This window comes from Calonectris borealis, chromosome Z, assembly GCF_964195595.1.
Source record: "Calonectris borealis chromosome Z, bCalBor7.hap1.2, whole genome shotgun sequence".
Taxonomy (NCBI): domain Eukaryota; kingdom Metazoa; phylum Chordata; class Aves; order Procellariiformes; family Procellariidae; genus Calonectris; species Calonectris borealis.
The window spans coordinates 71,599,421-71,743,599 of NC_134352.1; the positions used below are offsets into that span (position 1 = coordinate 71,599,421).

The 144,179-nt window shown below is 40.2% G+C and overlaps 3 protein-coding genes across 5 annotated transcripts; 2 read left to right on the top strand and 1 right to left on the bottom strand.

Annotated features, from left to right (window-relative positions):
• The first annotated feature begins 22,744 nt into the window (after nucleotides 1-22,744).
• On the top strand, nucleotides 22,745-49,995 carry PRKAA1 (protein kinase AMP-activated catalytic subunit alpha 1). 2 transcript variants are annotated; one of them, XM_075136202.1, is made up of 9 exons: nucleotides 22,745-23,072; nucleotides 29,405-29,546; nucleotides 33,878-33,971; nucleotides 35,716-35,860; nucleotides 36,931-37,018; nucleotides 37,911-38,135; nucleotides 42,645-43,131; nucleotides 43,536-43,662; nucleotides 46,036-49,995. In XM_075136202.1, the coding sequence occupies exons 1-9, from the start codon at nucleotides 22,943-22,945 to the stop codon at nucleotides 46,278-46,280; spliced, it is 1,683 nt and encodes a 560-aa protein (XP_074992303.1). In that variant the 5' UTR covers nucleotides 22,745-22,942; the 3' UTR covers nucleotides 46,281-49,995. The 2 variants fall into 2 exon arrangements, with proteins under 2 accessions (XP_074992303.1, XP_074992304.1); XM_075136203.1 differs by lacking the exon at nucleotides 29,405-29,546 and having other exon boundaries at nucleotides 22,989-23,072.
• Nucleotides 49,996-50,537: 542 nt separating this feature from the next.
• Nucleotides 50,538-98,957, top strand: TTC33 (tetratricopeptide repeat domain 33). 2 transcript variants are annotated; one of them, XM_075136206.1, is made up of 5 exons: nucleotides 50,538-51,008; nucleotides 51,691-51,919; nucleotides 76,339-76,420; nucleotides 87,018-87,149; nucleotides 96,132-98,957. In XM_075136206.1, exons 1-5 carry the CDS (start codon nucleotides 50,678-50,680, stop codon nucleotides 96,480-96,482), a joined length of 1,125 nt encoding a protein of 374 aa, XP_074992307.1. In that variant the 5' UTR covers nucleotides 50,538-50,677; the 3' UTR covers nucleotides 96,483-98,957. The 2 variants fall into 2 exon arrangements, with proteins under 2 accessions (XP_074992307.1, XP_074992308.1); XM_075136207.1 differs by lacking the exon at nucleotides 50,538-51,008 and adding an exon at nucleotides 51,142-51,427.
• A 3,635-nt stretch (nucleotides 98,958-102,592) lies between these two features.
• On the bottom strand, nucleotides 102,593-113,473 carry PTGER4 (prostaglandin E receptor 4). Its single transcript, XM_075136204.1, has 2 exons — nucleotides 112,059-113,473; nucleotides 102,593-104,752 (listed from the first exon to the last, which is right to left on the bottom strand). The coding sequence occupies exons 1-2, from the start codon at nucleotides 112,887-112,889 to the stop codon at nucleotides 104,159-104,161; spliced, it is 1,425 nt and encodes a 474-aa protein (XP_074992305.1). The 5' UTR covers nucleotides 112,890-113,473; the 3' UTR covers nucleotides 102,593-104,158.
• Nucleotides 113,474-144,179: the final 30,706 nt, after the last annotated feature.

Below are 144,179 nucleotides of genomic sequence, written 5' to 3' on the forward strand. Positions count from 1 at the left end.
GGTCGGGCACTGAGAGTTGCAGTGAAGAACTCCCCGAGCACGACCTCAGCACCAGCAACAGCCTCGCTGAACACTCCAACCTCACGTACTCGCTCAGCTGGAGTGCAGGCACGAGCCAGCTGAGTGAGACTCGGTGCCCAGACATAAGCAGCGAGGGACGCGTGGTCACAATCCATCGCTCGGGGACGTCATTGTCCATCGCCTGGAGATGTCATAGTCCATTCCTCGGTGGCATCAGAACCCAACATTTGGTGACGTTACCGTCCATCACTGGGGGACATCACCATCCACTGCTTGGGGACATTGCAATGGGCTGTCCTCGCCCACGGTGCTCGCACACGTGTGCGGCGTTACTGCAACGCCACTGTCCGCTCCATCCCCTCATCGCTTGTTCTGTGCTTGGCATCGGTGTTTCACGCCTGTCACCGAGGCCTCGGCCATGCCTTCCCAGAGCCCCGCCAGGCCGCTCTGGCCGTGGCTGACCTCCCCAGGCACATGCGGCAACAGGGTCCATTCGATAACACCTCTTGCCCCCCTTGGGAGGCTGCAGGACAAAGTCCCCCAGGCTCTCCCCACACCCCGTCACTGCTGGCCAGCCCTCTGGGCTCCCCTGCTTCCTCCCACGGCGGGTCACAGGCAGCACTTGGCTCGCTCTCAGGGATCTTGTCCTACCCGGAGGGGAATCAAAGCGTATGGCTCGAGCCTTGGGCGGCCATGGGCCTCCAACAACAGACGGCATCGGCAGGCCCTCGGCTCTCGTCTCTTTTTAATGCTAGCCCTTCTTCCCGCTCTCCGCTGCTCTGCCACAGCCGCTCTGTGACTCTCTTCCCAGGAGAGTCGGGGAAAGCGGGCAGCCATGCATGGCTGTCCTCTCCCGTGCAGCAGCGACTGAGAGGCACTGTGTCCCCAGATAGAAAGCCAGGTCCTTCTGCCTCTCGTTGGGTGCTCTGTGTCCCAGGTGCCTCCAGGTCTTGAGGTTACCCGTGGGAAGGAGCATCCAAAAGACACGGGCAGGACCTGAACTGCCTATGGCACCAGTGAATGCACCTGGAGAGACATGTACGTGGTGAAGACTGAGCTCTGGAGATTCTTGGAGGCCGGCAACTGACCTGGCAGTGCTCTTTTTGGTGCCTGCCTCCCTGCCCCGCTCTCCAGTGCTCTGCCCACAGATGGAGATCTTTTCATCCTGGGAGGGTGGGGGAAGGCAGACAGCCTTGGAGGATGGTGACTGCAGCTCTGGGAAAAACCAAACCAAGGCCAAAGCCCTGAGCAGGGAGAAAGTCAAATCACTGGAGGAGCTTCTGGGCCTGTGCAGCCTCTCCACAGCCTGCTTTCATCTCCCCAAATGTGCCATCGTCGCTTTGCAGGCAAAGTCATCAGCCAGCTAGTCATCAGCCAGCCCTGGGACTCTTCTCTCCTGGAGCCGTGTGTGAGGTGGGCCGGAGAAGGGTATGCCACGGTGCCTGGAGAGGGTGCACTGCAAGCCCTGAGGAGCATCCGCCAAGGTGATCTGCAGGGAGATGACAAGAGAAGGCATCCTGTTAGCATCCCTGTTTAAGCAGTGCCCATGCAGTCAGCCATAGAGCTGATAGATAGCGTAAGTCACTAAGTCTGTAAGTCACCGAGCTGTTCTGTTATGTATTTTTAAGTTCCTGCATTGCTATTTGTGTAGTGATTTGTGTAGCACTGGTATGAAATATCCGGCAAAGATAATCAGTCAATATCTTTATCAACGATCTGGATGAGGGGATCGAGTGCTCCCTCAGTCAGTTTGCAGATGACACCAAATTGGGCGGGAGTGTTGATCTGCTGGAGGGTAGGAAGGCTCTGCAGAGGGACCTGGACAGGCTGGATCAATGGGCCAAGGCCAACTGTATGAGGTTCAACAAGGCCAAGTGCCGGCTCCTGCACTTCGGCTACAACAACCCCAGGCAAGGCTACAGGCTTGGGGAAGAGTGGCTGGAAAGCTGCCCTTGGCGCAACTTGAGGCCATTTCCTCTCGTCCTATCACTAGCTACCTGGGAGAAGAGACCAACACCTCCTTTCAGGTGGCTGTAGAGCGCGATGAGGTCTCCCCTCAGCCTCCTCTTCTCCAGACTAAACAGTCCCAGGTCCCTCAGCCGCTCCTCATAAGACTTGTGCTCCAGGCCCTTCACCAGCTTCATTGCCCTCCTCTGGACACGCTCCAGCACCTCAATGTCCTTCTTGGAGTGAGGGGCCCAAAACTGAACACAGGATTCGAGGTGCGGCCTCACCAGTGCTGAGTACAGGGGCACAATCACCTCCCTACTCCTGCTGGCCACACTATTTCTGATACAGGCCAGGATGCCGTTGGCCTTTTTGGCCACCTGAGCACACTGCTGGCTCATGTTCAGCCAGCTGTCAACCAGCACTCCCAGGTCCTTTTCCTCTGGGCAGCTTTCCAGCCACTCTTCCCCAAGCCTGTAGCGTTGCCTGGGGTTGTTGTGGCCGAAGTGCAGGACCCGGCACTTGGCCTTGTTGAACCTCATACAGTTGGCCTCGGCCCATCGATCCAGCCTGTCCAGGTCCCTCTGCAGAGCCTTCCTACCCTCCAGCAGATCAACACTCCCGCCCAACTTGGTGTCACCTGCAAACTTACTGAGGGTGCACTTGATGCCCTCATCCAGATCATTGATGAAGATATTGAACAGAACTGGCCCCAATACTGAGCCCTGGGGAACACCACTTGTGACTGGCTGCCAATTGGATTTAAATCCATTCACCACAGCTCTTTGGGTCCGGCCATGCAGACAGTTTTTTACCCAGCGAAGAGTACACCTGTCCAACCCATGAGCAGCCAGTTTCTCCAGGAGAATGCTGTGGGAAATGACGTCAAAGGTTTTGTTTAAGTAGACAACATCCACAGCCTTTCTCTCATCCACCAAGTGGGTCACCTTCAGGAGATGAAGTTAGTCAAGCAGGACCTGCCTTTCATAAACCCATGCTGACTGGGCCTGATCCCCTGGTTGTCCTGTACGTGCCGCGTGATGGCACCCAAGATGGTCTGCTCCACAACCTTCCCAAGCACTGAGGTCAGACTGACAGGTCTGTCGTTCCCTGGATCTTCCTTCAGTCTCTTCTTGTAGATGGGCATCACATTTGCTAACCTCTGGTCAACTGGTTAGCCAGGACTGTTGATAAATGATTGAAAGTGGCTTGGTGAGTACTTCTGCCAGCTCCTTCAGTACCCTTGGGTGGATCCCATCCGGCCCCATAGACTTATATGTGTCTAAGTGGTGTAGCAGATGGCTAGCCATTTCCCCTTGGATTATGGGGGCTTCATTCTGCCCCCATCCCTATATTCCAGCTCAGGGAGGGTGGGTGCCCTGAGAACAACTGGTCTTACTATTAAAGACTGAGGCAAAGAAGGCATTAAGTACCTCAGTCTTCTCCTCATCTTTTGTCACTATATTTCCCCCCACATCCCATAAAGGATGGAGATTCTCATCCTTTTGTTGTTAATGTATTTATAGAAACATTTTTTATTGTCTTTTACAGCAGTAGCCAGATTAAGTTCTATTTGGGCTTTGGCCCTTCTAATTTTCTCCCTACATAACCTCACAACATCCTTGTAGTCCTCCTGAGTTGCCTGCCCCTTCTTCCAAAGGTCCTAAACTCTCTTTTTTTTTTTGTTTCCTGAGTTCCAGCCAAAGCTCTCTGTTCAGCCAGGCCGATCTTGTTCCCCGCTGGTTCGTCTTTTGGCACATGGGGTCAGCCTGCTCCTGTGCTGTTAAGATTTCCTTCTTGAAGAACGTCCAGCCTTCCTGGACTCCTTTGCCCTTCAGGACTGCCTCCCAGAGGACTCCGTCAAGCAGGCTCCTAAACAGGCCAAAGTCTGCCCTCTGGAAGTCCAAGGTAGCAGTTCTGCTAACCACCCTCCTTACTTCTCCAAGAATTGAAAACTCTATCATTTCATGATCGCTGTGCCCAAGACGGCCTCCAACCATCACATCACCCACAAGTCCTTCTCTGTTCGCAAACAACAGGTTCAGCGGGACACATTCCCTCATTGGTTCACTCACCAGCTGTGTCAGGAAGTTATCTTCCACACACTCCAGGAACCTCTGCGACTGTTTCCTCTCCACTGTGTTGTATTTCCAGCAGAATCTGGTAAGTTGAAGTCCCCCATGAGAACAAGGGCTAGTGATTGTGAGACTCCTCCCAGATGCTTAAGGAATATTTCCCCTGCCTCTTCATCCTGGTAGGGTGATCTATAACAGACTCCTACCATGATTTCTGCCTTGTTGGCCCTCCCCTTGATTCTTAGCGATAAACACTTAACCCTATTGTCACCATCATTAAGCTCTAGAGAATCAAAACACTCCCTAACATACAGGGCTACCCCATCACCTCTCCTTCAGTGCCCATCCCTTCTGAAGAGTTTATAGCCATCTATTGCCGCACTCCAGTTGTGGGAGATCCCATCATGTGTCCATGATCACAACTATATCATAGTTTTGCAGCTGCACAGTGGCTTCCAACACCTCCTGTTTGTTGCCCATGCTGCGTGCATTGGTGTAGATGTACTTCACTTGGGCTATTGATCCCGCCACCTTTCTAGGGGAAGAAACGCTAATTCCTACGTGACCACTCTCAGGCGCTTCTGTGGTTTCTAATACATCCATAACCCTTGCATCTTTGCTGCCGCATGGATCTCCATGCCTTATCTCCACTGAGACGGCAGATCGAAGAACCTCGCTAGCACACCACCCCTCAAACATCGGAGTGCCACCCCCAGGCTTATCTCTAGTGAGCCTGGTTTTATCCTTTTCTCCTTTCAAATCTAGTTTAGAGCTCTTTCAATGAGCCTTGCTAACTCTTGTGCAAAGATTCTTTTCCCCCTTTGAGACAGGTGTACCCCGTCTGTCACCAGCAGGCCTGGTGTTGTGTAGACCAACCCATGATCAAAAAACCCATAGTTCTGCCGGTGACACCAGTCTCGGAGCCAAGTATTGATCTGCTGGCTCTTCCTGTTTCTTTCCTCATCATTCCCTGCAACTGGAAGGATAGAGGAGAACACTAGTTGTGCTCCTGATACCTTAACCAGTTGTCCCAAGGCCCTGAAGTCTCCCTTGATTGCCCTTGGACTTCTTGTTGCAACTTCATTGCTGCCTACCTGAAAAATCAATAATGGATAGTAATCTGAGGGACGTACCAGGGTACGAAGTTTTCTCTTCACATCTTTAACCCAGACTTCCCTAAGAAGTGGGTCCGGTTGGCATACTGGGCCTTCTGTTGCCTTCAGAAGGGAGTCTCCTATGACAGTGACCCGTCTATTTTTCTTTATGGAAGCAGTTCTGACGCAGGGTATAGGCCAACTTAACCTTGGTGACACCTTCAACCTAGATGGACCATTGTTCTCGCTATTGTTCAGTTCCACTTGCAAAGCCTCATACCTATTATGCAAGGGCACCTGGGAAGGTGGAGTAGTCACTTCTGCATCACAACTAGAGCATGTCCACATAACAGCTGCTTCATAGATGCATCATCTGGCAGTGAGTATCATGAAGTATGAGGACTCCAACTGCCCTGTAAGATGGGAAGATTGCAGAAAAAGGCAGTTGTGATTAGAGCTAAGTATGGTGATTAGAGGCTGCTGGTGGGCTCAGGGCATCAACTAATGCAGTGCACACGCAAAAAGTAAATCATTAAAAGAAATAAAACACTGAGTCATTTTGTTCCTTGGGCTGAAAATGTTGTTCTCTGCTTCAGAAGACAATAGATCTATCACATTTTACAACGAAGCCTTTGTTTCATGATTAACGTTCACACATATGCATCTAACATAAGAAATCTATCTTTCTAAAGGGTTCAACTAGACTAAGGTGCAAAATGCTAGCAGTTCAACAGCCTGAAACGTCTAGAGATCTTAGTCTAGTGCAGAGAAACTGTATTGCAGTTTCACATCAGCTTTGTTTAAAAGGAGATTTGTTTCCAATATCTGCCTGGAGCACAACAATGCTTCCTGAGGGAAGCAATAAGTGAGGGAAAATGTACTTCCACATGCATTGCCAGTAGGCTGCACTTCAGCTATGCTGACATGTCAGACCTTCCTGAGGGACCAGGGCTTAGCTGAGCATTAGAAAAGCAGACTTCTAGTTCTGCTAGACCATGTTTCTTGTTCTTTGCCCCTCTCTAGGGCCTCTCAGGTCTTTTATGACTGACCAAGGTGTGAAATCTTGGCAGAACTGATTTCTAGCACCTGTGGACTTGAATATTTTCAAAGCCGAAGCTATGAAAGAAGCTGGCATAATTCCAGCAGGACTGAGACTTACCTCTACCAACAGACTGAACGGCAGGTTCTTGTACACATTTCCCTTTAAATATTTATTATGCCTCTTTCAACAATTGCTTTTGTTCAGTTTAAATCCTAAACTCTGGATATGGACTCCCTGTGCTGCTCAGAGCTGGAGACAGCTTGCACAGGGTTCTGTCTTCACTGGAGCATCCAGGGACCTATTTCTTTTTCTTCAGGCTCATGTGTGGACACTGCAGCAGAGATGTCTCCATGGGGATCCACTACTGCCACAGCATAAGTCCTGCTTATAGATCCAAAGCTTCTCCTGAGCCAGGGCAGATTCCTCTAACCTGGGCAGGGACAGGGAAGGGGTGACTGATCTCAGTAATTAGATTATAACACTGCAGAGAGGAAGAATTAGAGAGGAGGTCTGATTTAACTAACAAAACTTCTTGCTTTTTCCTCTCCTATTGGCAAGTGGCGGCAGATGTGACTCTCACTGTCATCCAGGGGCCATACAACAGTCAGAAACTGTAGCCTGAAAATAGCTCTTCTAACAAGAGTGCTTATGTATGGCAGGGACTCAGAACAGGAAAGAGAAGAGGAAGTGGTGAAGGTCCATTATTAAATTTATCATATTAATCCTATTCCTGCTGGTGACCTATGCAAAATTAAGTTAATTATTTTGCTGCTGCCAGTGCTATGAACTCCATGTAGGGGAACAGACATGCAGCTGGATTGCTTGTTCGCTTTATTATTTTTTTTTCCTTTCACCTTTTCATGGGCTGGATTTCCAAACCCTCCTAGCACTGGCGTAACTGTGCTCTCTGACAGCTGCAATCAGATTCCTATTTGTGTAACTGCTAATACTTCTACCATTGCAATGCTGACTGACTGCAGTGGGAGCAGAATTGAAGTAATTCAGGCTCCCCTAAAAATACCATTCTAAGAGATCACTGTAGGAAAATACCATGATTCTTGGTCTGAAAGAGCCAATAAATGTGATATATTAGGGCCAATATCAATAGATGAGGGACCTGAGGCAGGGAAAGAAACAGCTTTTTTGGTTATGTGGCAACTATAGGGGAGCAACAAGGACCTAATTTTCCTGAGCGCAAGCAGGCTGGTTGAACCTAAGCTTCACTGTTTAAAGTTATGCCAAATGCCATTCTGTTGATGTCTTTGATTTCCTACCAGACATCTCATCCTGCTTCAAAGCCCTCAACTATTTGAGAACTATTCAAGGTAACTTACAAGAACATCATCCCACTTCATATCACTGCTTCTCAGAGAAGGCATCTGCAGAACTGTGGCTGCTTGTTATTTCTCTGACAAAGCTAGGACCATTTTCTTTGATTCTTTTTCTTTCTTGAAAGAGACAGTTGCTTGGCTCCACTGACAGCAACGCAATTTTGAATTTCTGAGATGCCAATTAAAAACTAGATCAGTTTCCAAAACACTATTAAGGACACACCAGGGGATAAGGATTTGAATTTATTGTCATGAATATAAAGCTTGTCTCCTTATGTGTGGCAGAACAGTGAGGAGAGAGCATGCCGCAAAAAGCCCTTCTGTCTAGCAGGGTAAAAGAGTGTCCTCCCAACAAAATGGAGACTGCAACTAGTGCTTTTCCCTTTGTGATATGTCTAGACTACAGGAACTGGCACTGGTGAGACATGCATACAATTATGATCTAATAAAACAGCTGGCAAACTTTCTGTGCCTACTCTGCTTTGTGTCCAGCTCACTTGTTTTCTGTGAGACACTTAGGACTTGATGTTCCCAAGTTTGCGGCATCTCTCTCCATATCAGACAGCCAAATATGCAAAATTGCTTCTTCCTATTTTGTTTCAGTATCACCTGAGAAGTGGACCTGGTAGTACTTTTCATCTTATGACTACTCATTACTGGGATCTGCCCAGAAAAGGAGATGATGCGGTGAGCTGTAGCAATATGGGAATACGCTCTGTCCCAGCTCTGCCTAAGTATTGGCTCAACTCCTTTTCTCTTGAATTACAGTGATTACAGTGGACTCCTGGTGAGCTCAGAATACTTAAGCTAAATCTTCAGTTCTCTGGCAGCATGCGTCCTATCCCTCCCTTTTCTGAGTTGTGTCTTCACCGAGGGACTGGAAAACATCTGTCTCTATGGGTACCAGCAGAACGCCACTCTATAGCTGCAGCTGATGCACCACTGATTACCAAAAGCAGATTCGTAGCAATCGTGAGGGTCAAAACTACTGAGATGTTTGCAGATCTCAGTGCAGAGCTGGGCTCAAAGAGAACAAAACATGATTTCAATGTTGAATTCAAAGGAAAGCACTTACATAAAGAGATCAATAGGCCTCTGTGAGTGCTCAGCATGATGCATGGTGCTCAAGGCAATCAGGGCCAGGTTCCAGCCATAAGGAAGTGTCATTTTATTGAGTTATAATGACTTCCATGGGGTACTCTGAACCTGTTTAAAACGTAATCTTTAAGAATTTCCAGACATATTCATGGATGAAAAATCCAAGGACCATCAGATACGAAGACACTTTCTCTGGCTGAGGAGGTCTGAGCCCATGACACCCAGAAGCTAAGACTCAATGGAAGAAAGACTGCCAACTGCTTGCTGTGTTCATCTGGTCTTTCCCCATGTGCTGCTATCATACAGGACACTGGCTTACATGGGGCTTTGGTTTTGGTAGTACAGCTGCCAGTTTTTCCTTCTCTGTGTGCAGGTGCTTCTCAGCAGTCCTTGGGCAACTAAGGCCAAGGTCTCAGGCACCTTGCTCTCCTTAGTTCATGTAGCTTTGTAGCAAAAGACAGGATAATTGATTTACTTTTCATCTTCACCTTGGGAGCAAAGGTACGCAGAGAAGCTGGGTGTGAAACACATTTTCCTTCCGAGAAGATTGCAGCATCTCTGCAGTTCTGAGAACGTCATGTTCCAAAATGCAAAGAACAGAGGGGTTTCAACCCCACCTAAAAGCACTTCAGCAGCACGCCACCCCACCCCTATTTTATTGGATTTTTCCTTAAACCCAGAAGTCATGGCATTGAAAACACTAAGGAACACCCTGGAGAGAAATGGAATGCCTAATAGCAGATGGAGGAAAGCAGAATCCAGCATTTCCGTAATGAAATTTGAGCAGACTAATGTGAGGAGACTCTTAAAGTCTTAATTTTGCGCCTCACCACAGATTGTGTGTTGATTTCCCAGAAGAAAACAGCAATTAATACTTAATGTGCAGAAAATCCTTCCCTTCCACTTGGTTTCTCAAGACTTGGAAGGCATTCAGACTCAAATCTCCCATGGCCCTTTTCCTGGGAGATGGACCACTGCAAGATCTAGCAAGGTTCATAAACCAAGAGTGATTCTTTTCCATTGCAACAATCAGAGCTGTTTGAAGAAAGCAAAAAAGAAAATTTAAAAGGAAATTCAGTGTTCCTACCACTTTGTTATATTGTCAAGGCCAGAGAAAACTGTGACTCGGCTGCCATAGGTTCAAACTCGACTTTGAAGGAGAGGTTTTACGTCACTGAAGCTTTACCTGTTATTTGCTTGACAGGATTCTGGTACAAGCAAACCAAAAATAAAGAGAAGTCCAGAGGAAAACTGGAGCAAACAGACTTGGAAGACAGATTTTGACTCCTTTCAGGAGTATACTTGCAAGTTTTACTGCTGATTTCTTCCCATCTGAAATGTTGCACCAGGAATGCTGATACCACCAATACCCAGAGCAGCCTTTCTAGTTGCTGTATATAAAATGGCATGAAACCATGGGAAGCAGGGAACAGCTTCTGCAATCACATGAGGGACAGCTACATTTTCAACTAGTTTTGCACTTCAGACCAAAGAAGGTAGAGACAAATCTGTTACGGCACTCTTTGTGACTCTAAATTGACACTGGTCATTGGGATATTGAAGACAGAGATGTTCATGAATGCATTCATCAGACCACTACAGTCCTGCAGGCTCCGGAGGAAGTGCCAGCCTGGCAACAGTGCACATGCATCCTGATTCCCACCACTCTTGAGTAATGCATTTTTAATGCTAAGATGTAAAACTACTGACTTAATCCACTAGGCCAGATGAAAGATCACTCTTATCCCTATCTGCTCTTACAGGCAAGGAATGGGATTGGAAGGAGTGTTTCAGGGACTTCCTGAATGAGCTCCACCATTTTGTCTTCATTTCCTTCAAGGAAGTAATTCACAAAAAAGGTAGGGTCTAAACCAATAAATGCTAGGATTTGTCTTATTATGTATTAGGTTGGAATTGGGATGCTGGGGTCTCTTTCCCTAAGTATCTAGAATACAAAATCTCCATGGCATAAAAAATCCCAACAGGTGAAAAATTTAAAATTACTTCTTTTTAAACTTCTCAGCAGGAAGATCTTGTTGTAACTGCCAGCACTTATACAAAGAAGAATGCTTTTCTGCTTTGGGAAGGAAGGTAGGGAGGAGGGAGCAAAGAGATTGTGGACAGCTGCCATACCTATTTCCACGAGCAAGAGACTGGGAAGAATTAAAGATAAAATGGTTTTATTCCAAAATGCCTGTACTAATTGGCTGGGCTCAAAACTGTACAATTTTGAGATGCTGTCATGTAATGCAGTCATCATTTGGTGACAGCCATTATTCACAAAGAAGAACTTAATCCATTTGCAATGTAGTCTAGAAACTGTTGTGCGTTTATGACTGGGAGCAAAAGAATAAGGGCAAAGGAAGCTGATTCCCTCTTCACAGGTGCTGCAGGCTGTATTCAGGCAACCCTAAAGCTGTTTGGGCTCCCCCAGTTAATACTAAACACAGAATCTTCCTTGAAATGTCATGGATAGCATTATTGGGGTGTTTTGTTTAAGGAGAACAATGGATTTCATATTGTACCATGAAAAGGTACATCTTTTGAGGCACAGGAAGAACTTGCTGCCTGCCTGGTAATCTGGCATCTTAAGATGTCACTCCATTAAATCCAGCATCAGCTTATCCTTTGCTCAGAAACCAACCTAATGTGGGAATCTGCAGCTGCTAACCTTGCCTCTGGCTCCAGGGACACAGACCAGGCATTCAAAATGCTTGCACTGCAGTTGCTGATGTCCATCCTGCCCCCTGCACCATACCAGTGGCTGCAATTACTCAGCACTCTAGAATCTGTCACTTACAGGAATTTTCTTTAGTCATTAATGTCTGAAGATTCATGACAAACCTCTTTGGACTAGTTCCCTTAAAATTGCTGTGCACATACTTGAACTATCGTTAGCCAGCTTTCCTTCACTGTACTTGCATTTTAGTTAAGCATTTGATACTATCTCCACAGTAGAGATAGTATCTGGACAAAATGTCCAGCACACAGCTAGAGAAGTCTGTAATACATTGGGTGAGCAACTGGCTGACAGGTCGGGCTCAAAGAGTTTTAGAAAATAGGATTACATCAGGCTGGCAGCCAGTCACCAGTGGGGTTCTGTAGGGCTCGGTTTTACGGCCAGTGCTCTTTAAAGTTTTTATAAATGATCTGGACACAGGAATCAAATATACTTTAAGTAAGTTTGCTGATGATACTAAACTAGGAGGAGCTGTGGACTCCCTCAAGGGTAGAGAGGTCTTACAGGGAGATCTGGATAGACTAGAGAGCTGGGCAATTACCAACTGTATGAAATTTAGCAAGAGCAAGTGCCAGATTCTCCACCTGGAATGGGGTAATCCTGGTTATACATGCAAATTTGGGGTCAAGAGGCTGGAGATCAGCCCCACAGAAAGAGTTCTGGGGGGTTGAGTTGATGGCAAGTTGAATATGAGTCAACAGTGTGCCAAAAGGGCCAACTGTGTCCTGGGGTGCATCAAGCACAGCATAGCTAGCCCATCGAGGGAGGCAGTTGTCCCACTCTACACTGCACTGGTGCAGCCCCACCTCGAGTAACCGTGTGCAGTTTTGGGCACCTCAATGTAAGAAGGGCATCAGAGTGTGCCCAGAGGAGGGCGACCAAGATGGTGAAAGGCCTTGAGGGCAAGGCTTATGAGGAGCAGCTGAAATCACTTGCCTTGTTCAGCTTGGAGAAGAGAAGGCTGAGGGGTGCCCTCATGGCAGTCTGCACCTTCCTCACAGGCGGCAGCGGAGGGGGAGGTGCTGATCTCCTCTCTCTGGTGACCAGCGACAGGACATGAGGAAATGGAATGAAGTGGCATCAGGGGAAGTTCAGGCTGGACAACAGGAAAAGGTTCTTCAAGGTTCTTCACTGAGAGGGTGGTCGGTCCCTGGAACAGGCTCCCCAGGGAAGTGGTCACGGCACCAAGCTCATGGTGTCAAGAGTTCAAAGAGTCTCTAGATGACGCTTATAGTCATATGGTTTAGTTTTATGGTTTAGGGAGTCCAACTCCCTGCTACTGGGCTGTATACATACGGAGCAATTATGGCTGGTTTACTTCAGAGGTGTAAGACAGGGAAAGGACTGCAGGTTGGCGGTAATCTCCTTGTCATCTCAGGTAGGAGTTTTAAAAAAAATTGCTCTTAGTTGTGTAGATGTTTGAACCCAAGAACCATTTTGACATAAATTAATGCAAATTAGTTAGCACAACTAATGACAACAATGATAATGACAGTAATGGCATTAGTGACAGTTTCCTTATTCTGCCACTCTGGCAGTGACCATTTTATATGACATGGTTATACTTACTCCTGCATTACGTTTGGTTATCACTATTTACAAAGGACCTCCATGTTCTTTGAAAACCATGCGTTAATCAAGGTTTATAATATCCCTGAGATTGTAAGTAACAGTTGTAGATAATGTGAGATAGACAAGCATAAATGGTGAAACCACTATTAGGAGAGAGGCCTTGGCACTGGGTAATAACGCTACCAGGGTGACTGAATGACTAGTGCAAAATCACCCAGAGTAATCAAGTATCACCCAAGTATCAAAGGAACCTAATCTGGGTTTTGGCTCTGGGAATTACAGAACAAAGTAAGCCTGAAGATGCAGCATTTTCTCTAGGCGCATTCAAGAGAAATCTTATCAAAATTGTAAAGACAAAGATGTTTTGATCATGAAAGGTGTACCACGTACCACAAATAATGAAAACTTTAAATTGCCTTTGAACATTTAAGCACCATTGGTGCAATGATTCTTCAATACTTCACAAAAAGGAAGTGATGTTGGTATGAGCTGCACATGATCGGATGAAACATTGCCTTGCCGATGCAGATAACTGCTGGTAGCAACAGGGTACATGGTGTGCAGGAGTTTTGTGTATGTTTTAAAATGTACATCAAAACTGTATGCAGCACTAATCAAAGCTACTTCAGTGCTCCGTTATTTTCGTCTTTATTCAGTGGTATGTTTGTTCACATTATACCTGCCAGTACAGCTGAGAGATGATACAGTGCCCATTGTGCAACAAGGTGGCCCTGGTGTGAGCAGGAGGTTGGGCCAGATGACCTCCAAAGGTTCCTTCCCACCTATATCATTGTATGATAATAATGATTGAGACTAATGATTGAGGTTGCTCTTGTTTTAATATCTACTGAAATCAGATCTGGAAAAGAGGGGAAGCCCTTGCTTAAATCAATAAAGAATTCTTCATTTGTTTCAGAAATATTTGTAAGGACTGAACACTTTATCATACTTACGTATATTTGTAAATGTTTTTTCTGTATTTGAAAAATGTAATAAGCAGTTTAGGCAAATATTTAAAATGTGTGTTAAACTCTTATTAAATATTTTGTATATACATGGAACTATTTTTTGTTTATGGTATCTTACAGTGTTTCACAGTCTGGCAGCTTCTGCTTGATCTTTTTACTTTCTAATTTTATTAAAAGGACTTCCAGTAATTTCTAGTAATTTTCAGAGTAATTCTGTTATTTTCTGATTCCTTGTTCCACTGGTTTTTGGCTGTTTTTCATGGAGCTTTCTTGATTATTATTTGATATTTTAACAAATGCTGAAAGTAAGACGAATTAAAGTTACAGGATGACCATGAGTACAAGGGCTTTGGAGGCTGTGGCTGGAGGAGATGGTTTGAGGAGTGCCAGGGGGAATCTTTTTTTTTTAAAGGATTTTCCTGATGTTTCCTTTGAAAAATGGGGGTAGCCTTATATTTGAAGTCACCTTACATTTGGGGCAGTATGGTAGTTCTGGCTAAATCCATGAGAACGGCCAAAGTCTATAAGGATACACCACAATGAGGTGGAGAAGAAAACATTCAAAATTTGTTTTGGCAGAAATTGGTTAATTAAGTCTGTTTCTCATTACACAAGACCTTAGCTTGACCAACTTACTATCTTCGTTAAACATGTGGCTTCCCAGGAGTAAATCTGGATAAAATGTCTTAATATTGTTTAACTAATTTTTTCACAGGGAAAACACAAAAATTGTGCAATTGCATATATTGGACCAAAGAAATATATATGTTTGCATTTTCCCATGAAACTCTCCTTTCCAGAAAGAAGAAAACCTACGAATAGAGTTGTTGGTTTCAGGTCCCATATTGAGGGAAATGGCAGTATTTTCTTTACGTTATGCCCCATCACTCCCAAGACTGGAACACAGATTCAAACAGCAAAAGCTGAGTGTGATACATCAATGACAGTGTTTTAAGAATATTGATATATCAAGAACAACAAGTCAAGACCCTCTTCAGTGTCTCAAACAGATGAGCTGGGACAAATACCCCATATATTCTTCCTAGCTTTCGCAGCTGTTGCTAGGTGTTAGTCAGATGATTGAAATAAATTTATTGAGGTTCATGGCAGTATTTTCTGACTGTAGAATAATCTTTCCTGGAGGAAGAGCATTATTCTGGGAAGCCAGATGGGCTAAAAGTGTATATGGAAGACCTCAGAAATATAGGGGAAGGGGCTTGGAGACATGCTAATTTTCCTCTCACCAGTATATTGCATAGCCTACCTTTAGCACACAGTAGACTTAAGTAGGTTCAAGGTCTATTTCTCTTCCCAACTATAGGAATAAATTAATGTAAATATAGAAATAATTTACATTTAAACGAAATTAATGGTACAAGGGGAACTTAACAGCAATTATCTGTCTCAAAATACAATTTACAAAAATAATTTAGTCAACTGAGTTCATTTTTTGTTTTTAAATTCTGTCTGTTAAAAATAGAGGCACACTCAGTGTGAATAAACAAACTAGAAAAAGTGGTTTTAAAGTAGTCTATGGGCTTTTCAAGGTAGAGAATGTAATGAAGAGGTTATCAGAAAGTAAGTCAGCTTAAAAGACTCAGGCAGTAACTCCTCTGCTCTGTCTTGTTCCTATAGCTATGCCGAGAGGCCAAAGAGCTGTCCTTTATGTCAGCCATGGATTTTTGCGGTATAAAGAAAAGTCTTCGGTTGTAAAATTTTCAATTTCCAGACCTGTGGCAGTCACGTGTTTTCCTCCTCCGCACTCTTCATTTAACGGACAACTTTGGGCTGAGCACAGCATGTGAACACACACATTACATTACTCTGAGTTGCATTATGGGCCAAAAAAGCTCAATCTTTGAATATGAATATTGCAAGCAAAAGATGGGGAAGGAAGCAGTGCTACTGATTAGTATTGTAAAGCTTCTATCATTACCTTTTACAGTGAGTAGATGTTCAAGTAGCTGTATAGATTCACATGTATTGTACATATGCAGCAAGTACCAATCATTGTTATCTGACTATAAGGCTGACCAAAGTCTTGGCCTAGGTTATGCTTGATTCGACTCAGCTTGGGAGACTTTACTTATTGTGAGTTTTATGTTTGGTTTTTTTTTTAAATCAGCTTAATGTTCAAGGTATTACAAAGACTTAGAGTAAAACTCAATGCAATGATATAAGCACAGAAGTCCATACACAATGAACAAACTATTCTGGTAATACTCGGTCTTGGCTGCAAACGTAAAGGTAATGAATGGCTGCTATAGTCTATTTCCCATCTGGTTTTAACAGTCTGTTTCTTTTTCATTTTCCAAAATGCTCTGGTATCTAAGAGCTTGTTTAGCAAGTTTTTGCTTTGGTAATTAATGAAACATTATAATTTTCTAGTATACTTCTGTGGAGCTTTTTGAATTGTCATTGTGTTGCCATGCTGTCGTGGTTTAACGCGGCAGGCAGCCAAGTGGGACAGGGAGAGAATCAGAAGGGTAAGAGTGAGAAAAACTCACGGGTTGAGATAAAGACAGTTTAAGAGAACAGAAAAGGAAGGGAAAATAATAATAATAATAATAATAATAATAATAATAATAATAATAATAATGATGATGATGATGATGATGGTGATGATGATGATGCACAATGCAATTGCTTACCACCCGCTGAACAATATTGTCACTGATAACAGAATAGCATACCCTTTCTTTGGGTGGGGAAACATATTTGTGTTTGACTAGAAATGTTTGATTAACAGAAGCACAAGAAACTAAACCACAAAATCTAAAAAGGGAAGTTTAAATGTATTTAAATGTATTTAAATGTATTTTTTACAGGAGCAGGTAAAACCAACGAAATCCAGTGTTTAAGCTTTATAGAAATACCTTAATGACCAGCTGCAGCAATAAACACCTTTCCGTTTTGATAGGGTCTTAACTCCTCCATCCGGTGATTAATTGCTCATGAAAGACAAACACATCACATTATACCTTAAGTATAACATCCTGTTTTAAAGATTCCACTAGTGCAGTTTAAATGGTTTTGAACCTGTTCAGACTTTAAAAGGATATTTCAAGGATCCTCCATTTATCATTACTTGCATATATTCAGGACCAAGGCAATAAGTGGTCAGTATTTCCTTTCTCATATTCAGCTTTGGCCTTGCTTGCATTCATATTCCTTTTAAATAAACAGTAAGGTGATACCATGGTGTCACAACTTGTTTTCATTGGAAGCGCCATAGAAAGTACAGGATGAAGATTGTCTTTTATTTAAATTGTGGGAAAAATTAGAACTTTATTAAAAAGTTCTGTAACTGGTTCCTATGCAGGATGGAGCATGCGTTTATGTATAATGTATTTTTCCAACATTCTATTAGGGACATGGTGTAGTGTTGAACTTGGCAGTGCTAGGTTAACGGTTGGACTTGATGATCTTAAAGGTCTTTTCCAACCTAAACGATTCTACTCTATAATTATTGTTAAAGCCATACTCATTGCAGATAACAGAACAGCCACTAAGACAGTGATTTAAAAAATATTTTAGATATAAACTAGATTTTATCCAATGACCGACAAGTGAAATAATTATATTAAAAATCTCCAGTTCATCCACTCCTCTTCTTACACAATTAGGCTTCCTTTCCTAAGGAAGCCTGAAAAAGGAACAGTGTATTACACTAGCATCAAGAAATCTGTGCCACAGTGCAGGATGTATCTATATCAGAAGTATGAACGTAATTTGTTTTCTGAATTCCATTTTATTTTACTTTGTGTTGTAACCTCCATTTGAGAGCGTTACCTTGAGTTTCATTACAGAATCACAGAAGGGTTGAGGTTGGAAGGGACCTTTGAAGAACCCATCCAGAGAAACAGTAGATTCCTGAATGGCAACAGGGGCAGAGGCAAGTTCGGGACCATTTCTTACTTTTAGTCATCTGTGGCTCTGAATACTGTTGGCAAGATGTGTCAATGGCACATTCCTTTGCTAAGCTGGTAGTCTTTGTTTGCTTGCCATGTTTTCCCACAGCCACCAGCGAGGCCAGAGTGAGTGGAACTTGACAGAAATGTTTATGAACTCAGAAAAATGAGGCACTAATCTCAAGATCAAGAGCAGCTGCATGACAAGGGAAAAGTGCCAACTGTAAGATCTCTAGAGAAAGCTAGAGCTTAAGGGTAGTGTTTAGTCATCACCCAGTCCCGGGAAGCTCGACATAATCACCTTGGCCACTGGGAGAAATAGGTCAGGCTGAGATAAATCTCTCTACTCGTTTCACGATCTGAAAGGAAAGACTTGATGGACCTAATCTGAATTGCAACTATGTTAAGGCTTGTGTAGTGTATAGTAACGGAAATGTAAAATGAAAATCAGATTCTTTATGCCTTGATGTACAAGAAAAATCTAACACTAGGCTGAATAATTTTCATTATTGGACTTCAAAAACCTGAGTAATTTTAGAGTTGTTGGCATCCGATAACATAGGTCTTGTGATTTGTCTGCTTTATCCAGAAGAGCCAATGTCGTGGTTTAACCTGGCAGGCAGCCAAATACCACGCAGCCGCTCACTCACTCCCCCCACCCCCAGCGGGACGGGGAGAGAATCGGAAGGGTAAGAGTGAGAAAAACTCGTGGGCTGAGGTAAAGACAGTTTAATAGAACAGAAAAAGGGAAAATAATAATAATAATAAATAATGATAGAATATACAAAATGAGTGATGCACAATGCAATTGCTCACCACCCGCGCTGACCGATAACCAAGTAGCGATCGGTACTTCCTGGATCACGCCTACCGTTCATATACTGAGCATGACATCACATGGTATGGAATACCCCATTGGCCAGCTGGGCTGGCTGTCCTGATTATATTCCCTCCCATCTTGTGTACCTAGCTCAGTCAGTAGACACGGGAGCTGTCCTTGGAGTAGGAGGGCACTTAGCAACAACTGAAAACATCAGTGTGTTATCAACATTCTCCTCATACTAAATCCAAAACACAGCACTAGGAAGAAATTTAACCCTATCCCAGCCGAAACCAGGACAGCCAATTAGGCAATACAAACATGAACTGAGATATTTAACTAAAGTGCTCTTTTAGGTATTCAAATAGGAAAACTTCAGTCAAACACTTAAACAATATTCAAGACAATAGGCCAAATTATTTCTTGTGATTCCCTTGTACTTGATGACAAATCTGGCCCTGTTTGAGTCAAGCAGTATATCAGTGACCTACTCTGTTCCAGTACTTCTCAAGGGAATAGCTGTCAGATGTTTAGCGACTTCTTAAAAGTACAAATCCCTTGCTGTTAACAGCTGTTTATTGGTTACAATCACAAGTGCAATATTATTTGAGATTTCTGAAATAGGGGGAGTGATGTGTATTATTCAGTTAAAGCTGTGGAAAAATATAGTTTAAATATGCATACGAGAACAGAGGAAAACAATCAGAAATACAATACAACTGATGAAAACTGAGAAAGAAAATTACTTGAAGTCACAATATCAGGTAAAAAAATCTATTCTTTCCAACTTTCCTTTTTATGGTAGAAGTTTGTTTAGATAATCTTTAGATACCATTTTTGCACTTGATTTGGGAGATGAAATAGAAAAATGTGGTAGCTTTTTATGGTGATAAGGACAGATTTTATTTCAAACTTTTGCTTTCCATTACTGTATGATAGTCTGTAGGTATCTTTACTTATGCTTCTCTATTTTCCACAGTGACCAAAGCAATAAAAACAATCTAAAATTGTGTATGTGCAATCTCAACATATTATGAACTTTATCATCTGAATCCATGTAATTAGAGATCAGCAAGACATGCATGGGACAGCACACATAGCAAGTGGCACTCCGCATGTTGTTTCATTCTCACACTGCCTTAATTAGTGCTTGGCGTTCTAGGTATGAAACAGCATGTCTGTGCAGATTGTATACCATTCAGGAAATGATTCACTGAGTTTTGATACACATTCTTATTACTACTTGGACAAATGACCCTGCATACACTGCTTTTCCTACAATGATTAGCCTTTCCACAAAGCCATAGGTATGATCTTACACAAAATTTAAAGTGTTTAGACACTTCAGATAAGTGCTGAAATTCTTAAGACATTAGACACAGCCTTTAACTTGGAGCCAGTACCCCTTGCTAAGTACTCTTATAGACATACTTCAACTTTACCCTTCTTCTGTACTGGACTTAACTCAGCCAGTCTACAATAGCCTGGAGGAAAGCAAGAGCTATCACTGACCAGCTGGTGGGGCCAGATCTCGCCTGAGTATTAGATCACCTTTTTTTGTAAATACAAGCATTTTACAGGAAGACGAAGGGAGAAAAAGAAAACAAAACAAAACAAAACAAAACTCAAACCTGGGTTCCCACCTGTCTGCGATAATGTACTTTCCCAAAAGACCAATAACTGCAGAAAAAAATGTTAGCAGTCTCAGCTTGTATGTTGTTTTTACTAACGGTAAGTGCCTATGCAGCCCTTTGCATAGCTTGTCACATTTGTTGCGGACTAGGGCCTATAAAGGTCTGACCTCTCTTTAGAATACAAAATGTAATTGATCACTGGAGTCCTGTCAGCTGCTGAGGTACCCTTACAGGAACTGTTTTCAGCTATTTTATTGAACAGGAGCATTCTTCCTATATTCTCCCCAAATTCTAGACTGTTTCAGGCTTTTTGCCAGCTCAAGTAGCTGCAGATGGTCCCAGCTATCACTTGGTTCAAACACATCCTACTGAGCAGTGTTAAACTCTTGGAACTGAACTTTTGTTTTTGTTTACGTGTTTGGTTTTGTATTTCTGTGACTTCTGCCAACTGTTCTTGGTTCTCTCTTTTGTGGTTTCTTCTATGGCACCACTGAAGGCTTCTCAGACATGAATCTACTAACCGACCTTTTACAGAAAACATTTTCAATAGAACAATGTCTGGCCCTGATGCTGATTATTTTTCTGCTGCAGGATATGGGAGGCAGAGTGTTGGTGGATAAAATATGTCACAAAGTAAAAAGTTGGTGAGTTTACATTAGTTGATGTTAAATAGCTTTTAAAGTTAGCATTTTTAAAGCTACGGCGTCATTTTATTTTAGAACTGAAATTCAAGCCATTTAAAAGCCGTGGTTGTGGAAGCTAATAGCTCCGAACTTGTTCCGTTTTTCCTTAACAATAGGGGATGACATTTCCATTTAAGCAGAACTGCAGGAAGTCACATGGATACAGATGGGTACAAAGCCTGATGCTTGCTCGTCCCCTCTCCATGCTCTTCCTGTACATATGCCGAGGCTCGGTCAGGAATCAATAGGTCCAGCAGCAGAAGACAGGAAGTTCTGCTACAGAGAAACTGCCAGATTTCTGTACTCTCTATTCTTCTCCTCCAACTACAAGAACTAAAACAATTGCTTAACAACATGATTCGCAAGCTTACTGATGCTGAGCATGAATTGTGATTCAAATTAGAATTTCTGTGGGAATACTTCTCTTTAGATGATGTCCAGAAAGGGCATAATTAACATATCTGAATTCCGAAGTCACAAAGTGAAAAATCTGGCACCTTTACACATTAACACAGGCTTACTGAGGAACACTAGTACCTGCTTTTCCTGCATTACATACTATCTTTTAACATTAATTTATTAGGCTTATATTAAAAGCTTTATACTGCTCAATTAGTGCAGGCTGAAAGCTCACATTTTCTGCTCAAAGATGATCCTCATGAAAATGTTTGAAATGAAAATTCTAAGTCAGTGAGTTAAATAAAAATTATGTATTAGTTTTGATTATTTTACCATTTAAAATGGTATTTCATGTCATTCAAATTTTAACAGGGTAAATATTGTAAGCAGTTCCTACATTGCTTACCAGCCTATGTTTTGGCACTGGCTGAACAAATTACTTGGTTTTATCAAATATGAAAAAAACAGGGATTCTTTTTATTTCCTATGATATCTTTCAGAATTTTTCTTCCATAGTAATGAACAGATGAGTTTTAATTTCTTACCCCATTAGAATAGAGGGATGTTTTAAAATTTAATAGGTACATTTACATTTAAAATTTTCCATGGACCAGAATTTGTTTTCCAACTTTCTGTTAAATTAACGACTAACGTGATACTGAATGCTTTCTGAATCAGATTTACGACCATTACTAGAAAAAACTGTTTAACTTCCTGATGTCTGCACATTCAAAGATCTTTATATTGTTTCTGTAATATATTTATCTGTCCGCAAACACATTCGGGGGCTGCGAGTTCAGACGGCATTACTAGCGCCTCAAGCGCTGCCTGCCTGCCGCCTTCAGCTGCCGCCCCAGCGAGAGCAGCGGAGCGGCGGGCTCTGCAGGGGCAGGCCTCCCAGCACATCGCAGCACCCCGCGGCCGCGGCAATGCAGCCAGCCCAGCGATCTCACTGCAATAGTGCGATTTGCCCGCTAGAAGTACGTGCCCGTTCCCTACAGCTCCTCACTTTGGCGCCGGAGGGACAACTCGCGCTGTGGGGAGCGCTTAGCCTCAGCTTCCCGCTGTCCGCGGGCACAGGCCCCGCGGCGACGGCGGTGCCAGGGGGCAACACGGGGGAGCTCCAGCTTGCAGGCGGCGTCCCTCCAGACCCAGGGCCTGTGCCGCCACCGACCTGGCGGGCCCCGGCCAGCCCCTCGCACGGCGCCAGCGCTGAGGGGAACCGCCACCGCCGCTGAGGAGCTCCCTGCGCCCGCCTTCCCGCGGCACCGGGCCCGAATCCCGGGTGAATCCCCTCTGCTCCTCGGGGGCGGGGGTGTGTAAAAACGGGGCCCCCTCTCGGCCCGCCCTCACTCCGCCCCGCAGCCTTCGGGGGCGGTTTCTCCCACCCCGCCGCCCCGCCTTGCCCGCCGGTAGGGCACGCCGGCTGGAGCCGCACCCCCCGGGGCGCCGCTGGGCCGAGCCGGCCCTCCCCCCCGAACCGCAATGGTTTCTCCCCGGGGAGCCGGTAAGCCCGGAGTTCACTTCCGGGTTTCGGTGCGGGCGGGCGCTGCGTGGTTGCTCCTCCCCCGCCGGCGCTCCGGCCCGGCCCGGCGCGGGCGGGCACTATGCGCAGACTCGGCCCTTGGCTTAAGATGGCGGCGGCGGATAAACAGAAGCACGAGCACGGGCGGGTGAAGATCGGGCACTACATCCTGGGCGACACGCTCGGCGTCGGCACCTTCGGCAAAGTCAAGGGTGAGCGGCGGGGAGCGGGGCCGCCGCCTGCCCCGCGGAGCGGCACGGCCCAGCCCGCCCGGGCTGCGGGGAGGGGGGGCGGCGCGCCGGGCGGGCGTGTCGGGCTGAGCAGCGGGGTCTCTCCTGCCGCTGCCGCCTGCGGTCGCCTCACGGCGGCCGGTCCGATGGGGCTGGGCGGCCGCCGAGGCCTGGCCGGGGGGTGGGTAGGGCCCGGGCCGCCGCCGCCCCAGCCCGGGCTTGGCCCCGCTCCGCCTCCCGCCTAGAGCGCTCCAGCGGGCTGAGCTTCGCCGGGGGCGACGCCCGGAAGCCTGAGCTGCTGGGCGCTGCCCGGCCGTTCTCGCCGGGCCGGCTGAGTCACCGGGCTGCGGTGGGAGCCTCGGCCCCAGCCGCGGTGGCCGCGGGGTGGGGGCCGCCGGCCGAGCGTGGTGTCGTGGAAGCAGCGGCCGGTGCGCTGAGAACGCCCCTCGGCTGACTTGCCGGGGTGGGAGTCGCAGCGGGAAGTAGTGCCTGGGGGAGAAACAGCTTTCTTTTCTGTATTTACGGAAATAATTGCCGGAAGCTAATGATGCTGCATTTATTTAAAATATCACTGGATATGTAATGAAAGTGGGGAGAAGTACTAACACTTGATGTCCTAATAAGGAAGGCATGATTTCTCCCTGCAAAGAGAGAAATAAGCATAAAAAGATGAGTCGGGTTATTGGATTAACTGGCAACACAGCCGATACACAGATGTGGAAAGACTTTATGTTAAATCTAGTTGACTAGGGATTATCAAAGTTTTTCTCAGCCCAGACTTTAAAAACTTTTCCCGGTAGGGGTGCAGATGCCATACTGCGAATTTGAAGCCTAGTAGAATTAAAATAGAAGTTAAACTTTCCCTTGATGCTTTCCACCACAGGTGGAAAGACTGTGCATTAGCTTACACTGTTCCTGCTGTGGTGTTTGCGAGAATTATTCAAATATTCGGGTGTTCAAATTGAAAATATCCTTTCACAAATGAGTGAGACTAGACTTAGGTTGTATTCTTCATAACGTTTTTCATGGTTAACCTAATGGATTGCTGATGATTATAACTAGTAAAAAACCACAGCTTATCCTGTTATATCTGATGTGCTAACTGACTTTTAACATGATACTTTTTTTCAGTGTGGGTGTTCCTATTGTATGCACAATACAAAAGAGCACAAGCTCTTTCAACTATTGGCATGTTCTGAAGAAATTACTATACTCCTATAGAAAATAGGAGTATATTTGTCTCTAAAAATACCTAGGAAAGCGGCAGAAAATATTTTGGGAGTAGAGCCCTTCGAGTCTCCTTTTTTTAAGGGAGGCTTATAAAGTGATGCCCCCAGCCACTTGGCAGCAGTGACCCCCAACTGGCAGCTGGAATACCATTCCTTTCCATGGGAACTTAGCACCTCCTTAAATAGAGAGGAAATGAGATAAGGCAGAAGACAGGCATCAGATTCTCTTTCCTCATGGAGAGACTACATGGTTGCGGGGAGAAGAGGAGTCAAACGTGTGTTGTTTTTTTTTTTTTTCTTTTCCCCAGTGCACTGCACAGAACTAAGGTTGGCATACCCACAAATGTTCTAATATACTCTTAAATTTCAGAGAGCGCTGTTGCGCTGCTGCTGCTGTTATCTGTATTGGCAAAAATGTGTCTGAAGTTGAAACCTTGAAAGATGATCAATTTGTGGAGCTACTGTTATAATTGTAATATATTACTGACTGTCACTCCTACTAATATTTCATTAAATACAGTTAACTAGAAACACTTAATTGAAAAAAAAATAGTTGCCAGTTTTATTATTGCTCTATTTCCATAATACTACACTGTCTGCCTTATTTGATTGACATTAGGTGTTCTCTTAGGCTGCTTTGTAAGTATTGATTGTGTGAAGAGTACACATATGCATGTATGAACTTGTTAAGGATGGGAGAGAAATCACCTTCTGGTGAAATGCAGCATCATTCTGCATATTGAATACCTTCCTTAAGTGGCTTGGAATTTATTTAGAATCTGGAAGCAAGTGTTAGTGTTCATGGACTAATGCTCTGTTTCAATATACAAATTGTTTTAAGGTTTTTTTTTTTCCTCCCTCTTGTTCCTAGCTGATGCACTGTGTTAGTTTTGTCTTGCTTTAGCTGTACTTAATAAAGGACATATTTATCTGTGATGCACAGGTTTTCCTCTTGAGCACACATTTTCTTCGTTTAATACCAGATCTGTGATTGTTTTCCTGTAATCCTTGTCACTTTCCTTCTCTGGTGACTCTGATTATGGTTTCATCAATTGACAATAAAGTGAAAAACTGTAGCAAATGTGTTCATTTTTTTAATTCAGCTAGGGTTTTCCTTGAGCTCAAGTGATGTAGGGGGTCAGGCATATGACTTCTTGAAAGTGGATCTTTAACAGCGGTGGCAGCCCAAAAAGATTAAGCTGGAAAACCAATGCTTTACTTTGTAATTGTTGAAGGTCTCCTGCTGTCAAGGTAGCTGTCAGATGAATTCACCCTGTTGCTTACCGTTTTACTCTCACAGATAACTGTTACTGATGTGATATTTTTCCAGTTTAACTGTTCATGTGGCTGTACTAGCCTGAATTAACTACTGACTGACTCAATTTGCTTGACTGTGTCTCAGATGGACAGTCATGGAGGAGACAGCTGTTTCTAGCCAATATCTAGGCAAACTAAAATGCCACAAAAGGGAAAAGCTGTGGGGTAGAACAGAGTATTGAACCTAAATCAATTATGTGAGATACATTCTTACTTAAACTTTACCAGGATTCAGTATAACACATCTATCCCTATTGTCATCGATTATTTTATTTTTTAGGAAAAAAACCCAAACAACCAACTGCTGATGTTTTCTGCTGAAACCAAATGCAAACTTTTATTTCCAGATATTTTTGGAAATAAAGTTAGCTTTCATAAGAGGAAGAGTAGCCAGGCTCCCAGTGATTTGTACTGAGAAAATGAGGGATACTACTTAAGGTTGTAAATACACAATAATTGTTCCAGTCTATAGAACTAGGTTAAAAACCCTGGTCTGTATAGGCTGCAAAACTGTTGTAAGTAGGTTTTCTTGGTCAAGGCAATGATAAGAGACCTGGAAATGGACAGTGAGGATCAGTTTGCTCTCTAATATTGTGCAGCAATATGCCTTTGCACAGCATTAACTCATGGGGTTTTTCATGTTAGTGAAAACATTTGTTTAGCTCATACTTTTAAAGACTACTTTCCTCTAAGCCTCAGGTTGGCTTTTTGGCCTATAGCAGAAATGTTTCATTAAATACAACGCATTCTTGTTCAGCTTTTTTTCTACAAAATTCATGACTGGTACCTGTATTTCATAAGAATGTTGCATTTACTCCAGATGGTCTCGTAATCAGTTTTCTTTTCCAATTGAAGACCTGCTGAACTGAGTTTAGAGACTGTTGCTCCTGCACTTCAACAGTTAAAAGAAGTCACTGCTTGTTGGAGACTGTCACTGTCTTGGAAGTCTTGGTGCTATGCATAGCCGTAGTGAAGCTTGAATGCAATTGGTATTATCAGAGAATAAAGGAATATAGGGAAATATTAGGTCTGTAAAGTGAACTTCTTTTTGCAGTGATTCTTCTGAAGGACTGATGGCTGGTTAGAGATTAGGGTGACTGATATAAATATATTTTGATTATTTCTAATTCGTGAGCCTTCCCTTTTATAGGTATATAATTTTATAGGTAAAACTTCTGTCGAGGTAATACAAAGTAGGTTTTGGAAAGATAACACTGGCTGCTTACTTTTCTACATGATATTATCATCTGAGGTCTTGCTTTCAGTTCTGTTTTTATGCCGAATTCAAAAGTAATCAGCAATCTGTTACCAGTTAGTGTCTGCTGTTTTACTGCTAACAGATACCTTGAATCATATCCAAGAAAACGGTTTTATTTCATGAAGTAGATGGTTATTGGAAACTCGTATCTTAAAAACTAGATTTGTTATAATCTTAAATTGAATTGAAAAAGGGAGGTAAAAATTACTGAAGAAAATAGCAATTCAATTTGAAATGTCTTAAGCAAATGAACAGGCTTTTTGGGATCTTTTTGCACCTGCACAAAACCACAGTATGTTTTCATTACAATAACTTATTCAAAGTTGGCAAACAGAGTTGAAGAAGCAGAAAATCTTGTTTTCTCCCAGTCAATGAATAAAATCAAGGCTTGAGGCACACAATGTGAGAGGTTGTGACAGCTAGAATTGGTTTCAGTCAACTGCAAATGTTGCTGTTCAATTACTTTGAATGAAGAATGTGTTTGGAAAAACTTTTCCTATATGCCTTGCATATTGAACATAGATTGTTGTAGCTAATAAATTAGTTTCTAGTGTTCTTCTGAGTTTAATGAAATTCCAATTTTTGTCTAAGGTAGACTGACAAATCAGAAATGAAACAAATTGGCTGATAAATGAGACTTTATAACAGAATGCATGTCAGAACTGAATATTTATACGCTAAGCTGTAGAATGGCTCAAATATATATGCTACTTACTAAATTAAACACCTTCTTAAATGTACTTTGTAAAGCAAAGGAAGATGCAAATTCATGTCTCTTAACTGATTTTTGGTTAGTTTCTAAGAAGCTGTTTCTTACTAACCAAAATTAATGTTAAATTTTAACTTACTGATTAAAGATTTCTTTTTCTCCCAAATTCTTCTGGCTTACTTCAGTTCACATTATTGATAGGCAAAGACTTTGTAATTCAAATGGAATAGTTGTTTTTGTAATGTTGTATATTAATGATTCATTACTCCCGAGGGTTTGAACACAGGTGATATAATTCGGCTTCCTTTAAAACTTCAATCACAGTTGAACTGAAGAAAACAAAGGGGATGCGATTGCTTTAATTGTAGATCTGGTTGAAAGCAAGTAATTTTCATAGGTGATGTGACTTTACAGTTCTGGGCACTCACCTACCAATGCTTTGTGGTCTGTTTAGGATTTGTGATTTGTCCTGCATGCCTCAGCAGTGCGAATGTGCTCGTCCAGTGTTTTGGGTATTGTGGCCATTTCTAGGCAATGGCTCCTCTGAATGAGAGGATGTGGTTTTTTACCTTGCAGTTGGAGCCTTTCTGTATTGTCAGGTAAAAAAGGTATCTTGCCACGGCATTGTGATGGTTCAGGGTCTTGGGTAATCCACTACTTAGTTACTTCCCTACAGGAATTTAGACAAACTGGTTTATTTTACACAGTGGCTGTCGTCTTGTTTTAAGAGTAATCACTCAAATGCTTATCATTATCTCTGTCTCTGCTATGAATTTCTTCTCATTTGCATTGGTTTTTAGCTCACTATAAAGGCTAAAAGCTGGAAAGGCTTGTGTTGGGAATGAGATTTACAGATTAATAGGTGTTTGCAAATTCTATCCAAATTATCTGTTGAATGCAAAAAGGTTTTTGTGGATCACTGCTGTTTATCACAGCTTCCCATGGATATATTTAAATAAAGCTTGAAGCCTGCGGCTTAGTTAAATCGTCAAGTGAGGGGAGGCACCCACATGAGTGAGTAGTATGTTCAGCACAGGTCTGTTAGCAGTGTCCATTCAAGGGACAAGGATGAACCATGTAGGTGTTCCTGCAATCTGGCTTATCTTCAGAAGGTAAGAATCAGGGTGGTGAAGGAAAGTGATGTAGTTATAATCACTGCATGCAGAAACCAATGCAGATAGCAAAGCCTTCTGGTGCAACAGATACTTACCTTCTGTGGTTTATCTGTGATACAAAGTTGGGCTGAAGAAAAATATTCTTAGCAGCTTTGTTGCGGCTACTTCCAATAGCACCTGCAAAATTGAGGGCTTTAAGAGGGGTAACAGGCTTCTTGAGGGAAGGATAGCAGTGATTTCTTTAGTAAGGGCGATCCTTGCAGGTAAAGTAGAAGAGCTGCAGGAGAACATGTCTGAGTGGGTTACCAAGTGAGCCAAAAGCTTGGAGTGACTTACACAGTGAGAGAAAATGGTCTCCCTAATTAGCAAGGAGGCAGTGTTTTGGGATGTGCTTTGTTTGTTTGCAGTAGTGCAAAAATGTAGTCATGCTGTAAAACTTCTGAGGCTTAGGTTAAGGTTTTTCTTACATACCCCATTCATCTTGTAATGATAGAATTGTGGGAGAAATTGGAGTAGGGCTGAAGAAATGACATGCCATCTGTTTTTTCAACCTCCCCAAAGATTATGGGGGTATGTGGAATGCTAACATCTTAGCTTGCCTTTCTTGGCTACAGTCAAAATGGACAAATTAATGTCTTTACAGAGCAGTTGAAAACTCTGACTAAATACTTCCTTGTTCCTTGCAGTTGGCAAACATGAGTTAACTGGGCATAAAGTTGCAGTGAAGATCCTGAATCGACAGAAGATTCGCAGCCTTGATGTTGTAGGAAAAATCCGCAGGGAGATTCAGAACCTCAAACTCTTCAGACATCCTCATATAATTAAGCTGTAAGTTTTGCTTGCTATAATCAAACAATAATTTAAGCAGTAACCTCTCTTTGCTCTCACTGATATGAAACATGTTTAAAGGGCAATACTACTCGCAGTATCTTGTCAGGAAAGTAACCACCTTCCAAGTATGTAGCCATTTTCAGTGTCCTCTGTAATGCGTTTTCACAAAACTGATCATCCCTGCAGGCCAGAGAGCTTCCATTAGATCTTTGCTTACAAATTCTTTGTAATGGCATGATAGATACTTCAGTAGCATTCATCTCTGTTTTTAGCTGTTAACTTCAGTTTTCCTTTTCTGGTTATGTTTGATCTTTTTTCTGCTTAGAAAATAAGTTATTAAGAACAAGATTGTAAAGGGCATTTCTATAGTAAGTTTGTTGTATTTTCTAACTTGAAATATGTTTTTAGTGGTGTGCTGGTCCGTGATCTATGATTTTCCAACGTAGATGGCGCTTTGCGAGACTTTCTGAATTAAGGATGTGCAGTTTGTTAAATGTGACTAATATTTCGAAGTTCTTCAGTATAGCTGCTACCACTTGTCTAAATGTGGTATTTACAGTGTACCTGTTTACATCTGTTAGTTGATCAGTAGTTCATCAGTGGAGTTTCAGAGTACAATCAAATATGTCCTAGAGTAAATCCCTCATGTCTGGTCTGAGGAAATAAATTATAAATGCTGTTGATTTTTTTGACTTTTGTTTCCTGTAAAGTTAACTTGTACCTCCAGAGCATGGGTGACTTTCACTGTCTTAATTATGGTATTGGTGTTAGGTTTTTTTTTATTGGCAGAGTCTTGTCTTAAGACCCCACTGCCACTGACAGATGCTGTCCCTATACACTCCCTTTAATTTGGCAACAGCTCTTACACTTAAGCTAAATTGGATTGTGTCAGATGAACTCACTAACTTCTTCAGTGGGTTAGTTTTCAGAAGACTATTGAGCTGATTTGGCTGCAAATTTGCTAGTGCTGCCAGTTAGAGTTCATAAATTAGTCCAAAGGACGTATCTGTAGCTAAAACAAAATAGGATGTGTCAGTGTACCAGCTGAGGTATGGGAGTGGAACAGGAGTGTGTACTTGTGGTGTTGCTAAATTGTTCAGTCAGCTTAGCGGGTTTCAGATGACAGTTTCTTTCTCAGGGAATTATGGGGAGAATTTTTTCTCTTGCATGTGGAGAGAAGGGACAAAATGTAGAAGATGATGGAAAAATTGATGGGTCCCTAACTTTTCAGTTGGTCAGCCTGCATTTCTGAAGCAGAAGGATTATTAGCCTGTGTGTAAATAGCATTTGAGATATAATTGATACTGTTGTGCAGGTAGACTTGCTGGTAACTTAGGATCATGCTGCTCGTGCTATTAGGAACTGGATTGGGGAACTGCTAGATAGCAGCTTAAGATATTTGGGGTGAAGATAAACAGATTTCTTTAGCTAAATATTACAAATCAGACAATGTCTAATTTGGAACATTGCTGTGCTTTATGAAAAATGTCATATATAGTATATATGAAGCAGTATATACAATATTGCAAGCCTATTGGCAATAAGATTTTCTTTCTATACCATGCTTTAAATAAAAACCTTTGGAGCATCACCTCCTGTGGTTTTTGACCTTGTTGTGAATGAGTAGTTTTGAGGCCACTTAAAGAATTAATGGCAAAGATATCAGCAAAAGGTGATTTTAATAATAGAAATTTGTAAAAGTGCAACTGAACAGAATTCAGTGGCAAGGTTCACTCTATTACTCGTTACATGGATTAAGTATACACAGGGAAAATAGTGTCAGAATTATGTTGGAGTGATTTATAGAAAGACCAAGAACAAAAAGGGTGAGGAAGACCCTCCCATTGAGGCACGAGGTTCAGAGTAGACCCCCTTGCTTTCTCAACTCCTCAGAGAGGAGTCTAGGTACGGCTGGATCTACCCCTAGTCTCAGACCTGGTCAATGGTTTATGCCTAAGGAGTTATATATGTTTAGCAGCGACCTGAAGTTCATTCACAATTTTAAGGTAGATTGTAAGATTTTGATAGCATTTAATCATTGACTAATTTAACAAAGCAAGTTAATCAAGTTTACTACAATTATTAAATTACAGATTATGCTTATTGTTAGTTACCTAAATCAATACACACACAATATAGATCTGTTCACACACAAGGACCCATAGCTAGGTAAATTCGGGAAAGACAAAGGCCTATAGCTAGATACAGATACCGGTTAAAAATTCCCCTTGAGGCTGTGAAATACCCATGTTAAATGTCTTGGCATTTCTCAACGGACAAAGGGTTGAACCCTGAGAAGTGTCTCGGCTGAGGAGTGTTTCAGCCCAGGTGCCGACGATCCTCAGAATATCACAAACTCTCAAGTTTTGAGATAAACTCTCAAGTTTATCACAAACTCTGAGAGGTGTCCCACTCAGGGAGACTCTAGGTGCAGCCCACTGCACCTAGAACTGAGGAGAACTCAAAGGGTCTCGCCTGGGACCGCTGTTCACAGGTTTGCAAGATGATTGGCTTTAGTCATCGGTAAATTTCCATCCTGGCCACTGTCCGGGGCGGTCCAGGATAGTAATTATGGTATTGTTTCACGGTAACAATGGTATTGAGCTATACCTTGAGCTATGACCCAGGTAGGGAATGCTTCAGGGCTGTCAGAGATGACAAATTATCCCCTGCTCTTGTTCCCTACCTTGATCAGGTAGCCCGTGTTCCTGGTACGATCAGGGTTGCTCCCCACCTCAGCCATGCAAGAGTGCCTGGTATGGTCAAGGGACAGTCAACTGCCCAACTTGTTACACAATGGCTAAGGCCTAACAGGAGTTCCTGAGATCGTAGCGTGGCCCAGGGGAAGGGGGAGAAATGCACCACCACAGACCTCTAGCAATAGAATGCATCTTATTTTCCTACATAAAATTGCCTCTTTTTGCATTCTGGTCATCTGTGCTGTGTGGTTTGATAACCTTACTTACATTATAGGTGTGTAACTATTCCACAACTTCCTTTTCCATAACCAGAAAAACTAGCTGACTGTAGAGAAGCACAGCTGTGAATTTTGAATTAAAATGATTAAAATACTATTTCTGTAGTAGTGTCTTAGCCATGGCTTCAGAATGTTGTTGATAAGTACATAAAGTACTTTCAACCAAGGTATTAGAGAGAAAATCGGTAAAGGTAAAGCATCTTGGACTGTAAGATTTTAGGTAAAACCAACTTTGAAGATCTCATATTGATAACTGCCTCAGAAGGGTATTAAGGTTATTGAAATGTTACACTATAATACTAAGCTGTTAAAATAGATACACACATATATATGTGCACGCACACATTCACCTGGATAGTCTGAACTCATTGCTGTCTATGTAGTTCAAGAATAACTTGTCTCAGTAAGCTGAAGCACGTCTGTTTTCCCCTTTGTCTTGGAATCGGTGTTTTGAAGAACGTTGGAGTTCTGCAGTGTATGTGCGAATTCAGTTATTTATTACAATTCAGATATTTGCATGCTTAAGTGTAGTACCTTGAAACACGCATTTTCATCCAATTGCTACTTCCTGTCTTCTCAATATAATATCTGAATCTTGGCTGAAATGTTATCAGTGTTCATTTCCTTGTTCCATTAAAAATCAATCACTTCTAACTGCTGTAAGGGGAAAAAATTAAACAACTTATAGGTAAGGATATGTAGAACAAAATGAAAATCTCTTGAGTGGGGAGTTTGGCCATAAACTAGTTCTTACAAAGCTTCAAGGTTTTCTTTGGTTTTTTTGTTTCTTTGTTTTTAAACTTAATTGAAGTAGAATGATAAAAATATAATAACCAGAGTGTCGATACTCTTAAATACTAATGACAAATTTAGGACTCTTTGTAAAAGATGATATTCATGATTATTAAGAGCAATTATTTTCTAGGCTTGAAGTACATTTTCTATTTATGACAAGTCAGGTTTTTTGCATGTTAAGGTTGAAAAGTGTGTATTTTTGAGACACTAGGAAAGTCCTGCTGAATTCCTTTCTCGCTGCAGCAGGCTGTCTGCGAGGCAGCACTGTAAATAATTTCATAGAAATAATTTGGACTAAGCTTAGTCCTCTGAAAGTATGTAAAGATTGATATTCCTGGTGGTGAATACAAATTTCCTGCTAGTCTTGGCAATGACGGCATCACATAGTGAAAGGAAAAGAAATAGCTTCTGTAAAACACTGTTACTCCAGTAGCTGTAAATTGGCTGATAAATATTTTAAAGTATACTTTTGACTCTTTACAACTTTTGGTTTTAACTAAGTGTAACTAGCATCTTTTACTGAGTATGTAGACTAACAGATACCTTCTTTTATCAGGTACCAGGTCATCAGTACACCAACTGACATTTTCATGGTGATGGAATATGTTTCAGGAGGAGAACTGTTTGATTATATCTGTAAAAATGGAAGGGTAAGAAGTAGTCTAACTCTACAAATCAATGACTTGCATTCTGTTACTGCTTTTGCAACATTCCTGTGTCACCGGTCACTGGGGGTACAGACAAGTTCTTTTTGGGGATCTTTGGCAGAATGATATAATTAAAGCTTTATTTTCTTAATAGGATGTTATTAGTGTAGCGCAGAATTTATGATCAGAGTGGCACAGGATTTCTACAAGCAGAATCAATGTAGTACAATTTATAAGTAGCGTGATACAGAATTTATAATACAACTTAATTTATGATTTCTAATCACCTAGACCCTCTGCAGATCAGGTCAAATCTTAATACGTGATTTGCTGTATCAGTGTAACAATCACTGTCGAGACTCGAAAATCCTATGAAGGAATATGAGTCAGTCACTCAGTCCTCAGAGGAAGCAGAGGATGGTGGAGGCGTCCCTGGCCATTGGGAGGTCACAGGTCTCACTGTCCAGCAGCAGTTCTGGTCCAGGTTCCCAACTAAGGACTTGTAACTACTGGATTTTACGGACAGTGCTCTGGGTGCTGTAACACTTCCCTGTTCTCTGAGGAGGTCATCACCACCACCTGGCTGGCTGGGTGCCTGGGGCCTTCAAGGCTGGTCAGGAAGGGGGTAATCAGCCTGGCGCCCAGGAATCTTGAGGCCACTAGGGAGGGGAAAAAGAAATCTGTTTGGTTTGTCTACTTGGTTCACAGGACCTTCAGGGCCTGATAATAAGGGAAAGGGCACAAATACGTGACTCACTCAGTCACAGAATGGCTGCTTGCCTCATAAAATGGCATTAGTTATGCTAACCACGTTACCAGGGACTGGGAGCAGGGACTGGGACTGGTCACAGCCTGTTAAATGAAGGTTTGTTTTTATGTATTCAGCATTAATTTTGCTGTTAGAAATCAAAATATACTTTATGACTACATCTTGTTCTGAAAGTAAAAATGGTTATATGTTAACACGTTTCAGATCTTTATGTATGACTTTGTCATAGCATTTTTCCTCTCTACTGATACTGATATGTGAATTTACAATTACAGGGTACAAACTGGATGGGTATGTATCCAGCTGGAGTAGCTGAAAACTATTTCTTCAGTATAACCCACTATTGGAAAGCTACCATTGTGCCCTTATTACCCTCTTCTACTAGTAGAACAGTTTCTGTGAAAGCTCTGAAGTCACTTTTGACAAACCATCTGGGTAGCCAGCATACTTTTAGTTAGTTGTTAGAACAAACTTTGACGTGGATCAGGGCATGTTTGTAGGAAATGCCCAGCTAAGTCTGCTGATTGGGGCTAGCTACTAATAGCATAAATAGCATCTAAAATTTATCACTTCTGTGCTGTGTGTCAGCAGCTTTTGTCAACTTCAGTCTTACGCTGTGCTTAAATGTCAAAGTTCATTGATACTGCAATTAGACAAAGTTAATGTTTGGGTGCTAATGTTTCTAGTTACTGAGTATGTAACATCTGTCTAACCAATTTCAAAAGTGTGATTGAGAAATTTCAGTGACTTTCTGAGTCGGTGGGTATGTTTTGTTTTAGTCATTTTAGAGCTGTGGTACAAACAAAATTATGTGAGCTGTGAAGCTTTCTGCTACAAGTTCTGATAACCTGCTGGATAAAGTACCAAAACTATAAATGGTAACTTTAGGTCATGGAAAAATTTTCTTTAATTCATATAAACGGAAAACAAGTTATCTTCCACTGTCTCATAATTGTTTAAAACCTTTGTCTGTCTTAGCTTGATGAGAAGGAAAGTAGACGTCTGTTCCAGCAAATCCTTTCTGGTGTGGATTACTGTCACAGGCATATGGTAGTACATAGAGATCTGAAGCCTGAAAATGTGCTGCTTGATGCACACATGAATGCCAAGATAGCTGACTTTGGTAAGCATTGCTATTTTATATCTGATCACATTTCTGGTGTTCTTTAGATCCTGTTAATTACTATGGGAAATATTTAATAAAATGTATATACTTGAATATCCTGGTGGTGGGACACAGTACAAGAACCTGAAGAATATGAATGTAAAGCAAAATGATGTTCTTGCACATGCGTAGAACTTGCTTTCCCCTCAAGCTCTCTTTTCAGGTATCTTCTGTGACTGGGTGAAATTGTGAACTGATTTGTTTGGTTTTGCTTAACAATATTTTCTCTGAAATGCTAAATAGACTTAGTTCCTGACCTTTCCACTTCAAAATTCACTCCTATTGCCTGTTTCACCATCTAAATGTGAAATGTAGATGCTTAGCTTTCTTGAAAGTACAGTGCGAATGCAGTTCATCATGTTTAAGAACCATGTTGCTGTAGTAAAATACCCTAGTCATCCCATTAAACTACTCTAAATTCAGTTTAAAAACTCTAAAGATGTGTTTGAAAAAATGTAATCAAAGCATAAAAGGTAAAATAAGAACAGTTAATCTTGCAAACTCCTGTGCTTTTTTGCTATATGCCTACCTAACTAATCAGAAAGCTTATTTGTTTATACTAGCTGTTTGCGACACAGCTGCTGAGAAGACTGGCCTCTTACAGAATTTTAGGCAATTCTGTGGTATTGCATTTAGAAGCAAATGTGATTTTTAAGATTTTCTTGTTAATAACCAAATTATGTTTTGCTATGCTGCTCCATCTCCCTTAGAGCATCTTTGTTCTGTATCACGCCTGTGTCATCCAGTTTTTGGATTGGTTTTTGTCTTGGAATAAATATGTTCTCAAATATTTCTAGGTTGTGTGCAATAATGGATTGATATTACTCAAATTTCAGATAAACTAAATGGAGGATTATGTGGCATGCTCATATAAAAATTTCAGTAATTCCAAACAATGTTACTTCTTGACTGAGATAAACTTGTTAATTTTCTAATTTGATTTACTAGTGATTTGTTCTAGGCGGTACATGCAGTGTGAAATCATTTTGCGCTCTGAATTTTTAGTAGTTACTCTTATACACTTTCAGGTCTATCAAATATGATGTCAGATGGAGAATTTTTAAGAACAAGCTGTGGTTCCCCTAACTATGCTGCACCAGAAGTAATTTCAGGAAGGTAGTTTCTTTTATATTGGATACATGTGTGCATGTACTTCAGTCATTTTGCTGCTTGATTCTAAAGGCTACAAAACTAGTTCAGTTGACAAGCTTGATGCTGAGAAACCATGGGCTGAATTTTTAATGGGCTTGATATTTTTTCAAAAGTACTTAAGGCTTCTATGAACTAGCTTTGAATAGTTCCTGTAAGGTGGAGGTGATGTCCGATGCCCCAAATCCAGTGTGTACAGTGTGCCTGAATTGGTTTAAAAATCTCATAGCTCAGATCTTGGAAGTAGAGGTAGATAGAATTACATGCAAAGTCTGCTGTGAAGTTGAGTAGCAGTGAAATACGTGCTGCAGAGTAGATACCTTCAGAGTATATTCCCATTTTTGGACTCGATGATTGTCAAATCTGCTGCTTTCAGCTACCCACCCTAATACTGCCTCTTGCTGATTGGAGACCAAATGTTTTATTCAGGCGTAGCACAGAATATGTGACAAGTTCTGCTATATGGCCTTGTCTTAAACTTTTCAGCCTCCCAGATTCGGGGGATAGATGACTTTGCACAGATTCCGCTAAAACAGTGATAACAATGTATAACATGGGCTTCCTTATAGGTGCAAGTTTCTTTCAGTTTGCCATTGTCATAAATTGCATTTGTGGATTATTGTTATACAATAGAGAGGGAAAACTACATACTTGTGACCTGTAAAATATTTGAAGGGCAAGGACACTAAAGTTCAAGGGAGGCATGGCATAGAACTGAAATGGTATAGTACTTACAGATTAGTTGTCCGAAGTTCATACACTTTTAATTACTGTGATACAATGTAAGAAAGTAGAGGGGGAAAAAAAAATGTATTTAAATGTACTAAACACAAATCACTAATACTTAACTCTTTCCCAGATTATATGCAGGTCCAGAAGTAGATATTTGGAGCAGTGGGGTTATTCTCTACGCTTTGTTATGTGGAACACTTCCATTTGATGATGATCATGTGCCAACTCTTTTTAAGAAGATATGCGATGGTATATTTTACACCCCTCAGTACCTGAATCCATCTGTAATTAGTCTCTTGAAGCACATGCTGCAAGTGGATCCAATGAAGAGAGCAACAATCAGAGACATTAGGTAAAACACTAACTGATGTCTGATCACAGAGTGCTGGAATGATAATCTCAGTGCAAATACACAGAACAAAGAAATCATTCATACAGCTTGTCTGTGTTTTTTAAATTGAGATGAAAATTTCTGGTGGTTTGGCTTTAGGTCTGATGGTTCTGATTTCCAGTGGCCAATGAAGTATCTATTGGAGGTCACAGTAAAACAAATTATATATGTTACATATAGAAATTCTGAGAAACTCTAGGTTTAAGGCTGCTATAGCAAAGCTGTTTACCTGCAGAATGGTTTGCAAAAACTACAGTGAATTGACTTCTCTGGGCAAAAAAATGTCTTTGCTGTTAAGAACCACTATTCTGTACTGTAAATGTCTGAGAGGAAGTTATGGCTCTTTAATGTGATAACTACTGCTTTTATTCATGTTTCTTCAGACTCTGAAAAATCATGTAAGACTGTGAATATTCCACATACAAGATAGGACTTTCTAGCTTCAAAACCGTGGCATGAATTTGTGTATGAGTGATAATTACTGCATCGAATATTGATAGGTTAAAGCTTGTAGGTACAGATAGCAATCATGGGCTCTAGATTCCAAGAGGAGATTCTGGAGAAGGTGACTGCTTTGACAAGTGTGCAGTGGGTTGAATAAAAAAAAAAAGGTAGCTGATAAGAGAGCTGTACTTCATGCAGCAGCTTAGTTAGGTTTTCCCGCTTCCTTTGTAAGAAGCTTTAAGGAGAGAGCTCTGATACACTACCTTAGTGAAAATGTGTCTTCTTTTAGGATTGGAAGTTAGGAAATCTGCAATGTTCCTGTTCTTTCAGTAGAACAAAAAACATGGTGCACTTATCCTTTACTACTTTATTACAACAGGAAGTACTTTCTTGCAGAAATCAAAGCACTGTGAGAACTAAGCATTGTAAAACTTGAGTGGATAGGAACTTAGCTTATCTCAGTCATGTTAAATAAGACCGGAAGAGAAGTGGTGTGAAAAAGATATTGGAAAAGTGTTGGTTATAGAGCACGGGTGGATTTTGAGTCCTAAACAATTCTTTCTTATTAGCCATAAGACATGTCACCTCACAGTTTAAAGCACTAACTGTGTTTAATTGAATACCTTAATTCTTCGGGGGGGGTGTGTGGGGGGGTGTGGGTGTGGTGGGGGTGTGCATTCAGGGAGAGAGGCTCACTGCAGTGAATAGTGACAAGATATCCCTCTGGGTTCAGTCATCCAGCTAGGGCTGTGCTTTATAGGGGTATAGGAAAAGCTTTTTCTGCTTCCAAATTAACTGATTGCTTCTGATGAAGGTGTATTTTGCTCAACACATTTGTGCTGAGGCATGTTCTCAGGATCACACTGACTAGAGCTTTGTCCATTCTACTGGTTTTGGCTGGGATAGAGTTAAATTTCTTCATAGTAGCTTGTATAGGGCTATGTTTTGGATTTGTACTGAAAATAGTGTTGATAACACAGGGATGTTTAAGTTACTGCTGAACAGTGCTCACACACTGTCGAGGCCTTTTTTGCTCCTCATTGGGAGGAGACACAGCTGGGACAGCTGACCCCAACTGACCAAAGGGATAGTCCATACCATATGACATCATGCTCAGCAATAAAACTGTGAGAGAGGTTGGTGGGGGGGCCGCTGCTCAGGGACTGGCTGGGTATGGGTCAGTTGGTAGTGAGCAGTTGTTTTCATTGTCATCACTTGTCTTTCTTGGGTTTTATTTTCCTCTGTTTTGTTTTTTTTTCTTATAATTTTTAAAAATGTTTTTCTAATTATTAAACTTTTTATCTCAACCCACAAGTTTCTTTCTCACTTTTACTCTTCCGATTCTGCCCCTCATCCCACTGGTGAGGAGTGAGCAAGCGGCTGTGTGGTGCTTAGTTGCTGGCTGGGGTTAAACCATGACAGTCCTTTTTGGCACCCAACATGGGGCTCAAAGGGTTTGAGATAACAAATTTGACCAGAACGTATTAGATGGAATTTATAATTATTGCGTCTGTTAACAGTTGCTCGTCACAATGTTGATTTATCTGTTCTCGGTATTAATTTATCTGATCTGTGCCATGTTCCCTTTTTTGCTGTACATGTTAAAGGCTGGTTTTGGCTTTTGCATTTTGCTGTGCTCTATAGTGCTTTAGTGAAGTTTTGCCTGGGAGATTTATTATTAAAACATTGGCCTTGAGCATAATCTGGTATTTGGGCTTTGTAGTGAAGCTGTTACTGTAGTTTGGGTACCATCTTATGAAGACAATTAACAATTATACTTCTTTGTCCGAGAGGGTTTTTTTTGTGGAGGAAATACAGAACGGCATCTTCACCACCTTCTTGTGTGATGTTTTCTCCCTCGTTACAGTAACACTTCAGTATCTTGAACATCCTTGGGTAATCAAAATACTTCTACTTTTCATAGGAACATTTTTTCAGCTTAGGTATTTTTTAGAACATTGTTTCAGCTTTTTCTAAGGTTAACAAGCTATTTGAGAATATCACCCAGGCCCCACAGCAGTGTGGGTATGGGTGGCAAGGCTTGTGGGAGAATATGGGCAGGTATCTGGAAGGCTTGTCACCTCCGATGGTCTGGGACTTCACTCCCGAACAAGTGCGGGATCCTGATGAAGTGATAGAATGTTTTTTGGGGGAAAAAAAAATGCCCTGGCTGTTCCAGAGAGGCACAACTTATTGCATTGTGCTGTGGCCTGGCCTGCACTTACCAAACACTGCTCAATACTATTCAGCACCCTCAGGGAGAAGAGAGGGTCTCTGATCTGAAAACATACTAACAGACACTGTGGCTAGGCCAGAGACCCAGCCGTCAACTGTATCAGTTGCTCCTGTAATTAAACAGAAACAATTGAAGCTGAAGTCAACTTGTTTAGTAAGGGATGAAGAAGCTTCCCCTAAGAGGGAGCAGGAGAGAGAGTCAGAAGAGTCAGACTGTTCTGCAGCAGAGCAGTCACAAGAACAGGAGGAGGAAGGGACTGAAATCATAAATGAGACAGAAACCACCTGATCCCTATCCCTAAGTGAGCTGCAAGATAGGTGAAAAGATGTCAGCTGTCAACTAGGCGAGCAAATTCTCAGCTGGTTACTCTGAGGCTGGGATATGGGGGCTAGTAGTCAGGAATTAGAGGGTAAGTAAGCCCAGCAGCTGGGATCCCTTGCTTGAGGTAAGGCATTGACAAAGGGATTGTAAAAGGGGTAGCAGTCCTCAGTCTTTGGAGGCGACTCCTGTCAAGTGTGAAGGACAGGTATGCCTTCAAGGAAGATCTTGCAAATTCCCTAAGCAAATGGACCACCATTGAGGGACGTATCCAGTATCTGAGGGAATTAGACATGGTGGAGGTGATCTATAGCAACCTGGATGACAACCAGGCATCCAAAGACCTAGATGAAATCTGGTGCATGTGGTCCATGTGGCAGAAGTTTGTATGAAGTGACTGATGTCATATGCCAACACCCTTGTGATAGTGAGCTGGACAGACATGGAGGCACCAGCTGTGGATGGATTGGCCCGCCAACTCTGAGAATTCAAAGAGAATCTTGCTTCCACCACACAGACCTATGTCTCAGCTGTGGAGAAACCCACAAGTTTCTTTCTCACTTTTACCCTTCCGATTCTCTCCCCCATCCTGCTAGGGAGGGAGTGAGCGAGCAGCTGTGGTGCTTAGTTGCCGGCTGGGTTTAAACCACGACATCCATATAACTCCTCTTAAATCTGTAGCAAGTCTTTATGCTATAAGCTATAATACTTTCAAAATTAGTGTCATGCCATAGCCTTTGGCTAGTTAAGCAGCTTACTGTAGGCACACAAAAAAATCTTATTTTTTCTGTATGATTGGGCAATGTAAGTATTTGATTCCTTCTGTATCTTTCCTTTTCCCTCTTATGCGTACCAGCCCATGGGTACAGTAGTAAAGAGGTGCAGATTGACCCTTCCATATCTTCCCTCAACGCTTTTAAGTCTTGAAGATACAGCTGCGGGTGTTCTGAATGAAAAAATGATAGGCAGCTTGTTTGAGGTGGAGAGCATGTTACTTCAGTGTTCAAGAATCTGTGCCCAAACATCTACCAAAAAATTATTCATCATCAACATTACTTAATTTTGTTATGTATTGTTATGTGTGTACTTGGGGAGGGACAACTCAAGTGGGTAGTATAAGAATTTTAGTTGAACATATCTCAAAACTGGCAGTAAAAAGTACACCACTTATATAAAAAGCTGATTCATGAATTATACAAAGATATTTTTGGAGTTCAGGTAGTTGAAAAACATACAGGAAAGAGGATTTTTTTTTTGTCTTCTGCAAAATGTCTGGCAAAATCTTGTGAAGGCAGTGATTACTTTCCTTTATGTACTGTTTTATTGTCTGGGCTGCACAGAAGGGGACTTGAACTGACAACTGTGATTCTTTTTGTACAGGCTAAAAATAATTTTATTTTTTAAAGAATTTAATATTTAAAAAGTTTGCTTTACATACATATACTCAGATTTTTTTTTATTTTTAAATCTAGGGAACATGAATGGTTTAAGCAGGACCTTCCAAAATACTTGTTTCCTGAAGACCCATCATATAGCTCTACCATGATTGATGATGAAGCCTTAAAAGAAGTGTGTGAGAAGTTTGAATGCACTGAAGAGGAAGTGCTAAGTTGTCTATATAGCCGAAATCATCAGGACCCTTTAGCAGTTGCTTATCACCTCATTATAGATAACAGAAGAATAATGAATGAGGCCAAAGACTTCTACTTGGCTACAAGCCCACCGGATTCTTTTCTCGATGATCACCACCTATCTCGCCCTCATCCTGAAAGAGTGCCATTTTTAGTAGCTGAAGCACCACGTCCTCGCCATACCCTTGATGAGCTGAATCCACAGAAGTCAAAACACCAAGGTGTAAGAAGAGCTAAGTGGCACTTGGGAATACGGAGTCAGAGTCGACCAAATGATATCATGGCTGAAGTTTGTCGAGCAATTAAACAACTGGATTATGAATGGAAGGTAAAAGAATAAAGGATCTTTACAGCAGACAACAGTAAATTTTTATTTGAGCTCTGTAGTTACATAGCCTAGAAGTCTGAAACTATGTTCTCCTGTGCTGAAAAATAATATCATGTGCCTGCGCTGACTGCTTGTGGTTGCTGTGCAGGAAGGGTTTTGGGGGAGGCTATTCAGGCTGACAGGAGAAAAAGTCTTGCTAACATGTTTTAACTTTTCTATTGGGGCTGTAGGAATGTTTTTGTGTTGGCTTAAAAAAAAAAAAAAACAAACACAACTCCAACAAACACAACTCCAACAGGTAAGCCTGAGATCACTTGATAATGCCAGTGAGTTGAAATGACAAAGACAATATGCACTGCTTTTCAAGCAGTTCTGGTAACTAACTCAAATCTCTTTTGTACTAGGTTGTAAATCCATACTATCTACGTGTTCGAAGGAAGAATCCAGTAACAAGTGCATATTCCAAAATGAGTCTACAGTTGTATCAGGTGGACAGCAGGACATACTTACTGGACTTTCGTAGCATTGATGGTATGTGAAGTCTTATATAAGTTAATGGAGTTGTATGGAAAATCATTCTAAATGCAAACATATCTTCATTTACTTGTTTAGAAGTAAGTGTTGCCCTTTACTTGTGTAAGGCATTCTAGATCTGTATTAGTGTTTCTTTATTCCTTCCTGGTCTAGTGTTCCTGTGATCAGATGGGTAGCTGCTTCATCCCTTAAATAGTAGCTTTTTAGCTATATCAACTACTGAACTGCCCCATTTTGTGTCTGCACCAGCACTAACACCACTAATGCAAAAGAGGACAGGGCTGTGAGAGGTGAAGTTTGGATGAACCTAAACTGCCTTTGGAGCCTCACCCCCAAATTTAAACATTTAATTTAGATCTGCAGTAAGCATGTGAACAATATTTCCTAGTGAAGATAAAGCTTGGCATCTAGGCATTTAGATTTGACTTGAACTGTACATTGCTGTACTGGGTCTGGCTGAGATGGAGTTCATTTTCTTCATAGCAGCCTATATGGCGCTGTGTTTTGGATCTGTGACTAAAACAGTGTTGCTAACACACTGGCTGTTGCTGAGCAGTACTTGCATAGTATCTAGTCTTTATTTTTCCCACTCTGTTGCATCCAATGAGTAGGCCAGGGATAAGCAAGAACTTGTGAGGGGACACAACCTGGTGAGCCAAGCCAGACTGACCAAAGGGATATTCCATGCCATATAGTCTTATGCTTAGCAAAGAAACTGAGAGGATGGGGGTTTGGGGACGGTAGCCTTGAGGTTGGCTGGGCATCAGTCTGCTTTGGAGAGGTGTTGAGTGGTTGCCTTTGCATCACTCTTTTTTCTTCTTTTTTTTCCCCTTTCTTCCTCTTATTAAACTATGTTTATTTCTACCCGTGAGCGTTCTCACTTTTGCCCTTCCAATTGTCTTCCCCGTTGTGCTAAGGTATTAGGTACCAGGCAAAGTCAACCCAGCAATGCTAGTAGTAGACAAAATTTGAGATAGGAGTTTTATGCTTGCAGTAACTGAGCTCTTGAAAGCAGTTGGTCTGACCTGTAGAAAGATCATGTTTTATAGAGTCACAGTAACACAACATACAAATCCCGGTTGGATACCTTTCTGAAAATGAATGGAGGAGCTAATAGGGACTGTCCACAATGCTTGTTTATGGGTGTAGAAGACTAAAGTAGAATTACCTGCAGCCAATGGTGTAGATGACATGCCTAGGAAAACATGTGGCATGGAAAAAGGATTTACTGGAGTGTGGCTGGGTTACAGTATAGGGTGGCTAGGGCTGTGTCTCATGACAGTTTAATCTGATCTGACTTGGCAGTGCAGTTCTTGCCTCGTTCCTTCTGACAATATAGGTGCTTGCTTAGGTCCAGTGGTACTTGATACAGGGGACTAATCACTTTCCTGTACTGACCTCCTGCAGTATAGGACAAATGCCATCCCTGTTGGAGGGGGGATGACTGCTTAGAGCCATGCAGCTGGGGGAGGGCAGCTGCTTGCAGTCCTGGCTTCAACTCTTGAGGAAATACAACCCCAGGGCATGGACTTGCCATCTCTCTTCCAACAGTGAAGCTGGTTTGACTTTCCTTTCTCTCCACCACAGTTAACTGTTCTCTGTTCCTCTTACCAAACTGTAGTTTAAAGTAGCTTTGATGTGAAAAGGCAGTCTCTCCTGTGTTCACTAATTTCTCCTGGAAATAACTTTTCTGGTGCCAGGTGAGAGTCAAACTACTGTTCAGTATTTAAAGTAAGAATAGAGATACTTCAGCAGAACATTACTTCTAAGATGAAAGTATTTCCTCCTCATACTGAAGCTAAACTTAAGCTACTGCAGCCCAAACGTACAACATACTATGGGGAAAAGCTTCCAAAAGTGAAGGATAATCTAGATGCTAGCAATTAATGTATTGATGAATTATAATAAAAAATACAAATAATAACAAAGTATAAATAACCAAATATAAAGAAAACAAAAATAGAATAAAAATAAAGTAGGTGCTAGCAAAAAGCATCCACAAAATATTTGAACTGTTATGGGACTTAACCTTATGATGCTATCCTGTTTTTAAGTAACCTAAATTGAACTATTAGCTGCTGAAATTAGTTCATGAAAAATACGTCGAGTGCTGGTCTGAACTAGATGTAAATGGTTCTGGAGCACAGTTCAGAGTACAGGAATAATTCACATAAGGACACTTGCTTCTGTGTTACTATATGTACAAGCTTTTATTTTGTATCAAATATATACAGTTTGCAAAAGCTGTTTATGTATTAATCAAGACTTCAAAAAACAAGATTTAGCAGTGTGAGAAGAAGACGTTTGCTGTTCCTATAACTGACTTGATACTGATACCTAATTTTCCTCCTCTCCCCCCTTGCCCCCCAGATGAAATTACTGAAGCGAAGTCTGGGACTGCAACTCCACAGAGATCAGGTTCTGTGAGCAACTACAGATCCTGTCAAAAAGATTCAGATGCTGATGCACAAGGAAAATCTGCAGATACATCCCTTACCTCATCAGTGAGCTCTTCGCTTGACTCTTCTACAGCTGACTTAACTCCAAGACCAGGGAGTCATACAATAGAATTTTTTGAGATGTGTGCAAATCTTATTAAAATACTTGCACAATAATTTTGAAGATGGGCTTATTTCTTTTATAGCAATAAGCATGCCTAAATCATAGTCAGATGCTTCCAATTATAATCAAGTTAAATTAACTATGGCGCTGAAAAAGCTAGCCACAGAATGCAATTTGCACAGGGATTGAAATGATTATGGGCAGTTAACATATATCATTTTGAAACTGGAGTGAATTCTGATTGTCTGCTGTCCAATAGCGTAATGCAGGAAAGGAAATGACATGCCCTTGGGGCAGTGTTCATAACATTTTACATTGAGTGTACATTAGGCTGCATATAACATGTAAGTTAGACGGACCTTGTTTTTTTTCCACTGGTAATACATACATCTGATGCACTGTAAGTAAATGTACGCTTACTAGTTCAGTCACCTAAGTATGACTTGTTGGTCACCATCTACAGTTGTGCCTCAGTTGGTCAGAACTATCAACATCTTCTAACAGTAATGTGTTAAAACTACTGTGTTTCTTCCCGCTTATTTGACAGTAAATGAATAGTTTAATGTGCTACAATGTACTACTTTTAACAACTGATAAATTTAATTAAATGCATGCAAATCCAACCAGTTGGAAATCATAGAATCATTTAGGTTGGAAAAGACCTTTAAGATCATCAGTTCCAACCCTTAACCTAACACTGCCAAGTCCACCACTAAACCATGTCCAGAAGCACCGCATCTACACGTCTTTTAAATACCTCCAGGGATGGTGACCCAACCACTTCCCTGGGCAGCCTGTTCCAATGCTTGACAACCCTTTTGGTGAAGAAATTTTTCCTAATATCCAATCTAAACCTCCCCTGGCACATCTTAAGGCTGTTTCCTCTTGTCCTATCGTTTCTTACTTGGAAGAAGAGACCGACACCCACCTCACTACAACCTCCTTTCAGGTAGTTGTAGAGAGTGATAAGGTCTCCCCTCAGCCTCCTTTTCTCCAGGCTAAACCAGGGGGTCAAGTTCCCTCAGCCACTCCTCAGACTTGCTCCAGGCCCTTCACCAGCTTCATTGCCCTTCTCTGGACACGCTCCAGCACCTCCATGTCCTTCTTGTAGTGAGGGGCCCAAAACTGAACACAGGATTCGAGGTGCGGCCTCACCAGTGCCGAGTACAGGGGCACGATCACCTCCCTGCTCCTGCTGGCCACACTGTTTCTGATACAGGCCAGGATGCTGTTGGCCTTCTTGACCACCTGGGCACGCTGCCGGCTCATGTTCAGCCAGCTGGTGACCAGCACCCCCAGGTCCTTTTCCTCTGGGCAGCTTTCCAGCCACTCTTCCCCAAGCCTGTAGCGTTGCCTGGGGTTGTTGTGGCCGAAGTGCAGGACCCGGCACTTGGCCTTGTTGAACCTCATACAATTGGTGTCTGCCCATCAATCCATATGTATGCATGTAGGTGCTCTGTAATGCACTAAGGGTGAAATTCTGTGGGCTCTGAGTAGAACAATTGAGTCCACGACAATGGTGAGAGACTTTATGCTGAGAAGACTTGGCGCCCCATGGGCTAAAACAGAATGTTGTTTTGTGAAGCAGAATTGTCAGCAAGCTCCTGATCTGTGCATGTACCTTACTGTGGTAGCAGCACAGCAGCTCCCCACCGCTTCTACAGGCTGAGAATCCTTTTCCTTAGAAACCTGTGCATGTGGTTAAGAACACAGCCTAAGGGCTGTTGCATGCTGTTGCAGAATCTGAAATTGACAGTTTTTTAAAATATACATTAATACTTTAATACAGCTGTCTATCACATGTTAACTTAGCCTATACTACATACAATTCTACTTTGCAGTTGAAACTACATATATAGGTTAGGTTTTCCCAGGCCACCTTTATAGCAAACTTTGCTATTTGAATTAATTATGAAATTAAATAGTCCAACTTTTCAGTTGAACATTGAAAACTGATCATGACAATTTGAGTGCTAATATTCAAAAAGTTTTCAACAGTAGATTGCAATTACCAATAACATAAATCCTTTTTTATTTATGGTTTTTGCAATGTTTCAGGAAGAAAATTGAACCTTATATTTTAAAATCACAGCTAGTACATGCACAACAACATTGTCTCATCTAAATTGGACATAATTAGTCACAATTCCATTTTCATCTAGCACTAATAAACAGTAAACTACAGGTCATAAAATGTTTAGTTTTGCATTCAAGAATTAATGTTCTTTTCAAAATAAACTTCGTGACCTACTCAGTTTCAAAGGTTGCTCTCGCAGGGAGAGACTGGAAATCAAGGCATTACTGTGAACAGTAAAACCTGCACTCTTAACATGGATTCTTGCCAATAACTGAGATTTCATCCACGGAAAACGACTAGCTACAGATACAAGAACAGTTTAATCCAGGCCAACTGGCTTCAGTCCAGAAATTCGTCTGTTACGAACATGCACAGAATCTGAAGAAACATAAAGCTGCTTTAAGCCCCAGAATTGCTGTAACTCTGTTCTGAACTGGGCAATTGTGTGGTCTGTCTCATATGTAGGTACAAGTTACAACTTCATTTCTTTATCCTCAAGTGTCACACACGGTCCCTGTAATGCAAGGTTGTGTTACTGTATCTCGAAGTGGAAGATTTTCCTTAGCTAAAGCTTTGGGTTTGAACTCCTGAGACTGAGATGTCAACATGAGGGACCAGCTGCAAATCCTACTTCTAAGTCCTGTTTTTAGTCTTGTAAGAATTGATTCTGATGTACTGAATAAATCAGTGTGTTCATTTTTCTTACCCTTTTATTTTGAAATTGTTAAATACTGCACTTGTACAAATACAACAAACGCACAGGTTTTTTAATTGTAGTAATTCCTCATCTGGAATTAGTTTGGGATCACTCTTGCATATGTTAAACTAAGTATTTATAAATGGTATCTGCTCCTTGTAACGCTGACCACAAATGCAAGGTGTCAAGGTGCAAATAGCTTTTAATTTTTATATATTTTTTTGGCCTTCTTGTGCGTTAAGACAGCCATGGTTTTTCCTTTGTCTTGGTTATCTGGAGGTTTAAGTTTCTGGCAGGAGTGTACTGAATGTGTAGTTTTAAATAAAGTAAATTTTATTGGTATGATAAATCAGTTTTGATGACCAAAAGTTTTCTGATTGAACTGAGATTTTTATAGGGGGTGGGGGAGGGAGAAGAGGGGACTGACAACCTAGTTGAACCCAGAACAGTTGTCTGTTGCGTGACTTTCCTATGCTTTGTAGATCTTGCTGTTGAAACTGCTTTCTTCACGTTCCTACTGATGTTGCAGACCTTTTTTTAGCATCGCATTAGAAGCTGCCAGGCTTGTAAGGAGGCAGCTTATGCAAATACACAAATTGGTCAAGTATGTTACTCTATATTGCCAGGCTTACTCCCGTTGGAGTACCTTGAATTATCTTGCCTTTGCATTGTAATTTTTTCAAAACCATGGATGAACCTGATTGTCCATGTGCAATATAACTCCCTAGGTAATGGATAAAAATTCATCTTAGTGGTGCAATAAAAAAACACTTTCATGTTTGTCTTGATATGAGTGTTTAATACAAACTTGGAAATAAATTTTATTAACCAATTGATTACCATTGTAAGATATGAAGTCCTTGTTCTTTAACAAAGATGTGCCTACTTCCTATGTTAATTTCTTTTGACAAAGCTGAATGGCAAAAATGCTTGTTTATAACTGTGTAACTTTTTAAACTTTCAGAACTTTAAGTAAACATGAAATACTGAACCATCTCGTTTGAAACTGTGTGCGTGCTGTCTTCTGCTGTTGCGTACGTTACAAATTAAGGGCCAACGACTGTTGTTTTAAGAACAACAGCAATTACGATTTTGAAATAAGCAGCCAGGTGACAACAAATTACTGCAGAATTGCCAGCTAGGCAGGCTGGGCCACCAGCCGTGCTAGCCTGGCCCCCGACTGCCTTCCCCCAGGTCCTGTATGCCCTCCGGCAGCAAAGAGGAGCGGGCTGGGGGAACGCTGGGCCCTGGGCGGCGGGTTCCCCCCCTGCCCGGCCCTGCGGCGGCTCCGTACCTCGCGTCTTCCGCTCGCTCTGCCCGTGCAGCGGGGATGCCCGTGTGTGGTGGTGCTTGCCCCTGCCACCGGGCAGGTATTTTAGACCCTGCAGCCTGTCTTACATTTTCCTTCCTTTCCGGGAGGCCCCTCCTGCTCAGCCTCCGACATTTTCCCCCGCGGCGCTCCCAGCCGCAGCCTCCCCCCGCGGGAGCGCGCCTCCCACAGGGAGCCTCAGCACCGCCCGCGGAGCTGCGGGGCCGCGCAGGCGCCATGCCCGCGTCCTCCGCCGGCGGTACCCGGGCGTCCCGCGCGGGGGGTGACCAGCGCCGCCTGCGGGCGCCCCGCCGCGCGCACGCAAGCAGTACCGCCGCACTTCGCTCCCGCCGCACTTCGCTCCCTGATGCGCTTGGCGCGGATGTCATTAAAATCCTCAAAGCCGCATCACCCGTCCTGCACCTCCCGCTGCGCAGCAGGGAAGAGAGCAGCGCTCCCCTGCCGTGCCCGGACGCCTGCCGGCATGCCCAGCGGCGCCCCGGGACTACAGCTCCCGGCATGCCCCGCGGGGCCGGCGGCACTGGTTCTCCCTGGCGCCGCGAGTGGCGATGGCCCCTGCCGGTGCCCTGCCTTCCCTTCCGGCTGCTGCCGCCCCGCCCTTCCGCTTCCTGCCGGCTGGAGGTCAAGGGTTGCGAGGTCCTTCGAGCCGGAAGAGACGTGCCCGGAGAGGAGCGCAGGTAACGGTCTCCGCCGCAGGCCCCTGCCCGGGGCTCGAGCCACGGGAGGATGTGGGGCGGTGCCGGGGCCTCCTCCGCGGGGAGGCCGGGGCGGGGCGGAGCCGACGCGGGACGCGGTCTCCCTCAGCCCTGCCGCCTCCCCGTCGGGCCTCGCTCCCGGCCGGGGTGAGCGGCGGGCCGTGCCCCGCCGGAGACGCCCGTCCCGGGGATGCCTCGCTGGCTGAGAAGCCGCCGTGCCGGGAAGCTTCCCCGCAGGCATTTAGGGCTGTGCAGCGGGAGGTTTGCATGGCCGTGGCAGCTCGTAGCCGTCCGGGGCAGTGGCCGTGCCTGTGATGCGTCGCTCAGCTGGGACCGAGCCGTTTCCTTTCTCCTTTTGTCTGGTTTCTGGAGTGTTGGCTTCAACGCTGTAACGCTTTCCGGTGTGTCAGAGCTCTGGCTTTTTTTTTTTTTTTTTGCTTTTTTTTTTTCCTCCCCTCTCCTGCGAGAGAACATCTTCCAGCTGGGGTCAGAATTATAGCTGCCTGCCTGACATCTCTGGTGAAGCCGATGGGCAGAATTTGTGTGGAGGAGTGGCAGTCTGTTACATATTACTGTTTTGGAATCGAGATGGGCAAAGTGTATTTTTTCTTCTATGTACTTAAAAGCTAAATTACCTAACTACTGAAAATACATTTTTCTCTAGTTCTCCAAATGGCTTCTTTTGGGTGGAAGAGAAAGATTGGTGAGAAAGTCTCAAAAGCTACTTCTCAGCAATTTGAAGCAGAAGCTGCAGATGACAAGGATCTGGCCGATGATGATGATGCTAACTGGGTGCATGCAACTAAGAGAAGAAAGGAAATTCTTTTGGAAGACTGTGTGAAGAAAAGTAAGCAGCTGAAGGATGAAGGTGCAAGTTTGGCTGAAAATAGGAGGTACTAATGTTATCTTACACTTTTTCATTAACTGGATAAGTGCTAAATGGTATTTTAATCACTTCTTTAAACACTAGGTAATTTGCTAGCAGCTACATTCACGTTTTTCATATTTGAAAAACTGATCATTTCTTTCCTTCTACCTTTACTGTCTGGGGCTAAATAAGTTGTTACCTTTGCTGGTGTTGGCAGCTGTGAAATGAAGTCTATTCCATCTCATTTTTGTATGTTCATGTAACAAAAAAATGATAGAAGGAGGGAGATGAGAAACTGTTTGAATCTGGAAGCTGAAAGGGTAGATAAGATACCTGTCAGTAATGCTTTAGCTACTCTGGTAGCTTTCTGTCCTGTTAAGAGTAAGCTTATTTGCATGTGTACAGTGCCTAGGCAAATACTGCAAAGCAGCTAATGCGCTGTTAATCTGTCTGATGCTTTTGGAAAGTCAGGTTTATGTAGCTGCTCTGAACATCTAATAGCAGCACTGAGTCTTGAGACTTCGGCAATTTTGGAATGATGTGGCAAAGGTGGTTCCATTGTCCTATTATGCTTCATGCAGAAAGCACCTTTGGAGTAGGGGAGGGTTAGAGGAGGGAAGGAGGGACTATAAATTACATATTAACTACATAATTTGGCTAGATCTTCTCTGGAGGTGGACAAAACCGTTCCAAGAATAGTCCCCTTACAATCTGCAGAATGCTTGATATCTAAATCTGTATCCTGACTTTACTTGTATGAGCATCTCTGCTTTATTCATTGTCTCAGACCAGGTATAACATAATTTTCCTGGTAGAAACTATTCCATAATAAGTCAGGATGCGCTCCTGTGTTGTTAAACTTTTTGTGTTAGGAATTTCATCCTAAAAAAGGATTCCCTGGGCAATGTGGAGGAGAGAACAATGTAGAAGTTTAAAGCAGGCAAGCTTATATATGATAATAAACACACTGTGTGTGGTCTGGTCTGATTTTAAAAATAATAAATAAATAAAAAATTTCTTTGAGAACAGGCTTCTGTTAAAATATTTCAATACAGTTTCCTCTTTTTGCTGTTCACTTGAATGGTGACATTGTTCGGGGGGCAGTGATTCACTTCTGAACATCCTTATGTGTTCCTGAGTTCTGTAATTCCTGAATAAAATTTTGAAGCCTTTTAAAGGTGACTTTAAATTTAAACCAAACTAAGCTAAATGCTGCCATGTACCAATACCTTTAATGCAGTAGCTGTATAACTTGGTTACATTAATATTAATAGCTGAAAACACAGAATACACAAATTAGGAGTCTATTAACATCTTTGTTTTTAACACTGGAAATAAATCATACAGTGGTCTAAGAAAGGTAGGTCTATTCTATCCTTTTCAGGATATAGAGATTGTGGTTTTAAGCTGGAGAAAACAGAAGTATTTCTAAATGTTTTCATTCCACATATGGTAATCACTAATATTTACTGTACTGACATATATTAAACAGAGATTGATTTTTATTTCTGTCTTATCTTCCATTCTACCTTTGCCTTCCTTGTATTTTGCTTTGGCTATTGTATAACTTCTTTCTGTGGATTTTGGTGTTTTGATTTTTTGTTTTTGTGTATTGTGTAAAGTGCAATAAAACTCCTGAACAGCAGCAAGTAATCTGTTGTATATGTGGTTTGGGGCAGGGGGGTACAGACTGTTGCATGTTTATTTTGAGCAGCTGGTGATTTTTGGTGCTTTTAATATCTTAAGTTGGTCTTAGAGATTGAGTTTTCTGTTATGTATCAGTTAGAAAACAATACAAAAGCTTAACCCATCCATAAGTAGCAACAAAAGGGTTTTTTGTTAATTTAGTGAGAACTACATCTCATCAGAAGTGCTTGGAGAGATACTGAGAAACACTGAATGGCTTATAACAAGTGTGAGAAACAAGTAACAAGAAATTAAAATGCAACTTACCACACTCTTTCGTGTTAACACTCTTATATCTGAGGCTTAACAGAAGTTCTAACTTGAAATTATAGTTTCCATCAATTACTCTAGCACACTCTGTACAGTTTGGGCAATTATGGTAGTATGATGCTGTCAGGGCACATAACTTTCAGACAGATCTTTCTCTTAAAAAAAAGATTTCACATAGATTAGAGGCTAAACTCACAGTTGGAGGCTTTTGCTACTTAAACAGGTGGAATACCACTACAGGGAACTTGAGAAAGCAGACTGAAAGGAATGTTTATTCTCTCTGGTGGAAAGTGATTGCTGTAATTGTGTTTCAGACATACATGGTCTGTTTCTTGAATATACATTTGTACAACATAAGCAGACTCATGTAAATAATTAAGTACTTAATGTAGGTTGTTTCTTGAAATCTCAAAGCATAATAACAGTTAAAGAAAGATTTGAGCTGGATTGTGTAGCATTTAGGTAAAAGGATGGTATCTCTTCCACTGAAGAAACTCAGAAGAAAAGCAAAGACTGAGCACTAGAGGGTAACTAAGGTGGTATCTTAGTTGGTGTTACTTGTGGAGTGGAGAGAAGAACGGGATCCTGAAAGACTTGGGAAGAAGAAAGAGGCTAAATGAAGGAAAGAATGGAAAGTAATAAATTAAACTTCACTTCTTATGCAAAAGAGACTCTGAGGTAATGTGCATGGCAAAATTAATATGATGAAAGATTAATTTTATAAGCGGATCCACTATTACTTAGCTAGAATAGTGATTACCACCTTTATGCTTGGTGAGTCCATTAGCTTATTTTTCTGGTAAGGGAAGGCTGTGATGGTGTTACACCCCCACTATGGTTTTGTTAGTCTCTGTGTATGCAGTAAGTCTGTTTCTGTGGATGAGAGATCTGATTGACTTGTGATTGTAAAATTAGTCTCAGTGCTTCTTGGGGGGAAGGAATAATGAATGGGCTTCTTGTGGGTCAGAATTTGTACAGCCTGCTTTCTTTGCCCATTGGCATGGGTGAATTCTTTTGGAGGTGGCAGCCCTCTGTGGGTTTTCAGCTTTTGTAGGAGCTGGTTGAGGAGTATTTGTACTTGCTGTAATGTGTGTGGATGAACCTGTTAAGCTGAGACTGAGACATACACAGAAAAAAAATGGTGCTGAAGAGAACAGTTGCTGATGCATATTTTAGTCTTTTTGTGGGATGGGAAGAAAGAGAAAGGTGGGAAGACTACCAGAAACAGGTGTTGAACTAAGTTGATTATCCCAGTGGGACTGTTATTGTGGAAGACATGGCTTAGGAAATTCTGGCCTAGAAACTTGATCAATAGGCAGTTATGAAGATGACTTGTGAATGAGTGATCTCACTGTCAGAAAGGAAAGGCAGATATGTGGAACAAGTGGCACATTTGTATGCACTTTTAATGTGTGGGAAGGAGCAATTAAACAAATGTACAAACATACACACGGTCTTTTGGGAAACAGAATATTGTCTGTTGGTGGAAAGAATGGAGAATATTCCAGATGAGAAGTTGTTTTTGCTTATATGAATGCTTATAATGCTTGCAATTTATTCAACTTGAGACACCAGTATGGATGTGCCCACATACACTGGAATTAAAAAAAAAAAAAAACAACGCAGAACACAAAACCCCAAAACAACAACCATAATCTAGGTTAGATTTCTTGTGTTGATAGTTCTATACTGTTTTAAATCCAGCACAATCTGAAAGGGTAAAAGTTCATGTGCTCAGCCTCAATATTTTGAACACAGCAATTTGCAATTACAGTGTATTTTGACTGGTAGGTGGGTAGTCTTTGGCTGTGGACACAAGCTTAAGAACAGGTTTAGGTGAGGTTAAACGATGAAGTATAATGTCCTCAAACATATTGCATGTAGAGGGGTAACAGCAAGGAGAGGAAAAACTTCTGTCAGACTAGTATCTTCAGTATAGTTGAGTTGCATATTCATATAGGTGGCTTTGCAATCCCCTGGGCCGTTTTCAGACTACAGACGTTTTTGTAGCTGGTCCAGTAGGTGGAGATAGAGTTCTTCTGAACGTACCCTGAAGATGTGCAAAAAATGCTCATCTAAATACTTCATTTTCTATTGCAAATAGACACTATTGGGTTTAAATTCTTATTGATTTGCATTTAATTTTTCAATTTTGCTAGATAAAAGTTAATACTGCTCTCTTCTGATGATATTTATTTATTATTCCATATTGCACTAAAAAAATCTCTCTCTCTAAAGCTGGTGCTGGTATGGGAAGGTCATGTTTTCAGCTGGAACACTCTTATGTTTTGGCTGAGCTTATAGAGATTCACCTATGTTAAAAGAAATACTTGATGTCACTTTGTCACTTGATGTCACTTGATGTGTAGATTAGACTGATTAATAAGGTTTGACTCTTTCTTTCCTTTAGCTTTTGCAGCAGCAAATTAAATAAGGACATGTCAAAGTGCTATGAGCAGACCAGAAAACAGGTCAAATTTCATGAAACTGTTTACTTTTCTAGAGGAATTAATCTTTGAGAATTACTTAATTTAGTTTTCTAATCTGTTTTAAAAAGCACTGTGAAGTGCTACTTATTCCACATTTTAGCAGTTCAGACTTTTTTCCCCCTGGTGCTAATATGCCAGCATCACTTCAACATGTGTAGTTTGTGATTCCTTAGCAATATGAGTTGTAATTGAGTTTGTCTTTCTCACTAGACATTGTAAGGTGTCAGTGTCAGGTGATGAGGCACACTCCTTTAAAAAGTGTGTTTGGTGTAGTGGTAAGTTAAGTGTTATCAAAAAAATAATATATTTGGCAGACAGAGCAGAAGAATAATACCTATTTAAATAAAGTTGGAAAGCCTTTCTGTCATGTTCTTACAACATTTGTATTTGTTCAATTTATCCATGTCTTTCAGGTTTAGATTATGATAAGGACTTGATTACTAATGAGTTACGAAAATGCTAAAGTAGTAAAATTGCTTTCAGGTTATCCTGATAATCCATTTTGATGCAACTACCATGGAAAAGGGCAAAGATCATTGTGCTGAAATTGCCTTTCAATTTTCAGTCAATAAAACTGATGTTACTTATATAATATAGTGTTAATAAAGAGCTTTCCCAGGAGATCCAACAGCTATCTTTGGCGGAAACATTTCAGCAGTTTAATAGGCTGAGTTATGGAGTAGCCTAGGTGAAGTGGGGTATTTTAGAGAGAAGTGGGGTCCAGGAGAGCTGGTTGCATTTTTTTCAAGTTATCTCCTCCAAGCTCAAGAACAGTTCATCCTGATGAGGAGGAAGTCAAGAAAAGGTGATAGGGGTCCTGTGTGAATGTACAGGGACCTCCTGACAAAGTCCAAACATGAAATCGAAATGTACAAGAGGTGGGAGCAGGGTCATGTGGCCCAGGAACACCATAGAGACCCTATCTGAGTATGCAGGGATGGGATTAGGAAAGCCAAAGTCCACCTGAAATTGACTCTTGTGAGGGATGTGAAGGGCAACAATAAGAGCTTCTACAGGTGTATTGGCAGCAAAATGAAGACTGGGAAAAATGTGGGTCCTCTGCTGAATGGGGTGAAGAATCTAGTGACAAAGGATGCAGAACAGGCTGAGGTACTCAATGTCGTCTTTGCCTCGGTCTTTACTGGTAAGACTTGCCTTCAGGAACCCCAGGCCCATGAGACCAAAGGGAAAGTCTGGAGCAAGGAAGACTTACCCTTGGTGGAGGAGGATCAGACTGTGAAATGTTTAGACAAACCTGACATATACAAGTTCATGGGACCTGTAGGGGTGCATGTATGAGTGCTGAGGGAGCTGGTTGGTGTTACCGCAAAGTCTCTTCGACTGCATTTGAAAGGTCATGACAACTGGGGGTGGTTCCTGAGGGCTGCTAGAAAGCAAACATCACTTCTTACCTTCATGAAGAGTAAGAAAGAGGATTCAGGGACTTATAGGCCCATCAACCTCAAATCCGTCCCTGGGAAGGTGATGGAGTAAATAATTCTGGAAACCATTTTGAAACATAGAAGTACAAGAAGGTTATTGGGAGTAGTTGGCATCGATCAGCAAAGGGGAAATCATACTTGGCCAAGCTGGTAGATAACAGATTGACCAGAGGATGGTGTGGACTTTGCATCCTTGTTGATACTCAGAACCCGACAGGACAATAATCTGAGCAACCTGCTTTAGCTGACCCTGCTTTGAGCAGGGTGTTTGGACTAGATCTCCAGAGTTTCATTCCAATCTTGGCCATTCTGTAATTATAGCCCATTGAAACTATAGATGCATTTAGAATACAGAAGGTAGTTCCTCAGACTTGAATTTGACTGTACATGTTGTTGGTATGGAATGTTTCTCAGTGGGCGGGAAACTTCTTTCTGTTTCTTTAATTTATTTGTCATTGTGTTTCACTAGTCCATATATCTCTGGTGGAATGCTTTGGGTACGAGAGAGATGCAAAAAAATCAGCAGTCTTTGCTCCGCCTTTTTACCATCACTGTCTGCTAACAGACCTTATTTAAAGCAAAGATGTATTTTAAAAGTTAGAAAATTAGAAGAGTTGATTCGTTAGATAACCTGGGAGTTTACAAATGTAGCTTTTATTTCTGGCTCCTAGAATAAAGTGGAAAATTCTGTTAGGCTGCTGATACATTGCATTGGGAATGTTGACTTTCCATAAGAGTGATCTGAAAACGTTACAGAGTTGGGTTTTGTAATTAAGTATAGGGGAAATCAGTGGAAAATGCTTATTATGAAACTAGGAGAATGTAGTAAGTACTCACTCCTACTATTGTTTGTAGACTGAAAATAACTGTTCGGTATCAGTCCTGGATGTAATTTGCATGCCAGGTATAATTAACTATTCCATATAGTGCTTACCTCTTTTAGAGTGAATGGCCAATACCAGTGTTCTCCAAATAAAATGAAAATTTTTTATCTCGGTAATTATTAGCTTTGATTAGGTTGAGTGTTTTCTAAGGTCAATCATGCAAAAATGCAGAGAAAATAGGTAGGCTTATCACTGTAAGTAAAATTGTATAGTACGAATAGGGGCTAGATTAAAATGGTCATGCCTTCTAGTCAAAATAGCTGATCACTTTTTAATGTTTTTCAGTGTTTACTGTCTATTGTGTGTATATAAAAACTTCTTTGCTGTCAGCTTCCTTGAGAATGTCTTACACATGATACGCTCACTAAAATGAGACTAAAGGTGTGTAAACTGTAACTCTTGAGTGCAGAACACATGAGCTGAAATGGAAAAGACTGAACAAGTATGGACTTCTTACCTCCATTTTTTGGGAAAAGCACATGTTGCAACTTCTCTTTTATTAGTCAGAATATATGGTTTGTTTTGCAGGCCTCATAACTTTTCTACAGAATTAAAAAAAAAAAAAGGTGCGGAGACTGTTTTAAAGTGTTTAACACCCTCCTGTAAACTGCCATGTGAAGCAACACGTTAATGTTTGTTTTTAAGTTAATTTTTATTGCTAGCTTTATTGTTTTTCCTCACTTACTGATAGAGTTGCTGCTTCCTGGTGATGCATCTAGTTGTCTTCCCTCACTGAGGAGGAAGTTCTTTGCAAAATGTTTGTTTTAAGTAGTTCCTTTTGTTTAAATTGCAATTTATCTTTAATTTAGCTGTTTTCCTTTTGTTCTGGCAAGCATTATTTTCCAACAACTGGTTATTATTTAGCAAAGCAGGAGTTCAGTTTTGAAATTGTTACTAATTTAGTGCAGATTTTTCTGAGTGTGTGTGCAAGAAGAATTGTAGCTTATTTAAACTGTACACAGAGTTTGAATAATTTTGAGAGTATCTTTTTTTGTTAGAATTATTGTTACTTGAGGATACTGCATTGTGACATTGTAGTATCCATCTGTATTTGACTGTGTGCATGATTATGTAGGTGTGTATTCGTTAATAGAAGCAGAACTGGAACAACTGTAGACTGTGGAAGCATATATTTATTTATGTTTTCTTTAAGTAGAAAACACAATTTAATTGATGCCTATATATCATCCTATATAACTTCAGGCACTTAGTGGAGTCAGCCAAGATATGAATCTATATTTGTTCAAGGTCTCTTCACAATGTAAGGAGAAAGAGGTATTGACATAATCCAGCTCACTTAAGAGCTTAAATTGCAATTTGGAGATTCCTGTTGCTCAGTTAACCCTATAGTTACATTATATATGTAGCAGGACCATTTTGTGGTGCTTTTGCCTTCCTGAACAGGGTGGCCATGGACAACCTGCCTGGGAGAGTGCTGGCTGGCCACAGCCATACCAAGGACCACTCTGTAAAACTGAGGGTAAGGCAGCTGAGGTGCCAGCGCCCGGGAGCGTTCCCCGGCGCTGTGAGCGTGCTGGTGCAGGTGCAGCCTGCCAGGCTCCAGGGTGACTGACTTGCTGTAAATGCTTGAGGTTAGGTACCTAAACTTAGGTGGGATGAATCAGGCCTAACTGCTAATACCTGTTCGGAGATGAAGGATAATTTGTGTGTTATCTCTCTTTGGATTTAAGTTTAGAGGTTCTATTCCTTCTATGCATGAAATGTAATTTGCAGAACTTTATAAGTGAAAAGCTGTTGTATTCACTGGACATGTGCTATGTAGTGTTTTTTTAAATGAACCCTTTGAAAATGTGTCTGTTTACTTAAAAAAACCATTGGATTTAAATATGTAGAGTATGTTACTGGAATTGAAGAAGAAAAAAAAAATTGGTTCTTAAGTAAAAGTTTCATCAGTATATATTAATTTTTATGTATATGTTAATCTCTCTATATAGAGGAGTCATGCCTGACAATTACTTTCTTCTATCCTTTTAATGCATGTGAAGTTACTGGAAAATAATGAATACTTACCTCTAATTTTTACATTTTGTTTAAAAAAAAAAAAAAGGATTTTCTTTTTACTAATAAGTAGGGCAGGAATTGATAGTTTCTGAATTTTTACATTGCTAGCTGCTTCTGTTGCTTCTGTTTAATTCCTAGCTCTTTTTCGAGACAAAGAAGTTGGTTTAAGACCAAATAGAGTATTTGCATCTAATCCCAGAATAACTGTGTAGTACTGCTTAAAGACCTATAAGGAACTACATAACATAATGGACTGTAAATAAATAATATATAAATATAAATATTATTATTACTATTTTTATTTTCTTACTTATGACAATATTTTACATTTAATTTTTATCACTCATTATCATAGCTGTGCTTTAAAAATTAATTCAAAAAATATGTGAAAGCACATGTGCTGACATATTTCTAGCCGTCTAATTTATACACAAGTAGAGTTAATTACTCTTAGGTTTTTCAACTTTATCCTTTTGACAGTCTGTGATTTTCTTTGAATCTGATGTGTGTGTGCCTTGCAGCCTTTGATGAGATATTTTTCCTCAGTAACGCTTACAACCTTTTGCTGCATATGAGGGATAATAAGTGTATACAGCAGAGTGCACCTGGTGCATTTTCATTTCTTCAGAGTGTTGTGTTGAGATGAAGTACTCCACTGCAAGTTTCTCTCACAGTTGGCTTGCTTGTTTTCAGAGTTGATCTCTGAAACTGCCTTCATTCCTTTTCTCTTGCTGCATATTACTGTTACAAACTGCCTGGGACAGGGACGATCTTTTAAAATAGTAGGCATAGTGGCACCAAAACCAGCACTATTGCCCTCCTTCAGAAATCAATTTCTGCTAGCAGGTCTGTACTGGTAGATGGTGGCTAGAGATTCCTGTAAATACTTTAATGCAAAAGTTAAACTATCTAGAAAGTTAAAGAACATGTTTCTGACTTGAGCTAAGAGATTTTGCCCATAACATCAATTAGACATTCTAATAATGCTGCTCTTAAATGTAGAGAATTCTATTATTTATATACATAATATAATACAACTTAGCAAAATCTAGTAATTGACATTCATAATCTAAGCAGTTTTTACAGAGAAATACAACCTGGGGCCTTTTCCACATCCTTTGCTTGACAGACACTGGCAAGAGTTGCTCTACTGAAGTACTGCTGTCACAGTGTCCAGGATTCCTTATATTAATGACATTATATGTTACGACTTGGATACTGTAAAGTATGATCGTGTTTAATTTTTTTAAAGTTAGTTTTGTGGTTTTGTTTTGTTGTCCAGATCTATGTTAAATACACCTAGTTGCTTTTACTTGAATAATAAAACCTTTTTATTTAGAAATTACTTTTTCATAATATTATTTCTCTTCATAGGGGCGCAGCAGGGAAAAAAAATAAAGTGGTTTCCTAATTTAATACCTTTATCCAATTGCTCTTAAACAAAGCCAAGTTATTGTTGCTTACACAGATAATATTTCCCTCCACTCCTTTTGTTTTAACTGCCTTTATGGTTCATGGAATTTAATTTTGAAACAGTAATTCACTATCCGTTGCATGATCCTCATTGAACATGATGTGTACCTGTTGTTCATTTCTTCTAAAATTAAAATGTACTGAATCATAATTGTCCGTCAGCATTTGTTTCAGGAGTTTTCTAAAGAAGTAGGATAGGGCAATGTGTTTTGTTACAAAGATCTTGGTTTGTTTTCTAGTTCCCTAAATGGCATCCTCCACAGCTTACGGCATATCATGAAAGTATTGTTAAACTGGAAAGGATGCTTGGCATTAAAGGCTCAGAATAAAAACTCTATAGGAACGACGTCTTGTTCAGTCAAGTCTTTTGAAGGGTTAGTTCAAATAATGGGTGGGGAAAATCAAGAGCGGTACATTCTCTTTTTTCTTCGTTGAAATATTTGATACTGTAGGACTGCTAATTTTTTAAGACTTGACTCCACAACATAATGTACTACCACAAGAAAAATTACTCGTAGGGTCTTGTACACTAATATGTGGTGATCAAATTAATAAAGAATTAATTTATTGTGGATCTTGACTTTCTCTACTGCTTTTTGTCCTGTCCACTTACTTAAATGGGAGTTAACTATTTAGTCATTTTGTAGACAATTGTTAAATTATATCAGGGCTGAGTTAATTGAAAGCAAGGGCTGGTATACATGCTACCTAGCTTTGGTTATTTACAAATCAAGTATCTAGTCAAAGGTTGCAGTTCCATCCCTGGTTAAGCTGATTTCAGTCGGAGTCAATGTGACCCAACTCATCACTTAACCTCTCATTTCCACCCCTTTGCAATGGTCCCATTTTTTTGTTTTACCCTGGGGGGAGCCAACTTGGAGTACCGGTTTGTCACTGGACTGGAGAAGAAGCCTAGCTGAAAAATAGTGTCTTTCTGGTTGCTGGCTCTGATCTGGATCACAAATGCTGTTGCCAAAATAGGCAGGAAAACGGGTATTAGAATAAGTGGCCAAACAGCAAGGGAAGTGGAGACAAATTCTTTCATTTATGTGGTATTGTTGTCTAGTTGTTGCCTGTGTGTTATTGTTACTGTATTGCACTTACAATTTGAAGTTGATGTCTGTGAATGTATTTTCACTTGCAAGCCAGCCATTTCGGTTTTTGCAGTTTTTAAATGTTCATCTCCTTCAGAATGAGTCTAATTCTTCTCTCACCTTATCACTGGACCTTGAACAAATTACTCAGCTCATAAAGGACTGTGCTAATCTGCTAATATGCAGAACAGTTATTTTCTCTAATTTTAGCAGTACATAACTGAAGTACGCTTTTTGTATGGAGGGTAGGTGCAGAGAGAGTCGTAACATGACAAAATTGTTAACATACATTGCCAAGTACTTTTGGTAAACTGTGTGACATATGAAATAGGAGATAGATGTTGTACATTCTTCTTACTACAATCATTTGGGTGACCAGTGCATCCATCCCAATCTCCAGAGAAGAATCATGGTATTTATAATATCATGCTCAGTCTTCTAATACGGTGTTTAAATACCGTGAGTCAAAGGTGTTAGACAAAGGGCTGTACTTCTCTACCTCTGGATGGTGCCCAGTACACTAATACTATATAGTCACAGAGATGATGCTTCCCTCCCCTCTTTCTTACTTTCTGAAAAACAATCACAGAAATTTTGTTTTCATGAAGAACTGAAGTTTACTATTTTGAAGCCAGTTCAAACAGATAATTTTTACAGGCTGCCATTCTTAGTGTGTATTGGACATGTTTTCATGCCAGTCTCTGGAGTTTTACTGGCTCTAGCAGCCAAATGGCAGATCTTAAAAAAAATCATTTGTTTTGACTTCGACCAGTCAGCTGGTAATAGAAATCTAATGTAGCAGACAGTGGTTTAAGCTTTTTGTCTTCTGCAAAAATTAAGAAATGACAGTTAAGACAAAATGCAGTTCATAGTTGTAGGGTTTTTTTTAAACTAGGTTCTTTGGATAAGAGATGTTGGCGATGAATAATGGCTTGTATTCAGCTGGCTCCACAAGCCTATTTTACTGTTACAAATGGAAGACACCTGTTAGATATGTTAAATAGCATAAACTTATTGAAAAGAGTTCTGCAGCCTAGGCTTCTCTGTAGGAAGTTGTATTTGTCTGGAAGCTTTAATACAAGCTTTTCTCTTCCTGGCAATTGGCTCTTGTGATGATGATAAATTTGCCCTCAGTGGATTTGGATGTTGACATAGATGTTTTTAATTATCTTTAATCTAGTCTGTCAGTGAAACTCTTCTGTTTGTCAGGAGGTTAACTTTCCCTGGTATTGCTCACACATAACTTATTTTCCTGGACATATTATTTGAAGTATTGCATGTTCTAAAATAGAATTGTAGTTCAGTGAAGTGTTTTAACTTTCAGTCTTCAAAGAGCATTTCTGATCTGAATTTGATTAATATTTACTGAGACTTCAAAAAGGACTTAAATAGGGACTTAATAAAGAAAAGGTTTGTATAAAGCATTCTGAGGGGTAGGATCACATGTTGAGATTGAAATAATTTTCCAATATAGAAAATCAGTTTTATTTCAGTCAGCCCTTGCTAGACCATTTTTCTGTCACTGCCAGATTGAAAAATCTGTTTGTAGAGCTCTCAGTGTGAAGGTGGTAGGAAGCTATTTGCTAAAGATGCCATTTTTTTTATAATGCATTCAGTTTCATAACTGTCACAACATTTGTCATGTTTAGTAAAGTAAGGACTGTGAACTTCTCCAACATCCAAACATATACTTGAGATGCTAAAGTTTAGCTATCATGTGAGACCATTACAATATAGCGGTGTCATTGCTGCCTAAATAAAGCTCTCTTCTTTGTGTTCCTGTAGCCAAATGGAGAATTACACTGGGGAGCTACTTGATGTGTTAAAAAACCCTAATGTTTGACAGATTATAACCTGGATTAGACTGTTGACTTGGTTTAAGAAGCAAAAGCTTTTATACTGGTGCAATGCAGGGGCAAGAAAGTAGACTGAGAGGAGGAGAGTGCAGAACGACTTTTGAAACTCACTTAGAAGGACTCTACAACTTTATATTATGACATTTGTATTTGCCTTTCAAAAATGTGGCAGAATTCCAATAGTTCTGTACTGTGGGCGGAATTGAATGAACGAGGTTTCAGAAATTATTTATTTCAGTAACTGATTTCTTCTGTGGGATTCAAAGTAAGAAAGGAATTCCAAGCAATACTGGAAAAAATTTTAGAAGTGTTGTTGACATACAGAGTGGAAGAAATTAATAATAAAATTAGAATCATAAATATTAAAATTTCCTAATTAATTTACAGAATAAATTGCTGTCATAAAACCTAAGGGAGTTTTATGTAAATTACTGGTATAAACAACTTTACATGGAGCATTGCGTAAGTATGGGAGGAATCTTTAACTTAACTCTTTTTTTCTGGCTAGTTTGTAGTTAATTTATAGTTGTTGACTATATTTTAGCCGATTGTGAGGGTGCCCAAGTTATTTAATTTTGATCATCACATTCTGATAATGAATTGAGATTGAGAGAGAGAAATTTTAAATATTGAACAAAACTGGAGAAAACCCACCAAGGTTTTCGTTAGGCACTATTATGTGTATGCAAAATCACACTGCCAACAAAAATTATCAGTCTGAATCTATTGGTTCTTGTAAGGTAGCTTATCACTAGAAACATAACAGCATTGTAAGTGACTGACTAGCTCTGTCATGAAAATTGGAGCACAAACTTGAGCTTGCCTCATCGGTCCCTTTACAGAACATTTTCGCCCGGTGACACTGAGGCTCACCACTCCTTGTCTCTGCAGTGCCGATAGTGAGAGTTCCCACTCTTCTTGCCACTTCTATGTGTACGATTTGCATGTTAGTCATCTTGGGATTTAGAAGTGTCTGATACATTCCTTTAGTTCTGGATGGAGACATCCAGTCTCTATACAATCTGTATATGCGTATATTACGTCCTTGTAGGTAGATCATACTGTTTATTACACATCTATATTTCACTTATTTCAGAAGACTTGATGGTTTTTGCTGATTAGTATTTGCATGGGTACTTTATAGTAGTTTTACATCGGTACTTTCTAATCGTTTCAGCTATGTGGGGAGGTTTATAGGGTATCTGCCTACTTAATTTATTGATACTTTCATGAAAAATAAATTAAAATTTCCCTTTAAGTCTCAAAATGCCATAGAGAATTACATGTTTCCTTCTCTCTGTTTTTGTATAACTTCTGTCATTGTTACTCTGTGATGTTGACATCAGCAAACATTGTAAAGAGGCCAGAAGTAATAGAAGGAAAGAAAATGAAGGGGAATTACATTATTTAGTGCAGATAACAAGAGCATATCAACTGGATGAAATGGAATTGCTCAGAATAGAATGTGAGCTGACTATTGCTTTTTGTGTATCATGTCTCCCAAAATGTTTTGCCCTGTTAATACCCTACCCTTGAGCATCATTTTTTGGCAATAAGTCATTTCAAGATAGATAAGTACTGGTATCTAAATCCCAGAAACTTTTTTTTGGTGCTTTTTTTGGTGCTGTTGACAGCTTTTGACTTCTTGCCCTAGTTTCTATGACTGATTTCTGAGAACCAGAAGGATCATAACAGGAGGTAAGAAAGACAGAGCTGTCAGCTGTCTGTGGACAAATAATTAAAAGGTTAAAAGGATTAAATGGCTACTCAACTAAGAAGAAAACAGATGGTACCCATCATTCTAGCTCTACTACTATGTTTCTAAAGTTTCTAAAGAACAAAGATATTTGTTCTATCTGAACAAATAATTCTCAAGACCAGAATACGACCTCAAAATTGCTTCAAATGCAGCATAACAGTTTTTCTTCTACATTTTTCTTCCTGCTGCTTTAAGAGGAACTGCTGTTGAAACTATCTTGAGGAACTAAAGCTTTGTATTTAAAACTTCATTTCAGCAGTAAAAATACATTATTCTCTGTGGATACTTAAACTATTATAACTATTGCAATAGCTGATACTTGATTAATTTGCAGCTTTTTTTTAGGATACTAAAATAGTGAATTGATTTTACTGAAACTATAAAAGCTTGTAAGGTTACTGTCGTCTGTTCTTACTGCTTAAATAATGAAATAGCAGGTTTAGGAGTAATGAAACTTGTATTCCTGTTCTTGATTTGAATTTCGATGTGTAAACTTCAGTTCTGCTCCTATTTGCCACTGTTTATTTTGGCTTCCTACAGAGCTGTCACCCATAAAATGACAGTCAATACCCGATTTTAATTATGTTATGTTAAATTATAAGGCTGGGATTTAACAAAGTACTCCATGTGTTTATACACGATTGCAAAGCAGCTTCTATACCCTGTAGAGTATTGCTTAGGTGTTTTCTTTTTTACCAGTTGCTGCCTTATCTGACACTAATGTTGAACATGAGAGCATTTGAAAATGGAATTTTTTTTTTTCAGATATATGTATATACTTCATATTTGTTCTTTTTAATGCTCTTAAATGAACACCGTAGTTGTATGACATACTAAATGTTCTCCTGTGTGAGGGTATTTCTCAGTGGTGTGGAAGGTCTTGACAATTTCTGTACTTAAGCACTCTAATATGACTTACAGTATACGTGAATATAACCATTATTTCCTCTGTATCAACTACTCTGTTGTTAGCTCTGCCTTTTTAAATAGAAAAATGGTTGTTCTAATACGTGTTTAAGACAAACAGGTGTGTTATGTAACTTTCAACTGTAGATACTGGAGAAATACAGGTAGAAAGTTTGCCTGTCTGTAAAGAAGTTCTCAAATATGCACTGTCTGGTGAATTAAGATCTTTCTTGGTGTATTTTTACACACCTCTTTATGTTTTGTTTTGTAATTACTTGACAGTTTCCTGTTAACAGAATACAGGTAAAAATAGCTTATTTCTTTTGAATCCTCCTTAAGGACAAACATTTATCCACACTGTAGTTTTTAACTTTTACCTGGTAAAAATATAAATATTTCTCACTGCAGTCTATCTGTTAATATTTCTTTAGTTAATCAGGTATGCAGTCAGAGACAGTAGGGTCTTGTGGTTTTCATGACAAAACTAAACCAGCAAAACCACCACTTAATTGAAGGAAGCATAATGAATTCTTTCAATCCTGTTCCTCCACTCTGAATAATATCCTGGTGTCTAAGTTAACAGCTTGTAGAGAGAACTCGTGCTATTAACCATTCTCACTTAAAAATTACACAACAAAGTTCTCAGTACTGCCACAGATAATTAAAATTAGCCTGAACTCGTCAAATAAAATTACAGTTATTTTGACTCTTTTGAGTGTTTTTGTAGGATCATTTGCAAAGATGAGCAGTGATAGCAGTGTATTTTTTTGAGCTTCTGACAGTCTTCATGATGTAATCTTATTGCAGGTAAGTAAATTCCTCTGTGTTATATCATATAAGTTTTATATCAAGTCCATATTTTCAGGGAAAAAATATGAAGTAGCAGTGCCAGGTCCAGGGAGATTCTGCAGCAAGGCCAGAAACAAAACTATAGAGCACCCACTTTCAAGGATTTTGCATATGATTAGCATGTTTAACTAAGGTTTTGTTTAGTTGCTTCCAACTTGTTTGGGTTTTTCCTGGATATGAAGATTTTTTTAAAAGAAAAATATGTGCTTTGGTCTTGCTTCAACCAGTGCTTGTCAATCAACTGTATAATTCTATATTAGTTAGAGCTGAAGTAATTATTTCATGTTTGAAGAGTAAACACAAGCATAAGCACATACACACTTTCCAAAGCCCTTCTTGGGGACAAAGCCCTGAAATTGCGCACACTGATAGCGCCAGTGCGCAAGGCACAGGAACGAAAGTGGTCGTTCAGTTAGCAGCAAGAGAATTCATTAGCAGCCGCAAATGTATTTGTGTTGCAAATTTTCTTGTCTCCTTACAGATAAGTGCAGAATCTGAGTGGGGTGGACTGTGAATCAGTGACTCACCAGATTGTAAAGAAGGGTATAAAATAAGTCAGAGGGAGCAGGGCCCTTAGCTCACAATTCACTATAAAATGTATTTGTGAAAGTCATCTTATGGCAGACTGTCAAGTGTACACACTGTTCACTCCCCAGTTATCTAATCCTTTGTTGCATTAACTCCTCTATCATTTGTCATTAAAATTATTTACTGCAGTGTATCCCATTCCTGGGTCTCAATAAAGTAATTGTGAAGGCAGCCAAATACCACGCAGCTGCTCGCTCACTCCCCCCAGTGGGACCGGGAGAGAATCAGAAGGGTAAGAGTGAGAAAAACTCGTGGGTTGAGATAAAGACAGATTAATAGAACAGAAAAGGGAAAATAATAATGATAACGATAGAATATACAAAATGAGTGATGCACAATGCAATTGCTCACCACCCGCGCTGAACAATAACAAAGTAGCAATCGGTACTTGCTGGAACACACCTACCATTCACATACTGAGCATGACATCACATGGTATGCAATACCCCGTTGGCCAGCGGGGCTGGCTGTCCTGGCTGTGTTCCCTCCCAATGCTTGTTTTGTTTTGGTTTTTTTTTTCTTGAGCTGCATGTCCTTGACTAGCAGGGTATTTAGCAACAACTGAAAACATCAGTGTGTTCTCATTCTTCTCATACTAAATCCAAAACACAGCACTAGAAAGAAATTTAACTCTATCCCAGCCGAAACCAGGACAATATTGTATGTGAGGAAATTAAATCCCACGTGAGAGAGGATGTCGCTGTCAGAGACAGTACCAGAATCCTGATTTTGTGGCTTTCGCTTTGAGATCATCTTTCTCCAGTGTGGGATTTCATACCTTTTCTTTGACAAAGGTAATTTCAAAACTGTATTTGCCTAATAGATGCAATGATAAAAAGTGTCCATATTTACATGTGTGGCTGAAATAAAAATCAGGAAAATGGCGAGTGGAACTTATGTTGAAAACTTGATCTTATAGTTTAGCATGATGGTAGATGGTAATTGCTTTTGGCATGTGATGAAATGGTATTTCCCATCTGTTCCTCTGAAAGTTCTGAAGTGAGATAAGTCTCTCTGAAATATTTGTGTAGCTACTTAATTTTGTGGTATATTCAACTGACTTACTTGTAACAGAACTTTGTATTTGCTGTGTAGGAAAAGATTCTGCTGTATAAATCCAACTTATTTTCACTATATGCATTACTAGTGTCCAGGTGTCAATGGATGGGTCTAATATTGATGGGTCTAGTATGTGCAAGAATAGTAACTCTGATGAATACTCATGCTTTGAAATTATGTTCATTAGCTATGTGCATGCTGTTTTACCGCATGGTAAATTCAGTACAGTTTACCTACTCGAAGGGCAGTTACAGCAAGTTTGTGTTTATCTCTCCTTTACTGTGGGGCAAGAACATTATATGGTCAGGTGCCACTGAAGGATTGTCCTGCACCTCTTTACCTGTGGTCATCAGTGTGGCCATACCTAAATCAGCCTGTTAAATTAGAATGTTTTATTGGAAGTTTTAGTAGAGAGTAAAGTAGTGGGTTTTAACTGTCTCGCTCCATAATCAGAAGTAACGTATGACACTTTATTTACCATAAAATAGCTATGCTTTTGAGCTGCAGTAATGATGATTCATCAATAGTGTCAGAATTGTCTGCAATTAAAAAAAAATTGTAGAGTTGCTAAGACTTCAAAAGAACATTTACTATTGTACTTCATGTGTTTAAAAACCTACCAATGTTGTGAAGGTTATTAGTGAGGTTATACGTACTGTATGGCACTAACTATGACAAGGATTTTCTGTGCGCACTTAAGCAAACAATTTCCTTTCGCCTGTTCTGCACACTGTTCTTCTCTAGATGCTTCTATAAAGTGCCATACACCTCCCTCCCCACCCCCCAGCAGAGGAAGTATTTTCCTATAAAAACCTAGCAGGACTCTGAAGCTATTAAACACAAAAAAGCCATGTACGTTCATTCTCCTTTATTCTTTTTAGTTTCCTCCTTCACCTGTTCTTTGAATCTTTTCTCCCACAGTCCAGCCCTGCATGATCTCCCAGCTTAAAAAGCGAAGTCTGTTCCTGTAATCAACTTCTGCTTTGTTTTTCTTTTCTCTTTCCTTTTTATGTACTCTGTATACTTACTGACTAGTCTTCTTTCTCTCTAGCTTCCACCAAAGTCTGAATTTGACCCTACTCTAGATTAAAATTGTGCTAGCTGGTGTTTCTGGTGGCCGCTTCATCCTCTATGATATAATACGAGTATTTGACAATTAGCCATATTCTTTTTAAAATGTTGTTTTCCTCTTCCCATCCTTAGCTCTGTCTAATCATATTTTTACTTATCCTCCTGTCACATCAGATTGTAGGAGTGTCCCTCCAAGTCTCTCAGAATTCCCAGGAGCTACGTTGCCTCATCCCTTCTCCTGACACTGTACTCCTGTGATCTGCCTGTCTCCTTCAGGCCTGTGTCATTTTGTCTGAGTTTGATACCATATTATCTCTTCAGTATATCTTGAGATATTTCCACTATCACTCTGAGCCTGCCCTGAGTCAATCTCTTTCAGAAGCATCAACTGTGGCAAGCCTGTTGGAGTAAAGCTCCAGGACTCTAGATCCTGCATGATCTCCAGTGATGGCTTTTAGCATTATATATATATGTATGATTCAAAAGCTTGAACAGGGTTTGATTTTTTTTTTTTTACCCAGAAGCCTCAAATTAAATATTTTTTATGGAAAAATGAATTTGTTTAAGAGTTCAAGAGAACTTGTTTTCCCAGAAGTGGTGGTGAAAAAGTGAAGTGTAAGCATGAGATGTTTGTTTCAAAAGTTCAGCAAGCTATAGTAAAATGTGCCAAGTCTGTATAGCTCCCAGATGGTCAGTAGCATGTCTGAAGAGAGCAATTTTAGTACTTTAGGGGAGCTATGGGATTTCATATGCTGTTAAATAAAAATTGGCAAGATCCATCAAATCTTCTACACTGAAGCCATCCCAGATTTATCCAGTTCTCAACAATTTTTTCCTTTTTATGGCATTGCAATAAAGAAGAGAAAATGATGATTAAGTTCTGGTTATAATTGTATAATTTTTTGTAGTGAGGTGTACTATTTTACTGAAATCACTGTGGGTAGGTAAAATTAGATATACTGTATCTCTATACTCACATAAATAGTAATTCAATACTTCAAAATATGATAGTCTTTTCCTAAAAATGCTTTATATTACTGGAGTTTACATGCTTAGTTACAATGTATATATAGATTAGGGTTTTACTTTTGCTGGAAATATTAATTTGATATTCTGTAAAATCAAGATAATGCCCATTATCAATATTCTGTGACTTCTTTACTGCTACATTAGATAAGTTTTTATAGTAATCCCAACATCTAAAAATTAATGGATCTGTTTGTTGTGAGATTATATTTTGCTTAAAATTTAGCCAAGAGATAATCATATTTCATCTTAAATCATGTATCACTGAGGTTGCTGATGTCTTAGTATCATATAATACTAAGGAACCCTAGGAGATTTTCTACTCCAACTCCTGCTCAAAGCAAGGTCAACTAGAGCAAGTTGCTCAGGACATTGTCCAGTTGGGTTTTGGATATCTCCAGTGATGGGTATATGTTTAAACAGAATTGCCTGTGCTTCAGTTTATGCCTGTTGCTTCTTGTTTTGTCACTGGGTATGACTGAGAATAGTCTGGTTCCGTCTTCTTTACTCCCTGTCCCCCTTCCAAATCGGGTATTTTTACACTGTGATAAGATCCTCCTCGAGTCTTCCCTTCTCCAGGCTGCATAGTCCCGTCTCCCTCAGCCTCTCCTTATATGACAAATGCTCCAAGCCATTAATCTTCTTTGTGGCCCATTGCTGGACTCACTCCAGTACGTCCATGTCTCTGTCATATTGGGCAGCCGAGAACTGGATCCAGCACTCCAGAAGTGGTCTCACCAGAGCTGAGGTAGATCACCTCTCTGTCTGCTGGTGATGCTATGGCAGCCCAGGATGCTGTTCAGCTTCTTTGCTGGAAGGGCACGTTGCTGGCTCGTACTCAACTTCTTGTCCCCCAGGACCCCCAGGTCTGTCATCTGCAAAGTGGCTTTCCAGTCAGTAGGCCCCCGGCCAACTGTTGCTTGGAATTAATCTCCACTTTAATGAATGTCAGAGGTTTCTGAAGAAGGTTTATAGCATTACCAGTGGATGGGTCTGCAATTTTTGAGTTTCATTCTTGTTTCTGAGATTTTTTTTTTTTATACAAGTTATTTTAATTTTTGAAGTGCTAGGTTTCATATCCCTTTTTCTGAAGGGCTGTAAGATTCAAATGCATGTTACTGTGCATCAGCTGTGCCATAGGATGTGTTTTGAACACAAGTGCTCTCTTTCCATATCAGGCATATAGGAAGAAGTTCAGGTAGACCTCAGTGGAACAGCATTAAGCTAAAATTTGTTACTTCACTTTTGCCAGCTATGTGTTAGTTTTTGCAGCTCAACTGATGCATATGTGCTTGTTACTGGCTAGTCACTCAACTCTGTGTGAGCTTATTTAAAGAAATGTTAAGAAATGGGAATAGCAAATGGAATGTTTATTAAGTTTCTGTTAATTAAACCCAAAGCAGATATCATATTTATTTTCCTTTTCAAAATTACTTCTCCCTCCTTATAATGGTAAAGGTCCTGTACAGTTCAGCTCAAAAAGATACTTAGAGATAGTAGAGATAGTAAAATGATCTATTTTTTAATAATTTATTTTACGACACTACCCCTGTGTTAGCTCACTTCTTACTTCAGCCAAGGTTTATGGTTTTCATAAAACATTTACTGGAACACTGACTTTACAACTGTATCTTATATCCCCAGGCTACTTTTTCAGATATTTAATACAGTATATAATCTTTTCCTTCAAAAGAATGAGGTAGAAAATTCTTTGATTAAAAGACTGTCTTTATAGAAAGGAATTTTTTTCTAAGTTTGCATTATTAGAGCAAGCAACATGGCTCAGTTTCTTTTAATAAGAACAGTATCCTTAGTTTTTCCTGGAACAACAATGGAAACGTCTTTTTTCCTGAGAATTGTAAAAGAATAGAACAGTCATGTTTTATCAGACTTTCTTTTTAAGAATGTATATGCACTGCAAAGACTGATGTTTCACAGCAGCGTGGATATGTCCACACTGTAAACTGGTAGTCAGCAATCAGTCTTTTGAACAGGCGGTTTGGTATTTACCTGCAGACAAATCTTCCTTCTCCAAGCCCTCTTCTGTTGTGTTCTGAGTCCTGGGAAGCGATTCCGGGATTCTGTCATCACTTCTCTTGGATCATGCTTTCTGAGGCTCACAGGTGGAGTTGAGTAACTTACTGTTCATACACAGAACACATATAGCACAGCATTTCTGTGAATGGACAATCTCTTTTCCCATGCCCATCTTTGTTCTGTTGGCAGACTGTTGACAAATTGGCAGCAAACCCCACAGGATTTGGGGGATATTTGGTGCTCCTTTCAGAGGTAACATGTTCTTGCTATGCGTTTTTATCCCATTCATATTGATACTTTGAGCAGTGATGTCCCCGCCACAAAAGTAAAAATGGAGATTCTTGAAATGCAACTTTTATCTTACATCTTTCTATTTCCAGAATGCCAGTGTTGTTCCTTCTTTTCTGGTTACTGATGTCATTACTGTGTTTGCTCCGTTTTCCAAAATCCTCTGTTTCTAAACTTTTTTGCTACACTCACAATATTGCACCTCGCTGCACGGCCAGGACACCACCTAACTGAGCTCAGGACTTCCCTTACTCATGTTGGTTTTTATTGTGCTGTGTCTGTGCTAGGTCTTGAACAAAACTATAATCTTCTACTCAAAAAGTAGTTCTTGCTGACTAAATGACAGCTTAAGGCTTCTGCTGACATATATAGAAAATGTGGTGGTTTCCTTTAGTGTGAACACCTGCTCATGGGGAATGAACTGACATGAAAACTGCACGGCTGGTGGCTAAACTTTGAGGAAATGTGAAAATGTATTGGAACACCCTTTGATGTTTAATTTGAGTGCTAAACATACTTATCAGTGTCATTTACAAACTAATAATACCTGAATCATAATGAGAGTTTGACCTCGGTTGCATTGCTTTTCCAATCTATTCTATTGCCGGTCGGTTCAGAACTTTCTGAAGTCTTCATGTGACTGCTTTGGAAAACCTGGAGGCGTAATACAAGCTGGAGGACTGAAAAATGGGGGAAGGAAAGAGAAGGAAGAATGGGGAGTAGGGGAAGATAAAAACTGTTTCCATATGAAGTGTGTGTAAAATTACTTTAGTTTTATCTATACTATATTAAAATTGCAGTGCGTGTATCTGTGGAACTTCCTACGCAGTTCCCTAACAAAGGTGGATTTTGAAATAGATTCAGAGAACTTGTGGCACCCCACAGACTCGTTAATCTGAGGCCGCCTGTAGGGCTGAAAGACTGCACCCCTGTATCTGTGTCTTATTATGCTGTTACAGTTCTTCAATATGATTCAAAACCTTAGTATGCATTTGTCCAAGTTTTACCTCTTTGTTCAAGACAAAGACCTACTTTTTCTTGGTTTTGGTCAACTCTTCTGTTTTCTTCTGTTTTCTTCAGTTTTCTAGGGAAGGCCAACACATTATGAAGCCACTGTATACCTTCCAAAAGAGTGATTTCAGTATAGCTGTTTACTTTCAACTTCCTTCTTATATTAATATACCAAAGTTACTCCGATATCTTTAGTACCTTACAGTACAGAAATGCAGGAGGGCAACTCCTCTGTTTCAGCCTTTTTAGGCTGAAAAGAAATTTTAAATGATGACTGTAGCAAGGCATGTTGGGTTAAGATTATATTTCTTTATGCCTGACTAAGGATGATTTTGACAGCGAAGGGAGTTGGACTCAGTTCAAGATTTTTAGTTTTAAGTCATTGCTTTGCCATAGGTTTCCTATATTGACTTGTAAATTCACCTGAGGCCAGTTGTACAGTAGTACTTAGCATCCTTTTGGACAAATAGCCAGTTGCTGAAAACAGTTCAGCATGTCTTGTAGGGAAGTGATTAGAAAAATCATTAATACTAATGAGATGCAATGGCACTTTATTTAGGACAATGTCAGGATATAAATAGAAATATCTAATATATTTAAATATGGTGAGACTGTAATACTGTTTTAACTACAGGTACCGAGAGGCTATTCACAAGTGGGATGAAGCACTTCAGTTAACTCCAGAGGATGCTACGCTTTATGAGATGAAATCGCAGGTAAAACATGACAATTATTTATCAGTTTAGAAATTAAAAAATGTACTCGTGAACAGAAACTGTGCAACACTGTGTAGTTGTTGTGTGCATAAGCTACAGCACAACTTAGGTTTTTCATTTTTCCCAACACAACAGGGTATCTTTTAACAGGAATTAAAATAATGCTGTTATCCTGGTCAATCATCTTTGGTAGGACATGAATTAGGATATTGCAATGTGGAAAAAGCAATTGAAATATTTAAAAATTGTATTGTGAGGAGCAGGGAGAGCCTTACTGTAATAGATTAGCAAACTTTACCATTAAAAATCTGTCTGCCCTTTCTAAAGAGTTGGCTTAATACTATCAACACTAAACAGGGATACTGTATGCAAAAGATATGCTCCAGTCTGTTTTCATGTTAAGTGTTACATAGATAAATTAGTCTTGGAAAAGAGCATTAAACAGAGTATACTTACGATGTCAGTTCATCTAAGCGTTTATTTTAAAGCTGTTTTGAGGAAAAAGGCTTGCAGCCATCAACGCCTCACTAAAGTTATATCAGCTTGTAATTTCAGCGTGTCTTTGCATGGCTTAGATGGTAAAAGTGCCAGGATCCATTATTTTGTTTGGATTGGGAAGGTTTTGTCTCCATCTGTATGCAAAGGTACAAAAATACATAATCTTTTTTTTCTGTATTAAATAAAAATGCTCATCTGCAAAAATGATTTTAATTTGGATTGAGGATGAGAACAAGAAATATGTGGCTTCTTTCAACCAGCTGGACAGATCAGAATGGGAAAAATTATTTTTAGGAAGGTAGCTACTCAAAATATGGCTGAAAAAGACATTGTTTAATGTTAGGAGAAAGGAAAAGAGAAAGTAAAATCGTGGTAGCTTAGTGAATGTGTTACTTAACTTTTAGGAAGCTTGCTATATTGTTTAGTTTTAAAATCTTTGTTGTTATTGTAATTCTTTTCTTGTATAAAAAACCAAAACATTGCCCCCTCTCCCTGCCCCTACCCCAAAAAACCCCAAAACCTAAACAAAGACCAACAAAAACAAAACCTAAACAAACCCCAAGCCCCCCCCAACAAAACCCAAGAAGCACAACTGGTTATTTTCCCAGGTGTGGTGACAGCTATTTTTTTTCCTGGATGTTACCACATCTGCTCCTCACAGTCATGTTGTCTGTGAAGTGTAGAAAGTTTGATTCTGCAAAATAATTAATGGATTAATCACAAGCTCATTTCAATATAGTAATGCTGAAGGAGGCTTTCGTTTTATATCGCTGCTTCGGAGGTTTTTCTTCTGAATTATTTTGGGAGAAGTGTGTTGTTGGATGGCTTTGTCAACATATCATATGTATATAAGGGATCCAGACAGACTGTGTTAGGAAGAGCTCGGGGAGGAGTGTGTATGAAGGGTTGATTTCTGACTTGGTTTGTTAATTTGAATGGTGTTGGTAATAAGATGCAGTAATTGTTTTTACTTTAAATCACTGTGCAATAATCTTGTTCTATATCCTACATGATGCTGAAAAGTGAGCATGTGTTCTCCCCACTTTTTCACCAGGCTAGATTTGTAGTCAATTATTTCTTTGTAACTTCTAAAACAGGAGGCATGTATCTTTTTAGAAAAAAAAAAAGGAAATCTCTTCATGGATGTTGTTCACACCTTATGGAAATTCTGCACTGGTACATTCTCTTAACTTGGGCATGCTTAGGATCAGATCTATATGTTGTTAGGTAGCATATGAGCATTTACAGATCTGCTGTATGATGTAGGTGCTTGACTCTTACATACTTCTAGAGTTCTATGGTAACAAAACATCTTAAACATGTAAACCTCCATTGAATATTTACTTGTATTTGGATGCCTTTACATCAATGCTAGCTTAAATGAAAGATCTATCTAGCCTAGTGTCCTGACAACTTCCAACAATGGATGGCTGGGAAAGAGTCCCACAAATGGTACAAGCATGTAGCAGTACTTCCCCCACGATACTTTCCCCACGATGCTTTGGCCCTGGGACTTCTCTGTGTTTAGAAATGCTTGAAAGATTTTTCTTCAACAAATTTGTCTCATTGCTCTCTGCTCTCATGTAAATTTTTAGCATCTGCAGAGCTATGTGCCAAAGAGTTCCGAATCTTAATTATGCACTATTGGAAGAGACCGAATAATATAATTCAGCTTTAATTGGCAGCTTTCCAGGTTGCTGTAAAGGTTGTTAGCTTACGTAGTTGTTCGTTTGTGCATTTAATTTTGAACTCCACTAGTAAAGAAATTCTGTTAAGATGTGAAAATGGTATCAGTCCTACAACTTTTTTTTTTACTATAGTTTAAAGATTTAACTCTGTTTTGAATAAAATAGGCCACCTAGTAGGATTTCTTCTAGGTTGGAAAGAAATGGTTCACGTGCTCTGATGCTAGCTCCTCAACATAGGTTATTTATCAAGTAGCCTTTATTTTGCAATTAGAATTTCTTTTTTTGACTTAAAGTCAAGAGAAAGCTCTTGAAGAGGACAGTTACACTCAGTGGGACAAATTAGTGAATAGCTCTCTTGTAACGGTTCTTTATTATGGTCTTATATGAATGCAGGAATTAAGACAGCTTTCCAAAAGTACTCCATTTAATTGAAATTATACTAAAATTAAATATTTTCACAGTGGAAATAACAGGAGAACAGGAAATTATGCTAGCTTACCAGGTGCTGAACTATGGTGCAGTGACTTATGCAAACGGATGCTTACGACAGCATCCTTCAGTCGGTGCGCCAGCTGCAATACCTAATTCTGAGGGGTGGTTGCTTACTTGGCACCCAGTCCTTGTATTTCAGCTAAATGGCAAAGGTGAGTTGGAGGAATAAGGCACACGGCTTTCCTGCTGACCAGGAGCTGAGAAACCAGCTGTGTGACTCTGATTCGCCTTGTAAAATGTCTTTGCCTATCTAATGAAACCATCGGAGAGCAATGAAAGCTGAAAGAATGAAGGAACCCAGGCCTCTGCTTCCAGCCTGCCTTTGCTTCCTTTCCTGGAGAGGAGAGCAGTGCTGGGCAGTTGCAGTCTGTCTTTGGTTTCACTTTCTGATATTGCATAACACTTCTGTTATACTGTGAATGAGAGCATGAGAAGTTTATGTACAAAATATGCATTTATAAAATTATTTCTTGAACCTTTTTAACAAAACCTCTAATCTTTAAATTGGTAACATCTCTTTAGTACATGTAAATAATTATTACAGATGGTTTTTGCAGTATGACTTGTGCTTACTGGAAGTTGATTAGTATAATGTGTAATTTGATACCTTTCTACGTTTAAAAGCACTAATATGAGCTGTAAAAATCCATTTTTTGCCAAAATAGGAATACGTAATTCATTCCAAAAATATTGCGGTTAATTTAAATGATACTGTCTTAGAGCTGACTGTGTTATTCCAATCCAGCACACCAGCACAAATACTGCAGCTATTGTTGTGTAGCTAAATGAGAAAGTTTTGTTAGCTCCAGATTTGGAAGAACAGTACTGTAACCAACTTCAGCAAGGGCTTGACCAGCATTGGGCCTATGAAAATCTGCCTATCTTGGTATGTGAGTCACACACTAGAGGAGGTGATTCATATTAAGAATGACTTTGTGCGATATGCAAAGATTCTTTATGGTCTATACTAATTTTCTTTCAGTGAGGAAAAGTCTCCTCATGAAGTAATTTCTTTTGAGAATTGACATTGGATGGAATGTTCTGCACGGGCTTGAATGTCTGTGTATCCTGTTACATTTATTAAGATAATCTTACCTTGGGTTATATAGTAGCTTGCCAGTTCATTAGTATTTCCTTTCTCAGCAGCAAACTTAACATTTTAAATACCCTGTTGTTTAATATGCAGCTCAGATAAATATGCTACTGACACAGTAGGAATCTGTAAATATTTATGGTAAGTTCTTAAAGATCTGTATTTTAACAGATGTAGGACAAATGTCTTTCAGTATTTCTGAAGAGTGGAAATAGTGTTTAAAGTTCCCAGTTGTCAATGTCAGTGTGTTCCCAGAAAAACCTACGGGAATTGTGGCATTGCTCAACTGCTTCAAAAACCCATAAAAGTTGATGAGATTTTTTTCCATTGCTGTCAGCTACTCTTTGATCCATTTAAAACCAGATCATTATGTTGTGTGGAGAGGTTAGGGGTGCTCTCAAACTGTTCTTTGCATGCAAGATCTTTCAGTGTAAATTTTGATATTCCATTAACAGCCTAAACTGCTCCCCCGGTGCAAGAACAATGAGTGGCAAGTACATGTTTGTGCAAGCAGTTCACTTCTATATTTTTGTTTCAAAAAAAAAAAAATCTTTAAAAAAAAAAAACCCAAACCAACAATAATAGCCTAGTGTTGATTCTAGGATTAGATAAATAGTATCGTAAGTATATTCAAAGGAATGTATGAAGACTACCTATATTAATGCAGTCACTACGTCTGCTTGAAACTCATTGTGGGCTGAGTTTCTTAAACATTGACTGGATTATTTTATTGCTGCTTTGAATTACAAAGATGGAGAAACAGGGTTGGAGAAATTCTTTGAATTTTGGTCTGAACGTTTGCATGCTGGACCACGTGGGACGCTTTCTTGGGTGAAGAGAGCTATCAAAAGACTTATCACATTATGATATATATAACAAACTCTCTTGGGAATAGGCACTCTGCTATTCTACACCACTCCTGAGAATTTACCTGGTTCATGTTGCTCATCCAGTGATACTTCCACCTCAGATCTCGGATAACATTGTCAAACACACTGTGCAACTATGACAGGATTCCTAAAATACACAATACAATTGTTTATAGATATTTATAGAAACAAGTAAATACAAATGTAAACAAAGTCAGGTTTATCTCCATTTAATAAGCTTTTTGGATGTTTGTCATCACCTGTCTAAGGATCTAGTTTCTGTACAACCCTGCATTCTCAATTTGCATTCATTGAACAGGATCAGGATTTCAGATGTATGTCTCTCTTTTTTTTTTTTTTTTTAAATAGGCCAAACCCATCATACTCATATTCAAATCATTCCATTTGCCGCCTTCTGAAACTTTTCTTAATCTTGAACTCAGTGAAGAAATAATATCTCTCTTCCTGCTTAAGAAATGATAAGGTTCCTGAGACGTGACCAGACTCACAATCCCAAGTTTAGGTTATAACAAATCAGCTAATAATTGCTGATTATTTTTTTTTTTTAAACTGGGATGTAGTGAGAAGAGTTTACTATTAAAGCATTGATGTAAACTCCAGAAAGCTATGTAGCAGAAAGCATTGCTATGTGGTGCAACGGTAATTGCTTTACAGCACGGATAAATGTAAACTGCTTATCGGTAGGAAGAATTTTATTCATCAGTGTTTTGAAATGGGTTTCTGGAGGGAAGAAGGAATTGGGTCAGTTTCACTGGACTTGGAATGTATCTATATATAATGATTCAGCTTCAAGCCAGTGAGCTCATCTAAAACCAGGACTTACTCAGATTCATAACACTTCCAAAATATTGTGGGTAGGACAGGATGGGTCATTCTGCTGCCTGGATTTTTAATACTTGGTCAGTCTCCCGATGACAGTTACTATGTTTAATTGGTTTTTTGCCACTGAGTTCTTCTAATTCTTCTAATCTGTCTCATATATATATATATATTTTTGTTTTAAAGCTAGATCTATTAAACTAAATCATTGTAGTGACGTGGATGTTCTTTGTTTTAATGCACGTGATAATCGTAAGTCTAGGTTGGGAATAAAGCAAGTTCTGAAAATCTACCTACCGAACATCTTTATAAGACATTTCCCTCTAGTCATTTTTAATATATATGTGCATGACAGTCTTAAAATGTTTTTTCTGTTTTGTAAGATTTTTTTTTCCTAATTGTTTGATTAGTTTTAAGAATGTTTTCTAATGAAGTGTTATCATTATAATTAGAAAATAAATCAAATATGCAATGAGATTAGTTAACTGTGAAACTTGACTGCCATCCTGCTAATGAAGTTCGCAAAACAAAATTTGTCTGAGAAATTAATTTGAGAGCAACAGGAAAGGAATAGAATCTTAGTGTGTCAGCTTTTAAAAGGGTATTCATAAGCAAACACACGCACCCTCATCTATACCGTAGGTGATTCTGGCAAAATAGTCCTTTTCTGTCATAGCTTGCTTCAAAATAGATTAAAGACCTATTTTTCTGGTAGGATTGTCTCTTTTATGAAGGTTCTCCCCAGCATAATTTTGATAAGTAAAAGCTTCATATCTTCATACTCTCAAATTACAAGGTTATGTGTATGTATTTTTCGGAATGCATGGCCATTTAAAGATTGTAAGTTGGTCCTAAAACATTGAGAAAGAGGAATTTAAATGGCGTTTTCAGTGATACATAGTTTCTCTGTGAAACATCATGCTATTTGTCTGGTCATTGAAAAATACCCTAATGCAACTGAATTAGTTTCTCTAAAAAGTAAACATCTGTTTAAAAAAGAAATGTTACGTCTGACTACTCTACTTTATTATAATGGTTTGTGACCTTTTTAGAATAATACTTGCTTGTTCCTGTTTTTACTAGTAATCTGAATGTTTTGCGCGAAGAAACTAGCAGAGGGTAACAATTATCTCTGCTGTCAAAAAAACCCCTACCAAAACCACATTGAAATCGGTGTGAATTTAACTTGAATCAAAAGAGAGTGCACAAAGTTACTGATTAAGTAATGTAATTGTGTGCAGGTCTGGATTGATGCTAACGATGGCTTGCAGTTTAGAGTCAATGGTACTGAAGTAGTCCATAAAGGATTAAAAGAGGGTGAAGAGTTTGTTTGTGTTAAGTACAATAGAGCTCCCAACAAGAAACACTCCCTACACAGAGGAGTTCACTTTACTCTTTTGAAAGGAATTCAACCAAATCAAGGAACATGCTCATTTTGGGGGGAGCCCTTGGGGGTGTATCTATTTATTCTATTTTCTACAGAATAACTATTTCAAAACAGTTACTGAAGTTAAATGTCTAAGTGTAAACAAACTTATAGAGAATATAAATGACTGTGACAATGAGATAAAATTGAGCAAAGGTAAGAGCAGCAAGCATTCTGCTCAAATTGGGTGTAGGAACTGCTACTGGCGTCCAGATTCATGTTTCAGTCACACATCTGCATGAAAAGATGATAGTTTTCCGATCAGCTCAAGTATTTCAAGCATATGGGCTGAAGTGGAGGAAGACCTGGGGGCATCTTTGTAGGAAGCAGAAAAATAGACCATTATGCTGATGCCATGTTGGAGCAAAGAAAATAAGAGTAACTTATTAAAAAAAGAGGAAAATAAAAGGAAACAAACAATATAGATTCTTAAAATGAGAGGAGAAAATCAAGTTGTATACAGTAGAAAGTGGGAGCAAGACTTTGAACAAGACATTCATTGAGTGTCTAATTTCTTATTAGGTCGAATGGACTTCCGTCCATTATGGTGTGCTATGTAGGGATTAAGGAAATGAAGAATAAAGAGACCATAAGGCAATGAAAAGAGTTTTGCGGATAGCAAAATAGCCTTGCATATATACAAGGCATAAATGTAGAATAAATTTATGTGAAGGAAGAGAAAATTAAAAATGATACTGTCATGGTAATGACAGCACTATAGATAAAAGAAAGTAAGATGATTTGGGAAGGAGGCAAGGAGTTCAGTTCTAGGTATGTTTAAGCTAGCGATGAGTTATGCAAGAAGATCTGAAATGCAATGAAATTAGTATTTCAGAGTAGCTGCATCCTTGAAAATAAGCCTCACATCTTGTATTGTCATGGAGAACTCAAGTTTATTATATTATTCAAGTAAGTATAAATATGGAAGTGTATGTTATGCATGAAATGCTGTCTATGGAATTAGAAGTACGAAGTGGGATTTTGTTAGACTGGTATGTTAAGCTAGTTCAGGATGAGAAATCTATGTTTCGACGAAGGCCACCAGTATAATTCCCATGATCTACTACCTGGCTTCCCCCTTTTTGGACACACCCTGTCTAAGGGGCACGTGTGTAGGGAGTGACAATAACCCTTTAGGCACTTAACATGTTAGTGGAATGGAGACCACCCTAGACTGTGTGTTGTTGGGGGATGATGTATATACACATAGATCTGGTGCTTGATGTGGCTGCACATTGAGCATGTGACAGGCACATTGTATGACAAAGGGGGCTACAGCACACGTGGTTCCTGTCTGGCTTTGTCTTGTCCATGTGGCCTGCCCCAGTAAAAGGACTGAGCACCTCTTGTCAGATCTGTGCAGAAGAAAACTTTATGCTAGTGGTGTTTTTTATTCCTTTTTCAGCATGACTTTCCAGATGTAGAAAAACTGAGTTTTTGCTGGTTCAGTTTTCAAGTAGCAGTGGTATCTAGGTATTTTATAAAAGTGCTAATAATATCACAGGTAGAGTAATCCAAGGCAAAGCTGCACACATTCAGGTCTGCCATTGTATGTTCATTTTGATGATTTCTTCACCTGAAAACAAAAGGGTAGGAAAATAAAGTGCATTAATAAGTTTATTCTTTTATAATGACTGACGTGTATAGCTGAGTCATTGTATTAATAACTGAAAAAGACACCTGTGCTGGACAAAATGCATATACATTCAAATTTGTATTTCTTTGAATGTACTTTGAGAAACTGATGCCACAGTAACTAGGAGCACAGTAATTACCACTATGATCTGGAAGAGCATTTTTGAAGCAGCTGTCTAAATTAGTACACACAACACAATTATTAGTGGAATAATTGTCTTCTATTAGTGAGGTCACAATTCAGTAAACAAAGCAGAAAAATCATTAAAAACTACAAAAGAGTTCCTAAATACTTGTGTAGATGTTTTGGAATTGTGTTGCAGTAGAAAGTACTGGTAGGAAATACTGAATACTCAGGATGCATAAAAATGTTCAAGTAAGTGTATACTTGGATTTGTTTTCTCTTGTGAGAACAAACACATTAAGAGATTAATGTAAAAGCTAGCTGATAGATGCAGAATCACTTAATCTTGGTAGGCTGTACACCTATCCACTAGTAACAGTTTGATTCAATTCAGATCTGCTGCAAGTAAGAGAAACTGCACACAAAAATGCAGTTGAACTGAAAGTTTTGGAAAAATACATAGTACTCATTACAAACTTTGCTTACAAAGCACAGTCATTGAGAACTGTTGAGGAAAAAAGGGAAAATGACATGACATACAGCTGTGTTGTTTTTTAAAGATTTTTAGGTGTTTCTAAATTCTAGTGTACAGCCTATTTAATGGAATTAAAGAGAAGCCATAGGACTAGTCTTTAGAAAAATTTAGTCTTATTAAAACCGCAGGAGTATGGATCCAAAGGGTGTATTGGAAGCTTCCTGTGTTTCTTGGATACAGGATTACTTTCTGTAGTAAAGCTATTTTTTTTTTTTTTTACTGTACTCACTCCACTGCTGTGCAAGTACTTTACGTTAATTAAAGTAAATACTCAAGATTATTGCATTTGAATCCTCCTCTACTCCACACTCGTATTTATCTATTTAAGATATCGTAGAACAGTAAGGTTAAATAAATGCTTTTTTGCACTTCAGCAGTAGTCCTGATATGTTCTAATATTATTCATCATGCTTGCGGGTCAGTTGGGATGAAAGTGGTTGCCCACACATGAGTCTTACTCTTGTGGTTGACATTCTCATCATACAGTAGGAATGCAGTTGTCATTTGTTTCTTATACTGATACCTATCACCAAAGCATGTGGGTGTCTGTCACCATGATCTCAGAGTGATGCAGGTCTTCATGTAATGTGCCAATTTCATGGTGGTCTTGGAAAAATACGGCAAGCTTTGAGCCATGTTATGTATCGTTAACTATGATTTATAGGCTTAGTTATGGAGATTCAATGTAAGGAGTAGAATACTGTGGCGGCAGGCTGACACTAACCTGGTCTGCTGAGTAAAAGAGATTTCCACATTGGGAAACCACTTTTTTGGGTTGGTTTTTTTGATTTTGTTTTTTTTTTATATGTAGGTGACTTCATGTCTAAGTTAGGCTTTGCTGTTGCAGAATGCTTACTCTCCAAATACAACAGTCATTGTTAAGGGCTGTTTCCATGTGGAATTACAGGGATTGTTTCTATAATTGTATCATGTGCACTGCAACTGTATTTGGTAGATTCCAGTCTTCTAGTAAAAAGAAAAAATATAACCCAGGAGTTTTTCAACAATACTTGCTTATTTATTGTGTTTAATTCTCAATGTGTTTGTCCTTCAGTGTATTCTGTTACGCTTTTACAGACTGTGGGGTTTGTAGGGAGAAAGGGAGAGGGAGGGACACTTTCAGAAGCAATTCACCTACTTCTTAGTAGAGTTGCTTAAATAGTTCAGATGAATCATCCTCTAGCATGCCTTTTTCCTCCGTGGGCTATGAGTGGGAATGAGTCTGGATGACTATCTGAGATTAGACAACTAACTTTTAAACGAGAAAAAGCTAGGTCAGATGAACCTGTCCTTAGTTATTGAAACAATGGTGGTTGCCTGGGTAATCCCAGAAAACTTAAATCTCTTTTCAATTTTGTTTATTCTTATTCCTCTTTATTTTTCTTTTTCTTTCATAGGTCCTGATGTCTTTACATGAAATGTTCCCCGCAGTGCATGCAGCAGAAATGGCTGTCCAGAGAAACCCACGTTCCTGGGATGCCTGGCAGACTTTGGGACGTGCCCAGCTTGGATTAGGAGAGATAGCACTGGTAGGAAAATGGACAACATTAATGTGCTAAACTTGTAAACCACATCCTCTGTATTGTATGTGAGAGAACGAAAGTACAGAAATACCAAGGTAGCAGAATATCCTTTTATAACCTGAAAGTAGGCAAGGAAAAAGGTTGTTGCTATTTATCTACAGTATTCCCCCTTCTTTGTTGTTTTTCACAAATGCTTCCTGTGTGGTTTTGTTGCTGGGCTTGTGGAAGACCTGCCTAGCTCAAAGCCTTTTGTGTTATATACTATATTTACGTGGTGGCTTTATGCAATGGAATAATTATGTTGACATAACTGCACATACTACATTCTGGCCTCTGTATTGCTACAGCGCAGCTCACCATAGTTTAAAGATAAAGGTACTGTGAAGTCCCACTTGATATTCAGGCTCAGTTTTATACATGCCTGCTAATAAAATTCTAGTATCTTGTTTTCCCTGTCTTCTACTCTCCTGCATCAGGTGCAGCAAGTCATGTGTGCTCATTCGTACTTTCCTCTGACTTCTTGACCCCAAATGGTGGCTGGAGTTGGTTGTTTTCTTAACAAGACAGCAAAAAGGCTGGGATGCTCCGCGGTAGCTGGAGTGCGTCTTTTCTCTAACTGCAGCTGTATCCCATGGTGCTGTCTTGGCTACATGATGTGATGCAAAAGGAGACTCTTCCCCCAAGTCCGATCATCCTCCACCTATAGGCTGTACACCTGTAAATAATGTAACATATATAATGTAATAGTTTTCTGCTAGTTAATGTGGAAACATAGTGAGTGAACTTTTTAATTCAGACGCATTCATAAAAGTCTATTAGAAAAATAATTCACCATGAGTTCTCAGATAAAAAAAGATATTGGTTTTATTTTATTTATAATAGAAGTAGCTGTGTGCTAGTTTGATCCAAATAATTTTGTCGTTAGAGTGTTTTTGCAAAGTTACAATGTTTGGACCAAAAATTTTCAGGAATAAAATTTTTTTTTTTTTTGAGGGAGGCTAACAAATCATGCAAAACCAGTTTCTTTTTAAAAAGTAGTAAGAAGCAGTATTAAAAAAACAAAAACAAAAAACCAAACCAACAAAACCCCACAAATTATGAGAATAACATAAGACAAAAGCTGTGTGTTACAGATGTGTAGCGTGCTACCTTATGTTGTTGCAGTATCATAATACGAAATATTTATTATAAATCCAGGCATATCTGCATCACATCACATAACTGGTAACATTCCATGGCTTTTGTGATGTAGAAGGTAAGAGTAGACGGTCTGTCCCATCTGGATCTACAATCTCTAAATCTTTTTTTTTTCCTTTTAACTGCCTGAAATTGTTGCTGTAAATTGTGCCTGAGATTTTTAAATGCATTAGTCTCAGGAAATCCGAAGTTTTATTTCCTGCAAGAATCCTAGGTAACTGATGCTGCTTATTCTATAGAAAATGCTACAGTAACTATAATGTGAATTATAGATATTGATATACCAATGCTAGTTCTACCAACAGGTCCTGCTCACTAGATCCTATAAGCTTTGTCTACATTGGCAAGTCACATCACAACAATAGGAGTGGATATCTTGAGTTAATAGTCCTGGGCACCCAGTGTCCACATTATATTCACTTTGTTTTACTTCAGAGTAGCTCTGTTGTTTGCAGCACTTCAGGTGCTCTCTTGGAGTGCGTTGTGGGGCTTAATCAGAAAGGAATCTAGTTTATGTAGCCTGAGACTATTCCATGATGCAAACCAAAGCACTTTAAGTGGGAACAATCAGAGATTTGCATCAAAGCACATTATTCATCTGAAACAAAACACTACTATAGGTGCTCCTGTAATTGTTATATTGACCTTACTGTCTGTGAAGAGAGAGGAAGGAGGAGTCATCACCAGGTAGCTTGCCCTCTGAATGTCTTTGTCTGTCTCTATTTGAGTAGGGAGCCCAGAGGTGGGTAAGCTCTGTTGGTGTCTCCAGTGCTTTAGTACTGGTTGTTTCTACGTTTTTGACTTTCTGTCTTTAAGGCATATTGAACTGCCTTCTGATTAATATGTTCTCACGTACAACGAACAACTTGGGGACTTATTCTAAAATGCAGATCATGTTCACTATTTATTTTTGAATGAAGCAATTTTTAAGGAATCCTAAAAGATTAAGACTGGAGGAGTCTTAAAAGGTTAAATGATTTCATAATTATTGAACTTGTGGAGGCTTCTTGACCAAGTGATCTAAGTCATAATTATCCTTTTCATATTAGCCTTTTATTACCATGATCGTCTAATTTTTCACTGCATGATTTTTTACAAAGAAAAGTTAATAAAGCATAAGTGTGAGGGCTTTTTAGTAATATTTGAGATTTGGGAATTACTACCCTTCTTAAGAGCAGCTTCTTCTGTTTCTTTGTTTCATTTCTCCCCCACCAATGTCTGTCTTCGCTACCCACATCCTGCCAACTGGTCCGTTGTAAATATTTTTATTATATCACAATGCATTCATGCACTTTTTCTTACGAAAAAACAATTTACTGTATTTTAATTTCAAGGTTCCTAGGTCTGAAATACAGCTTCCAAACAAATCTAATCTATATTATGTCCTGCATGATATATTCATTTCTTGCAGACAACGAAAGATTTGCTTTGGCTTGGTTTTGTCAAATCATAGAATCATAGAATCATACAGGTTGGAAAAGACCTCTAAGATCATCGTGTCCAACCGTCAACCCAACACACCATGCCCACCACACCATGTCCCTAAGGGCCTCATCTACACGTCTTTTAAATACCTCCAGAGCTGGTGACTCCACCACTTCCCTGGGCAGCCTGTTCCAAGGCCTGATCACTCTTTCAGTAAAGAAATTTTTTCTAATGTTCAATGTAAACCTCCCTTGGTGCAACTTGAGGCCATTTCCTCTTGTCCTATCGCTAGTTTCTTGGCAGAAGAGACCAACACCCACCTCGCTACAACCTCCTTTCAGGTAGTTGTAGAGCGCGATGAGGTCTCCCCTCAGCCTCCTCTTCTCCAGGCTAAACAACCCCAGTTCCCTCAGCCGCTCCTCATAAGACTTGTGCTCCAGGCCCTTCACCAGCTTCGTTGCCCTCCTCTGGACACGCTCCAGCACCTCCGTGTCCTTCTTGTAGTGAGGGGCCCAAAACTGAACACAAGATTCGAGGTGCGGCCTCACCAGTGCCGAGTACAGGGGCATGATCACCTCCAAGTCTGAGTCTCCCATCTTGGAGAAATTCATAAGCCATCTGGAAGTGGTCATGGGCAACCAGCTCCAGGTGGCCCTGCTTGAGCAGGGAGTTGGCCCAGATGACCTCAGAAGGTCCTGTCTAACCTCAACCATTCCCTGATTCTGTGACTTAAGCTTACCCTGTTGTGGGCTGGGACCTCCATGTCAAATCTGGAGTACTGAAGATTACAAAGTTAACTGGGCAGATGTGTAAATGTGAACCAATTGTGCATGCTTGTTGTTTGATGTTTTGAAGTGTGTGGTTTGCTGTGTTGTTATTGAGTAGTTAGTGGTCTTTTAATGGTCTTTAAGTGTGATACTACATTTTGTAAAAGGGATCAAGCCTTGACAATATAAATCTTCAGATCAGCCCTTTTATTTCTCTTGAAAGAAACAGTTTTAGGACTTTCACATAATGATGGGAGTTACATACTAGCAAAGAGAGGAATTACTGCATTTTATTGGAATCCAGCTAATTAACATAATTCTGAATTTGAGAGGATTTTTCAAAATGTTACCAATGTAAGTGTGTAGAAATGTAAAGATTCTGGTAATCAAAAGGAAACTGATGGTTGGCTTTCCACTGAAAAGCAATCAAGTCGGTGCTTCAGATTGTGTTCCTATCAACTTGAGGGGATAAATAACTCACATTTTATTTTTATAGATTTATATGAGATTAAAATATTTAATTACACTGCTGTGGTAATCTTCTTTCTAAGCACAACAAAATGTGTGGTTATTTTATAGTGGTGGAATATTTAACTTCATCATTATCTTAATATAGTTGATAGTTATTCTTCTTATGTGCATAAATGAAAAGAAAAAGAGGCAATGCAATTTTAAAAATTACTGAGTTTTTTATAATTTTGGCCTAGAATTTCTTGTTATTCCATTTACAGTTTTTGTGTCACACTTTAAATGGTACTGCTTTCTTTATCAGGATTTGATAAAAGACATTTCTTCGAAAATAAAACAGGTGACAGGGCATATTTCTGTCCTGCCGACTCAATCTTGAACTACACTCCAGCCACATACACATTCTAGTGCATAGTATTTGGGAAGTATTAAGTTAGAGAAAAAATAACATGCTGTGAAAGTTGTTTTACCATTATTTTAAAAATCCCTGTACTAATTTTAGCAGTATGATTTGGTAAATTAGAAGAATAGTAAATAGGTAAATAGAGAAGTAAATGTTTTCAATCCTTCCTGATTTACAAGTTAAGAGCACTCGTATCACTTCAGGTTTTATTTTGTTGGGCTAAATATGTCCATTTCTAGGATGGGATAGATTTTTTTTTTCTTTTTTTTTGTTCCCTTGATCATCCTGGATTACATCCATGCGTGCAGTGGAGCCTAGTGTACAGATCTCTCTGGTAAAGGCAGCCTGAAGTAGTGACTTCTGGAGAGCGTGCTGCGGTGTCTTGCAGGCACGCTCACTGAGGTGTAAAGGCAGATGGGCAGTAAGCGTTGTGAGGAAAGAGGGCTGGGAAGAAGTGAGTTGGTGCAGAAGGAGATCTGGGAAATGGGAGTACATCACTGAAGCAAAAGAAAGTACAAGAGGGGGATAGAAACTTCTTCAAAAGAAGAGGAAGAAGGAAGCTCTGGAAGTGAGGAAGAGTCACCTTGAAGAGAAATTTCAAGTGGATACAGTGGCTGATGGAAATTTTCTGAAACTCTAGTCTGTACAGAGATGTGTGCCTGGGGCCAAAGAAACTGAGGAGATCTTTTACTATCAGTTGCCGCAGGCCTTTACGTTCCTAATATCTTCTCATGCCTCCAGGCTCAGACACATGTCCTCTGGCCTCTTGTGCCAGCCACCAGGCACTGCACCCCAGGAAGGACGTGTGCTGAGTCACCCTGGGGGGTGATGCATCTTCATCCGTGCTGCATAAATTCTCTGCAGTCGAGAACCTCCAGCATAGGAGAATTAAGCTAACATCGTCTCACAGTTGTCTACCAAATGGGGACAAAGACTTACGGGTTTATAACCTGACTGAATTCCAGTAGGTGTAAGACAAAAATAGTCTTTCACATTAGAAAATTGCCTATATTTCAAGCCTTTTCTCCAAAACATGAGAGCACCAGAACCTTTCAATAAAAAGGTTTTGTAAACGTAAGAACCAAAAAATATTGAGTGTTCATCTCATTATTGAAAACAGAAGAATTATTTTTGCGGAAAAGAAATTTTTAGAGAGAAAATTTTTATTGAAAAGAAGAAATAATCTGAACAGAAAAGTTGCATGGAAAAGTTCAGCCTGACAGTTTAAAGTTAAAATAGGTAAGATATTCAGATTATATCATATAAACTATTAAACTAGAGTGAAAATATCTGAAAGAATTGGATGGGGGTTTTTGGTTTAAAGAAGAGAAATGTAATGAGAAGCCGTTTAATACACTAAAATTTCATGAGTGTCTCTATGCTAAAGGTTTCTATAAAAATTAATTATTTATGTTCACGGTGAGTAGTACAAGAAATAAGACCTAAATTCCAATAAATTCCTAGGTTATCTAGTCCAACCCCCCTGCCATGAGCAGGGACATCTTCAACTACATCAGGTTGCTCAGAGCCCTGTCCAACCTGACCTTGAATGTTTCCAGGGATGGGGCATCTACCACCTCCCTGGGCAACCTCTTCCAGTGTTTCACCACCCTCATCGTAAAGAATTTCTTCCTTATATCTAGTCTGAACCTACCCTCTTTTAGTTTAAAACCATTACCCCTTGCCGTACCGCTACAGGCCCTACTAAAAAGTCTGTCCCCATCTTTCTTATAAGCCCCCTTCAAGTATTGAAAGGCCACAATAAGAGCCTTCTCTTCTCCAGGCTAAACAACCCCAATTCTCTCAGCCTGTCCTCACAGGAGAGGTGCTTCATCCCCCTGATCATTTTTGTGGGCCTCCTCTGGACCTGCTCCAATGGGTCCCTGTCTTTCCTGTGCTGAGGACTCCAGAGCTGGACGCAGCACTGCAGGTGGGGTCTCACCAGGGCAGAGCAGAGGGGCAGAATCACCTCCCTCGACCTGCTGGCCACGCTGCTTTTGATGCAGCCCAGGATACAGTTGGCCTTCTGTGCTGTGAGCGCACATTGTCGTCTCATGTCCAGATTTCATCCACCAGTACCCCCAAGTATTATGTTAGTGCTGTAAAAATTCCATATTTAAGGATCATTAAACACAGGAAAAGATTACTTATAGATGTCTCTATATATAATCTATGTATACATATCTTCACTGATGGACATCCTTTGAAATAGGTCAGATAGTGTCTGTCAGATGTAACATAAAGGCTTAATACAAACCTTGGGGGCAGATGTGAACAGCATAACCTCTTAAAATGCTCCCTTACCTTTTTTAGGGGTCACTGTATAGTGACAATTAAGTGTTACAAAAACATCTTACAGAAAGTGTGGCGTGATCAAAACTGCCCTTCACATTTAAAGACTCTGCAAACCAGCAGAAGAGATTTTGCTCATGGAATAAATGAAAGATTGTTTGCTACAGAATACCCTATAGTGAGACGAAATGTAAAATATTTTAAAAATACAAATTCTTCAAATATTGTAATTCAGGAAGCGAGAACGTCTTGCAGTAGATTTTATAGTACTCTTCCCAACAGAAGCAAAAGCAGGTATGTGACTACGTACTGATTTAAAAACCCATAGTCCTTACATGCAGGGTCTCTAAGACTACAGCTGCTCTTTAAAATGAGACTAGAAATACCAAGTTTATCTAGTGCCACCACATTTTCCTGTAACGCCAGACAGCCAGTTGAAGAAGGAGATTTACATCTTCATCAGTGGGAAAATTAAAAATAGCACATTTATTTTCCTTTCTTCTGTCTTAATAGAAATTAAGCGTTGTGGAAGCAGTTACAAGTGGCAACATGAAATTTTATGTATTTTTCAGTATTACATTGCTGCTTTAGCAAGCTGCTGATCTTTTGCAGCACTTAAAATTTATTATTTCATTATTATTATTTTATTATTTATTATAAAAAATGTCACAAAATCTTTTTTCTAATAGATTTACAAAGGTGATCGTTTTATGCTGTATTGTATGAGTCATCAAGGCAGCTTCTAAGCTTATTAAATGTTACCTTGTATTTGATTACTGTGTTTAACGTTGTTTAGTGTGCATGAACATAACTATACAGACAGGTTTTAATTAGGGGCCTCTTTCATGGAAAGCTTAAAAGCAGATGGTGTTTGTTTATGTTTTGTTTTCAACAGAAATACAAAAAAAGAGCATTTAGTGTTTACTTGTAACTCATCTATCCGTGGAAATTAAAAGCTAGCAAAGTTCAATAAAATGACAGTGTTTTGCAAGAATTAAACTGCACTCCTCCTTCTGTTTAAAGTTCTGCATGCTCCTACACTTCAGAGCTGGCCGTGGACCAATAATAAAGTATTATTTTCTTTTTCCTGGAACTGAAAGGCTGCCTATTACAACAACAGTAATACCGATAGTATAATCAGCATTTCTTAAATCTGATTTGTATCTCTTGTCTGCTGAGTTCACGTCATACGGAGTTCGTATATTAATCTGTGCCAGCAGAAGGATGAATTGGCAGTTTCTGTCAATGCAGGTGAAAAGTTGTGATTTTCCAAATTAATTTGCATGCTTTAAGTATTTATAAATTACAATAGAATATGGAATTCGATGGTTGTTCATACATCTTTAAAGTATTTATATGCAAGTTGCTAGAACTCTTCCCAAATATAATCCAAATCCATGTCATCACTGTTTTCCCACCCTGCAGGAAGGCTTCTGTACATCGTCACACAAGAGTTTGGTCACTCAAGTGGCCATTTCTGTAACTGACTATACAGACGTAAGTGTGAAATACACACATGCCTGTGTGCACATACACATAAGTCTGAGTAGGTAAGGTCAATCTTGACCTTTTCACTGTTAATATAGCTATAAATCCAATACAGTTGTAATTCTTGGTCTAGCATTTTTCCAGTATTGTAGCAATCTCTTCTCCCTGCCGAATATCACATCTACTGGATTAGATGGTCACCTTTTTTTATGTTTAACAACTTCTGTGTTGAGTATTTGTATTTGTGGGACTTTCCTAATTGAGGTGAAGGACAGGAGAAACAGTATCAACTATACTTATTTGTATTAATGTTGCATGGTTTATAAGATCACAGGAGTTCTTTCTTAGAGCAACTCTCCAAGCTGGGAGTCTGCTTTTGCCTGTTTAGGTAAGTGTGTTTGCAACTACAAATCTGTTACAGAAACTGCTTATCACAGGGCTAGGATTACTGTAGTATTAGGTCTGTATGTGAAATGATTACATGCTAATTTAAAAGCAGCAATATTAGCGATACTTCAAATCCCAGTCATCCCTTTTCTGTATTTCTTTAAACCGTATCTGTCTGCTTTTGCCTTCTCATACATCTGATGATAGAGGAAAAGTGGGATAGAAAACCATCAAAGCAAAAATTATTTTTGCTTTTACCTTTTTAATTACAACATTATTTTTGACACGTGAACTCTTATTTGTGCCCTTGTTGCCAGGTACCTGATTTGTTCATGCATTCTTGGTACTTTCAGACACTTGTGTGCAGAGTTGTTTGGGGGTAATGCTGCTATTGAACTTACTGCTGAGGGAGGATTGTTCCGCTAAAGATGGACTGGAGTAAAATCACTTTTGTCTTTGCTTGAATGATGTACATAATTTTTTTGTTGTTGTTTATTTCTGTGATGAAATATGTAGGCTTTAAAGTTTCCAATCCTTGTTTCTTCCCTATTCTGTTTATAGGCAATCCGAAGCTTCCAGGTATCCTTACACATCTTCCCAATGAACCCTGAAGTGTGGAAAGAGGACCTTTCGTGGGCAAGAAAACTACATGAACAGCAGAAGGCAACAAACACTGAGGCAGTGCAAGCATTGGCAAAAGAAAAAGAGCTTGCACAAGAATCAATTCCAGACTATGACTTTGAAAGTGATGAAATTGTGGCAGTCTGTGCTGCCATCGCAGAGAAGGAGAAAGCTCTTTCAGCAGCTAAAACGGTAGTGATTGTGTCTGCTTCAGGCACCGTGGAGACTGTTACTGAGAAGGAGAATTGTCCTACAACTCCTGATGAAACCCTTTTCATCAGAGCCCGATAGGGCAGCCTTATGGGTTGCCAGTACTGTTTTAAGAACTAGTGTTATTTACTGTATTGGGCTTGCTTGGTTTTTGTTTTTTAAGCAGTGGGAGAGCCTACAAAAGTTAAAGAATTAAAGTTATTTTTCTGTTGTAAATTGAAAAAGCAATGACCTGAGTTGCTGTTCCATCCATATTTTTGGAGAATAAAGCCAAGAGTTGATTCTAAAAATTTTATGAACAAATGTAATGTTAAAATGCTTAACTACATTCTAACAACTGCTTTCATCTTTCTGTATGTCATAATTTTACAAGTTAATGTCTACATTTTCCCAGTAATTAATAAGCTTTTATTTAAACTGTAAAAGAAAAAGGGATTTTTAAAAAATCTATTTTAATCCTTATTCATTAACATTATTTATCTTCCTGGTAAAGTGTGAACTGTTCTCTGTTATCAGAAGTCTTTATTTTCATTGAGATTAGTCTTTCTATGAGGAAGTTTCCTGTGAAGCAGAGATGGATTATTATTTTGCTTGTGTGTGTGTAATAGATCTGGCATCTGATCTGTAGTCAAGTGAAATCAGTAGAAACCTTTATGTTGCTTTCATAGGTGAATGGGTTAAACACTTTCTGATAGATGAAAGGAAATGTGATACCAAACAAGCCCCTGAATGCTTAGTTATGACTAAATGTTTCATCAAAAGAAAAAACATTCAGCTGAGATGGAAACTGGCCTTTCCTTATCTTGAGTGCTGTGCTACAGACATCACCAAAAGTAAAATGGTGGGAGTTGGAAATAGGTACGTCTGAAGTTTATTACGTATAGCCTTTTCTTTCCTAGTGAGAAAAGGGAGTCTATTTGTTTTTCCTAATTCTTATGACCTGCCATTTAAAGTATTTAAAGATCATTATTAGTGAACCAGTTTTTCGGGACAGCATTGCCTAAGTCTCCCTTTTTATCCTTTTTGGATTTTGGATGCTGTGGTGGGTATACACATTGTGTTAACTTAGAGGCATAACATAGGAAATTTGTTTAATGTTCATCTTTCTTTAGGGGAAGGTGGCCATTGGTCCCTCACACAGGCAGTTCAGAGAAACAAAGTCAGGCAGTTTCTTTGTGCTCTGTGCTAAGACTGCTGTCTTTACACTGTCTTGGAGACATGGTAGAGATGGTCGTCTCCTCACGGGACTGGAAAAAATGGTCAACTGAGGAATTCCCGGAGAATTCAGGGTTGGGAACACGTCATTTCTACTTGATTTTGATAATGTTTTGCATGATAAAACATTTTGAGTAGTAGTTTTGTAGACAAGTGAAACCTTTGAAATCAGTCATCTTTGCATTTTTCATATCTGATTTCTATTTTCAAAATAACACGTTTTAAAAGGAAATAATGTTGCTTGAGAAGCATAGTGATTTTTGGAACAGAAAGTGTATTGTAGGAAAATTACTTATCTCGGATCATCCTTTCAGCTGAATATCTTTATTTAAGAGGACACTTACAGTCTTTGCAGAAATTAATTATCCTTTTCAAAAACTTAATTGCCATGTTGTATTTACTAAGTTTTCATTAATTTTTGCAAGATTTTTCCTGGATATATTTTTGTATATATGTGAATTTTTAGATCTGTGCTTGCACATGCACGTACAAAAAATTTACACTTTTTAACATCTCCTGAGTATTCAAAATAGCAATTGCAGAGACTAAAATATATTAAGAAATCTAAACATCACCATGCTACATTTTTATTTGTTCATTCAGTTCAGAAATAGATCTTAAATGCTTACTGAATAGGCATTTGATTAAGATATGGTTTGATAGACAGTTTTAATTGCCCCAGTTGAAGAATTTCTTAAGCTTATTTTTCCTAACAGCTTAAATAATACAATCTGTTCAGCCATAGGAAGAGTTAGCATGAGAAGGATTTGGACAGATTTCTTCAAAGAGGAGACATTCTCTGGCTAGAAAAGGAAATGTGCAAGAAGCTGTAAGGTATGTTTTCATTTTGAAGGAGCTCAGCTATAATCCAACACAGGTTTTTTTTTCTTTGCACTTTATATTTGCGTCTGTGTTATGTATTTACTCATACAGGAAGGACTGCCTCCCTCCTTTTGGAGAGGCCATGTTATCACAGAATCTGTTTCCACTGAAATGATTCACAAAATTCCTATTGACTTCAGCACTTCTGGGCCAAACTAATGGAGGGGTGTGCATCTACACCATCAGGCAGAAAGGCCGTGCCAGGTTTGAGGGGTGGTTGTTTCCATCCCCCGTACTAGATGTGTTTTTCTTCTGATGAGATTAGGTTATGAATTCTAGGTATTGTCAGGACCGTAGCGTCTTGTAGAGCACTGTAGAGCAGATAAGTTCTCGTGACACTGGGAAGAAGTTCAAAAATTGATGATTTCAACATTGCTTTTTGTACAGCATGCCATGTTTTTTGCATGTATGGGATTTTTTGGATCTGTTTGAATAAAATACTGACTTCTCTGCTGCTTAGTGATGCCTGTTTATTCTTTTGATTATAAGAAGAATAAGGGTTACCATTGACCATTTTAGAATGTTACTCATTTAATAAGTTGGCTTCTTTTGTCTCTTCTGTCTCTGCTGAACATGTTAATGTGTTATAGTAAAAAAAAAAAAAAGACATCTCAGGAAAAATGTTTAATAAAAGGTAGTGCTCAGTGCTTTTAAACCTCTCAGGGGTATCCAAATGAGAGGGACCCAAAGGAGAAAGCCTTTGTTATCAAAAATAGAATATCTGTGAAGCACAGTCCCTCTTTGCTAGCAGGAATTTATTTTTACTGTTCTTCATCATCACTAGTGGCAATGGCTGCAGTAGCTTCCATGTGTTTGCCTTCCATATGAATCATATATTAAAATGCTGAAGTGTTGCAACATTTTTAGAGGAAATCTCAACAACAACAGTAGGTTAGGTGGATTAATTTTGCTTAATTTAAAATCTACAATTAAACATTTAAATATAATTTTTTTCCTTTGAATCCCTTTATATCCAGTGGAAAGAAATACACAGCCTCAGAGGGCCATTCATATGCCTGGTGTTAGATAAGTATCTTAGAATGTTGAATCAGCCTCCCAAGCTGCCTAATTATTTGCATTGACTACAAAGGAAGCTGAAGGTGCCTGACTGGCAGTTAACTTCAAATGCTGAAACAAGGCAGATGAATTCTACCCTTATAGATGGAGATAAGTATCTTTAAAAAAATAAACATAGATTATACTGAGAGAGAATAAATCCGTTCTGACAATACTAGAGGCTAAAAAAAGCGTGGATCAGATAACACAACAGTGACTCTAATTTGGTAACACCGTAATTGATTGGATTTTAAAAGTAGTTATGGAGGGGAAACAAGCAAATGTAAGTTTTCTCTACTCTTCTAGTTCCTGAAAGTTATCTTTGAATATCTGTTGGTGTTGGGGATCAAGATGAGAGAGGTGGCATTGGAAACTTACCTGGCCATACAAGGTAAGTGCCCCCCAGATCCTAAAACCAAGGGGAAGGAGGTAAAAACTAATGTTGGCGGCAGGTGCTCTCCATTTATTTTGAGGTCATATAATAGCTATAGAACTATAATAAGCATAGTTAGGACTGGGACACAGGAAAGCAGAAGCATGTGGGCTTGATTTATTGGCAGGTTGCAGACACTTTGTGTTTATTGTAGGTCGGTATCACATTAACATCATGTTCTTGAATGGATTGGGGTCCTTGGCCTGTGGTATCTCCAGAGAGGGCTAGTTTAGAAGCGGGAGGAACTTATGAGCATGGATGATTGTTGGATCCTGCCAGATGTGCTAGCCTGGTTTTGAGGGCTGATTTTCTAAGAGCTGGAACTCTAGGAGGGGCTATAGAGGGTAAATGATCAAGGGGAAAGATTAGAGGTGGGGAATGAGTTGACTATTTGGGTTCAGAAAGCAGGTGATTTAAACTTTAGTTGGTTTCCAGATCCAGTAAGGCTGGCAGGTCTAGACCAAGGCCTAGGAGTAAAAGGTCTGGTGGTATTTAGTAGCTCTAATAGTAGATCTGCCTTAAGTAGAATAGATTGTTGTGTCTAGGAGCAGAACTAAAAACTTTGTAGAAGGCTTCTTGGTTAGGATGATGGCTGGTGCTGTTTGAAGGTAGTGGATTACATTGATTTTGTTAGTGCTTTGGCATTGCGCCTATAGCACCAATTTGGGTTGGGGAGCACTAGTGTTGCAGACAGCAGAGATGTGTAAGCTTGATTTAAAACAGGATCTTACAGCCCACCCTTACAGTCCAAGACTTCTGTCAGTATATCCTACACTATAAACCTGGGCCCAGTCGTAATGCTAATTTATATTACTGGTCAGATTCAAATTAATCTACACATTTTCATAGAAACCGCGGTCTCCTACAGATACTGGCTGTCATCCTGCCTGTGGTGGGTAGATTCTCTCAGCCATGCCAGAGGACAGGGGCTTAAACTGAGTTAGGGACTGGGTTTGGGGGGTGGTAATGGGGTGGGAGGTCTAGCGGTACCTCTGAATGGAAAGGGTTCTGGGAAGCGGTGGTCTGGGATGTGTGGGCAGGACAGACTGCTGGAATTGAGGGAGTGGGACTGCCAGTCACAGAACTAGCAGGATGGAGCCAGGGAGATACAATTTTGGATGAGAAATTTTTGAATGGCAAATCAGTGCATTTTCTGTGAACACAGAGGACTGGGGAAGGTGGATGCAGCCATGGAAGACAGGCTGTTTCAGGGGTATATGGATCTCAGGGGGCCGGGAGTGAAAGGGAGCTATTATGTGTGAGAAGGGAAGTCCTTTTGAATATATGGAAGCTATTTGTAATACCTAGGATGAAAATAACCTCTTAACTTCCATGTGGCAAATTAATCTCTACAAACTTGTAGCTTTATTTTGTGAGACTTGTTATGCTGAGGGAGGCTGAGGAAGATAATTCAGTCATGTGTCTGTGGCCAGCATGGAGGAGGGTGCCAAAGCTGAGCAGGACTGTCAGGCAGATGAGGAAGACGTGATAGTCTGCCACCCTAAACAAAGGCACACTTGCCCCGTCCTTTTAGCCAGGCTACTTCTGAACGCCCATCTGTGTGTGCAACTAGGCAGTGGAGGTGCTCCCATTTTCTCTTTGTGCACTGCCATTGAGTTGTGGCAGGCAATTCCAGTATTGCTCAGGAGACTTTGTAATCTGAGGGCTGGTTGGGAATCGTTGAGTTCACTGAAGGAGTTAGTGTTGATGTTGTGTGCTGCGAGTCCAGTCCACTACTGACACACCAGCAATGCTATGGGCAGGAGGAACACCTCAGGCTTATCAGATGTGTTTGCTAAGGGAAGCTAGAAGGTCAGCTACTTAAGATGGTCTATTCTTGCTTAAAGCTCTTCCAGACCACATGTATTTCTCATCAGTAATGATGAGAAATAATAATAAAATACTAAATAAAATAAAAAACCAATTAAAAATAATAAGCCCTTCCTTATTTAAATACTTATTATACACTGTAGATATTTAATTCTGTCGTTGCATACAGTACCAATAACATTGGCGTGCTGCTTCGGGCCAGCTGCAAAGGTGTGGTCCAGTATTGGTATAGGTGGTGTATCTGCAGGTGGCAGTCCCACCTTCCCGCTCCGCCAGGTACTATTTCCTGTCTTGGGAAGCACGATAAGCACTATTTGTTGGTCACTAGTAAGCAACAGACCATAGTTAAGTGGTTTAATCGCAAAGAATTCAGGCAGATCTTTATCTGTAGCTGCAGTAGGAACTTGAGTAATACTGTTCTCCAGCGTAACTGGTGGAAAAGTGGCTACTGCTGCAAATACTTGTGTAGAGATTTAACTTCATTTTCTACATGTATCAAGGCAAATATGCTCAACTGCTCCTGTTAAAGGAAAATAATGGAGCAGGCCTGAGGTTTAATTGAGTGCAGCTTTTTATTTTTGTTTGTTTGTTTGCATGAAGAATTTTCACGGCTCTGTGTTGGTGCTCTTGGGGACATTTTTGAAGATGGCTGCCTCTTGCTGATGGTGGTCATTATGTGGTGTTTGGAAACTTACAGAACAAAGTATGTTTTGGCAGCAGCTGAGCGCAAAGCATTCCAAGATGGAGGTTGTTAAGGTGAAGCATTGAATGGCAGACTCATATAAACTTCTGAGATCAAGCAGAACATTTCCATTTAATTGTGATCTCCAAAATTACTTTGGTCAGTACAACTGCTTAAACATATCAACATAAGGCTCAAGATTACAATAAAGCATTTCACATGAAAACACTTCAAGCAGCATAACATGCTTAGTATTTGACAAAACATCCTCCAAATATCTGTACAGAATTATTTTGATAAACAGTGTTTCTGGAACAAGATCTAACCCTTACAACATAAAACACAAAAGTCCTTTTTGTCAGTGGCTAACAGCTGGTTTTGGTGATGTGTTTGCCATTAAAACCCTAGGAACAAATGATTTTCAAGGGCTGCAATACCAGGATAAGTTTCTATATAACCTGTACTTTTAAATGAAGATTCTGCTTCCATGGTTTTGTACATTTATTGGATGGAGTATCAGATTACAAAGTCATAAAATTCTATTTACTATTTAAAGTAAAATGATAAATGTTATGAAAAAATACCTTTATTACATCAGTGATGCTTTAACTAAAGTGAATATTAAGACTATTAACGAGGGTTGAAAGTTTTAGGCCCTGATGTTGAAAGCACTTCTATATGTCCTTAACTTTACATGTCAGGAGTCTCCCTGATGGCAGAGGGACTACTCTGATGGGCGATGTTAAGTGTGTGCCTAAGTGTGTGCAAAATGTGGGCCAAAGTACTCGGAGAGGCGCAGATGTGTAATACAGAGAAACGTTTTCAGCACATAAATAAAATCTGGCTTTTTAGCATGTACATATACTGAAAATGAATATTCTTAACTGAAAGGATGTGTTTTCTTTTTCTCTTAATAGCGCACATATTCCCATTTCACTCAGAAAGTGCTTATGTATTCTCAGCTAGAGAATTGCCTCAGCAGCTGTGAATCTAGCATGGACAACAAATCTAAACCAAGAATGTCTTATCAGCAGGAAATACTGGGGGAAGAGAAGGCTGGCAATTGTTTCTATATACCTTGTATTAATAAAAAACCTTCTCATAGAGAAGAATAGACTTTTAAATATTTTCAATCCTGATATATATACAACGGTAAAAATTCACATTTTCATGCTTTAGTGAGACACTTTAAAATCCTGCCCCAGGCAGCTCTCAGAGTAGCTGTGCCCAGTTCCTAGCAGCTGCCTCACATTCAGCTCTAGTACCAGAAGCTTAAACTCTTGATAGCTGAGCAACCATGGGGAGAGAAAACACAGTTCTACCAGATTTGGAAAGGGAAAGAAAGAAAAAAAGAAAGTGATGGGTCTTTCTATTTCCAGAGGCCCAGTAGCTCTCCTGTGTCCCAGAAGAAGACAAGGCAGTTCATGTTTCCAGTCCCATCAGACCTGCCTTGTACCATTTCTGATGGCAGGGCCCAAGTGCAGTGTCTGTTCCACAGAGTCCTCAGTAGTCTAAAAGAAACGTACCCATCACATGGCAAGAGAAAAATAGCCCTTTGGAGCACAGCTCTCCCCTCGAATAGGCAGAACACCTATCTATTGCACCAGTTTTTCCAATATATCAGGAAGTATCCCCAGGGTTGATGCCTTTCATGGCTATCTATATACACTTTTCTGATAAATTCAATGTCTCTGTGGGGAAGGTGACCTGGAGAGGGCTGCCCTTGGGTGCAGAGCTGGCCCCGCCACCAGACCTGATTTCATTCACCAGGAAGACGTTCTCGGAGTCCTGCCCCTGTGAAGAGTCCGAGGTCTCTGAGCTACGCAGTGTCCTTACCGACGTGGTGTCAGACTGAGCCAAGCTGGCATTGGGGCCTGGAAGCAGCACGCGACCCCCGACACTGCTTTCGCTTAACTCCGGAGGATAGAGCAGCGTTTGCGAGGTGCTGCTGATCTCCCTCAGCTCACGGGAGATGAAGGAGGGTGACTGACTTGACATGGCAGAGGAGGTCCTGCGGCCATCCACGCAGTTGAAATTGCCCCCCGAGTGCTGCCTCCGAGCCCCTCCAATGCGGCAGAAGAGGCATTTGATCTTCTCGATGGCTTTGCTGAGCACAGTCTTGCGGAGGAGGATGTAGACCCATGGGTCCAAAATGGGGTTCACTGAGGCAATGCGGATGGCTTGCAGGTCAGGGTTTTGCCTCACATCCCTCACTGCTTCCGGCTGGTACAGCTGGTTTACAAAGACACGGACCTACCCAAGGAGATGGGGGAAGAGAAAGACAAAATTGTACAATTACATCAGGAAATCAAAGTTTACACTTCAAAGCAGAGGTCTAGATTTGCTACTGCAAGCTATGACAAGAGAAGAGGCTGGCAGAGCTCAGATTGGCAGCCATGAGTTTATTTTTTGAAATAGCAAAAAAATCAGAGATATGAATCTGCTGTAAACTGGCCTTCTTTGTTACAGGTAGGAGAGGAATGACTCTTTCTCTCTCCTTCCCCTCATAATTAATCCTTGAACCTCCAACTTTTGGCTGATGTTTTTAAAAATTCCTTTTTCCTGATAGAACTCAGGAGCAAAGATGTAGACCTACATCCTTGCTTCCTTGGTATACCTCGCGTCTTACGCTACCTGCAAAGGAGACCTGGACAATCAGTTCCTCTAGCAAAGGTCTAATAATTGTTTGTTTAGAAAGCCACTTTTGTAAATGCTACTGTCAGTAAGGCACAGTGCAGTTCTTTGATATCAATTGTTATCTTTCCAGTGTCACTAAGGAGGATGGCATCATATGAGTTTGTTATGTTGATCAGTGTCAAATAGCTGTTCTCCATTTTAGCAAGATCTGTGCAGTGTCCCATTATAGGAAGGCCTAGGAAAGCCACTGAAAAGACTTGATAATGCTGTTTGAAGATGCTGTTTTCTTCAGATTGCTTAAGGTAAGTCAAAATAAATCCCTTAATTATCTTCTTATCAGATACAGTAAAAATCTAGTAGCAAAATTACAAGGTTTTTAAAACCTCATCCTTGACTCGTGAAATGAATCAAGCCTTGCCTAGCTAGGAGGTTACAGACAAGGAGGCAGACAAGTATTTAAATAAACGAGCCAAACTAGAACAGCCCTCTTAAGTCATCTTTATTAGAAGTTCTGCATGTGAAGCTGTCCAAGGCTGGTGAAAAATTTCACAATTCTGTTTGGAGAAATTTTCCTGCAGCAGGGCAATGTGGTGGCATTCAGCTTGTTAGAGTTCAGAGACTGAGTGTGCTCCAAAGCTATGAATGAAGTATTTTTAAAATAATGCAGAGTCCCTCTTCGGAAGTCCTATGCATATAGTCTCTCTCAAACGGACTGTCAAATCGATGATTGCCTATATTTTCCTTCTCAGTACTTTTTTCTAGGTTTATGGGTAACAAAACCTGCCCATGGAATTAAAAATATGGGAAAATCTTGAATTTATACAGCAATATAATGATCCAACTTTTATTCTCGGTTACTTTCCTAATGATTTCTAATGATATGTCTTTTTGACAACTAATTTATTGACCTTATTTTTCCGTTAAGCCAGACATGCAATTCAGATACTTCAAAGAGTATTCCTATGCATATTGAACGTATTTTTATGGGTTTTTCTTTTATTACGCTTTACTTGCTTTATATTTTTTCATTATTTATTTTGTATTAGCCTCCTATCCAATACCCATCACTACATGATTCCATGTATCACTGGCTGAGAGAAGACCTCTTTGGCTCTCCAGAGGCCAACATTTTTAAATACCTACAGTCTGGCTGCTATTTAGCGATGACTCCTTAAAAACGCCCTGAATTAAAATCTCTTGCCATTTGCTGAGGGGGGGGCGCAGGGAAGCCCGTCTCCCTCCCGACTCGCCGGCACCTTTCCCCCGCGCGCCGCTAGGTGGCACGGGCGTCCCACGGCCCCGGCGTCGCGTCCCACGGCCCCGGGGTCCCACGGCCCCGGGGTCCCACGGCCCCGGGGTCCCACGGCCCCGGGGTCCCACGGCCCCGGCGTCCCGCCCCACAGCCACGGTGCCAGCAGCTCCACCACCTGCCCTGCGCCGAGGGGCAGCCGCGGCGTCCCAGAGGCGGCCAGCGAATGGAAACGGGCAACCGCTGCTTCACTTCGCAGGCGGGGAGAAGTTTTGTGACTCAATTTATCGGCTTGTGCAAGTAAAGCTGCTGTTAGCGACGCCGGCGCTGAAGCGCAGCAGTCGGGATTCCTGGAACCTGGAAGGCTGAAAAATAAGTTGACGCGACGTTGTCTGGCATCGGCTAAAATCTCTTCTTGAAATACCTACTTGACCATTTGCGTGAGATTTTTTCCCCTCCAAAATGACAAGATGTCAAGTGTATAAATATACAAAGGTCAAATTTCCCCAGGGGATTTAACCTGTGCCATAACAACGTTTCTTACCAAATGCTCCTTTCCTTTTTCTGTAGTGAGATTTCCTTACGCAGCGGAATACATGCTGAAAGTGTGTAAATGCTGGTCTATGTATTTCACCGGTTGATCATTGGACAGGTACCTGGCCTGAGAGCCAAGAGTTCAAACGACAGTGTTGAGGGAGTGGGAGGCTTTCTAGTAGCTCATACAAATAAATGCAGTCATTACCAGGAAGATTAGAGGTGTGACAGGGAGGGGTATTTGCTGATAAATTCATCCAGATCACAGAACCAGAAGGCACACTTTGAAGATAGCTGAAGAAGTACACAGTCCAACTTCGGAAACCTGACTTCTTTTTTTTTTTTAACTTGGAGCTATAGTTACACGTCAGTGATTTAATAGTGGGATTGTTCTTTTGATAAGCAGCATATGAAATTGAGGTACCTATTTCACCTTTCTCTGTCTACCTGGCAGACTTCATGGAAACACGTCTTTAAGCGCTGACCCTGTGGCTGAAAAGGACAATCGCGCACTGTACGGCGCAGCTTGTTTATGTTATCTCTGTATGCTTTATTTCCTTTTGACAGATGTACGGCACATACAGGTTAAAGACTCATAAAATGCACCTATTTAGTGAAAACTTTGGACTGTACAAAACTGTTTCTACTTCCCAGAAAAGTTCCCATGTCTTTTATTAAAAGCCCTCCATAATGTCAAATGCATTTATCAATTCAAACCTATTGCTAGGATTACATCTTAATCACAACAAGGTAAAAACTAATCTGTGTTGGAATGTCAGTTTTATGAGTTCTTTACATACTGGTAAAACAGCATTTACTAATGTATCATCTACAGTAACAGCAAGAGATGTATCCTGTTCTAGCTACAAGTCTTCTGCTGCAGGGGGTAGCATGATAAAGGATATTGCTTTGCATCTTCTAAGCAAGTGCCAAGTAAGTGGAATCCACTACGAAGTTATCTAATTTGATGCTTGAATTTGTGCAATTTGAAATCCTAATTAAAGAAAGAAGCAAACTAGAACAATTCAAATCTCAAAAGAACGAGTTTTGTATGTTAGCTTTGTAGCTGTAGAATTCAGGCAATATATCTTAAAAGCACTAGCAGTTTGTTTGCAATTGTGTCAAGAAGCATATAGCTCCAAGGTATGTTGAGTGATAAGTACTTGTAGGATCAGAGTCCTGTGTGCTGTTTGCTGCTTTTCCATTTTACTAACTACAGACGCAAATCATGATTTCTAATGCTATGAAGTACTATAGAGTGACTTGTATAGTTACAGTCACACTGGTACTTGTCTTGATAGCTTCTACCTGCCCTCAAAATCTCCCGGCATACTGATAAGATAAATTTAAAAACCATATGGTAGTAAGCAGGAACAAGTTTTTCAGCTCTATAAGCCAATAACTTTTGCCGTTCAAGGGCTTGGTGTCTGCTTGGTATCTACTCCATTGCTCAAAAATCATGTCTGCCACCTTGCTGTTGGCTGCGGACAGTCCCTGTTATTTAAAGAGAAAAGTTGAAACCAACCAAGCCAAAAGAAAATCCAAACTTTTAGATCAATTAAACATTAAGGTAGAAACTCCTGGTTATTTTGTGCAGTCAACCAGATGAACAGCCTGAAACATTATATTTTATTTTCCACTTCACCATAATTTAACAACAATGTTCAGTGGTCAGGATCAGAAAAAGATCATGCACTTAAAAATCCTAAGAGTATCTGGCAGACTGCTGGAGTGAATTACAAATTTTGAGTAGTGTGTGCCTATTTACTCTTGAAAGAGTTTGTTGGTTTTTTTTTAAAGGCCGGATAATAGTTTCTACTCTATTCTTGACAAAATCCCTCTTAATATAACTTATTCCCTGCTTTTAACTCTATCCAATTCTATTTTCTAAAAACTCGCAATATTTTAAAAGATGAGATAACCAGCGTGGAGTACAGACAAGAGTCAGCACAGAATTTATTTATTTTCCTTATTTGATTTTTTAACTATTGTCAGATTCTTCTTCATGTCTTTCATATCACTTCCTGCACATTGAAAGCACATCAGGTTATATCAAAAGTTTCCTTTCACTAATGTTTTGCACAATCCCCCATAATTTTGTTATAGCACTTGTCACTGTAAAATTTTGCTGATTTTATGAATAAATCGTTAAGACACTAAGCAACCCTATTGTAAACTAAGTGCTGGAGCATCTCATTATTAAAAACTGCTGTTCTCGGTGACTCAGCTTGCTGTTCTTTAACCACTTTTTAAATCAAGACAAGCCTTTGCTTATTATTTCAGGGCTATTTAATATTTTAAGACTTGAAAATTTTTTGTCAAACCCTAATAAGTGTAGCCTGCTGTATTGCCTCTGTCTGCTATTTTATTATGTTGTGAAAGTGTTTGTTCTAAAATGTTAGAGGTTTATGTCTTTCTTTCAGAAGTTGCTTTGCTTTGACTTCAGTGATGGTTTATTCAGCTGAAATCATCAGTAGGAAGTCAGCTCATCAGAAAACTTCAGCCACAAAGCACCCTCTGAGCCTGCTTTGTGTATCTGAATCATGCCGCCACCACCACCTTACCACTTGCATGTTCTTGATGACTGCCAGGCTGTCCTGTTACAGATGAGCCTCTCTCTTGGTGAGGGCTCCCTAAAACTCTTTCAAGTCATGAAATGTACGTCTATATTAGTGGTTTATCTGTCTTTGCTAGTGGTTATTTCTAGGGGTTTATAGCATAAAGGTGTCACTTCTCTGAGTTTATATCTGAGTTCTTAACCTCAGTCTATATGCAACCAGAGGGCTTAACACAGCAGCATACGCTACAGTACATCATGGCACAAAGAAGCATATATGGCTATAGCTTATTCCCGCAGGGGGAGGCAAGTGACTTTTAAACGCTACTTAACAATGAAGAAATTTAACCACACTGGACACTGTGATGATGTGTATATGTGGTTGGTTTTTTTTTTTTGAAGAAAGCTTCCTTTTTTCCTTCGTCATCCATGTCAGTGAAATGAGAGTCTCTTACCTCATCTTAGATAGAGAAAAGATGTGCTGCTTTAGCAGGGAAAACCTAACTTATGCGAACACTCCAAGGTAACACTGTGCCTTTGTAAGTAGTGAAATCAAGGTCTGAGAGAGCTACACAACTTTATCACCTGCACCTTCCCATACCTTCTGCTATATACAAGTTTTTCGCTCGCTACTGTTTGAATAATAAATTTTGCCCCACCCAGGTTCATTAATTTTAACTTTCAGCAATCCAGTTCCCTTTCTGGTAACCCCTCCCTCTTGATTTTTCCCTTTTTTTGTTTTTTAATATTCTGTAAAAGGCTGTCTAGCTCCAAATGGATATGAGCAATTTCATTTTGCATTTTATGTTCAGACTTCTCAGCCTTCCTCTAGCTGCTCCTCCATAGGATAACATTGGGCATTTTTCTGAAACTGCTGAAGTCCATCAGCTGATACCCCGTATCACGTTATGACGTGATTTTAATTCCCAGAACCCATTCTCTGCATTTACCAGCATCTCTTTCGAAAACGCAATATTGTTCTTTTGTGAAGTAGCTGTTATAGTACTAGATTAATCAAATTAAGTACTGTCAACCCTCGGTACTGTCGAGGTTTTGGCCATTCCATGACCTGATGCCTCCCAGTGCAGCAAGTGGGCTTACCCCTGCAGTTTCTGGAGCTGGAATGCAGGGCAGGTTGTGCACGGTTCCTCCATCTAATGCATGTGCACCTCCCGGAGGCACCCTGCGTGCAGCTCAGCACCTCTCGACTTCCTTCAGATGTCAAGCAGTGAACACACGGCACCGTGCTCGGTCATGCCACGGCGCAATGCAAAGTGACAACGCTGAAGGACAGGAGACGGCCTTCGGTGACAGCCGGGGCGCTGGTGCTCCAGCACAGCCACACTTCACTGGCTCCTGTTTATGTTAGTAATGTGGCAAAACTGGCCCGACCCTTGCGATTACAGCTCCTCTGAAGCAGGGGGACGGACTGGCTGACCTCTCGAGTCCTGTTCACATGTACTTCTGAACTTCCTTACCGCGCTATATGCTGTTTTGCATCCCCAGCTGGCTAGCTGTGTTTCACACACCTTGTAGCCCCTCTGCGACAGAAGGATCACCCTACCGACAATAAACCCCCTTAAAACAATCCTTCTAAAAAGGATTGTCTGACAACCACTGCTTGGCTCCCTACACTGTGTTCTGGAAGGTGGCGAATAAGGCAAGCCAGCTATTTGTTTAATATCTCTGAGCCAGAAGAGGAGAGAAGTTTGCCAATTTTTTTTTATGGTGGGTGGCAAGCAAGAACTGAGCCTCCAGCTGGTGCGGTTTTTTTTTCTCTTCCTTGGAGATAAGGTGCAGGAATGGAAGTAAGTGGATCCTGCATGTTCAATTCAATGACAATAATTGTATCAGCCATTTCAGAAAATTAGCAAATGGTTAGTGGTAATGTTGTCTGACATTTCAGTATGATCTCTAGGTTTATGCGGGCCAGATTCCTCCAACTCTCATTTAACTGAGAATTACACCGACGGGAGGTTCCACCGAGCTTACTCCTCTCACAGCGGGGAAGCTGCTGGAGGGATGCAAGAGTGTGGGATCTACCCCAGAGACGGTGGGTGAATCCCTCAGGAGGGGAAGCTCAGCTCAGGTTTTGGGTGTGAAGCACTCTGCGCATTGCTGGTGCCAAGTGAACAGAGCTCTCTCCTCCTTCTGCACATCAAGGACCGCTGTACCCTTCAGCCACAGCACGCACATTTTTAAAACACAATAAACATCCAGAAATGCAGGCCAGACCCAAACCTCACTCATCACAAATTAATTTGGGAAGCGAGCTTTAAAGTGCCTTTAGCTCTGAAGAAGATTTTTGCTGTGTGGATTCCAGTTAAACAGTGGAAAAATTACTGAGAATTTTTGGCGCTATATTTTAACCAATCAAAGGAGCCCAGGACTTGGGGTAAGCATGTTTCTTCTCTTGTAAATATAAATGAACACAACTTTCTCTCACCATGCATGTATGCTAACAGCCTTTACATTATCATAGCAGTTTGCAGCACCAGCTAAATAGGAGCACAGACTAGGAGGAGAAAAGACTGAGCGGTGTGGGTGATGGAAAAGAAGAAGGGTTGCAAAACGTTACTCACCACCAGAGGAATGGAGCAGATCACCACCACCAGGGAAGTGGCAATGAGCAGAATAACCATCTGGATCTCTGCTCCGGCCATTCGACGGAAGCTCCGGCGTCTGCGAAAGTCAGATAAACGGCTGGAGGTGGTGTCTGTCCCCAAGGACGTGCGTCGCATGAACTGGCGGTGCATGCGAATGAGGGCCACGCACACCAGGATGTTGCAGATCACGGTGACCATGATTAGGAAAGAGCTGAAGCCAGCGTACATGTAGGAATATGCCGCATGGGTGGCGTTCTTTGCTTGCCAGTCTATGAAACACCAAGTATAAGGGTACTGCAAGGTAGATTTGCCGAGCCCCATGCTGGGGAGGGCGCAGAACAGCACATTGGAAGCGTAGATGGCAAAGAGCGTGAGCCCTGCCAGCTTCTTGTCTACATAATGGTTGTAGAAATAGGCATGGTTGATGGCCAGGTACCTCTCTATAGACATGGCACAGATAATGCTGAGGCCAGAGAGTCCAAAGAAGAGGAGAATGAAGGAGCTGTACTCACACAGCGCCGGTCCCCCTGGCCAGCGGTTCTGCAGGTAAGTGGCAATAGTGACCGGACTCACCAGGCAGGTCCCCAAGAGATCGGTGACCGCCAGCCCGCATACCAGCGTGTAGAAAGTGGTCTCCTTCTGCTCCTTCCTGGACTTGCACAGCACCACGATGGCTATGAGGTTGCCCACCACACCAAAGATGAACATGACGGTGGGGATGGTGGGGGGCTTCCCGCCTTCGTCCCCGCTGGCGGTCCCGTTGGCGGAGCCGTTCGCAGGTGGCATGATGGTGGGGTTGAAGGACATGATGCCCACGCTGCCGCTGGGAGGTCGAGCGAAGGCGAGAGCGGGTCCAAAAAGGAAAGAGAGAGTAGGGGAGGAGAAGGGGTAGTCTAGTTGTGGAAATAAAAATTCAAATGAGGGAGAAGGGGGAAAAAACAAAAAGTGGTGTATTTTAGTTAAAAAAAGAAAAAAAAGTCCTACAAAGGAGCCGAAGCGGGGTGCCGTCCGGCAGCAACCGACTGCAGCCGGGGGAGGCGAGGCTGCCTCTTCCTGCCGCTGCTGTCCCCGCGCAGACCGCAGCGCTCCGCCGCCCAGCCCGGAGGGGGATCGGGGCGGCCCGAGCGCGGAGCCGAGCGGAGCGGAGCTGAGCGGAGCCGCCTCACCGCTTCTCGCACCGGCGCCGGGGAGGGCTCAGCGCGGCGCTGGGGCGGCCCTGGGCGGGCGGGCGGCGGCTCCAGGTGCTCCCGGGGGCGGCGTGAGAAGGTGCCGGAGCGCGGTGGCCGCCGCTCATCCCCTCCCGCCGGCCGGCGGTGCGGTGCGGTGCGTTGCGGGGCGCGGGCGCCGTCTAACTCCCCGCGGCGCTCCCGCCGAGTTTCGCCGCGGAGGGCGGAGGCGGCGAGGGCAGCTCCCGCCGCTCCTCCCCGCCCTCTCGCCCCATTGGCCGCTCCGGCGAGGGCAGGTTGCGTGGGGCCGGGCGCGGGCACCTCAGCCCGGGGCTGCCTGCGGGGCGAGGAGGGGCGCTGGCCGGGGGAGGCGGGCGGCCGTGGATGGCGGGGAGGGGGACTGTGTGTGAGAGGACGGCGGGCAGCGGCCGGGCCGGGGGCACCTGCCCGCGCAGCCCCCGCTTGGCCGTCTCCTCCCCCGTGGCCGGGAGGCCCCATGTGCCCCCTCAGCCCGTCCCCCGGTTGTAACGGATGGGAGCGAGGGCTCCCGCACCTTCCCTACAGGCAGCGCTGCTGGACGGGCACCCTGAGGGAGCCGTGTTTACGGAGGAGCTGGCTTGGCGCAGGTCAGGCCCGCCATCTTCCAGCGCGGAGCCCTGAGGGGAGCCCGGGCCCCGCCGGACGCGGCCTCGCGCAGGGGGTGAGCTCGTGTCACCTCCGCGCCCCGGGGGAGGAGGGGGCTGGTGGCCCAGAGCCTCTCGCTGGCCGCTGGTTCACGGGTGGCAGCTGGGAGGGACTGCGGCCGGGCCGTTTATCACGGAGATAAGCGCAGGTGCAGCCAGGTGACACCAGAGAGCACGACGGCTGGCAGCGGACGCTCTTGCATCAGGCGAGCATGCCCCGTGCCTCCCGCTGCCGAAGAGACGCTCTCCTGATGTACTGCCTGTATCTGGCCTCCGTTAGTGAGGTTACTAAACACAGGAAGGGTGTGTATACGTTGAAGGGAAGCGTTTATATGTTTATTTCAAGAACTTGTTTTGTCTTGACCGTGAGGCGATCACGTATGAATTGGAAATAGGGTTACACTTGCTGGCAAAGCCTCAAGATTATCGCTCAGTCTGCAGCTGGGCTGTCTCTTCTATGCGATGCCAGCGTGGCAGCTTTCACCCAAGTGGGGGTGGTGGAGTCCCTAGTCCGGACATGTCCACAAAAACCTACCACTGCGACAGGTACACACCTGGGTGTTTCTGCTGGAGGGGAAAGTACAGTGACCCCTGCTAATGCTGTTGGGTCTGGGGTAAAGCTTCACACTGTCGTACTGGATTGGAGACCCGGATCCAGCTGGTCTAACGCCCTTTCTCGTACGTGAGGTGACATCGGTTGCTTCAAAAGACACCAAACCTGTGCTCTGAAGCATGACATTTATATCCTTACAACAACCTTTTCTCTGATATAAAAGCAAAACGTATTATGAAAGTCTGATCTTTTTTCAGTCTTACTATCCTCCGCCCTCTCTTTTTTTAAGCCTGTGAAACTGATGCCTGGGGACTTACTAGCATTCAGTAAAGTAATGATAATATCGTGCCATACTGATAGTGAAAGCACCGACAGAACAAAATATATGAGAGAGCATGTGCGTACTGTGGGAAAGAGAACAAAGAGTTTCAATTTTCAATGCTGTATGAACAGACATGAAGAAAAACGATTTTTTATTTGATCGGCTTTTTAGTGTTATCTTACTGCTTTGAAAACTAAAATTCATCTTCAGAAAAAATAGTTGGTTTTCAAATAATGCATAAATGATATAATAAATGAGATAAATGATAGTAGTGGCGGCAGTCTGGTCTGCTCAGAGAAAATAAACTTTTTTTAATGTTTTGCTAGTATTAACAACTCTTTATCTTTTACAAAACTGGAAAATCATTCCGTCACAAGCAGAGAGCTACATGTGGGAGTAGAGGTTGCTCAATTAGGTTTGCCTAATTGTAGAAGCAAATTAGAAGCACTTCAAAATACTTTCAAAAGAAAGCACAGCACAAAAGTTGTTTTTTCTTATCTTTTAAGCAGTTTTCCGGTTGTTCCAGGAAAGCTGACCCAGGTACAGAACAAGCTCTGAATTCAGGTGGTGTAATTGCACATACTTTCTTAATAGTCCTTCTTTCCTGCACTGAGACTTTGGTGCTCTGCTATTAGAGGCCATAAAGTGGGATTAAGTTAACACAGGTGCAGCAGTCATTTCTAGCATGGGAAAAGAATTACCTTGCTTCCCTGAAGCGGTGCAAAAGTTTTTAATGGCTAAAGGCAGAGGAAATGATTTGTCTTTCTCTGTTGCTGCCCTTTTTTCACTTTTTTTTCTTATTTGCAGATCCAGTCTTATGAGGTATTTTGACAATCTCATAACAGACTGTCTCCAGAAGCCTCAGTCTATAGTGCTTAGGTCCTTCTGTGGGGTACGTATACACATGTGTATATTTGAAGGAGTGAATGCTGTTTTTTGTCCTATAAGGTCTGTCTTATAATGGATACATCTAAGGAGCTAATTAAAAATGCAAGGAAGCCAGGAAAACCCATGAAGAAACAACAAAAGTATGGTTTTTGAGTGCAAGGATAGTGAGATCAGTTTTGTGAAATAGTATTAGTTCTTTAATTAAGGAGTATTATAGAAATCAGTCACAGAATTGTGGGACAGGTTGCATGTGAGCTTACTGTATCTACCCATCGTGTAAAACTTTTTGAGTTATTAGAAAAAATCAGTAACTTTTAGGAGTTTCCCTTTGAACTAATAGTTCTGATATCTAGAACTCATAGTCAAGATGAAAAGCGTAATCACACAAAACCCTTAGTCTTCAGAGCAAAGAAGAGACTTAAAGTGGAACTGAAAAACTGAAGAAACTCCACTTGCAACATGAGTAGTCATTCTGTCATAGCAGCAATGTCACACGTTGTAGCATTGAATAACCACCAAAGAACTTCTGTTTGTGTGGAAACCACTTAGGTGAGAAGTTAAAATATCACAAAGAAAAAAATGAAAGCTTTGGAGTGATAATCATGCATGGAAAAAACTCGAGTTCATTTAAAAAATACTAGATTAGAAAACATGGACACTGAAAATAATTAGCATAAACTTTTACTTGCCTCAGAGTACACTTTTTCTGATTTTAATGTTACAATTTTTAGAAGATTAATACTGAAGTATGTGAGTCAACTACTATAGGTTGATTGGTTAAGCTGTATAACTAACTGTGGTCATATTTCTAGCTTGGTGAAAGATTTAAATTAAAATACTTGACCTTTTTTTTCTTCTTCCGTGGTGTGGTAAGAAGCTCGTATTTATTCAGCATGTCTCAGCTGCCACATGATATCCCCTATAAAGCTCCTTTAGCCAGCTGGTGGTTCCAAAACCTTACCTGCATTGCTCAGGGGCAGTCGGAATGTAGATAAATAAACTACACAAAGGTCTCCCTGCTGTATGTAACTGTGATTTTAACACCAAAATGCCCATGTAGGACATGCCCATGTAGGCATGTGAATTGACGGGTATTTTCTGGAGGTGCTTCTATGAGCTCTGCTTCCAGAGATGCTGTGTGTTCAGTGGGCAGTAAAAGTGGATATACAGCCAATTTTGGAAACTTTGCACTGCTCTTAACATGCTGCAGGTCTGAAAAACGTTTTGCACGTTAAACTCCCATTAAATATCTGAAGTTCAGTAACATTCTTGACTTAACAGTTTGTCAACCTTTCTCCTTTGGTGGGAAATTTGGCTATGGGAAAACTTTCTGTTTGCTTTTTTGCTCAATTTTTTTTCAGCTGTCATGCTTTTGATACATAAAGTTTTTCAGGAAAAAAAACACCATTAGACTAAACTCTCTCTGTATGCCAAAATAAAATCATTGATAGACAATGGAAATAGACTGAACCAAATGTTACATAATAGTCTTTCTTTAATTAATCATTAGAAAAGAAAAGATATACAAGGAGTAAGTTGGAAAAATGTTTAAAAGGAAGTGGGAAATTCTGTGATGTAATTTGAATAGAAATAGCATTGTAAGTAAATAAAAAATTTATATTTTAAAGCATATTGTATTTTCCTGCCCACATATTTTCATATAAAATCATCACAGATAGTAACAGTATTAAATTTGTTTCAGGAGTTCCGGTTATTACTAGTATGACTAGCAATATTACTAGTACTTCTGGCACATTTCCGTTGTACCCGATAAAACATCTTGATGAATGGGGGATTTCCCTGGGCGGGGGAATTCTCTGGGAGTGAGAGCAGTCCCCCCCGCTCTTCTCCCTGCATGACTGTCGAGGAGAGAGATGCAAACTGCCACTGCCAGGGGACCTGGTGGTGCGCTGGCATGTGAGGCACCTCTGCACTCCAGTGGGACACTATCGTGCCAAAAAACACAGCTCCGTAATTTACTCCACAGTCATGTGTTCCGTATTAGTCAATCATGCTACTGAAGTTTGGGGTTTTTTCCCTGTTTAAACGATGCTGTTAATCTTTATAGTACACTGAATTACTTTTTCCTCTGTAATAACATTTGTCACTGCAGCGGTACGTATTTCTATTTTAGCAGTTATGAAGTCTGCATTGACAGTTAAATACTTTTTTTTTTTCAACCCACTTCTTTGGAGCAGTATAGATTAAATTAGGTTCTTCCTCAACTGTTGCTTATACTGTTTTTTCTGATTTTGTTTTTAAGTTTGGCGGTTCTTACTTGCCTTTCAGAGGCCAACAGCGTAGAAGGGAAGTTCACAGATGAGCACTAATAATTAGGTGTCAACATAGTTTTTTGTTTTAGAGCCCTTAAAATAATTTTAACTGTTTCAGGTCTTACCTGGTGAGTCACAGCTAGGTCAGACCCTATGCAGAAAAAAATGTTGTGAATTGAATTCCTCTTGGGCACAAAGTGTGGCACCTTCACTGAAGTAAAGTAATATCTTTTTAGAACATTTGCTGGATTGGTTTTACAGGGAACTTCAGAATATACTTCGTAAATATTAGCAATTGGAAATTTTTGTATTGTTGGCTGCAGTTGGCTGTGTGTGGTGGTTCGTTTTGTTGTGACAAGGTACAGTAATCGAGGGCTGTGGAGGGAGCAGAAACAACCCGGCGCTGCACAGGAAGTAGTTATCTGGCAGGTCCTATTCGAGCCTAGCTGTTCTGCAGATTTTCCATGAGAGGTCTGAAGACTGAAGACTCTTTCCAAGGATCCTGACTGTAACTCCGTGATGGTATCTGTGTGCCAGAAATTCCAACGAAGTGGCAGGCTTTCTTCTGTTTCTTTTTTCTCTTGAAGTGTGATAAGGAGACCTAGGGGTGTGTTAAACAGTCATATTCTGTAGCGTTGAAGAAAGAACTGAAGCTGTGCATTTCTGTTTGAAAGTTGAAACTTTTATCAAATGTTAGAAGCTGTGTACCAAAGGCACCTGTGATGAAATCAGTGGACCTGTGATTTTTGCAGCCAGATTAACAGTCATGGAAGTGGTTTAACTCATGATACGGTTTTGTAGCATTCCTTTCTTTGTTGTCATACTTGGCTTTGTTTTTTTTCAACACCTTCTTGTAAAATAAACTGAAGTTTCTCTGGAAAATATACTACCTCTGTACAAATTTTGTTCTCTATTTCTACCCTGGTGAAGCTCTCCAAGAAGATTGTCAGTAATTTTGAGGTGAAATTTGTTTTCTTCTGTGAAGGTACCAGGACCATCTTTGGAAAGAGGGCACAATTCTTTGTAGTATATGCTGAGGCTGTACGCTACCTCTGCAGCACGAAGGCTGGCTTGGGCATGTGATTTGGGGCTAGATGTAAGTTATGATCAGCTGAAAGTTTAATAGAAGTTTCTTCTTGTACCATCCTGCCCACTATGGGGCTGGGCTTGAAATTGATTCCAGCTGTCAGGATGGATTAACAAGCAGTAGTGCAATGCAATGGCTCTTTCATGCCTGGTGGCCCTCTAATAGGAGGGGGCTGAGGCTGAGCTCTTTGGGAAAGATTTTTCCTTTTTATAAATGTTTGCTATTGCAATTATTCCGAAAGTTTTTGTACACTATGTAACTACTGTATGTAATCAAATCTTGAGCAAATTATATCACATTATGCTTTGAATTCTGAAAGATTCCAGGACCAAAAAAGATAATACAAACCAACAAGCTACTGGATACTATCTGTAAATCAGAAGCTTGGTTCTTAGAAAAATCTACTTAAGCTCATTGAAAAAAGCCTAATTTTGTGGGAATGATTCATGTATTAGGTGAGTCAGTTATCTTTCACGAAGAGGACACTGGCTGCAAAATCATTGGAATAAACCCCAGCTTTAGCAAGCCTGCAGCAAATGACAAACTATATTTGCAGCTGAGTGCTTTTAAGAAAGTCTGCAAGAAGTTTTTAAGGAAATCTTTTCTTGCCTGTAAATTCTCTGTTATTCCAGCAGAGGGTAGTTTATCCTCTAGGAAGCTAGGTGTGTTGAAGGAATGATCAGGAAAGGTAACTTAATGATTCCCATTTCCTTTTATTTGAGATAGGGCAATAAAAATTAACTTCAACAGACTGACCTCATCAGATTAACAAATGCTGAAACATACTGTTAGGCTACGGTGTGTTCTTAGGCTGGAACTGGAAAAGGCAGCCAAATTCAACAGTAGTCCCATTTCTGTCCTGCTACTAGGCGCTTCATTTGCCCTTTAAGAATTACTGCAGTTTGCTTATGCTGAGAACAGTTGCATTATCAGCCTGATGCTTAACAGCTACTTGACTTTCATTTGGCAGCTAGTACAGTAGATACAACATGAAACATTTTTTATTCTGAATGCATAGAATCACTCTAGTTGAAGAGTATTCAGCTTGTTTATAGTTGCTTAAAAACTCTTTTAGATCTGGACTAATGCAATTGTGCCTGGTTTTAGCTCTTTACCCTAGGGCAAGGGTATCTTAGTTGTGGTAGTGAGACAGACACCACTTAAAGTCTGGTACAAAGTTGGGAGTGGTCCTGCTAGGGGTGGTATCTGTCACCCTTCTTTCTGCCAGTGTTCCCACTGCTACAGCACCTGATGTTAAGAAGAATGTGTATCTGTGGATTGTCATCATAGTACCCACCTGCATCTGCTCTCTGCTATAGTACGTGGTGACTAGGGGGATATTCTTTCTGAGTTCTTCTCTGATATTTTATTTTAAATCAGTCGTCAGGGAGCAGTCCTACCGGTTGTCAGTCCTGAAGTGCAGCAGAAGCTCTTCTGATGTGAGAGCATGAGGGAGTGCAGTGACCACCAAATCTTTGGAAGGGTAACAGAAGGAATGTGCAGATCTGCAGCTGTTCTGTTGCCATGGTTCAATGAAGCCCTATTACTCAGTATTTGTTTCCATTCAAAGCAGCGTTTCAGCTCCTCATGGATATTAGCCTTTTAACCTGATTTCTAGGAAGAGTTGTTTGGTCCACTGATCGTGGAAAGAAAAGGCAGGGTGTGCTCTGAGGGCCCGTTGAGGAAAACTAAGTACTTCAGGCTGCTTTGGGCCTCTGTGGATCTTGCAGCTGGCATGTGAAGTTTTCAACACAGCCATTGATAAACCACCTAACTGAATAATAAGTAACACAACAGCAATTAATATTTATAATTTTATTCATCTTAGTCAGAAGCCTAAAATAATCAGTACTATGCTGCATATTTTAATTTTGAACATCTGTATCATTTGCTCTGGAAAAAAAAAAAGACAGTATTCCTTTAAGAAACCTGTGAATATGGTTAGTGTCAATCATGTGCATGGAAGTGCTTCCATGGCTGGTTTGATCTTGGCATTACTATCCCTCAGAGTTTTCCCTGTGATGTATGGGACTTCTTTTTTTCTTTTTTTTTTTTTTTTTTTAAAATATATATCTGAGTCTGGTAGGCCTGTAAGTCAAATCTAGCTGTATCCCTCTGTGTTATAGACTTTTCCCCCCTCTTCTAGTTTTGACTGTGCTTTTAGAAACTGTGCTTTTTATAAACATCATTGTTTTCTATTTATTGGAAAAAAACCCGGACTATATCAGGGATGAATAATGTATCTAAATTCCTTATTTTGGAGCAATACAGGTATAACCAATTACCTTGATTCCATTTTTAAACCCGTATTCTACACAATCAAAGGAATATAGAAAAGCTTTTATATGGGTCAGTAGAAGATTTATGTCATGCTTTCCACCGATTATCAAGAAGCCTAGGCAATTAATCTCTTACGGCAGGCACTTTGGTTAGATATCTTACTAACATGGGATGATTCCAGGCCTGAGTACCAATCCAAGATCGCTGTTGTCTAACCACCAGACAGACAAAAGAAGGTGGAGGAACCCAGGACAGCTTTTCCGAAGTCACACAAAGGGTTAGTGCCGGAATTGTTATTTGCCTGTCTCTTGCGATCTCAGTTGACTCTGTTGCCTTCCAAAGTGGAAATAGCTTTGTCTGGAGGAGACAGACCCATTTATAGTTGATTTAACGTATTTAGTTTGAACTTTATACTGTTTTGCTGGTAACAGTTTGCAAATGTCTGGTTAATTGAGACTGTAAGCTTGTCACAGATGGAAAATGTATGTGTTAGCAATTAATATACTTTAAATAGGCATAAGCAAACTTTGAACCACTGCATTCTATAATGAAAGGTTCACCATTTATTAAAGGTATGTATTAGCTTAGTAATATTTTTGAGCAGTTTATAAGTGAATCTTCATAGGTACATCTGGTGTTTATATATCCTATCCATTATTATAGCATCTGGCTGTGGTAGAGTAGCAGACTGGAACAAAAATGAACTCCATTCTCCTTAGAAATGTAGATAGATGATAGTTTTAAATAATATACAAATTGAATTCCTGATGCTGTTTTCTTCGCCAGCTGGAAAGCCTCTCACTGTCAGAAAGGCATTCAGTGTGTTTGACATGCAGGGTGGGGGAATGTTTGTGTAATTATAAATGTTAGACTTGCAAACACGCCTTTGGATTGCAACAGCCTGAACTTCCACATGTCAACAGGAATCGTAACTTTTCACAAGATAAACCTTGGTTTATGTACCTTGGCATTGTTGCTGCTCCTTTCTGTATAATTTCAGTACGTATATCGCTAAATTGTAGCTGAATTTTACATGTGTGCACGTTTCAGATGAGACATTTAGATAATGTAAGTATTCTTGACTAAACATTCAGTTGCTACAGCTACTGTATGCAGCTGTAACAGTTTTGGTATTGTGATGAAAGCTCAAATCGCACTGAGTATGAGTAATTACCTGTGATCATACAGGCTTGTGATATCTTGTGCAGTGCTGCTGAGCCTAGTATTACTTTTAGAAAGGTTGTTGGTTGCTGGGGTCTGAACATTTTCAAGGAACTCTACATGAAAAAACTTAAGGGCTCTACAGTATCTCTACAATGCTTCACAAGTGGTGGTGGTGTGTTTTTTTATTTGGTTTCAGTTGGAAGAATTATTAAAGAACTTGAGGATGGATTTAGGAAGTGGAGTGGCTGCAGTCCTTATCTAATCTGAGGAGGAAGAAAGAAAGAAGATTGAAGCTGCCACCATGTCATGTGAAGGATTGCACTTTAGGACTGTTTGTTTTAGTATGGTAAATGAAGTGTCCGTGTGCTTCCCATCCTTTCTTAGATAAACTGACTTTCGTGTGCATGACATGTGTTGTCTGATCCTGGAAATGATTGGGCAGTTCTCAGAAAAATGATAGCTCAGGATCTATTAAGCTTTGTACCAAGCATTTCTGTGCTATGGGAGACCCCTAGAGACATGCTGACAAGAAAGAAAAGGAAGACAATGCAAAGGAGCAGTGTTTCTGTGGATGATAATGGCCTATGGAAATCTCAAAGGTTTATGCCATCTTGTTTGTAATTTCTTCCTGCATGTATAGCTGTGATATGCTTATTGCAGTAATACTTCAACCACACCTACCTGAACAGGTGCAAGTATAGCAGTGTTGTGGGACACCCTCTCTGACATCTCAGATCTGGAAGGAATGTGTGTGATGTGTCACTCAGTTCATGGACATGTATGCCATGTGGAAAGCATTCCTGCATAATGTCCTGATGCATATTAATTAGACAAGTGAGATACTCATGTGATGTAAATCAGATAGTTTCTTGGAAATGTACTGATTCATATCACAACTGAGAATCTAACCCAGTATCCCTAATTAGGGGAAATTACAGTCTGTGTTACAAATAATCTAAAATAATTTTATATATGTTCAGGGAGAGGGATACACATACAATGTTTTATTTTAATGATTCATGGTTAATCATTTTAATTTTATTAGTGTGATGAGAGAAGGGATATTATCTGTATGGCTGTGGAAGGGTGGTAGCTTTCAAGAAGACAGCTGGTGTGGCGTACAAATAGTGGGAGGTTTGGTGATAAGTCTGGAAATTATGGAGGAGAGGAACACAATGGGAGCATGTGAAGGAGTTGGAGAAGACTTGTTTTGTAGGTGCACTTCTTTTCCTCTGAACTTCACTGTTTGTATATCCAAAAGGTTTTCTTCACTCTGTTTCTTTATGACTTTCTGTTGAATAATAGTAAGTGCTCTCAGTCTGGGTTGCTTGCTTTTAAACTCTATCACCTAGTGTCCACCCAGAATTGTGCTGCTGCCCAAGTCATCAACGTCTTTCCCCACTCTGGCAGTGACACCTTTCTTCTTGATCTCTTCTCTAACTAGCTGGGTGCCACACTCACAAAGAAAAGCACAAGTTGCTGCAGCTTTGAGCTTTGCAGTGCCTGGGTGCTCGGTGTTAGTGAATTAACATCATTAAGGTTAGCTGCTTAGGTAGCCCCTCTGAAAAGGAGAGTTATGTGGCATATCTGAATGGAGAGCTGAATGGAGAGCTGCTTGGGAGAGATCTTGAAAAGAACTTCAGGTGGGGCAGTGCCTTAAGCAGGGTCGTTGTCTGGGACTGGGATACCATAGTCTCCTTCAACTCAGGATGCCTTTCCTGAAATTAGCCATATAGCCTTTTTTGTTCAAAAACTCTTACTGTTCTGTTCCTTGCCTGCCACTCCCAACGCGTGCTATGCACTAGCTCAGCAGTTAAAAGGCAGCAGGCTTGCGTTTGGTTCCTTCCTCTGCCTGAGGGAGCTCTAATCAACGTCTCCTATCTTCCAGGAAAGTATCCTGGCTATAAAATACTCTGAGGTGGGATGGTTGCAGTGCCTCCTTTTGAAGGTGTTTTGCTTTGCGTGGAATAATTAAATATTAATTGGGAGTGCAAAAGAAGATCAGTTTAGGGATTAGTTCACACAGCTGGGAGTAGAGAGACATGGGTTTTAAGCCCTAGCTTCAGGGAACGCTTGTCATTAGTCGTGCTGTCTGTCTTCAGCCTAGTTTTCTGAGGATGTCCTTGATTAGGGTGTCACAGCTGAGGGAAGCAGAGGAATGTGGAACCATCCGTAGATATGAACAGAAGTGAAACTGATTAAAATTAAGATGGTACTAGAGATGTCGGCTATCTTGAGCAATAGCAGCTGAGTGGGCTGATATTCAGGGTTAAGTAGCAGTGATGATGCCGAGTATCTGATTTTGGAACTTAAGCACCAAATCAAGCATCTAAATCCTACCTATATTATACTTACACAGATCTAACCAAGCATGTCAATGCTGAAAATGTAAGCTATTTTTAAAGTCCCACATAATCTCTTGCGCTGCTGTCACTGCTTTGATCCTTCTTGTGTTGTATGCGTCTCTCAAACCTCCTCTTTGTCTCTCCTATTTTCATGGCTTCCCGTTTCCATATATGTTGCCTCTTATTCTTGCAAGAATCTCTCAGTTCCTTTTTGCTAGATTGCATGTCTAAAATTGCTCCTTCAAATACGCTATGTCATGAATCTCTTCAAAGCTGATTATCTTACCAATAGTTTCTGTAGGTTGTTTTTAGCTTTCATCGCTTCCTTATTGGAGTGCTTTCTGATACCATATTAACCAACTTGACTAATGTATGACAATGATAGTATCAATGTTCTTTCTGCTCACTTTTTGTTTCCTACAGGAAATAATAAATCTATTTTATCTGAATTATTATCCTAGTTTTTGTTGATTATTTTACTGGATAGTCATTGGTAGTCACCTTTTGAGAGATTAATGGCTCATCCAGTATCATACAAATATATGAAGATTTAAATAGTAGAAATTATCTGTACCAGTCACATTTTTACCAGTGATCTGAACTCTTCCAACGCTTGGGAACTATGCAGATTATAGGACTTTGTTCTATTTCTTTAATAATAATTATGACCATCAAGAAAAGAATACCTTTTTTTTTCAGTTTTACAACTGGTTCAGAAAGAACTGTGATGATAACTGAATTGTATTTTCAATCTGTAATCTGATATGATTTTAGTTGTAATGTACTACGTATAAAGTCAGCACTTCACTGCAAATCACATATTGCAAATCACAGAATCCAGAAATAGTCAGGAAGGCTAAACTGGTTATGGTAGTTTGCTTCCACCATCACAAAGCTTTGCTAATAAATAGTATGCTTGATAAGACTCTCCCAGTAGCTAAGAAAACCCCACGTAAACCCAGAAATTTATATGACTTCCATAAATGTCTAGTATCTAGAAATTGTTAATACAAAAGCTGATGTTGTAGAAATCAATTTTTGGAGTAGTTCCTATTCAGGAAACTTAAATGCCAGAGGCATCTGTAGTGAACAGTATTTTGAAAAAGTGTGTCTGTTATTGTAGGACCTTACTGACAATTCTAAGCATTGTGTTTTGTCTGGGAATAAGAAGAGAATGCGTTAGAGCAGTACCTAATCTTTTATAAACTATAAAACCCAGTCTGAAGTCCATTATAATAGCAACCAGAAACCTGTTTAGATGTCTGAAATATCACAGTGTGACAGATTAATGGGTATTTTAGCTGTATCTATTTTAGTAGACCAGCATGAACTTTTCAAAATACTAGTTGTTTTATCTGAAGTACACAGAGATATTAATATCAGGCCATTTTAAAGAAAATGGATCATCATGACATTTCAAGAGCACCAGTAGACGTAGTTTTGACTGTATACTTTCCCACTGATTTAAGAGCGTAATATTTTCATTCAGCCCCAATATACATTATCTAGCCCTTTTACCTGCGCAGACACAGAGTAAGAAGTATTATTCTTTTAATACTTTTGTTGAATATTTGCAGTGTTATTTAATTTTTTTCTCTGTGCTGCATTAAACCAACAATAGTATGTATAAGGTATGGTTTTCATTCAGACTGATGTACTCAGTTACTGTACTCAAGATGTTTAGCATTGCAATGATTTCTGATATCATAATTCAAAACTGAATTAACTGCTTCTATGTTTTTTTACTGTCAAGCTCCCACATTATTTAGTATTAATGAGAAAATCTGATTCCCTTTGTGAATTTACCAATACAACGCAAATTAGTTGTGATACTGATCTCAAGGGAAAAAGTATACAGATATGCTTGGAATTGCCTAGTTACTAACTTCTCTCTAATTTCCCCCTAACAGGGAAGAGGTCAGAGAGTTTTTGATAGCCAGCCAAGAAAGTTACATCATAAATGTTTTAAAATGACAAATAAAATTCCATTAATTGTGACCTGTTTCTATGAAACTGTAGTGATGCACCTAAGTCAAAACAGATTGAAATCATGCTGTGCTGTTCCTGGCTAGTGTTTTCAGGATATTTATGTTAGCAGAATACTTGCTAACTGTGGTTGAATTGAACGTACGTTGAAAATGTCATCAGCCATTGTCATGATGACATGCACAGATGGGCTAAAAGTTCCATTATTTCTTTGTAAGTTATTCCTTCACTGACAACCTGTATCTTAGGGATTTTAATTTTTATCTTTTTTACTCTTAAAACTTTTTGTGTGTTCTTCATTTCATTCTTCACTTCTATTTTTTTCAAGTAGCCTCTAATTCAGTTTGAACTGTCTGATTCTTTGAGTTGTGTTCACGTCTCAGAGAGACATGAACAGTGAGTAAACCTAATATAAAGTAATATTGGAAAACAACTAGTATAAAGTAATATTGGATAAAAACTACAAGCCCTGACTCAGAGTTTCTTGTTTTATTTTAAAGATTGACTTCTTTTTCACCCTTTTTCTTATGTTGGGTGTGTGTTTATTACCCCTGAAACTGCCATTTGGAGTTATTCCTGGAAATAATGTTGATGCAATTTGTATAGGGAACAGGGAAGTTAAAACTGATCTGGATTGTCTCCTGTCTTCAGATTACCAGCCTTAATGCCATTTCTGAACTCCAGTGGGGCATGTGGTTTGGAGGAAGATTGCAGAGGGGCATACAAGAAGAACTGCATCCTAAATTTACACTTAATTTTCTCCACACACTTGAATTTGGCCTCCAGAAGTTTGTTTAGCAGAATGCTTAATAGAGGCAACAGAACTCTTGAGCACTAATGAGAAAGATAAATACACTTCATAATAAATTCATGTTACTATCCACTCAGAACAAATTTTAAGGAGGCAAATGAAAATTAAATATTTATAAATAAAATGAACTGAATTGCAAAACAAATTTCAGTCTTTAAGAGGAAGGGGAAGCCTTCTGAAAGCTAAAATTGCTGTTACAGTAACTGGAAGGCTCAAATATTGCACAAGAGATTTAGACTGACAGCAGATGAACAGTTTAGGGAAATGAACAACAGAGCAGCTCTACTTCCAGTAGACGTAACAGACTCAGCAGATTACTTGTGGAGATTATATCCTCAGGATTGGAGGGCTACCAGGGTGTGTAATTTTTTGCAGTTTTAAGCCTTAATGAACTACGTTTATAAAGCACACTGAAAGCTGCTGCTGCTAGTTTTTAAGAAGGGAGCTCAGACCTTAGTAGAATTTGTCTTCTTACCTTGCTCTTTGCTTTTCAAGCTTTAGATTGTTGAAAGGTAGACCGGTGTCTTCATAGAGATTAGATTGCAAAAAAAAGGACCAATATGGAGATTTTCACCCAAATAATCATAGAATCATAGAATGGTTTGGGTTGGAAGGGACCTTTAAAGGTCATCTAGTCCAACCCCACCTGCAATGAGCAGGGACATCTTCAACTTGATCAGGTTGCTCAGAGCCCCATCCAACCTGACCTTGAATGTTTTCAGGATGGGGCATCTACCACCTCTCTGGGCAACCTGTGCCAGTGTTTCACCACCCTCATCATAAAAAGTTTCTTCCATATATCTAGTCTGAATCTACCCTCTTTTAGTTTAAAACCATTCCCCTTTCTCCTGTCACAACAGGCGCTGCTGAAAAGTTTGCCGCCATCTTTCTTACAAGCCCCCTTTAAGTACTGAAAGGCCGCAATAAGGTCTCCCCGAAGCCTTCTCTTCTCCAGTCTAAAAAACCCCAACTCTCTCAGCCTGTCCTCACAGGAGAGGTGCTTCATCCCCCTGATCATTTTTGTGGCCCTCCTCTGGACCTGCTCCAACAGGTCCATGTCTTTCCTGTGCTGAGGGCTCCAGAGCTGGACGCAGTTCTCCAGGTGGGGTCTCACCAGGGCAGAGCAGAGGGGCAGAATCACCTCCCTCGACCTGCTGGCCACGCTGCTTTTGATGCAGATCTTTACAGATCTATACTTGTTGATCTATACTGTAGGGATCGATAACAATGATAATCTACTTTGTATGATATTTAGCTCAGGATGACAGACTGAAGAAGTATCTGAGAGGAAATTCATTGCTTCTTTTCAGTACGGCCTTTCAATGATGCAATGAAAGAAGGAGGCACATTTTGAAATATCTCCTCTGTTAGGTAGCCTGTTTTGCTTTCCAAGAATGTTTCCCTGGTAAGTCCAGCATTTCCCTCTTTCTCTCTTGAGTCAGAGGACTACCCATGTCACCATTTCCTTGGCAATTATAAGGTCCTCCCATGAGTTTCTCTGTCCTTTTGCTTCTGAGTAATGCCTTCTCTCTCGCTCCTCTTATTTTTCTTTCTTTTTTTTTTGTGTACGTGTCAACATATCTTCATTTGTCAGAGGCTGCTGTGAACACGGATTCCTCTTGGGTTTGCCTCATGTCTCTGTTATCCCTGATGGTGTAGACCTCCATTCTCCTGGACACTGTAAACTAGAAAAAATACCTAGTGCTTTTTGTTTGTTTTTTCATTTCCAGGTTTGCAAATACAGATCTCCTCCTATTGCCACACTACTTGGTAATGTAAACATTTTCTATGTATATGTTGCTTATAGTAGCTTTTGTTTGAAAAACTGTACTGCTGTGTTTTTTTACAAAGTTAAACCTTCCTGAATGAGACTTGAACAAATGAAAAATATGGATTGCTAAGATTTTTTTTGTGCCATGAGTTAATTTCTGGCATTAAAATCGTGAGACAGGTACTGCCAGCAGAACTGGAGAACATCCAATTCTAAACACTCAGTAATCATATTTCTTGGATAAAGTATTTCTTTTAAAATCCAGTATAGTTAGCAGATTAAGTATGCCACTTGTCTGTAATTAGGGCAATGGACAACATCCTGGAACAGAAGTGAAAGCAAACAAGTTGGCTAGGGTGGGATTGTCATTTTAATTGCATAATACTGAACGTATGTCAGCAGGAGAGACAAAAAGAAGAAGAGGAACATCAGCGGCTCACAGTGGGTGTTACTGTGTAAGCGTGCCGGCTATTTCAGGGCTATATTGTTTTGATCATGTGAATTCGGACTAATTCAACTGGGAAAGTGCACAGCAATGCTGAACCCAGGAATAAAACTAGGTTTCAGATATATAAGAGATAATACCAATACCTTATATGTTTGCTGGCAGCTAGAGACTTCCTGGGTTGGAGAATGGACAGTGAGGGTAGAAGGCAGGGGCGCTGAAGTCTGTCTATAAAGGGTTTCAAGAACCTTGTGCCATCATCAGATTTGATGCACTGTGGTCCCGTGGTTGTCTATTACGCTTGAAGGCCTAAATTTTGTACTTTGTCCTCTGGCAAAGCTACCTGTATGTCCTTGGCATTAACAAGGCCTTATATAGCATGTTTTCTGTATTTTCTCAGCCACCATCATACTGATTTACTCAAATAGACTGTGGTTTTACGGTTCTTGGGAATTTCTTCATCTTTCCCTCTCTTCAAAGAGCAAGGATTCCAGGGAGCATATTGTGAATCCATTTGGTAGCACCAGAGGTTAGCATGGCGCAAGCCCAGGAAGATGCACTCTGTAAGCTCTAGGACACAGAAGTAATTTAGTCTTTGTGTTGCTGGGGACTGGCTGTGGGAACAGGTTTCAAAATGTGAGATATGTGCTGGAGAGGCGCGAAAATAGCTCAGAATGCAGCTATAACCACGTGAACAATGGGTCTTGCAGCACTGAGCCAGACGCCAGTTGTCGGGGACATTCATGTAAGGAACTGTGTCCTGTGTATAACCTGGTTTGCACCAAGGGACACTGACCACTTACAGGAAATCTGGAAGGTCTGATGCTGTCTTCTCAAGCTTTATAAACAGCCTGGGAAGTCTTACAAAAATCATAAGTGATACAGAAATGATGGAAATTGAAAATTCAAAAATAAAGTTTTATTCTATGTATATTTATGTATCCTCAGTCTTAAAAAACAAAGTCTACTCTTTCACCTGAAGTACGGCAAATTTAGTCTGTTTACAAAGAAGATTTTTTTTTTCCTGGGGTAACTGTGTTACTAGGTAGTATTAAGTAGAAGAAGAAGCCATGATTCAATTTTTTTTTTTAAAAAGGAAGAGTTTAGCTTTTAAGAAGTCTTACATTACCTGGAATATCACATCTCAAAAGCTGTAGCATAGGAATTGCAAAAATATATGTACCAGATTATTTTCAGTACTTTCTGATGTATAATATTTTTGTTTGTTCCAAAGGTATGGAGTTATTTGCTAAAAATAATCCATGGAGATTATTAAGCACAATCTCATTGTGCTTAGAAATCCTGCAGGATCAGCTTTCAGGGTTTTCAAATTTATGAACTAATAATAATACAAATAATTAAAGTTCTAACAAAAAAAAAAAATCATGGAACAACTCAGCAGGGATTTAGACATTCTATACAGTAGTCATTAAGTGCTTTTTTCTACAGCTCTCAGGTTTCATAACTATCAATTCTGCAGAAGCAATCTGAAGTCGTCTTAAATTATTATCCAGAAACTTTCTAAGGTGGAACTCAGTTGCACATGAAGAAGTTTATGATTTTCGTTTCTGAAGTTTTAAAGATGGACCTAGCTGGCTGCACTAATGCAATAAAGGCAAGGACAAGAGTATCTTACATTTAGAGGCTCGCTTTGTTGTTTGCATCTTCACTGGAAAGAAGTTTTGCACAGACAATTTGAAAAAACTCATAACCATGCTCTGTAGACTATAGGGAAATTAGAGACATTTAAGCAGGCTTCATATGATTTCACTAGTCTTATAGTGTTGTCTAGGTTTCTTCTGTAATGAAGGGGCAGTCTGGAACTGCCTCCTATTTTAAGCTACAGTTTTATCACCATTTTAAATGAAACTGGGTGCAGTTTCTCTACATACAGATTTTTTTCTGTAGGTGTTTGTTGACTCATATTGGGTTTTATGTTTCTGAAAGATTGTTGCCTGGAGTGCTTTCACCTGAATTTGGAGATTAATTTTCACCTGAATCTCTTTCCCTGATCTCATTGCGTGTGAACATACAAAGGCCTGTAGGAATGTGTCCCTGAGGGAGGACAGGGTGGTTCCTTTCAGCAGCAACCTGAGTTTAAGAGTATTTCAGGTGCCATAGAGACCTCCCTGAGAGCATAGAATTGTCCTCTGAGAGTGCCTGTCTGTCTCCTCTGACCAGAGGGGGAATCTTGATAACTTACTGAAACAATATGCTTTATTCTAAAATGGTAAAATCAAGTGTGATCAATCCTGTTCCCAAATTCTGTTTTAATCCATGTTATTATCTAAGAGAGGACTTGTGGTAGGGTATGGGCAGATACCTGTAAGAAAACAGCATTCACTTAAAAATCAATTTCCATGACATTTTCTAAACTTGCTGTTGTTATAGGAAACACAAGATGTTAAAAATAACTGTGTAGAAAAAGTGGTTTTATTCTCTGTTTGATTTGGGGGGGGTTTCTTTTTTTACATTTTGATTTCTTTCTGAAGGGTCAGTTGCGACGTTTCTGTTTTATAGTCAGTTATAAAGTAATTCTCCCAGTCTCTCTTGGCTGAAAAATACTATTCACAATACAAAGAATATAGTCGGACTTGAGCGAAATAAGAATCTGCTTTTACTGTCCCATCTACTGATGAATATCACTTGTTGCTTGCAACTTTATTCTGTAAACTAACCCTACTGATTTCACTTAGTTGCAACAATAAACTCAATAGATTCAACTGAAAGTACTATATTTATGGAAATCTGTTTAATTAATTTCATTGTTTATCTTATGTAATTTGATTTATCTTTTAAAAAAACATGTTGCACAAACAAAATTATGATTTTATTGTAATTTATGTTTCCTTCCAATGAAACTATGGAGAAGGATTCGGTTCTGCAAACTGCTTCCCACGTGAATAACACCACAAAGTGAAAAACTAGAAAATTTGTGTCAAACTTCACCATGAGCCCATAGTCTGTGTCTTTAAAGTATTGACGTTGAATCCAGTGCCTTCAGTATTACTGTCTTTGGGTTTAATGGCGAAAACACTACACTAAGTTAGTTCAGGTATGTGTGGCTCCTGTTTTTCCTTTAGTCTCTTTGAGTTTCTTATTGTTGTTTCCCTGCTGAATTTGGTTTAATCTCCCAGCTAGGTATTTTTTCTTTTAAATTTTCCCTAGCAGCTTTCAGAAATCTGCAAGATACATGAAGAAAATAGAAGGAAAAGTTGTGGGTTTGTTTTCTGCAATGTGTTTCTCCAAGAAGAGTTTGCAAATGTTACTCTCTTTTTCAATGGAAAAAATACTTTCTTGATCATCATAGGAAGGTGACAGTGCGTCAATCACTGAATAAAACAGCATTATACAGTATCCTTTTACAAGAAAACCTGTCTTTTTTATACTGTAAGCACTATAAAGATATTACTCATTAATCCGTGGCTGGGACTGAGTTTCAGCATTAGCTTGCAAGCCTATTCCAAGGAACAGAAAGGGAATAGACTGGGGAACTTTTTGTATGGACCTGTCTTCTGGCTGGATGTTTTTTTTCCATGGAGGTAAACTCTCTGAGTGTGCTTTGGCTCTTGTTTTCAACTGCTTATTCTGGAGAAATACAATAAAGGAAAAAAGAGGCTTAAAGGAGCATGCTTTTGACCTGAAGACAGCTACTAGAGAGCTTCCAATTTTCACTGTACTAAAGAACAGAGAGACTTCATTGAAGCACTGGATAATAAAATGAAATAATGAAAAATGAGTCTGTGAGGTTAAAATAATTGTAGTGATACAATACTGTGAGGATTATGCCAAGGCACAAAGGGACGATTTGTTCTTAGTTTTTGTTTCCAGTGTCCTCTGTTATTAAACACACCTCACCAAAACATTATCTTAATATCAAAAGACAACATTCTTAATGTCTGTCCTGCATGTGGTAATGATGATTCAAATCTTTCTTCTCCAAACTCTTCACAAACTTACACTGGCCCTGCAAAAATCACATGTTCAGCAGCTTACCTACAAGAGCTGAATTCTTGTTCATCTTGTTCAGTATCAGCTGGTGTAAATTCTTTGGGCCAGTTTACCATTGCCATTTAGGCTGAATTGCTTCATACATGTGAAGTGGCATTGATTCAAATGACTAAAATGTGTGTGACTGTTCGTGGAAGAAAGAAGGAATTTTCTTAGCTGTTTCTTTGATAGCAGAAAATCTGTCTGCTTTATTCTATGCCTTTTAAGAAGGTAAGTTCATTAAATCACAGAATGTATTACTGTTTTGTGCCTTACGACATTTGTATGTGTGGTCACTGAAAAGTAAGATAGTTGTTCCAGAACTGATGTTTTCATCTCAAGATGCAAAACCATTTATAGTTAAGAGGATGTTTTCTGGCTGCATTACATCTATGAAGCTACAATTACATTTTCAAAGTCTTAGTTTTTGAAACTTTTATCTTCTTGTTTACCTGTGATGTGTTAGCAGCCATTGTCTGTGTTCTCTTTCTATTTCTGATGGCAGGTAGAAATACCTTAATGAAAAATTGTTTGACAGCCTGGTTTTACTGAAGTCAACAGCAGCTACAGCTGTTAACTGTATTGGGACCAAGATTTCAACATCAGTGTCCTCTTGGAAGAGGACTCCCACTTAGAACAAAACCATCTTAAAATTCTTCTTCAGAATGAATTTTACTAGGGATCAGCACAAAGGCTTAAGTGGAACATAAAGATAACAGTTTAGTCTGTCTCTGGACCTGAACATTCCAGAGATGTATTTCATCCTCTTTAAGCTGTATGGCAACATTCTTCATACATACTTCTCTTGTTTATAAACCATTCTAGCACATGATAAATATGGAAAATGCTGCATAGAAGAAACTATTTTTGTTGTTATTTTAGAAATAAACTATTGACGTTCACTTCTAGCTTAAATTATATAATTCATTTCCTTGACTGCCTTTGATGGGCTCAGTTATGATTAGAGTATTAGTCATTGATCTCCTATACTGGGTAAATGCCATTTGTGGCTGGTAACATTATTAGGGATCTCAGAGGTACAGAAGTGTACAAATCATTGAACATGTTTATATCTAGGAGGACTGATTTTTTAATTTTTTTTTTTCATTTTTAATGTGCTATTTTGGGATGAAGTGGTATTACTAGATTATTGTTTCACTTGGCAGCTGTGTTGCTTTAAGTTTTTCTCTTTTAATGGCTTGGACTGAGGATGAGTGTCCCCATACTAAAGGAGTTAGGTGAATGCAATAAAGAAGGAGCTAGTTTAACTTAAGTAATATGAATGTATTTTGATGGTCCCACTTATTGGGCAACTGCTTTTTATTAGCATTGTTTCATCGGTGTTTCATTTTGGAGAATCTTGAACAAGTAAATATTGTTCCTACTAACTTTTATGGCAAATTTCCTGTTGATTCATTAGGGCCAGGAATTTACCTTGAAACAGAAGTTGAGGTTGAGGTGGAGAGAGAGGTTAATTGGCAGTAGCTGTACTTGTCAGCAGTGAAAGTGTAAATGGATTTTCTAATGCACACTATTATCTGGAATATATGGTATGCTGTGGTAGCACACTGTGTGCCATATGCCTCACCCTTTCATGTTACTCCCCCTCATTTTTAATGACTCGTTCTGTATATTAAGTGTGGAAACTATTCCAACAGTAAGACTGGCACATTCTTTACACAGCTGAATTGACACGTCTGAAGCTGCCTCTGGCTACTGCTTATAGACTGCCTTGCCTTTCTTTCATGGAGAATATTTTTTGCCTAATTTTAGTCATGCAAATCCCGCAGTATGATGTTGTCATAAGTCCTTGCGCAGTAGAAGGCGGCAGTCTGCCTCCTTGTCCATATATGGCTTTTATGTTGCTGCCATGTACTGTCTCTGACGTCACCTGAATATCACGTGCATTTCATTTTGTGTGAACTAAGGGCATCAGAGGGGAAAAAAGGGTTCTCTGCAAGAGAGAAAAATATCGATCCACTTGGGACTTCGGTAATGACAGTAATGGAAAAAAACCTTAATTGTACTTTATTTGATATTCCCCCTGTTGTAAAGGAAAAACACTACCACAATTTAAAAAAAACACAGGTCAGATGCTGGTGATCAGGGGCAGGGGTCCAGGAGCTGCTTTGTGCTAGCAAGCAGTACTAGGACGTCTGCCCGGCCCTAGAATTCGGTCTTCTCTGCTGCTGCATCGCCAGAACAGCCACCGCTGTGCCCTGGCCCCGGCCAGCTGCCCCTCTCCCAGGCAATTCCCAGGCAGGATTTGGGAGTTGGCACTGCCCAACATCCACTTCTAGGTTGTGCCTTCTCTGTTTTGCAGTCTAAGGCATTTTAGTAGTAGAGACCGAATCAGTTCATTGCCACTTGGCCTCAGTGTCAGAAAATGGCTCCGGCCACATTTACTTTGCCTATATATACATATATATGCATGTATAAACAAACAAACAAACACATATATACAGCCAAGGAATCTTAGTTCTTTCAAGACGGGATTTGCAAAGCTGCATATGCAATTAGCAATTTATTTTGAATAACAGTGGAACCTGAAAGCGTAACTCCTGTTAGCGTCCCTGGAAGTTGTGCCTAAAGCTCTTTTAGTCCCTCAGATGCACACTTTGAAATATAAGTTAGTTTCCTAAGCGCCTTTGTGGAGCCTCAGACTACAGTCACTCTTAGAGTCACTTTCTCGACTGAGTTCCTGTTTTCCCACCTGTTTATAACACGTTAACTCAGTTTTAAAGCTTGTAAGTGTGCCTTTTCTGAGGCCTGTGCCAGCACACCTTTGCTGTCATGCTCCATTTTAAACAAAGCCTAATTTATTACATTTTCACCTTTAAATAGGTCAGTTAGTGCTATGAGAGGCCTAGAATGAGCTTCCTTACCTAAGCTTGACCTTTGCCAGTTGCGTATTCACATCTCTACCTTAGTAAAGCTACTTTTTTCCCCTGTTTATCTAGATTTTATAGTTGTGTTCAGGGTATCCTCCTTCCTTCCATGGTCAGGAACTTTAGTTTAGCATTCCTGTCATTCTTAAATTCAACTTTGATGGATGGGTTTTGATCATCTTTTATAAACTGCTTTTCACGGTTTCTTTCCAGTGCTGATGTGCCATTTCCTAACAGCTTCTGTCTTAGCTGTCTCCATTGCTGATGTGCAATGCACATCACTCCTTCGTCTCTCACAGATGCAGGGAAGGGACTGGAGTAAGATCAGTTTTGTGTTTGAGTTAGTGCAGCAAGCTGCAGTCAACTCTGGCCATTGCCAGGTAGCTGAGGAAGTACAAGAAATTGCTTGTAAAACAAAGGGTAATCTGCCTCCTAGGTTTGGCTTACTCCTTATCCTTAATTGGTTTACTGTTCCATCCAAATTTTGTTAGCACTCTGTAGTTCTTTAATTTATTTTTTTTTAATTGCTTCATAACATATAGGAAGAAAATGACTGAGTATAAGTACTTGGCTTTAATCATGTTTATGCTTTATACAGATTAATTATGTGTTAGACGTGAAGTATCTCCTTTTTTGTTTTTAAATTTGTAATGTTTTCATGTCAATTAATGACCTTGTTCTTGTGTCATGAGGCAGGGAGAAGTAAAACCCTTATTTGCATTCTCCATACTTCATCATAGTGCACATTTGTCATTGACGGTCTGTTCCTTCCAGAAACTAAGTAATTTTTTTTCATCCTTTCTATTATTGTATATGAGGTTTCCAGCCCTTTGTTCATTTGCATTGCTTTTCTCTGAATCCTGCCTAGTTCTGCAGTATCCTTTTTGAGACTGGGTAATCAGAAGCACATACAACATTCCAGATGAAACTCCACCGCTGATTTATATCATGGCATTACAATACTTTCTGTATTATTCACCATCTTATTTCTTATCCTTCAAAACATCATGTCTGCTTTTTTTACCACAGCTCAGCATTGAGCTGAGGTCCTTAATGAGTTTTCTACAGTGATACCAGACTATTTTCCCAAGTTCACACAGTTAATTTAGGATGATGAAAGTATGCTCTTCCTTTTTTCTTCTGTCCAATGTGGGTTATTTTGTATGTACTAACATCAAGTTTCATTTGCCATTTTGGTGATTACTTTGGTTTCTCTTGTAAACTTCTCACAGTCCTGTCTGGACTTGACCACCCTAAATAACTTTGAGGCACCTGCAGTTTTTTCTTGCTTACTACTCGGCCTTTGTTCCAGTTTTGTTTCAGTTATACTTAAAAAGAAACAAACAGCTTGATCTTATACTGATCAACTTACTTTTTCAGTAAAGAAAATTGACCACTTATTACTGCTCCTTTATTTTTCTATCTTAGCCAATTTTGATTTATGACAATACTTCACAATTCACATATTTAATATACTGTTTCTCTGCTGACATTTTGAAAGGGATTTCATTGAAATCTGATTTTTTTTTTTATTAAGGTGCCAACCAGCTCATGCGTTCTGTGCTCTATTGATTTGTAACGCATGAACTCCTGGCTTCTCAGACTGTTGCTGAATAAATCTACTTCTCTAATTGTCATCCCTTTCTCATATTTTTCAATGGTGAAAAGAGGTCCTGAGTTCTTGCAGTTTAGTAGCAGAGTGGCAGTCATAGGAGACAGGGCAAAGCATGGTTAATAATATATCATTCATATTGTTTAACCTATTTTTAAAGACCTCTTTTTAAATGCCTCTCAAGCCATTTGTCTCAGACCTTAACCTGTCCTTACTGTTACAAAGTTTTCCTGAACATTTGAAGGCTTTCCTGTTACTTGATCACTGCTCCAGAAACTTAAAATAATGGCTCCTTTGCCTGTCCATCAACGACATGCAGAACAGATTATTCCCTCTTTTTTGCATTATCAGAGTATCTGTAGTTTGTTTTTCAATTTCACCTTCACTCTTTTTTTCCTTAGGGTAAACATTCTCAATCATTTTCCACAGATCATGCTATCTTGATTTCTAATTATTATTGTTCCATGCTGTACCATTTCCAGTTGATACACAATTTCTGTAAAATGCAGTTCCACAGACTGGGCACAGCTGACACTTTTCCAATGCTGAGCAGAGCCAAAAGAAGTAGTCACATAAAGCTCAGGAAGGCAGTTTCAAGCATCAGAAAGCAAAACCATTGTGAGTGTCAAAGAGCAGAGAAGCCCTAAATCTGCTGTTTGTTCCACTGAGGCTTCCAGTATTGATGTTCCCAGATACCTGTCATCAGCTGACACCTTTGAAACTCAATTTGTCTCCTGGGACTTGGCTGATCAGGAATGAAAAGTGTGCTTGCTGGGTGGAGGTGGCATGAATAGCCTCAGCAAGTTTGGCTTTGTCTACTTTTATTTGGCATTTTATGTTATGATTTTGTTAAACATCCCAGCTGCTGTTCTCATTGTAGAAGTATTACTGCAGTATCATTCTACACAGAGTTAAAGATTCTGTGGGAAGCCTTTGCTAACTGTATTGGGTTTTTAACAGCTTTCAAGGATAAGATTATGAAAAAGTAAGAGTGTGTTTTTATTTTCTCAGTGGGAAGATTCTTTGTCTTCTTTGTTTAGGAGGCAATGAGGGTAGAGAAGAAAAATCTTGGGCCCATACCTTCACTTGTGTAAATTATTTGCTTAAACTTTTTTCAACTTTTTAATAAAGAACTAGACTACCGCTATTGACACACCTGCTATTTTTTTGTATAGTAATGCAAGAAATATGTGAAAAATATAGCAATTACTTTACAAATCCCACATAATTAAGTTTGCCTTTGAAGAGAAGTGGGCAAATTGTGTGACAGAAAACTGGTTTTATGTGGTACAGATGGGAAGGAAGGGGATTAGATTGTGATGTATTTTTGGCTTTGTAATTTTTAGTAAATGTTAGGATTTGCAGAACCCTTGGAAATTCACTGTATTTAATTGAATCAAACAAGCTAGAACAGTCCTATAATTCAAGTGGGCGGTCTGCAAGTATGAATACTATGCTGTCTGTGGAGTACGTTGTGTTTTGACAAAGGAGGAATAGCACAGCAAAGCGGCAGAGTTGAATACTAGCCATTGCCCAGCCAAAGCTGCCAGTTGGCCCATACAGTAAGGATGAAACTAAAAGAATGAGGCTTTGCTGAACTTTCTCTGTTTCTACTACAGCTCTTATTTTTTTAAAATTTTTGAAACAAGATAAATAGAACTGAACAGTGTCTTGCAGGTGAGAGTGCAGTGCTGCTTTCTGCAAGGATTTTTTAATATTCCTTCGAACATCCTTGCTTTTTCTTTGCCTTTTGAGGCATTATTACACACTGACCAGCATTCTTAACTAAATGATCATCGGTGAATGACAGTTAACTGAGAACCAAAAAATGTTCAGATTAGGCCATCTTTGCTTTGAATGACACAGTCCTGAGTTTTATTTGTTGCTCCCCATTTGCCTAGCTTTGTAAAGATCCTCTGATACTTCTCACAGCATTTAGTCTTGATTATCTGCAGTACTGTTGTGTCATCTGCAGATTTTGCTATTGCATTGCTCCTGCTTCTCTCGAATGACTCATTTTAGTATGGAAGATTGGATGTCCCACCTTCAACTTACTGATGTATTCTTTTCTGTGTGCTTTTCTTTCAGATTCTGTCTGTACCATGCCAGTGTTTTATCAGCTGCTCAGCCTGTATGAAAGCTTTTTCTGATGACTTGGATAAAGTTTTTCTTAAATGTTTACTTACAGAATTAGCATTTTGCTGCCATTCAGATCTTGACAAGGATTTTAGGATTACCAGAGGTTAATTAACCTAGGCTCTAAAGTTTCACCAATTGTTTTTCAGGCTTTCTTCAGGGAGGGGGAGGAGGAAGTATCTGTGTTGAAGTCTTAGGTATGACAGCAATTCACACCAACATGCCCAACCTCAATTAAGTAGTCGTGATGGTGATAACCACATAACTGTGGTAGTGTGGAGCTGAGCATGCAATGCAATGTATGTCTGGAAAACTATATAAACCTTGAATGACCAGCCAGCATGTTCTATCTATTTCCAAGCCAGCTAGTTTCTCTACATAGGCTGTATCAGTCTTTTAAATGCAGTCTAAATACCATGAAGTGTTTCGATAGCACCATCAGAGGGTTTCCATTAGGAGAATATGATCAAATTTATCTTTTTTATTTAACTATGTAGTTATTTTTGGGAAGTCTGTACTGTGGTTCTGCCATCTGTTCCATGGGCTTGTGCAGTATGCATAAACTTGGCTAGGTAGCTACTGATCTCCTGCATTTCGACTGCAACTGATATGCACATATCTCTGCTCACACCACTTGGATATGAAAAGTCTTAAGAACTGTATTACACCCGAAGTATTCCTATTTTGGCATGGATAATATAGGTTAGATGTCCTTTGCAAATGCTACACAGTACATATTTGTACATTATGATATGCTGTTTATAAGCCCATTTGTATTAACATTTACCATGTGTTTTGCTTCTTGTATAGTCAGGTGATGTGGCTGTCCGAGAATCAGCAAATTATTTTACCTGGCAGCTTCATATTCCTTGGTTTTCTGTGCATAAGTCTCCACTCCCTTTTCTAAACATATCCTGCTAGTCTTGTTAACTGTAGAATTGATTTTTATCACCTATCATCTCCTACTAAATATGCATAGATGCCTTTTCAAAGATAAAATTCTCCCACTTTTCACCAGTCTGAACATCTGTGAATTTTGGCTGTCTATATTTATTTATCACCCTTAGGACAATGTTTTCTGAAAGGGGACATTAATGCCTAAGGAACATACTTATACAACACAGCTTGGCAGGTACATAGGTGATTACTGTAATTAAGAAAGGAGGGTCCAGTGCATAATGTGCAAGTAAACACATTCAGAAGTAACTGCTCAGCACTGGATTTAATTTTGTGACCATGTCCCAACTGCTAGTGTTTTGCATAGCTCTGAGATTTCAGTGGCTCTGTGCCAGCTTAGAGTTGGTGAAGATATGACCCAAGGTATTCAACACTTATTTTTCAGCAGATGACTCTGACTTACAGAGTCTGTTGGTCTCCCTCTTCTTTCCTTTCCTATAACTAGCTTTCAGCAACTAGCCTTGTCAGATTGTAGTCTCAAAACTCACCCCTGTGTACTAAGAGCCTTCTGTAATTATGGTACAAGTGCTGGGCAAAGGTACTTGAAGCTACATGTAAGGACGTTAGCTAGGATGTCATTAGCGTAGCAATGCCCTTGATTACCAGCTTGGTGTGAATTAGAACGTTGCCTTGAAGAGCACCCTCCTAGTGCAATACACTGCTTCCAGTACCAGAGTTAGCTCATAGAATCGTAGAATCATAGAATCATTAAGGTTGGAAAAGACCTCTAAGATCATCAAGTCCAATGGTCAACCCAACACCACCATGCCCACTAAACCATGTCCCTAAGCGCCTCATCTACACGTCTTTTAAATACTTCCAGGGATGGTGACTCAACCACTTCACTGGGCAGCCTGTTCCAAGGCCTGACCACTCTTTCAGTAGAGAAATTTTTCCTAATGTCCAATCTAAACCTCCCTTGGCGCAACTTGAGGCCATTTCCTCTCATCCTATCGCTAGTTACTTGGGAGACCAACACCCACCTCACTACAATGTCCTTTCAGGTAGTTGTAGAGCGCGATGAGGTCTCCCCTCAGCCTCCTCTTCTCCAAACTAAACAACCCCAGGTCGCTCAGCCGTTCCTCCTAAGACTTGTGCTCCAGGCCCTTCACCACTTCGTTGCCCTTCTCTGGACACGCTCCAGCACCTCCATGTCCTTCTTGTAGTGAGGGGCCCAAAACTGAACACAGTATTTGAGGTGCGGCCTCACCAGTGCCGAGTACAGGGGCACGATCACTTCCCTACTCCTGCTTATGTGGAGGTATTTAATTTCTCTCTGCATGGCACTGCTTTGTCTGTATAAACACACTTCTTGTACATCTCTGCTAACCTTTTCTTGTACCTTTTTGCTGACCTTGCTTTTAATCCCTGGCTCAGTCTGTGCTTTCCAACCTTTATTACTGTTTCTCCACCTCTTCTGGGAAAGATCATCCTTTCAAATCCTGAGGATATGTGGAAGAGGGTTTATGCTGTCACGTGTAACAGCTATTCCATTCTGTTTGGGCACAATCCATTCAGCTGCTAGTATTTTTTAACCAACATATTCCAAGATAGAACTTACTGCAAACACTTAAGATGAGGATACTATAACGTTCAGATGTAAGGTGCAGGAGCAAACTCAAATACGAAATTCATGTCATTACAAAAGTACTCAAAGATAAGAAATATCCATTCAAAAAAATTGTATGTTTGAGCAATTACTGTTTCAGCTCCACGCCTTTTGCCACGATGTGTTCCATGATGATGCCAAATGAAAATACCCTTGCTTTTTTAGGTTTTTGATGAGTATAGCTCACACAACATCAATTCAACTCTTGGGCCTATTCCTTTTCTATTGTGCTATTATGCTCATGTGTTATCAGTCTGAGTGGATGCTTTTTCTTTTGTTTTATTTTCATTAAGCCAGATGCCTATATTTGTAAGACTAATTTGGAAACGTGAGGCAGAATTTCTCTCTTAAACAAATGGGGCCATCTGTTCAGAAGTGGAATGACAAGGTCTGGGGCTGAGGATGAGTCAACAGTTCAGAAAAAAAGTTTGTTCTCAGACAGGAAGATTAATCCTTCTTCCTTAGGGAAAAAAATCCCGATCTGCTTCTTGATATCTGTGCTGACATCTGTTGTGATGCTAGACTACTGGTCATGAGATGGCAACCAACAAATCCAGGTAACAGATAATTCAGATTATGTACTAATAACTACAGTAGTAACAGGGGACAATGTGGAAATAAGGTAGAGAACATATCTGAAGATGGACTTGCCAAACTGGGAGAAGCAGCCCTTGTGGATGCTGTTCAGGGTTGTGAAGAACCAGAAAGAGCAATTTCTGAAATACTGTAGTAATGCCACAATCTTCTAGAAGTAGAAGAGGCACCAGTGGTGAATGCAGAAGGGCATGAATGAGGGGAGTTTGTTGAACATATTATTGACATGTGCATGACTTTACGTTTTTTAAGACACTAAGCCCTTCAAGAGGGCTGGAGTATAGTAGTTTTACAGAGTGGCAAAGGGAATGGTAGTTCCATTTTTTGGCCCATGAGTCACCTTATTTTAACTTACATTACTGCCAGGTTCATACCTCCTCCTTCCTGAGATGTAAGCTAGACATATTGCTAGTATAAGGTGAACATTCAATAGTAATACATGCTTCTGTAAAACTTATTTAAAATGAATGGGAGAAAAATGACTGGAGCTTGCTGTCACATGCTTTATGCAAACGGTCTTTCTCCCAGAATGTTGAT

Excerpts from the sequence above, each read along its gene's own strand:
- PRKAA1 (XM_075136202.1), top strand. The coding sequence starts at position 22,943 with ATGCGCAGACTCGGCCCTTGGCTTAAGATGGCGGCGGCGGATAAACAG. Across the intron at positions 37,019-37,910 it reads CCAGAAGTAATTTCAGGAAG|ATTATATGCAGGTCCAGAAG; the intron begins GTAGTTTCTTTT and ends ACTCTTTCCCAG. Across the intron at positions 43,132-43,535 it reads AACTGGATTATGAATGGAAG|GTTGTAAATCCATACTATCT; the intron begins GTAAAAGAATAA and ends CTTTTGTACTAG.
- TTC33 (XM_075136206.1), top strand. The coding sequence starts at position 50,678 with ATGCGCTTGGCGCGGATGTCATTAAAATCCTCAAAGCCGCATCACCCG. Across the intron at positions 76,421-87,017 it reads TTTATGAGATGAAATCGCAG|GTCCTGATGTCTTTACATGA; the intron begins GTAAAACATGAC and ends TTTCTTTCATAG. Across the intron at positions 87,150-96,131 it reads GATTAGGAGAGATAGCACTG|GCAATCCGAAGCTTCCAGGT; the intron begins GTAGGAAAATGG and ends TTCTGTTTATAG.
- PTGER4 (XM_075136204.1), bottom strand. The coding sequence starts at position 112,889 with ATGTCCTTCAACCCCACCATCATGCCACCTGCGAACGGCTCCGCCAAC. Across the intron at positions 104,753-112,058 it reads TCTGCTCCATTCCTCTGGTG|GTCCGTGTCTTTGTAAACCA; the intron begins GTGAGTAACGTT and ends CTCCTTGGGTAG.